Source organism: Malaclemys terrapin, chromosome 2 (assembly GCF_027887155.1).
Source record: "Malaclemys terrapin pileata isolate rMalTer1 chromosome 2, rMalTer1.hap1, whole genome shotgun sequence".
In the NCBI taxonomy this organism is placed as follows: Eukaryota; Metazoa; Chordata; order Testudines; family Emydidae; genus Malaclemys; species Malaclemys terrapin.
In genome coordinates, this window is record NC_071506.1 from 142,957,567 (window position 1) to 143,072,520 (window position 114,954).

Sequence of the window (114,954 nt, forward strand, 5' to 3'; positions counted from 1 at the left end):
AGAGCCCCCACCCCCAGCTCATGGCCCATCTGCAGAGCTGTTCCCAGCCCCCCAGGACTAGGCCCCTGGACCCAGGCCCCTGTGAAAGCTCTGGTCTCAGGCCCTTTCCTCAGGGAGGCCTCACTGCCGGACGGTGAATCCCCCCCTCGCCATGGAGGGGTCCGGGGCAGGGCTGACGCCTTATCCCTGCTCTCTCATTCTCATCATCACTTGCACAAGGCATCCCCAGGGGGTGCTGTTCTCTCAGGGGACCTGCAGGGAGGGCACTTCTCCCCCACTGCTGGGACATGACAGGGCTGCTCCACCCCACCCTAGCCCTAGCCAGAGGGGAACCAGGCTGGCGGGGAACATGCAACTCATGGAATCCCTCTGCTCTAACCACTAGCCTCCACCCCCAGAGCCAGGGTAGAGAACCCAGGAGTCCTGGCTCCCAGCCCCCACTTTGCCCCCCTTTCTTGATAACACATGGCACTTTCATGGGCATCAGTGGGAAGGGGGTTAGGCCCTTAGGCCTGGGATTAAAATGCTCCTTCTCTGGCTTTGTGCCCCCCTCTGCCCCAGCGAAGCACCCCCAGCTTCTCTTGTCAAACTCATTATGTTTGTGTTTGAAATGTCTCAGGAGCAAATGGGAGGGGGGAGGGGTTGGAGGGCTGCTATCACAAGCATGAAACATAGGGCATGTGGGGAGCCCAGGGCTGGGACAGCAGGGGCTGCAGGCCAGGAGTGAGGGGCACAGGCAGAGCTGTGGGGGAGGAGCCCAGGGTTGGGCTAGCAGGGGCTGCGGGTCGGGAGTGAGGGGCACAGGCAGAGCTGGGGGTGGGGAGCCCAGGGCTGGGCTAGCAGGGGGCTGTGGGTCGGGACTGAGGGGCACTGGCAGAGCTGGGAGTGGGGAGGAGCCAGGGCTGGGCTAGCAGGGGCTGCAGGCCAGGAGTGAGGGGCACAGGCAGAGCTGTGGCAGCCCAGGAAGTTGCTCAGCATTTCCCTGCACTGCCCTGGCTGGCTGCCTGGGCGCTGGACCAGCCTGTTCCCGTCACAGTGAATGGTCTGAAGGCGTTGGAAAGCATCGAGGAGCCCGATCCTGCCCACTGCCTCGTGGGCTCATTGGCACTCTGTGGGGAGGGGGGAGAGCTGCCAGAAAGGGCCCCTCAGTACCACTGATATTAATGGGAGTTGGGTCCTGGATCCTTTGGGGGCTTGGAAAACCACAGTGGTGAGGTGCAAGGGATGGGAGAATCGGGCCCCCAGGGCTGGGCGAGGAGAGGATCAGGGCCTAGCTGTTGCTGTGGGGGCCATGGGTGAATTCCAGCCCTGGGCCGTCTCTCCTGTTCTCTGGGCTGGCTGTATGGCTCTGGTGCTAACAGGTATCTGGTCCATTGGTGCAGGGAGGAAACGGGGGGCGTGTGCTGGGTGTTCGTATAACGTGCAGCTCGGCCAGGTTCACACGCCCAAGGACGGTGCTGGGAGCCGGCCCCATTGAGCAGGGCCGGCTCTAGGTTTTTTGCCGCCCCAAGCAAAAAAAATTTTGGCTGCCCCCCACCCCAGCCCTGGGCTCCTCCCCCCCGCCCCACTCCTTGCTGCCCCAACCCTGGGCTCTCCCCCCAACCTGCATCCTCCTGCTGTCCCAGCCCTGGGTCACTGGTAACTCGCTCCCAGGGCGGGTCATTCAGCAGGAATTTTGGATGTGCACAGTACACAGACAGGATTGGTTCCCATATGGTTACAGAACTGCAGTAAAGTGGAACAATTTTCAGCTTGTGTGATTGGAGGATATCTGGATGCATATTATAAGACTGTCCTACATAAATGAGGAAAAGTTGAGGTGCCTTTATTATTCTTTTGTTCCACTCTTTGTTTCTATGGGGAATTTGCCAATGCAATATCACTGTCTTCCTTTTAAACAAATAAAACTATTTAAAAAAAAAGGCAATGGCTATTGAAAATAGCAATTCCAGTCCTAAAAATCACTGGGAAACATTTCTTGTTCAATTTTATCCTACTTTTTCTACAGCAAGTTACAGAGGATCAGTATATTTGATTTGGGAGAAATGAAGTAACAGCTGCCCAAATTGAGCTTGAGCACTCCTGAATTTTGAGGGTGTTCAAATCTGGAAGGCAGGTGCTAGATTCCCTTTCTGAATATTAGCTATATCTGGAAAGGAAAAGTCAATTTCTGCTTCCATGGCTCAGAAGTGGAAATCCTCCTAAGTGCCTGGTACTGTATCTAAAGCTGCCCAGGTCCAGTAGAGCCTCCCCTCCCTTACTTTTCATTTTCAATTCTAGTGGGATCCACGTACTTCCCTTGCTAGGCTTCAGATAGAGAGGTGCACTGTCCCTTTAGTCCTCCCAATTCCTTCTTTGGGGGCTGCAAGGTGAGGTCACACCAGTATCCCTAATCCAGTCTGGGGAAGTCTTCTGAAGGGGATATCTGGGGCAAAGCCTTCTACTCCTTGGGCTAGGCACACTTGTCCCCCACTCACAGTGCCACCCCGTTCTAGCAGCCAGCACTCCATTCACAGCAAGCTGCAGCATGGCTTAGCTACCTCACTCCCTCCCCCTCCCTTTCCTGTTGATAGCTGCCAAGGGATTGCTGGGAAATGTAGTTCTTTCCCTGCTCCAGGGCTGGCTCTATAGGCAGGGAGCTAGGCAAGGAACTACAGCTCCCAGGGTCCCATGGGTTCTCCGCTTCTGCAGCGTTGCGAGAGGGGAGGAAGTGAGTTTAAAAAAAAAAAAAAAAAAAGGATGGCCAGAATGCCGCCCCCTGCAAATGTGCTGCCCCAAGCACTTGCTTGTTTTGCTGGTGCCTAGAGCCGGCCCTGCCATTGAGCTGAGCCGGGGCGGGACAGTCACCAATCTGGGAGTTCTCTGTGGAGGCTGCTGGACACAGACGGACCCTGGGGTGCACTCGGGCGCTCCTGCTCCCGGCCTGCACTGCCCAGTGTCACCACCTGCGCACTCCCTACAACCCAGCCTGGCCCCCCGGGAGAGGCCGTGTCAAAGGCTGGGCCCTACACATGGGGGCCATCGCTGCTCCCACATGGCATAAGGGGGCGTTGTGCTGAGGGTGGCCATAGCTAGAGACGCTTGTTCCTAGCCTCTAGCCACAGCACGAGGCTGGCACCTGGGCTGGGACAGATACAGGAGGGTACAGCTGGGCTCGGGGGTTCGGTTACAGCCAGGCACAAGGGGATACAGCCAGGCATGGGGGGAGTACAGCCGGGAATGGGGGTGGGTACAGCTGGGCGGGGCGGGGAGTACAGTCAGGCATGCAGGGGAGGGGAGGTACAGCAGGGTGCGGGGGTGGCAAAGGTTTCGGCAGCTGGTTTAGCCAAGCCAGGAGCAGGCCAGGGAGGAGACTGGCTGGCTGCTCAGCTGGGATGCCATCTGGAGCCTGTTGCTGCTGATTCCCCTGCAACAGCTCAGGCTGGTGGTGACTGATTTCCATCAAGCCCTGGTGTGAAATGAACAACAGGGTGGGTCACTATCGGGTACATTATGGTAGTAGCTGGAGGACCCTGCTGAGATCAGAGCTGCCCAAAGTGCTTCCATCGAACTGGGCACAGTGTGGGAGGGGAAACGGAGTCATGGGGCAGTGAGGGGGCTTGCCCAGAGCACCCGCGGCGCAGCCCCAGCCATAGACCCATCTTTTGACTCCCAGCCCAGGGCTCAGTGGTCCCTATGCCTCTGACTCCGGGCTGCAGCGAGGGGCAGGATGGGGTGGGGGCATCTCGAGTGGCTACAGGCAGCTCTCCCAGCCCCAGAGGAGATAGGGCAAGACCCTAACCTCTAGGCTAAGAGCACCGTACCCCTCCCCCCCATTTGCATAATGACTGTGGGGCTAAGGTGCTGGAAATGAGATCACCAGGTACTGAGGCCGGTGGGGCTGATGCTGGGCTGCCCGGCAGTGCCGTATGCCAACCAGTCCCAGTGACAGAGTGCGGTATCCGTCTCGTCCCCTCTCTGCCTTGACAGTGTGTGTGTGTGTGGGGGGGTGAGCATTGCCTGGCATGGGAGCCGTGGGCATCCGGCCACTCACCTCCTCAGCACTAGCCCTCGCAGCCCCTGCTGCACAGCTAGGGAAACTGAGGCGGGGGGTGATCTGGGGGAGACAGCCCCAGAGCCCAGCCCTGTGCTCTGTCCACTAGGCCCCCTGCAGCCTCCCAGCCAGCCTGGCCAAAGCCCTCAGTGATTGCCCTGGTCCTACGCGCAGCAGCTGTGATTCCTGGGGTTCCAAACGATGGGCAAGTGAATCTAACCCATCCCAGCCCAAGTGCCAGCCTCATGCTGGGGCTAGGAATGAGCGTCTCTAGCTATGGCCATCCACAGCACAACGCCCCCTCGTGCCATGTGGGAGCAGCGATGGCCCCTGTGTGTAGGGCCCAGCCTCTGACACGGCCTCTCCCGGGGGGCCAGGCTGGGCTGTAGGGAGCCTGCAGGTGGTGACACTGGGCAGTGCAGGCCGGGAGCAGGAGCGCCCAAGTGCAGTCCAGGGTCCGTCTGTGTCCAGTAGCCTCTGCAGAGACACCCAGTCACCTCTGCTCGGCCAGCCTGGGTGTCAGGCTGGGAAACAGCCCCACTGGCCCAATCTGGACTCCTACGAGCCACTGCAGGCATGTGGCCCACATGGTGGGACGGCAGCCTGAGAGCCACTCCCAGCTGGCCTAGGGCATGAGCAGGGACCCACAGCTGGAGTGTGGCAAAAGGGAGAACACCTTGGCCCACCTGTGTCACCCCCGCTGCCAGCCCAGCCGTGCCTCACCCCATGGGAGCACCCTCCAGTGCCACCATCAGCAAGGGGGACCCTCCGGGGCGGAGCTATGGGCCCCAATGAGGCTTGTGCTCTGGGAGGTGCAGGGAGGGATCCTGTACCAGCAGGGGCCCAGGCTCAGGGTCATTAATGAGGCTCCAGGAGCAGCTTGGAAGAGCCAGCCGAGAACTGGAATGGAAGTAAAGGCTGGGCTAATGTTGAGGTGGTGTTCGCTGGGTCGGGGGGGACACTCCGGGGCCAGGGGGAACAGAGATCGCTCCCACATACACACCTGCCCCAGGGCTACTCTCCTTGGAGCTTGTTAATAACAAATCCTCACCATTAAATAGCTCTCTCCATCCACAGATCTCGGAGTGGGTGCATTACACCAGGGGAAACTGAGGTATAGGGAAGGGAAGTCAAAAATCACAGTGCAAGCCAGAGCTGGAGATAGAACCCAGGTGTCTTGACTCCCAGCCCATCCTATTCTAACAAGGAGACCCCATGACCTTTTTTAAAACATGACAAGTTCAAACCCGCTAAAAAGAAGCATTTTCCCACACAAGGTGTGATCAGACATTGGAACTCCCTGCCACAGGAAACCCTCCAGGCCAAGAAATTAGCAAGACTCAGAGTGGGATTGGCCGAATCTCCAGCGTTAATTCAGAAAGGGCGATTAAACCTCCAGCTTCAGGATTTAAGCCAGAGAACAGGGCGGGACCTTCCCAGGGACAGGGTACCCCACAGCAGCCACTGCCAGGTTCTGCCACCTCCCTCTGCCAGGGTCCCAGACAGGAGCCTGGGCTAGATGGGCCATGATCCCCTCTGGCCATCTCCATGTTCCCGCTCAGAGGCTGAGAGAACCCAGGAGTCCTGATTCCTCTCCAGCTCTAACCACTACGGCACACTCCCTAGGCCAGGCATAGAACCCAGGCCTCCTGACTCCTGCTACGCATGCCAGCTCCCCCTCCCCAGTCGGTCTCCCCCAGCTCCTCTCTCCTCTTCAGCTCCCCCACTCCAGCTCGGCAACACTCGCCCGGGTTTGCAGCGGGGGGCTGAGCCAGTCCAAAGCCAAGTCCAGTTCCACCATGCTCAGAACATCTGCTGGCACTGCAGTGTAGACAGCCCCACGGCCTCCTCTGTGACACCCCTCTCATCTCCCCCATCCCCATGCTCACTCCCATCTCCCCCACCCACCATTCCCACCTCCTCCTTTCTCCCCCACCCCATGCTCACCCCTTCCATCTCCCCCACCCAACATTCCCACCCCTCCCTTCTCCCCCACCCCCATGCCCACCCCTCCCTTCTTCCCCACTCCCATGCTCACCCCATCTGCCCCCACCCACCATTCCCTCCCCCTCCCATCTCCTCCACCCCATGCCCACCTGCTCCCATCTCCGCCACCCACCATTCCCATCCCCTCCCTTCTCCCCCACTCCCATGCTCACCCCCTCCCATCTCCCCCACCCACCATTCCCATTCCCTCCCTTCTCCCCCACCCCCATGCTCACCCCATCTGCCCCCACCCCCATGCCCACCCCTTCCCATCTCCCCCACCCACCATTCCCACCCCCTCCCATCCCCCCACTCCCCATGCCCACCCCTCATCCCCCCCCCCATGCGCCGTGTTCTTGCCCGTCTCACTCCCTTGCTCTCCCACGTATGATTTATTACTTGCCCTGATGCTTCTGACAAACTATTTGTGGGGAATGAGCCTGTGCCGGGCCTGGATGGCTCCTTTGGGAGGGGAAAGGGGGCAGGGGGGAGGTTCCTCTCTGCCAAGATTCCGCCCCCCCCAGCCGCTCCCCGCGCTCAACCAGGCCTTTAAGATAAACGAGCAAAATTAAGAGACTCCCGGGTGGGGGGAGGATTTAATAGCAGCGAATGTCCCCCCCAAGTACGGGATGTGTGTGGCGGGGGGGCGCTCTCCAGGCTCCATGGCAGGGGGCTGCCTTGCTATTGGGGATGTGGGGGCGGAGCTTGGAATCAGGGTCCCTGTCAGGGTTCCTCCGGATCACACAGGGTGTCAAGGGGATAGAGTCTGTATGGGGTGGAGATGCTCAGGTACGGGGAGGAGGGCAGTGAGAGCAGGCCGGGGGTGGGAGCAGGGGGGTAAGGAGCCTATGTGGTGGGGGGCAGGGGACCCCCCCCCTCCGGTCCAGGGCTCTCCCACAGCCCAGCAGAACCACTCCTGCTTTGCACCCAGAGCAGCCGGGCTCGGGGGTGACAGGATGCTCCCGGGACATGAGGGCACGAGCTGTCTGCGCCTGCCATAAGATGACATGAATTTCCAGCCGCTGGGGAGCTGGCCCATGCGTCTTGCACTCACTGGGTGTAACCCCCCCCTCCGGCAGAATGCATGTGTCACACCATCCTCTGGGGGCGGGTCCATGCACTGGATAACAGCCTACTACTGCTTCTAGCTACTGGAGTTATCCCTTCAGATCCAGGGGATGAGGCCTATGGTTTGGGGGTAGAGGGCCTGTGTGACCCATATGCAGGGCTTAGGTGGGGGTGGTTATGAACTGGGATTTGAACACCTGAGGGGCTCAGACACTTGGGAGAAGCACCCCATTGTGTGTGTGTGTGGGGGGGGGGGCTGTAACACGCTTGTAAGGTGTGTGTCTGGGCCACCTCAAGAGAACAACCTACTACTCATAGAATCATAGACTATCAGGGTTGGAAGGGACCTCAGGAGGTATCTAGTCCAACCCGCTGCTCAAAGCAAGACCAACCCCAACTAAATCATCCCAGCCAGGGCTTTGTGAAGCCCGGCCTTAAAAACCTCTAAGGAAGGAGATTCCACCTCCTCCCTAGGTAACCCATTCCAGTGCTTCACCACTCTCCTAGTGAAATAGTGTTTCCTGATATCCAACCTAAACCTCCCCCACTGCAACTTGAGACCATTATTCCTTGTTCTGTCATCTGCCACCACTGAGAACAGTCTAGATCCATCCTCTTTGGAACCCCCTTTCAGGTAGTTGAAAGCAGCTATCAAATCCCCCCTCATTCTTCTCTTCTGCAGACTAAATAATCCCAGTTCCCTCAGCCTCTCCTCGTAAGTCATGTGCTCCAGCCCCCTAATCATTTTTGTTGCCCTCCGCTGGACTCTTTCCAATTTTTCCACATCCTACTTGTAGTGTGGGGCCCAAAACTGGACACAGTACTCCAGATGAGGCCTCACCAATGCCGAATAGAGGGGGATGATCACATCCCTCGATCTGCTGGCAACGCTCTGCTAGCTCCAGCAGCGCTGGGGGGCCTGAGAGCCACCTCCACTGAGGCATCTGCAGCGGTGTGAACAACACTCCACAGTGCCCCACAGCCCACAAACTTCAATATCACCCCCAATGCCCACCCCCCTCTTATCTCTCCCCACCCCAATGACCTCCGCTCCCCACAGAACCATACCCTCTGCTCCCCGTAGCATGTCCCCTCCACAGAGCTTGGCCATGAGCTCTTCCTGGCAAGGCTCTGGGCCTGAGCTCCCTCACCCGCTCTGTGTGTGTGTGTGTGTGTGGGGCAGATGGCACCCCAGGGTGGGGCTGGGAGGTAGCCCCGGTGGAGGGTGGCTTGAGTGCCACTGTGCCCACTGCAGCCAGGGCTGAGTTGATTGGGGTGCCCGGACTCCTGAGTTCGTTCACACTCTTCTCCCTTCCGCCCTGCTCCTTCTGCCAGGGTTTCGGTAACAGATACTGAGGAGAACCTTCTGGAAACCACCTCCTGGGGTGGGGAATCCTGCAAGGGATAAAGGATCCCCCCTTACAGGTGCTTGCTATCTCTAGGGGAGCAGCTGTTGATCTAGGTATTGTTTTCGAGGAGGAGCTATCTACCAGGGAATCTAGGTAGATAATTGATTGTGGATCTCTATAAGCTCTCTCTATAGATGAATCCCTCTACAGAGGATCCCTCTGTGAGTCTCCCTTTAGGGGATCCTCTATCTATAAGAGTCTCTCTGTAGGGGACCTCTCCTGGTGCCATTTCCATGCCCAGCCTCCTCGTGCCGCGCAGGGCCCAGCTCTGTGCCAGGGAATGCCCCAACCTGCCTGGGACTCGCTAGCCCCAGGAGGGATGGGAGCAGCCCCCTCCCCTCTTCGCCACGGCAACGCTGGCTGCCAGACAGCAGCGCAGCGGTGCCATGGCTGAAGCGCTGGCCATTGTTGGCCGCACAAAGGCTCCAGGCGGCTTTGTGAGCGCCCCGCAGCCCAGCCATTAACCAGCCCCCGGGCCTTTGAGGGACATCCTGGGGGTGGGGAAAGGTCGCAGGGGGCAGCTGGGCAGAGGAAGTGGGAGGGGACGGGAAAACAAAGGGGAGGCTGGACCCCCCCCAGCTCAGCTCCCTCCCCAAAGAGCAAGGGGCACACACGCTGGCAGCCCAGCAGAGAGGGGCTGGGCAGAGCCTGGGGATTCCCAGCATGCAGGACAGCTAGCCCCAGCCAGGGCGGAGCAAAGTGGCCTGCCTGGAAAGGAAGGCAGCATGGCTGACTGAGGAGCCAGGACGCCTGGGTTCTCTCCTCAGCTCTGGGAGAGGAATGGGGCCTAGTGGGTTAGAGCAGGGGGGCTGGGAGCCCAGGCTCCTGGATTCTAGTCCAGTTTCAAGAGAGGCTTATGTGCCATTTTATAGTGGTGTCCCCAGATCCCCAAGTGTTTTACTAACATCACCCCTTCGTCCCAGCCTCACAGCCCCATCCTCCCAACTTCATAGATTGGGAAAAGGGAGGCACAGAGCCGTGATGGCAGGCACAGAACCCAGCCCCCTGCTCTAACCACTACAGAGCTGAAGAGAGAACCCAGGAGTCCTGGCTCCTAGCTCCTTCCTTCCACAAGTCTGGTTGGGCCATGTTTTCAAAGCCAAACCCTGGCTGACCCAACCCACAGCCCCCTACTGTCCCAGCCCCAGGCTCCCCCCCCCCACTTCTGCCAGTGCGCCTCACTCCCAACCCACAGCCCTGGGCTCCCCACACTTTCATGGGCAGAAGAATCAATGCTCTCGGAACAAGGCAAGTGTTGAATCCTTGGGAGGGGACAAGCCCTGCTCTGGAGCCACAGCCCAGATGTCAGGCCCCCCAGCTGAGATGCCCCAGGCCAGGGAGCAAGCAGTCCCCACTAAGGCCAAGGTGCTGCAGACACATGGACAGAGACAGTCCCTGCTCCCCACCCCCAAAGCTCACCCTCTACAAAGCCAAGACAGACACAGAGCAGGAGGGGAAACTGAGGCACACAGCAGGAGGGATTTGCATATGGTCACCCAGGAATAAAATCCTGGTTCTCCTGAGTCCCAGACTGGTGCTCTGCCCACCAGCCCAGACTGCCCCTCCCCCAGGAATCCAGACCGACTCCTTATCTGAGAGCCCCCCCAGTGCATCAAGAAGTCATCCCCCCCCACACCCTTTCTCCAATGCATCCATAGACTCATCAAACCCCACCCTGCTCAGCGGGTGCAAGCCAACCCCGCCCCAGCACAGGCTCTGCCAGGCTAACCGGGTACCTGGGGCTCTGCCGGAAGGGAGAAGTTGCCGGCAGCTTCACAACAGATTAAAATCCCCAACAAACCCCCACCCCCAAATAAAATAGCAAATGGGGAAAAAAAAATTAAGCTGCACTTTGCATTCTCATTAGCAGGGCCCTGTGAGATGAAGCACGTTATGTTATTAGCCGCATTCTCTCGACTCAGTAAACACAAGCCGAATAAATTTATAAACATCAGCATTAAGTGAGATTTAACAGGGGGCTGTTTATCTTCCGCCTGTCAGGCGCTGACAGGAGGCGCTGGCTGCCATGTATCACTCAGCAGCCGTGCAATGCAGCCGGGCCCGGTGCTCGCCAGGAGCCGGAGCTGCCAGATCGCCCACCCGCCGCGGCGGGGGAGTACGCCGAGCGTTCCAGGCCGGACAGGCCCGTTGTGATCCAGCCCGCGTAGTACCAGACCTGGGAGATCTCCACCCACGTCCTGGGGAAGCCGATGCGGCAGTTGAGCCGCCTCCCAATTCCGGCCGCTGGTTCTTGTTTCGCTGAACGGGGCCCTTTCCTGGGATTATTTCTGCTCGAGGAGGACCTAAGAGACTGGACTCTGGTGTGCCAGGCGCTGCCCCAAGGAGCTCACTGGCTGAATAGACAAAGGGTGGGAGGGGAAACTGAGGCACTGAGCGGGGCCAGGACTGCCCCACGGTCAGCAGCAGGGCCGGGCATAGCACCCAGGTCTGGCGTGCCCCACCAGGCTATGCTGCCTCTGAGGGCAGGAGAGGAGGCTGGCTGATGGGGTGTGGGAGAGACAAAGGCTTTCACGGTGCCCTGCACGACTTAGCTGGTGCCGCCATGGCCAGGGGGTGCTGCTCCCCCGTCATTCCAGGCTGCTATGTCCCATCTCAGTCCTCGGCTGGGCCCCCCTGGAGCTGCCGTTCCCCCCGCTTTGGGGGCAAGCACTGGAGGGAGAATTTCCTTCCTCCCTGCCCCGCTTGCTTCCAGTTTTACCCAGGATGCCTTGCAGGATGGAGGCAGAGCCACATCTCGTTCAGCTCATGGGGCAGTTCTGTCCTTCTCAGAGGGCATCTGGCCACCCACATGCCTTCCCCCACCCTGCCCTGGCCTCAGGCCACAGGGCTCGGCTGTCTCCAGCTCCCTGGCCACAGCCTGGCTTCTGGTCCATTGAAAGCATGATGGCGACCATCTTTAGTAGGGGCAGCCTCACTTTCATGCGCCCAGAATGTAGGGAAGTGGTGGCGGCCATCTTGATTGAGGGTCATTTGACTTCAGCCCCATGGACGAAAAGGGGAGCTGGTGTCCATTTTAAATGGGGGGGAAATTCGTGAGTTTGAGGTCGAGAACCAAGAGCTCGTGGGGAAGGCAGAACCCCCCTGTCGCGAGAGTCGGCTGCTGATTTTCCTTCCCTTGCCCACCTGCCTCCCTTCACCTGAGCACCCAGCCAGACCTGGCGGGAGGGCCGGCTGGGCCCAGACAGGCTGCCACATACCCCAGGGCTGTCCCTTTCGCACTGTGTGCCCCCTGCTGGCCTCCCCGCACATCGGCCCGCCCTGGCACAGACGTCACCCCCCCGCTGCTCACACACTGACATGCACACCTGAGCACTCGTTTCCACACATAAACACCCACTCCTGCAGGCTCATGCACACAGTAGACACACAAACATACCCAGAGTACACACCCAACAAACACACACACACACACAGAGTAGACACCCAGCACACACATGCAGTACTGAAGGCTCATGCACACAGTATGCACACACACAGCACACAGACACACACAGAGTACACAAACACAGAATACACCCAGAGTACACACACAGCACACACACACACAGAGCACTGCAGGCTCATGCACACACACTCCCTCTCCCCTGCAGCCACAGACACATACACGAGGGGACCGTGTCTCTCTGCCCTTCACCCCACCTTGCCCCTATTTCCCCTTCTTTCGGAGGGACTCTTGTCATCCCAAGGGCATTCGCTGCCCTGTGCCCTATGCCCTGATCCTGACTCTGGAGACGCTGTGGAGTTGAGCGTGCCAGAGGGCCATTGGGCTGGGCAGCGCTGGGCCATCCAACCTGGGGCTTCCACACACCTGCGGCTTTGGCCGGCTCCCCCTGAGCGGCGGGCATCGCTTCCAGCAGGCAGTGTTGCTAACTGGATCTGACTCGAGGCCCAGTCAGTCCAGTGGCCCATGGACCCTGCCCCCTTACATGAGGTCTTCCCCTGAGCCCTAACAGGGCTTGTGCGCTGAAGCAGGATGTCATCATTCATACCGATCACTCCAGAGAGTCAAGCTGTCCAGTTCCTGCTCAGCTCTTGTGAAGCTCCTGGCCTCTGTGGCTCCCTGTGGCAGAGAGTTCCACAGGCCAAGCCCCCAGTGTGTTTCCTCGCATTGGCTGTGAATTTCCCACCATTCAGTCTCATTGCGCTGGTGTCAGGAGGCCGGGAGAACAGAAGGTCCCAATCTCCCCTTTCTACCCCCCTGGCCTGCTCCCCTATTCCCTGTCTCTGGGGACCAGTACTCAGATCTTCTCTGCGTGTGGGTACGTGAAAAGCAAAACCAGGCACCCTGCCCCGCTTCCACCCTCCATCTCGGACCAGTACCCCTCGCTCCCTAAGAGCTGCTCCCAGCTGCTGCCCCATTGCCCCGGCTCACTCGGTCTCAGCTACCAAAGCCCCTGCAGGGTAGGACGTGGGCAGGGGAAATGCCCCATGCAGCGGGAAATGACAGCAGTTCAGTGCGGCGGGCCCAGGCGAGTGAGACTCACGGGGTCTCTGCCCACATGGAATGCGGACAGGCGGCATTTCACGCCCACGCGGCCTGGCCTAGGATAGAGAGCAGCTCAAGTCTCTGTGTGGGGGCTGCTGCTGACAGCCATGGAGCACCCCAGAACTGACCAGCAGCATTGTAACGTGGCTGCTAACAGGAGAGCAGGGGCCAGGGTGTCAGGACTCCTGGGTTTTAGTCCCACCTCTGTGAGGAGAGTGTGACCTAGAGGTAAAAGCAGAGGGGATGGGAGAAGTGGGGTCTACTGGCCTGGTTCTATTCCTGGCTCTGGGAGGGTGGCAGGATCTACTGATTAGAGAAGGACTCCTGCGTTCTGCTCCCGCCTCTGCTTACTAGTGATCTGGGACAAGTCACTTTACCTTCCTGCCTCACTCCTCTCAACCCCAGGTGCTGAGAATTTGCACCCATCACATCTGTGAAATACTCAGAGTCCTTCAATAAGGAAAGGCAAAGAATTATTATTAGTTGTGCCTTAGTGTCCATTGGATCAATTCCAACCCAGCATCTCATCGGCTTACAAGAAGGGGCCACATGATGACATGACTGGCAGGTGCATTGCCAGGGAATAGCAGGGGACCAACTTGTGGAACTCACTGCTGCAGCAGACCATGTCCAATAATAGCACTGGTAGTTGCTCAGCCTGAGGAGGATAATCAGATCTCATGCTCCAGGGCATCAGCTCATCACCGCTGAGTGGGGTCAGGCAGGAACGTCACCAACCATTGCTCGAGTGGGGAACTTCCCACTTTCTTCTGAAGCATAAACTATTGGCGGGAGACTGGACTGGATGGACCAATGAACTGCAAGGCTGCTATGCTCCCTTAACGCCCTTGAAATGACTAGAACACGAATATTCCAGTGAAGAGATTTAACCCTGGTCGGCATCAACTCCCCCGGGTGCAAACCCGCAGCCTCTGATACAGATGCATTGCAGCAGGATTTGGCCTTGCGAGATCTTTCTTTTTTCTGTCACCTCCCCCCACCCCCCGACCTTCTCCTGTGCCGATACAGCTCCAGCACATTAATGACCTACCTGCCTTCTGCTGGGAATTTCTCAGCGCTTCCTTAAACTCAGCAGCCTCTGACTCACCTACACTGACTCCCCCTCGCCCTCTCCCCCCCCCGCCATAATGAGTTGTGTACAGGACAAGCCAGCCCTGAATAAGTCAGCTATTGTCCCCGCTGGGGGTTTGGGCCTCTCTGTCCTGTCCTCTGATTATTCCTGCCGTGCCAGCGGCTCTGTGGCCAAACAGCCTTTTCTGAGCCAATCTCCTTCCGAGAATGTCAGTGCAGGGCAAAGGAGCTGCTAAAATATAACCAGAGAGAGACGTCCAGTACCCACAATGCACCAGGTGTGGCCGCGTGGGCCACGAGGCCAGCGCTGCGGGCCCAGGTCCCTGTTTCATGAGAGTCATTATATTCCTGCCACCACGGTAGAGCCTCAAGAGCACCTGCTGGGCAGGGGGTGGGTGTGTGCATGTCCCTGCCCCAGGTCCCCATCCTGGGCGGCAGCAAGGGGGTCTCATTGAGCCACCGGTGATGGCTGCTGTTACAGATTCGTCCCCCAGAGGGTGCCAGTGAGAGGTCAGCGCTTCAAACAGAAGTGCAGATGGGGAAAGGGCACCTCTTCTCCCCCCTGCTGGCTAGTATCTCTGAGAGATTCCCTGGTCTCTATGTAGCGCTCTGGCCTGGGGCACCAAGAACCTGAGTTCTAGTCCCAGCTCTACCACTTGCCTTCTCTCCCCCCACCCCTTGTTTATTCACACTGTGAGCCCTTAGGGACAAGGAGCTAGTGATTGATAATGTGTCAGGACTCCTGGGTTCAGGAGGGGGGTCTTGTGAGGGAAGATAGGAATCAGGACTCCTGGCTTCTGCCTGGAGCTTGGGAGGGAAATGTGCTTTGCTGGTTAGGACAGGACTCCTGGGTTCTATTCCTGGCTCTGTCACTGACTTGTCTGTACAGCAGCCAGCCCAATGAAGCAAAGCGAGAGCTGTGGGCTGCAGAGTTAAGGACAGGAATAAGGATTTCTTAAAAGTATATTACTAGATAGCAATGGTAGAGCTATCAATAATAATGCAGAAAAAGCAGAAGAGTTCAATAAATATTTCTGTTCTGTATTTGGGGAAAAATGTGATGTAGTCACATCCTATGAGAACACTCTTTCCATTGCACTAGTATTTCATGAGGATGTTAACAGCAGTTACTAAAGTTGCACCTTTTAAAATGAATAGCTCCAGAGAACTTGCATCCAAGAGTTTTAAAAGAGCTGACTGAGGAGCAAGTGGAAATGCTAATATTGATTTTCGTTAAGTCTTGGAGCCCTGGGGAAGTTCCAGAAGACTGGAAGAAAGCTGATGTCATGCCAATACTATGAAAGGGTAAACGGGATGACCCAAGCGACTATAGGCCTGTGATTCTGACATCGATCCTGGCAAGATAATGGAGCAGCTGATATGGGACTTGATTGGAATTAAAGGAAGGCCATGTAATTAATGCCAATCAGCAGGGGTTTATGGACAATAGATCCCATCAAACAAACTCGATATCTTTTCTTTTGAGGAGATTACAAGTTTGATTGATAAAGGTAATATGGTGATATAATATACTTAGACTTGTGCAAGGCATGTCACTTGGTACCGCATGACATTTTGATTAAAAAACTAGACAGATATAAAATGAACACGGCGCACATTCAATGGCTTAAAAACTGGCTAACTGAAAAGTCTCAAAAGTAATTGTAAATGGGGAATCATCTTAGAGTGGGCATGTTTCCAGCATGGGGATCTGTTCTTGGCCTCCCGCTATTGAACATTTTGATAATAATGACCTAGAAAAAAACGTAAAATCCTCCCTGATAAAGTTTGCAGATGACACAAGAACGGGGGGGAGTGGGAAATAACAAAGAGGACCGGTCACGGATATAGAACGAGCTGCATCACTTGGTAAGCTGGGCACAAGCAAACAGTATGCACTTTAATATGACTAAATGTAAATATGCACCTCTGGGAACAAAACATGCAGGCAGTACTGACAGGCTGGGGGACTGGACCCTGGAAACCGATTTGGGGGGTGTGGTGGAGAATCAGCAGAACACGAGCTCCCATTGCAGTGCTTTGGCCAAATGGGCTAATGAGAGCCTGGGACGCACAAGCAGAGGAATCTCGAGTAGCAGAGAGGTGATTTTCCCTCTCTCTTTGCCACTGGTGCAAGTGCTGCTGGGATCCTGTGTCCAGTTCTGGTGCCCACAATTCAAGGAGGATGTTGATAAATTGGAGAGGGGGCAGGGAAGAGCCACGAGAATGATTAAAGGATTGGAAAACATGACTCGGGGAGCTCAGTCTATTTAGCTTACAAAGAGAAGGTCAAGTGACTTGAGCCCAGCCTAGCCGTACCTACAGGGGAACAAAGATTTCATACTGGGCTCTTCAGCCTCGCAGAAGAAGGTCTCACACGATCCACTGGCTGGAAGTTGAAGCTCGACACATTCAGACTGGAAATACGGTGTAAATTTTTACCAGTGTCAGTAATTAGCCACAGGAACAATTTACCCAGAGTCGTTGTGGAATCTCCATCACTGACAATTTTTAAATCATGGTGGGGCGTTTTTCTAACAGCTCAGCGCTAGGAATGACTGGGGCAGGTCTCTGGCTGGTGCTATACAGGGGGTCAGACGAGATAATCCCCATGATCCCGTCTGGCTTTGGAATCTCTGAGAGCACTACTCTAGGTGCTCGGTGATCAGAGGAAGCGCTGCCCTGCCCTCCCCACCCCCTCCTGTTTCCTAGATGATCCCCTCCCATCTCCATTGCGGGTGGCTAGACGCCCAGAGACCACCTCCTTGACAGTTATCCCCGTCGTGGGCTTGACAAGGAGCTCTGGAAAGGGGAGTTAGTGTCTCTACACAGAACGCTTCGCTAACCTACTGCAGCTTGTAATTATACAGCACCAAGGAAATGAGCCCCATGCAAATGAGGGTCATTAATTAATTATAATTAAAAAAGGCACCTGGAAGCCAGCCCCGGTGGTGAGGAATCCGCACAATGCACCGGCAGTCGGGGACGGTGGCGAAGGAATCACTTGTGCCAGGGACTGATGGGGGATGCTCTGGAGTGGGCACACATCTGGGCACTGCTGAAAGTGGCCGGCAAACAGGCTCAAGAAGGACAGTGCCCTATCGGCGGGCTAGTCCAAGGGACATTTCTTGCACCTACCTCTGAAGCAGCCCCGTAGTGGCACGCTGGTGCCAAGGTCCCGAGGGGCAGGATCATTAGGACAAAAAGGGGGTGGGGGGATGAAGGACCCACTCTCATGGGTCAGCCAAAGAAAGGGCTGGCAGGAGATCTGGGCCAGGAGGTGCAAAGGCACCTGAAGAGGTGCCTAGTGAGGTTGTAGAAGTGCCTAAACCCCTGAGTTCTACCCACAACCCTCCTAGGCCCTGGTGGGGGCCTTTGCCTAGAGTGAATTGCTCGCCACTTAACTGCAGGGAGTGAGCACCTGTGCACCAGCAGGTGCGGACTCGCCCCTCCTGCTTGTCCCGGGCTCCAACCCTTTGTGATTAAAATTCGGCGAGTCCTGATAGGGGCCCACACAGCAGTCTTTGAAAGGGGTTCGCTGAGCTGGAGTAAATCGGCCGTTGAGTCACATAGCCCCCTAGTGACTCTGCGTGTGAAGCTGCTGGGCAGGATCTGCTGCCGCTCCATGCCTCAGTTTCCCCATCTGTGAAATGGGGGCGATGACCCTGAGTGTGGATCCCGAGATGGGAATGTTACTATAGTTGCCTGGGCAGACCCCAGCCTAGATACAAACTGGGGACGGGGAAGAGCCGGTGTTTGGGTGTTGCCAGCTCTGCTGTGGAGACCAAACATCAGCAAGCATCTCACCGGGGAGAGGAGGAGCTGGATCAGGAGTTAGGAGAGCTGGATTCTAGTCCTGGCCCCGCTACTGGCCCAGACAAATCACTCCCCTGTTGGTGCCTCCATTCAGAGCTGCCCGGGGGCGGGGGGGGGCAAGTGGGGCAATTTGCCCCAGGCCCCGCAGGGGCCCCCACGAGAGTTTTTCGGGGCCCCTGGAGCGGGGTCCTTAACTTGCTCCAGGGGCCCCGGAAAACTCTCACGGGGCCTGGGCCCCCGGGCTTCTTTCTCTCCAGGTCTTTGGCAGCAATTCGGCGGCGGAGGGTCCTTCCGCTCCGGGACCCGCGGCCGAAGTATCCCAAAGATCCACGGCGGGGGGGCCTTCTGCCCTGGGACCCGCTGCCGAAGTGCCGGGTCTTCAGCGGCAATTCAGCAGTGGGGGCCCCCTGCTGCCGGAGACCCCAGGCCCCCTGAATCCTCTGGGCGGCCCTGCCTCCGTTTCTCCTGTGTCTGTTCAGACTGTGAGCCCTGACCTCAGCTGCCGCAATAATAGGGGATTCCTGTATAAAATGAACATGGCCCACGTGAAATGGATTAAAACCGACCAACTGAGAGGTCTCAAAATGCAGCTGTGAATGGGGCATGGTCATCAAGCAGGCGTGTTTCCAGTGGGTCCTGCGAGGATCAGTTCTTGACCCTGGGCTAGTTAACATCTTTATTAATCACCTGGCAGAGGAAATAAAATCATCACTAATGAACTGATGAAACTGATGAAGCTTGCGGGTGATCCAAAGTCTGGGGGAGTGGGAGATAACGAAGAGGACAGGTAATGTGCACAGCTGGGAACAAAGCACGCAGGCCGTACTGACAGGATGATTGGACCCTGGGAAGCAGAGACTATGAAACAGATTTGGGGGGCATGGTGGAGAATCAGCTGAACACGAGCTCCCTGTGTGATGCTGGGGCCAAAAGGGGTAAAGAGACCCTGGGGTGCCTGAACAGGGGTATCTCAGGTAGGAGCAGAGAGGTTATTTTACCCCTGTGTTTGGCCCTGGTGCGAGCGCTGCTGGGATCTGGCGCTCAGTTCTGGTGCCCACAATTCAAGAAGGATGTTGATAAATTGGAGCGGGGGCAGAGAAGAGCCACGCAAATGATTAAAGGATTAGAAACCTGCCTTATGGTTAGAAACTCAAGGAGCTCCATCTATTTAGCTTAACAAGGAGAAGGTGAAGAGGTGACTTGATCCCAGTCTGTCAATACCTACATGGGAAACGAATATTTAATAGAATCATAGAACATCAGGGTTGGAAGGGACCTTAGGAGGTATCTAGTCCAACCCCCTGCTCAAAGCAGGACCAATCCCAACTAAATCATCCCAGCCAGGGCTTTGTCAAGCCCGACCTTAAAAACCTCTAAGGAAGGAGATTCCACCACCTCCCTAGGGAACCCATTTCAGTGCTTCACCACCCTCCTAGTGAAATAGTGTTTCCTCATATCCAACCTAAACCTAGGTCTTCGATCTAGCAGAGGAAGGTCTAACATGATCCAAGGGCTGGAAGTTGAAGCTAGACAAATCCTGACTGGAAACGAGGCAGACATTTGTACCAGTGACAGTAATTACCCATGGGAACAATTTGCCCAGGGCCGTGGTGGATTCTCCATCACTGGCCATTCTTAGATCAAGACTGGCTCTTTTTTGAACAGATCAGCGCTAGGGATTGTTTTAGGGCAGGTCTCTGGCCGGTGCTATGCAGAGGATCAGACAAGATAATCACATTGGTCTCTTCTGGCTTTGGAATCAACGAATCTAAGACATCCAACTTTGTTAGGTCTTAGCTCAGCTGCAAGCAGCCGCTTGAGCTAAAGTAGCAACTCCTTGAGTTGCTGGCAAGAGTAGGTTGTTATCCTATGCGTGGTTCAGCTAGCAGAGGGGGCTGTGACACACCCACTTAGCATGTTACCCTTGCCCTGCTGCTGCCCATGACCCATGGATGGAGGCCAGTGGTCTCTAGGGCTGTCAGCTCTGTTTTGCTCTCCTGGGACGAGCCCCTCGGAGACGTGGCTGGAGGGAAACCTTTGTACCTCCAGTGGGAGCGCGTCACCTTTGCCCTGTTTCAGCCCCAGTGCACAGCTAGGCTGGCAATGGGTAACGAGGGCCTGCTGTGCTGACTCAGCAAGTTGGGAGAATGGCTCAGCCTGGTTTCCCTGCTCTCCCCTTCCTGCCACATGGGCGCTGGGCGGCAGCTGTGCTTCCAGAGCCCATAGCCACAAAGCAAGGGCTACTCCAGCACAGGAGTTAATGACACATGGGATGCTTCCCCTCTCTATGCCTCAGTTTCCCCCAGGCTAACATGCCCCCTGCATTGTGACTGCTAGGTGAAGAGCACTGCTGGAGAGACAAGGACCTGTGGGCTCATAGCTCTGATGGAGACGATGCCCAGGTAGCCACATGACGGCCCTTTGGCTTTCTCAGCCGTGGTCTTGGTGCCATTGTGACCTGGGGACCCGGCACGTGGGCTGAGGCTGGATTCTGCCTTGAAGAGAGGGCGGATGGGAGCATGATCCTTTGGCAGCTCAGACGCTTCCCTTGCCCCTGCTCTGGGCTCTGCCCCTGCCCGAGAGGCATCACAGCAGAGCAGCAGGAAGTTTCATTACAAGGAACATGTGCTGCAAACACAAACCCCTCTCATTGGTCCGCCTGCTCCAAGCCCGCCCATACACTGGCGAGAGGTGCTTTGGCCAGTGGAGTCTTTTTAGCAAACTGATCCCACTGGCTAGTTGCCTTCCATGGTTCATGATGCATGGCCAGCCATTGAAGTCATGTGGAGGCATGTCAGCTCCCTGATTGGATGGCGGGGAGAACATTTAAAGCGCACTTTGCAGTGTGAGTTTTTGGACTCGTGCGAATGTTGGTGAAACACGGGTCAGTGAGCGTGGACATGAATCCCCAGCAGCCATGCAAATCCATGTGCACAACAAAGATCACGATTGCCTGGAGCACGAGGGAATGAGCATGTCCCTTTGGTTGGCAGAGTCACTGCTGGGTCGTCAGAGCAGCTCTGCTTTGGACCCTCGCTGGCAGATCATCGCTGTAGGTATTTCCAGGCAACCTGCCCCGGCCCTGAGCCAAACCCGCCCATAGCTGATGGGAAAGTGGACTTCAGAGACAAGGCCAGCATCAGAGAGACTGGAGCTTCCCAATCCCTCACTGGCTGGGGGCCCATGGGACACCAGAGATCAGGGTCCCAACTGGCTGAGAGAGGTGGAATCCTCGGGGAACCAACTCCTCCAGCCTGCTGGGAAATACATGGCAAGATGTGCAGACTGGATTTCAGAGTGTGAAGGAGACAGCAGGCACCGTTACTATTGCTCCAGCCATTCCCAGACACTCCTTCTATCCATCCATCCATCCCCAGACACTCCTTCTCCCATCCATCCATCCATCCATCCATCCATCCATCCATCCATCCCCAGACACTCCTTCTCCTATCCATCCATCCATCCATCCATCCATCCATCCATCCCCAGACACTCCATCCATCCATCCATCCATCCATCCATCCATCCCCAGACACTCCTTCTCCCATCCATCCATCCATCCATCCATCCATCCATCCATCCATCCATCCCCAGACACTCCTTCCATCCATCCATCCATCCATCCATCCATCCATCCATCCATCCATCCATCCAGACACAACCTCCCTCCCTCCCTCCCCAGATACTCTGTGATGCTCTGTACCTCAGGGGAACACCCAGCACCGCCATGTTCATCCTTGTAAAATGATTGTGTGGTATCAGTGCAAAGTTTGTCATGTTGGGTGTCTTCGGAAGGCTCATGATGCATTGAGCATTGTTGCTATGGTAATGTTATAGGTTATAATTTCATGTATATAGTTATGAGGCTGAAAATGTATCCTCATCATTTAAAATAAGCCCAGACAAAAACTCTCCAAGAGCAGAGGGGCAGTTCACAACTCGTCAGGGCAGGTATGAGACAAACTCAGCCCAGCCACACAGGAACAAAAGATGCTGGCCTAGGCAGCAACAAAGGGATCTGTTCAAGTCACCCACCCCCCTTCCTTTGGTCAGTTTGGGACTGCGATGAGGTAAGGCTCACCTGACTCTGGGGGGAGGGGGCAAAGCCAAGAGGGAAGAAAGAACATGATAAAAGGGAGAGATGCTTGCCATGCTCTTCCTCTCTCGTCCATATACATCTACAGACACCACCACCAAGCGACTGAAGCGCTGATCAAAGGGGAGATCCTGGCTGAAGGACAGCCAGCCAGCCTGTGGTGAGAAGCACTTAAGTTTGTAAGGGTACTGGAAGTGTTAAGATCAGCTTAGAATGTGTTTTGCTTTTATTTCATTTGACCAAATCTGACTTGTTATGCTCTGACTTGTAATCACTTAAAATCTATCTCTGTAGTTAATAAATTTGTTTGTTTGTTCTACCGGAAGCAGTGCGTTTGGTTTGAAGTGTGTCAGAGACTCCCCTTGGGATAACAAGCCTGGGACAGATCAATTTCTTTGTTAAATTGACGAACTCATATAAGCTTGCAGCGTCCATGGGGCATAACTGGGCACTGCAAGACGGAGGTTCCTAGGGTTGTGTCTGGGACTGGAGATATTGGCTAGTGTCATTCGGTTGCAAGTAGCTGGGAGCAGCTTACATGCCAGAGGCTGTGTGTGAACAGCCCAGGAGTGGGGGTCTCACAGCAGAGCAGGGTAAGACTGGCTCCCAGAGTCGAGGATTGGGGTGACCTAGCAGATCACCGGTCCAGACAACACCCGGGGAACGTTGCAGTGGTGCAGCGAGCAGGGGGTATGCGCGGCTTGTTACTCCAAGTGAAGTTCACACTTTAAGCACTGATATTTGTGATTTTAAGTGAGTCTTAAGTGCAGTGGCTAAGAACAGTCAGGAGGAGGTCATAGGTTTGTTATTTTCTGTTTGTTTATTTCGAGTGAGGGAAATAAGCACAAGAAAGCAGGAAAATGACTAGCAGTGACGCAGCTACAAAACTAGAGCTGGCCAGACTGGAAGCGGCAGAGAAGGCAAAGGACCATGAGTTTCAGATGTGGGAGGCAGAAATGAGGCTCAAAGAAGCAGCTGCAGCCAGGGAAACTATGGAGGCAGAGGCAGCCAGGGAGGAGGCTGCACACAGAAGGGCCATGGAAGAAAAAGAGAGAGAGAGAGAGAGAGAGAGAGCGAGAGAGAGAGCGCAAACACCAACTGGACCTCCTAGAGAAGCAGAACCAGAACCAGAACCAGAACCCCCCGACCCCAACGACTCCCATCACTCCAAAAATCCACAAGTGGGAACACTTATGTCCTGCATACAGTGAGGACGATGATATTGTTGAATATCTGACTACCTTTGAAAGGCTGTGTTTAATACATGAAATCCCTGATGATAAGAGAGTTTCTATCCTGATTGTGAAATTAACTGGCAAAGCTCGAAATGTAGTCAGTGGAATGCCTATTGAAGATGCTTTAGTCTATTGTAAATTTAAAAATACTGTTTTGCGAAGTTTTCCCTGAAACATATCGAGTTACATTTAGGAATCTGAAGAGGGCTATTGGGATGAGTAATGGGGAATATGTAACCAAATGATCGATTTGTTGGGGAAATGGGTGCGGGGTCAGGAGGCGGCAAGTTTTGAGAGAATGTTGCATCTTGTTGCTCAAGAGCATTTCCTAGGCATGTGTAAGGCGGATGTAAAGCAGTGTCTATGGGACAAAGATGTAAAGTCTGTGGAGGAGATGGATTTTTTAGCTGATGCCTTCAAACAGAATCAGGCTTCTATTGAGGGCAGGCCACAGAAAGAGAAGTTTAAAACTGGTGGGAAGGGAGGATCCCATTTTGGCCCTGGGAAGAGAGAAGGGGCTTGGGAACCAAAACACTCTCTTACCCCAAAAACATTCCTCTACTGGTAACTCTCATCCCAAATCTCCTGTAAAAACAGAAGAGCCCAGGTGTTATCAATGTAATTCCACTAATCACCTGAGGAATAGATGCCCTGTGCTAGGAGGAAGCAGGCAACCAATAGCTCATGTTAGTTGTGCCATCCTCAACACAGAAACCCCCCAGGCAATTGAAACCTATCGTATTGGTTCTGTGACGTAGCCTCTGCAGAACCAGATGTGGAGTATGTTTCGGCTGTCCAAATTAATGGCAGGGAATGCTTGGGGCAGAGGGATACAGGGGCCCAGATCTCTCTGGTTAAGCAGAGTGTGGTTCCAAAGGCCAGTATGTTACCTGGCCAAATGGCAGAGATTGTGGAGGTGGGCAAAGCAGATTCCTTGTACCACTAGCTGAAATCCACGTGGCGTGGGAAGGTTTGGAAAGTGTTTTGACTGTGGGGGTGATGGAACACCTCCTAGTCGACCTGCTCCTGGGTAATGATTTTTTCCATGTAGCTCAGGTTAAAGTATCTGCCTGCAGCAGGAGGGAGTGTTATGCTGGGACCCCCGAGGGAAAGGGTACGGTCTCAGGAACTGCTGAGAGAATGGGAGAGAGTCTTCTTGATTCTTCTGCAGCTGGGGGAAGCCACATGCTTCCAGGTGGGAGGGTGTTTGAGACCAACTCCTGCACTGCAGCGGGAAGCAACACCACATTGGGAAGGGATGGGGGTGTGATGCTGGCCAGGGAGAGAACTGTCCAGGTTGTTAGCTGCCGGCAGGTCACAGCTGAACCAGAGGCAAACCCGGCTCTAGAGAGCAGAGAGAAATGTGTCCCAGAGGAGAGCCCAGAGAAGGGACAGGGAATCTCGGAAACCACTGAGGTGGATGAGGATTCCTGTGACTCTGTAACACGGAAGCAGGGTGCTTCCAAGTAGGGGAGGGGCTAAGACTAGCTCCTTTCCAGCAGAAGGCAACATGCCCTCAGGCACAGGGGCAGGAGAGGGGTTCTCAGTGATTAAGGAAACTGCCCCAGTTGTTAGCTGGCAGAGTTCTGCAGATGAACAAGAGACAGACCCCCTCCTAGGGAGCACAGAGGAATGTGTCTTAGAGGGGGGCCCAGAGGAGGAAACTGGGGAAGGAATAGTGGGGGTACAGGAATGTGTCCTCACTAGTCACTTGGGGCAGGATGCCCAGGACACTCAGCCTGTGACCCAGGTTTTGAGAAGGAACTGTGTAACTGACCTCCTGGAGGGGAGCAGTCACACAGCTGACTTCTCGGGGACAGACAAAGGGGTGGCGGAGGTACCCCAATCCAGGTCCCAATTTTTCAGGATGCTATTTCTGATAGGTTTTTGGAAAGTAACTGTGTCTCTTTACATCAAGATGCAGCTCCAATGCCTGTGATAATCAGAGGAGTTGGGACCAGGAAATTGCCAGGTGGTAGTCTGCCAGAATACAAATGACCCAACTGATGGGGGGGAGGGCGTGTTTTCCCCCAGGCTGGTGAGACACAGGGAGCAGTTATGGGAAAGCTGCTGGGAAAAGGTGAATCTGATCAAAGGGTAAACACACCTTGCCCACAGAGCACAGATCACAGCCCTTTAGGGGGCAGGGAAGGACTCAGTGCTGGGAGGGGGAAACACCGGGTAACCCCAAAGGGGAGGTGGATTTTCTGCACATGTACAGTCTTGGGGTTGGGAGACCGCTCCCCAAGGGGCCAGCCAATGTGCAGGATCCCCCTGAACACCCATCTTGCCAGACCCTGAGGCACCAAAATTCCAGAAACATTATTAAATTAAGAGCCCAGGCAGAGGGGAACCCTGGAGGGAAGGAAAAGCCAGTCACTGATTACATGGGAGAGAGTCAAAGGACACCCTGGGTAATGAACAAACTAACCTCGAACCAGATTATCTGAACAGAGCGCGTGGTATCATAAAGATACTTGTAAACACCCATCTGTGATAACAATTTTGGTATTAATGTTAAATTTTGGGGATAAGAATTTTGACACGGATGTTAAACCTTATGATAATGCTACTTTTCAATTAATACCTGGTTAACACAGCAGAGAAACCATAAAAAACCTGGTTTGCTGTGTGTGAATGGGGAAACTGAGGCATGCTGCCTCATGGCCTTGATGGCTGGGTACCAAGAGAACTATAACACAAACTGTCTTCGAGCTAGTCAGTGACTAACCCTCTTGCAGTAAACTAACGGGGGAAATGTAATGCTCTGTACCTTGGGGGAGCGTATTGTAACCCCCATATTCCTCATTTTCATATAATCGTGATCTTACATATAAAGCATGCCTTGTAAGGTATCAGGGGAGGGAGGTTGTGTCTGGGGATGGATGGGTGGATGGATGGAAGGAGTGTCTGGGGATGGATGGATGGATGGATGGATGGATGGATGGATGGATGGACGGAAGGAGTGTCTGGGGATGGATGGATGGATGGAAGGATGGAAGGAGTGTCTGGGGATGGATAGAAGGAATGTGTGACATTCCGCTCTGATGTTATCCACTCCTGGGCTGTTCACACACAGCCTCTGGCATGTAAGCCACTCCGAGCTACTTGCAACCGCATGACACTAGCCACTATGACTGACCGAATGTGCAACCAAATGATACAAGCTTATATAAGTTCGTCAATTTAACAAAGAAATTGATCTGTACCAGGCTTGTTATCCCAAGGGGAGTCTCTGAGATTCTTCAAACCAAACGCACTGCTTCCGGTAGAATAAACAAACACATGTATTAGCTATAAAGATAGATTTTAAGTGATTATTAGTCAGAGCATAACAAGTCAGATTTGATCAAATGAAATGAAAACAAAACACATTCTAAGCTGATCTGAACACTTTCAATGCCCTTACAAATGTAAGTATCAGAGGAGTAGTTGTGTTAGTCTTTATCCACAAGAACAATGAGGAGTCTGGTGGCACCTTAAAGACTAACAGATTTGGGCATAAGCTTTCCTGTGTAAAAAACTCAGAGACAAACACCTACAAGATCTTTATCAAGCATTCTTAAAACTACAATACCATCCGGGGAAGTGAGGAAACAGATTGACAGAGTGAGATGGGTACTCAGGCGTCACCTACTACAGGACAGGCCCAACAAAGGAAAAAACAGAACACCCCTGGCTATTACATGCAACCCTCAGCTAAAACCTCTCCAGCACATCATCAATGATCTACAACCTATCCTGGAAAACAATCCCTCATTCTTACGGACCTTGGGAGGCAGGCCAGTCCTCACTTACAGACAGTCCCCCAACCTGAAGCAAATACTCATCAGCAACTACACACCACACCACAGAAACACTAACCCAGGAACCAATCCATGTAACAAACTCCGTTGCTTACTTTGTTCCCATATCTACTCTAGCGACACCATCATAGAACCCAACCACATCAGCCACACCATCCAGGGCTCATTCACCTGCACATCTACTAATGTGATATATGCCATCAGTGTCAGCCCCTCTGCCATGTACATTGGCCAAACCGGACAGTCTCTACGTAAAAGAATAAATGGACACAAATCGGACATCAGGAATGGTAACATACAAAAGCCAATCGGAGAACACTTCAATCTCCCTGGACATTCTATAACAGATTTAAAAGTAGCCATCCTTCAACAACAAAAACTTCAAAAACAGACTTCAAAGAGAAACTGCAGAGCTACAATTCATTTGCAAACTTAACACCATTAATTTGGATTTGAATAGGGACTGGGAGTGGCTGGCTCACTACAAAAGCAATTTTCCCTCTCTTGTTATTGACATGTCCTCATCAATTATTGGGAGTGGACCACATCCACCCTGGCTGCACTGGCCTTGTTATCACTGGTTCTCCACTTGTGAGGTAACTCCCTCCTCTTCATGTGCCAGTATGTCTATGCCTGTATCTGTAATTTTCACTCCATGCATCTGAAGAAATGGTTTTTTTACCCATGAAAGCTTATGCTCAAATAAATCGGTTAGTCTTTAAAGTGCAACCGGACTCCTCATTGCTCTTACAAACTTAGATGCTTCTCACCACAGGCTGGCTAGTTGCTCTTCAGCTAGGCTCTCCCTTTTGATTAGCGCTTCAGTCATTTGGGGGTGGTGTCTGTAGATGTAGGTGGAAGAGAGAAAGAGAGCATGGCAAATGTCTCTCCCTTTTATCATGTCCTTTCTCTCCTCCCTCCAGCCATCCCCAGACACAACCTACCTACCTACCTACCTACCTCCATCCCCAGACACTCCTTCTATCCATCCCCAGACACTCCTTCCATCCATCCATCCATCCCCAGACACAACCTCCCTCCCTCCCTCCCTCCCTCCATCCCCAGACACAACCTCCCTCCCTCCATCCCCAGACACTCCTTCTATCCATCCATCCATCCATCCATCCATCCATCCATCCATCCATCCATCCATCCCCAGACACAACCTCCCTCCCTCCATCCATCCGTCCCCAGACACTCCTTCCATCCATCCATCCATCCATCCATCCATCCCCAGACACAACCTCCCTCCCTTCATCCATCCATCCCCAGACACTCCTTCCATCCATCCATCCATCCATCCATCCATCCATCCATCCATCCGCAGACACTCCTTGTATCCATCCATCCATCTCCAGACACAACCTCTCTCCCTCCCTCCATCCCCAGATACTCCTTCTATCTATCCATCCATCCCCAGACACTCCATCCATCTATCCAGCCCCAAACACCCCCTTTATCTCTCTATCCATCCCCATAACCTCCTTCTGTCTATCCAACCCCATACACACCTCTCTATCTATCCTTCCCTCCCCATACACACACCTCTATCCATCCAGGCCAATACAGCCCATCTATCTATCTATCTATCTATCTATCTATCTATCTATCTATCTATCTATCTATCTATCTATCTATCTATCTATCTATCTATCCATCCCCATACTCCCAGTCTGTCTATCTAACCCTGTATACAGTCCCTCTATCTACCTTTCCATCCCCACCCACCCGCCTATATCTATCCATCTAATTATCCAGCCCCCATCACCGTGATGTCTGGGCACCTCACAGTTATTAGTGGCATTAGTCTCACGCACCCTGTGTGGCAGTGCAGCGCTAGTTTCCCCATTGTACAGGTGGTAATGCAGCCCAAGGTAGATTAAGTGACTTGTCCAGAGTCCCGCAGGGAGCTGGGGGCAGAGCCAGAACTGAGCCAGTACCCTCTTTGTGATGTCGGGATATCCTGGTGGGCCCCCGAGTACGTGGCCTGGCATGATGTGCCATGGGACGCAGCACAACACTTACCTGGGTTCCCAGCACCACCCACAGCTCAGACACCCAACCCCAGCTGTGACGGGCCATGGGCCCAGCACACTCGCAGTGTGTGGATGGTCATGCAGCACAGGGTATGTGCTCTGCAGTGCCCCACGGTATGCCCTGCATGTGACCCTGCCTCATGCAAGTACTGGACTCCAGCTGGCCCTCTGGCATCCAGCATGGCAGGCAGCCACCTGTGCGCCAGGACATGTCCTGGGATGGTGCTATCAAAGCCCCCCAGAATGCAGCAATCCCTCCTCCTGCACCGGGGGCTGTGGCACATGCTGCTCTCTCTCCCCACCCCACTTAGTTTGGAAGGGACAGTAACACCAGTGCCCTGCAATGACACCAAAGGGCAGGTGTGATGCCTGCAAGACCCTATGAGCCCTTGGCCTGGTCCTACCCCATTCACTACCCAGTCTCTACCTCTCTCCTCCAAGACCAAGGACTCTACCACACTTCTCCCTATGCTGAGTGCCCTGTCCATCCTGCCCCCCATTCCCAGAGTGCCAGGCTTTGCTGCCAGGGCCTTGATTCCCCCCATCTCTCACCAGTTTCCAGGACAGAGTGAAAGGCACTTGGGGCAGGGACTTTGGCTTGTCTGTGGCTCTGATCCTGGGCCTGAGTGGGCAGCCTATTATAGTCAATGCAGGGCCATGCTCCACAGAACAATAAATGAGGGCTTTGTCATTATCCCCATTCTACAGATGGGGAAACTGAGGCAGAGGGCACTGACTTGCCCCAGGTCACCCAGCAGGCCAGTGGCAGAGCTGGGCCTAGCATCTGTGCTGCTCTCCAAGGGTGAGGGGCAGCACAAGGCAGGAACCCCTCTCTCTGTGTTGTGTTCGTACAGCACCTAGCACCACGGAGTCTTCAGCGGGGAGTCCCACAGCTACCCACATTGCTATGATGTATACTGACGGGCCTGGCCCTGCTGAGCCCTGGGGAATGTTATGGCAGGCGTCAAGGGGAGCAGAACTGGCCCACACAAGCTGCAGTGGAGAATCCCACCCAGAATGGCTAATGTTGTATAAACACCAAGACAAAAGCCAGGAGGGAAACTGAACCATATCTCTGACAGGAGACAGTGTGTCCTGGTGGGCAGAGTGCCAGGCTGGGAATTGGAACTGTTCTGTGCCCGGCTGTGGCCCTGGCTGAGTGGGTGACTTTGGGCAAGTCCCTTCCCTGCTCTGTGAGCGTCGACTTCCCAGCAACTATAGTTGTATTGAAAACAGTATTAATGTTGTGATGTCTCACTTTAAATTCTCAGGTGTTTTCCTGGTCCTTCTTGCAGGCAAGGGGCTCTGCAGGGCAAGGTGAGATCAGAGTCAATCTGCAGAGAGCCAGCTTGCTAGATCAAAGTGGGGTGTGTTGCGTCTTGCTGCCTTCGGGAGCAGCCTGTTTTGTCTCTCTCTGTTTTATGGTTCTTGTGTGTGCTTGATTGTAAGCGACAAAGTTATGTGGCATTGAGAGGATTTCTATTTTATAAAGCTGCTCTCTGGGGTGTGTGCCAGGAACATAACACAGAGGGGACACAGGCAGGGCAAGGAGCATGTGGAAAGAATGGTGAAATGTTATCAATAACGACACTGTGCCCTTTTCTAGATCATCACCTCCACGCATCCTACCCTCACCATACACGTGTGCGTGCTCTCACACTCATCCATACATGTGCATTTCCACACATTCATCATACATGTGCACGCCCACACACTCATCATGCATGTGTGCGCACACACACACATACACACACTCACAGATGTCTCAGGGCAAGTGATGCAAGGTAGAGCGGTTTGATCCTGATTCCTCACCCCTTGGTCAGGCATAGCTGGCAGTTTGGAAAGCAGCCTGCGTTGCCCGGAGGCTGTCGCTTTCCCACCACCGCTGCGTGGCACCTGAACACTGCTGGCGTGACAGGAGGGCCCAATCCCGCACACACCTGCTCACCCAGGGCTGGTCTTGGCCTTTGCTCGCTGGGGCCAGGCCTGCCAGCCGCTTGCACCCTCCTGTGGGCTCTACTCGGGCCCCACCTGCAGGGACTGGCACCTGGCGCTGCGTGGACGTGATTCTGGGCTCGGAACCTTTGCCGGGTCAGGAGCCTGCAAGGGGAACAGGTCCGTGGGCTTGAGGGAAGGATGTGCTGGCTCCAGATCTGCCCAGACCCGTGGCCCTAAGCCCTGGCCCAGGCGAGGGGGGGACAGTGTGAGGGGCTCCCCCCGGTCCTCCCTAGTCTACAAACCCCGGCTCCTGTGTCTTTCTTTTTAACTCTTCAAGCCACTCAGCCATGACCCCCCTCCCCCTCCAAAACCCCAGCCAGCCAATCCCGCGCCTCTCCGCTCTGCCGGGCCGCTCTCGGGGGGACCCCGTGGGATAAAACCGGCTGGAAATGACTCTGATTGGAAAAAACTTCCCAAGCAATCAAAAGTCAAACGGAGATTTCTGGTGGTGCTGCCCCCGCCCCTCCCCCCGCCGAGCGGGTACTCGGAGACAGGCAGCTGGAGGCGGGTGCTGCAGCCGAACAGGTAACAGCAATACCCCCCCCCCCCCATGAGTGCTCAGATCTCTGCTCCCCAGGGGCGGGGGGAGACCAGATTTCGGGGGGGGGGGTTGTAAAATCGCTCTTCCACGTGAAGGGGGCGACCCTTAGCGGAGGGGGCTTGGGCTGTGACCCCCCATCTCCCAGAACTGATTGGATTTTCACCCCTAAGCATCCCACAGCTGAGGTTGCCTCGGACTCCTGGGTCCCTCCTGGCTGCAGAAGGGGGCTGCCTGGGTTTCCTGGCCATTTCCAGCATCTCATTTTCCCCTTCTCCCCTTTCCAGGCCTGCAAGACATTTGTGTGGGGGGCTTGAGATCCAAAGGTGACCCCCCCCTCCCCTGCAGCGCCCAGCGCCTGCTTGGGAAGAAGAGATCTGCCGCCAGGAGCAGCTGCCCGCCTTCCTTCTGAGGGGCGATCTCCCCCGCCCCCTAACCAGCCATGCCCCATAACACCATCCGATCAGGTAAGATCTGCCCAGCCTGGGCCTCCTCCGTCCTCCATCCGATCCCCGCGCTGGGCTGGATCGGAGCCTGCGCTGCGAACCCACTTGGCGATGGAAGACTTGGGGCTCGGGGTGTGTGAGAAATGCTGGCTCCAGGGAGGGGGGAGGGATTCCGCCCGAGATGAGCCCCTCCAGCAGTTCACCTCCGGTCTGCTGTGGATGGGCCATTTCTTCCCCTGCCCGAGAGCCGGGCCAGCCCGATACTGGGTGTGTCTGTGGGTCTCTCCCCACGGGCACGTTTGCTTTGCGGTGACGCTCCCTGGTACCTTCTATGGCTGATTGATCGCGGGCCCCTCGCTTTGGGAAATCTCCCAAAAGGGAGCGAGACCCCGGAACAGAAGGAAATCTCCCCTTCGGGCGGCCAGGCAGGAACGGGCATTTTCAGTTTCAAGTCAAATTGGAATAAAGTTTAAAGTCAAATTTGCCCCGTTCTGAGTGCTGAGTTTCCAGTCACTTCACCAAGGGTCCGGATTGAACCCAGCCTCCATCCCGAGCGACCCCCGTTAGCAGGACGGAGGCTGCTTTTGCGGGGCCTAGTACAGTTTATTTTAACGGGAGAGAATTGTGGGATTTTTTTCCCCAAAGAAGGAGAAAAAACTCTCCCAGATTTAAATACCCCGCAGTTAATCCAGGGGTAATTATGTAATTAAAACCTCCTCATTAAAATATAGAAATGATCCCAGCCGGGCGCCCCGAAAGCAGGGAAAACACGGGCGTAGATCCTGCGATGTGTGAGTTTCACTTGAGCACTTGAGCTGCAGGAGACGGCCCGGGTTGAATATTGACCGGGCAGTTGGCGGGGCGAATACATGGGGGGTTGGGGCAGCGGGGATCCGAGTGTACCGGGAAATCACCGCTCCCTCGCCCGGTGTGGGAATAAACACGAGCCGCCCGCGGGAAGCAGGGGGCTCTGGGCAGGGGCGGGCACGGATGGAGAAAAGCCCTTGACAAACAAAACCAAACCCCGCGCGGGCTGCTAAAAGCCACGCCGGGCTCTGGTGACCGGGCCGGGGACAAGGCAGGTGGGCGGACAGGGGGACCTGAGTTGGGGAAGCGGGGAGTTTGCAGAACTTTTCCTTCGCTTCGGCTGGCTCCGCTTCGGGTCCTGCTGGCCCACGGAGGTGACTGTGGGAACGGGATGGAAGTCGGCTGCACATTATTATTGCTGGTGGGACGTGGCTGCTTTGGGGACACGCGGCGGGGCCAGGGGGGTTCGGCTTGACACCTTTTCCGGGGCGGGGGAGGGGATCCAAGTGGCTATTTGCCCCACAAGCTTGTGTGTCTGTCCGAAGCTACTAACCCGGGGTGTGTGCGGGGCAGGCAGGGAGACAAACGGGGATTTACAGAGAGCGCTTCGCGTCTATTGATCCCGGAGACACAATCGATAGTTCACATTAATTCCGGGCGAAGATAAAGTCCAGCCCCGTAAAGGACGCGTGAGATGTAATAACGCGGGGTCGGAGCAGGGCACTGAGGTATCGATGTATCTCTTTATTCAGGTTGTTGTGTAACACACCCCAGTGTCCCTCCGGTTCTTGTGTAAACCCAGCGGGTCCAGGTAACTGGTGAGAATGTCAGTGGCTGAGCTGCCGGCCCCGAGCAGTGTGTTTCCATGGAGCGGGGCCTCGTTGATCCGGATCGGGGCATGTTTTAGTTGTGTGGTTTCAGTAGCGAAGGGACTCGGATCTGCGCTGCCCCTTGGCACATCAGACCTGAGCCCGGCTTTGTGCTGATCGCGGGTCGGGTCCCGCTTTTTCTGCCAGCAGCCCCTGGCGGGGGTGGGGGGGGGGTGTCCAGGTTATTTTCTTTGCGTTAAAAATAAATGTACCGAACGTGTTTCTTCCCCCTCCACATCAAATCCCACATTTCTCTTCGCTATCTCGCGTCCCTTTTCCTTCGCCTGCCCTCCCTCCGGCCCTGTGTAAACCGGTACATACTGGGGGCTGCAGTGTGGAGCCTGAATTCGGACTCACCGGGCCGAATTGAGTTTAAACAAATCAGACTGATCCAGGGACTTTACCATGTAACAAAGAAAATCGGAGAGGAAATAAATCTATTTCTCCCACGCGAAATCGGTCGGTAAACTCCAATCAGTTGATTGGGGAAGGGATAGCCCGGTGGTTTGAGCATTGGTCTGCTAAACCGAGAGTTGTGAGTTCAATCTTTGCAGGGGCCATTTAGGGATCTGGGGCAAAAATCTGTCTGGGGATCAGTCCTGCTTTGAGCAGGGGGTTGGACTAGATACCTCCTGAGGTCCCTTCCAACCCTGATATTCTAGGATTCGTTTCTACTTCTGCAGTTTCCTTGTTTAAGGAGAAACGAATCTCTCCGCAGGTCACTGCAATGCAATGTCCGCTGGCCTGGCTTGCGCCGGGGAGAAAAGCCAGACACGTTTTTAAAACAACGAAGCCCCTTAACGACCCAGCTGCGCTGTCCTCTGCCACCTCCAGGTCTGTTTCCATCCCCAGCATTATTCCAACCCAAGCGACAGCAAACACCGGGACCCTACAAAGCGCGGCCGGATTGTAGGAAGTGTCATTTTTTTTAAAAAGAAAAATTGATTCCAGGCGATTCTGCTCCCAGCGTCTCCGGCACAAACACACAAGTCAAGTTGTCTGTGGTTCCGGGGTTTTGGTCAGTGTATTTTCTCTCTCGCCAGCTCGTTCACTCCCCGGCTAGTGGATTTGGGGGGTAGTTTGATCGCCCCCGGCCCGGCTTCAGACGTCGGACTATGCTCGGACCTGGAATTCCCCGAGCGGCTGGTCCTTCTTTTTCGGCTGACTCTGCTGGGACAGGGAAAAATGAAAATCCCAACTAAACAATGAACATTGTCACCAAAAGCCATTTTCAAAGGCACGAAGGGCCATTTTCCAGGCAGGTTCGTGTTTCATGCAGGGCCAAAAATAGGGCGCAAGAATATTAAAAAGGAAAGGACAAGAAATCTAAACTACAATACACGGGGCTCCCCCAGACCCAGGGTTAGTTCAGTGGGGAGACACGGAGAATTTTGGGGTTGGTGTTAGACTGAAAAGACACCAGTGTAATCCGAGGCCCCCAGAGGCCCAATCCCCGGCTACCCAGAGACCTGTGTGTGTGTGTGGGGGGGGGGGAGGGGAGGTTTTAAGACCCAGCCTTATATTTTTATTTTTATTTATTTTTAGACGGTTCTCGTCCGCTTCCGCCCCCACTCCCAGCCCCGCAAGAAAAAGTCCTCAATGAAAGTTAATTAGGAGATAATTTAGCTACCTCCTGAATTAGTTTCAAGATAAGTATCTTTTCAGGCTTTGTCACTTTAATTGTCCCAGTGATGGATGGAGAGTAATTGTTTTTGACTGACACTTTTTTTGAAGTCACATTCAGGAATTTATTCTGTTTTCTTAGTTTACCCAGGGTTTTTCATTATCTTGTCATAAATCTACGGTTACATTCCGGGGGGAAAGGAGGGGGAAGGTTAATTAATTTTAAAGGGTCATCTTGCCACTCGTCCTTCTGATTTTATTTTTTTTTAAATATGGCCTGGGACAATGGGGCAAAGAGGCTGCAAATGTATCCAAAGGAATGTGTGTGATTGCTGAGGGAAGGGGTTAAATATAAAAAGACATTCTGTGATCACAGGACGGAGCGCGGTGGATCCTTCATGTCTGGGCCCAGGGACAGCGACATCAGACAAACAAGTAAATACATAAAAGAAATGACCTGGGTGCTGCATAGCTGTGATTTCTTATCACTGGGTATTTCTCTATCTATCTAAATACAAACATATGCACACCTGCCTAGATAGCAAGGTAGATGTGTATTAGTGTGTCTACATTAGAGCTCTGCTGTGTACGTTTTATGTCTAGAGGCCTACCAGTGTCTATGCTATATAGACAGGTGAAAGTGTGCTGGGATTCCCCTGTGTATCTGTGGGGTGTGTGTCTGTGTATTGCAAGCTGCATTGTGTTCTCCTGTGTTTGTAACTGTGTACATTTTATATGGAGCTGTGTAGCAAGCTGCAGTCTAGCAGTGGGTGTGTACCGCACACAAGGGCCTACAAGGGCCTACATCTGAGCAAGAATAAGGAAGGTCACCCAGATAGATCATGTAGCCACAAACCATAGATTGCAGAACGCTCACCCAGCTCTGTGACATGGGCATAGCCAGGAGGTAGCTGCTCATTCTTGTATCTCCATCCCGGGTCTCAATCGCACACATGTGAACCACGCCGCACGACTCACATGTGAATCCCGTCCCAAGCAACTCCAGGCCTTGTCTGCAGGAGGAGTGTAGCCAGCAGAGCTGTACCGACCTGGCTATGGCAGCCAATCCTGTCCTGGGGCTGGGACAGATCCTCAAGGCAAACAAGCGCGACCAGTATCACCAGCTGAGGCTGTTGCCGGTACAGCTCTGAGGCAGGGGTGCTGGAACTCGGGGTGCAGGGTTTAGTTTGATTCAGTGGCTCTCAGCCCCCACACTGTACAAATTGTTCCAATGCCCCTGTGGGCACCCCTCCCCCCATCCCCAGAGCCAGGCTGGCAAAACTTGGAACCTGTAGATGCCATTTGTAAAGTGGCTCGGGCGCCGGGAGCCCGGATCCGTGAGGCAGGGGCGTCTGGCGAGTGATCTCAGGGCTGGAGTCCAAGTGGGTTTCATGTCCCAAGTCGCTTTGAGGCTCTTTGGAACGTTTTGCTCTGTCCGGAAGCAGGAGCAGTTCAGCACAGGAGCTGAGAAGGCTGATGGGCTGGGGGGGGGCGGGGGGGGGTAATTATAGCACTCGACGAGAGTAGTCCCAGTAACCCGGCCCTGCTCAGCTCCAGGAGGGGGCAGGCTAGCAGATGTCCCAATATTAGAGGCTTTGTCTTCTATATGCAACTATAACACCCCCCCCCTCGCAAAAAAAAAAGTGTCCTGATTTTTCACACTTGCTCTCTGGTCACCCTAGTGCATGCCCCAGGGACTGATCCTTCTCTCCCTTGTAATTTACATCAACCCAAGGAGCCCCCCTGCCTTTGAAGGAACTGGGGAGCAGGGACAAGAACCAGGCCCCTTATCCATGGGCCCGATCCAGTGGTGGCTGCGGTGAGCACAGGTTTGGTTCTGGTGCCATGGGAGCAGGACTCAGCAGCCCGCCCCCGCCTTGCTGTAATTATTAATGGGTGCTGGTATGCAGGTGCAGGGGGAGCATAAGCCCAGGCCCAGGGTTTAATCATTCACGGCCCAGAGCTGGGGGTCAGGTGTGGAGAAATGAGAGAGTTGTTTTTTAAACAGCATAAAAAGCTTTAAAAACCCAGTCTGAGCCTAGGGGAGTGGGGATCCATGGGGCCCAACCGGGGAAGGTAAGAGCACCCCCACTGTGTTCCCCCAACCCATGTGTCACACATGAAACACTGCACCCCCCCAGCCACTCCCATGTACCACTGTGATCTCCACCCCCACTGCACTCCCCATTGCACCCCCACCCTCACCAGTGCACCCCCACCCAGCCAACCCCATGTACCATTGCACTCCCCCACCCCCAGCCACCCCCATGCATCCCTGTGCCCCCCACACCCTCACCACTGCATCCCCACCCAGCCACCCCATGCACCACTGTGACCCCCACCCCACCACTGCGCCCCGCCAACCAGCCACCCCATGCACCACTGTGACCCCCACCACTGTGCCCCCCCCCCAGCCACCCCCATTGCACCCACCACCCAGCCACCTCCATGCACCACTCCCCCCCGGCACCCCGCCACTTCCCCACTGCACGCCCCCAGCTGCCCACCCCACGCACCATGCATGCACCACTGTGTCAACAGGCCAACACATCCACACACACACACACTCACTCCAGGATACTGACATGCATCATCACACCAGTGTACAGGATACACTTGTCAACACACCAACAGTCACGGATCCCCACACCAAAGAATGCAATCGTACAGACACATACATAGACTGGAACAGACAGACACACAACCATAGACACACACCGCCAACCTACACCCACCATCCATCCAGACAGACATGTACAAACCGACACAGCATCCACAACCCACTAGGTGCACAGCCAACATACAGACAGCTGCAGCATCCACAGACCCCCATAATTCTGTATGAACACCTTCCCACCCCCTGTGTGTCTATACAAACACACAGAGTCAAATATACAGGTATGCACCAGCTCACAACATACTCACAGTCTAACATACATAAACACAGCCAACATACATGAACACACCCATATGTATAGATGTCCCTATACTCCCCACCCCTCTGGGGAGAGAGAATGGACACACAGCATGGTAATAAATAGGTTTCAGAGCCGAAAATATATTTGAAAAATGCTGCACGTATTTTTGCCAGCTGGAACAATGTGAGGGGGCGAGACGCCCAGCTGGTGCAAACTTGCGCACCGCTGGCTCCAGCAGATGCCCAGTGACTGACACCAGCTGAGGATCCGGCCCTGGTCTCTGGAACGTCGCTGTAGCATGTTTTCTCTGAGACAAGGCAGGAATCGGAACGAATCAAGGGAGAAATACATCTGCGTAAATCACCTTGTGGTGCAGCCGGTATCGTACAAAACAGACAGACAGGGCTTTTCGTTACTGGTGCATCACCTCACCAGGCAGTGATGGAGCAATTGGGTGGCTGTAATGTATTGTCACTTATTATCTGGCTGTAATAATAGCGCTGAATATGGGGCAGATTTTCAGAGAGGAGCACAGGCCTGGGGGAAACCAAAGGGCTCTGTGCATCTCACCCCACCCTTGTGCTTTTTGAAAATCACCCCCCTATTTCATTGAAATCCCGGGTGCAGTCAGGGAGAGTTGCTGATTTACACCAAGTAAAGATCTGGCCCTCTAATCACAACGCCACACAAATCCCCCCCTCCTCCTCCCCGCCACGTTCAAAGGGAAGAGGGGAATGGAGATACCTGGGCCACTCCTGAAACACCCACCCCTGGGTGATCTGCAGCCTCTGGAGCCAGCGCCCTGTAGGGAGCAGCTGGGCTAGGCTGGGGCAGCCTTCTGCCAGAAGGGGGTGCCCCTGGGATGCTGTGAGGTGATCTCCATCCGAAAGCAGAGTAGAGGAGTGAACCCTGCAGCCCTTACTCCCCCGAGTAAGGATCGGGCAAGGAGCTGAGGAGTTGGTGTGATTCAGCAAGACTCCGCTCATTGCAGCAAGGGCCCAATCCTGCCCAGGGTGATCCTACTGGCATCAGGGGATGGAGCAGAGTCCCTCCCATGCACAAGTGTCAGAAGGCTCGGCCCTGGGGCTGGGGCTTCCCTGTGGTGGGGACCACGTGTACGCAGGCTCTGGCACAGACCCGCAACATCATTAGGCCTCAAACTAGGACGTGGCCCAAGGTGACGCTGAGATGACACGTGGCCCATGCAGCGACACGCTGCCACGTGCTGTCCCGGGACGGGATCACGCTGCACCATGGGGCCATAATTATGTGGCATGGAAACCCCCGGGACCAAGAGCAACTGACCAAGGAACCACCTCACATAGGTGCTTGGCGAGGCTAGGGGCAGATCTGGATCCACGCAGTGAAATGGAGCCAAGCGGGATCGTGCGCCGGGGCGATGTCTAGGGCTGGGGTTCTCAGTCTGGGCTCTGCGGACCCCTGAGGGCTTAGGCTGAAAACTCACTGAACAGACTCTAACGACAGCTGCAGACCAGAGATTTCCAAAGGGGTCTGCGCCTCCATTCAGAATTTGTTAGGGGTCCGCAAATGAAAAAAGGTCGTGAACCACTGCTCTGGGGCGGCCTAGGGAGCCCATGGCCAGGGGGCATTGGGCGATGTACCACAGGGCTCTCGGGGGTTGTTCCTGGGTCCCTTTGGCTGGTGTTAAATGTTCTCTGGGAAGGGAAAAGCCAGGCTCCTTCACGGCTGCTGGGCCCGAGAGCTGAGCTCATCAGCGTTAATGGTCCCCGGAGACCCGCTGGGGCCGATGCGCGCCGGCCGAGCGTCGAACGGGGCTGTGCAGCGCAACGCTCATCGCTCCAGGCTGTGGAGTCGCAGGCCAGATTCTGCCTCTAGGGACAGCACTGATTTCTATGGGCCTTCGCCTGATTTGCACCAGGGCATTGCCAGGGCTTTGCCTGGGGTCGCGGGGCAGCTGCCGTCTCGGGTAGGGGCGACAGGGTTTGTTCAAAACAGCCCAGAGCTCTGCTGGGACCCAATGGAAACTCCCCCCACCCTGCCCATGCCCCATTGTACAGGTGGGGGAAACTGAGACACAGGGTGGGGCCTGACCCAGCTGGTCTGTGACAGAGCTGGGAGTGGGATACAAATTTTGGCCTTGCTCCTGCTCCCCTTATTCAGCCAAGTCCAACTGGAGTTTCCAGATCGGATTCTTAGGGGCAAAGCTCCCTGCTCCCCCAGCTGGAGCTGTGCCCCCCAGGCCTCTGCTCCCTGCCCAGGGGAGCCCCACTCTGAGGGCCAGGTGTACGGCTGGGGGAAGGTGAAGGAGCTCCCTGTCAGGCACTGGAGCTGGGTCTGGGGCGAGTGGGGCAGCTTGGCTGGTGCTGGAGGTTGTCGCTGGGAATGGTGGGGGCTGGTGGATGCCGGGGCTAGGGTCAGTATTTGGGGTGGTGGGGCTGAGCGTGAGGTTGGGGTGGCCACTGGCTACAGACGGGGGGAGCCAGGCATCGCAGCGGGGTCTGGGAAGTTCAGCTATGGGGCTGGAGGAAAGGTTCAGCTTTTCATGTTAAAGGCATTTGAATCGCGCATGACGTCTTGCCTTCCCACTGGGAAGGGGGCCACATGCCTCTCTCCATCCGCCCCAGAGTGGACCCCCCAGCTGCTTCCTGTAGTATGGAGGCCTCTCTAGCAGGGATAGGCCCTGCCGGGTGACCTTGGGCAAGCCCCAGTCCCTCTCCCATGCCTCGGTTTCCCCTCCCAGCCCTCGTCAGTTCAGACTGCGAGCTCTTTGAAGCAGCCTCTCACTGTGTGTCTGGGCGGCACCTGGCCCAGTGGGAACCTCAGTGGAGGTCCATGCCCCCTGCTAAGGCCACGTCCCCCTGGCCACGCCAGCCTGCTGTGGCCTGCCCCCAACGCCGCCACGCAGAGGTTCTGTGCCACTCTTGTCACAGCTGGCTCCTGGCTAGCAGCACATCCTTACCTCTGGCAGCTGCTGGCTCTGACCCAGCTCCGCTCCGGGCCCGGATGGCTTGGCCGCCCTGACGTTTGGACAGCACTAGACCTTACCAGCGGCTGCACCAGCCATGCTATTACGTCAGCCAGAACAGCATTCTCTGAGGCAACAGTGGAAGCAGGGCTGGAGGTCCATGTATCACCTCCGCAGTGCCTGATCCACAGCCCACTGAGCTGTGGATGGACTTGCAGTCCATGGGCTTGGATCAGGTCCTGCAGGGCAGAAAGCAAGAGCCCTGAATTGTCCCCTGTAGCTTGACCTCTGCCCCTCCTTCCCCCCAGGGCTATCCCTGACCCCGACTGGCCCCCAACATAGACTGCGAATGAACCCACCCGCCAGCAACCTCCACTCCCCGTTTGAATGGGGTCACTTAGTGTCGTGGAAGCAAAGTGCCGTGGAGGGTTTGGTTGGAGCAAAGCTGGGACAGAGCTCTTGGCGTCTCAGAGGCTGATGTGACGAGATAGCTGGACCCGTCCGACAGACTGCACTCTACAGCCAAGATGGCTGACGGCCTGGAAGGATGTCCGGGAATCCCTGAGCCCTGTCCTCTGAAAATCAGCCTTTTGCAGTGTCTGTTGTCTGAGCTGGAGGGCTCAGGGGGAGGGGTGTTCTCTTTCTGTGTGTCCCTGCAGCAGACTTTTCAATAAATATTTCTGTTGTGTATTTGGAAAAGAGCCGGATGAAGTATTCATATCATAAGATGATGAAATACTCTCCTCTCCAACACTGGCTCAGGAGGATGTCAAACAGCAACTACTAAAGTCAAACCTCTTTAAATCAGCAGGAGCAGAGGACTTGCACCCAAGAGTTTCAAAAGAGCTGGCCAAGGCACCTCCTGGCCAATTGGTGCTGATTTTTGTTGCTAAGTCATGGAGCACTGGGGAAGTTCCCCAGAAGGCTGGAAGAAAGCTAATGTCGTGCCAATATTTAAAAAGGGGACAACCTAGGGAGTTACAGGCCTGTCAGCCAGACATCAGCAAAATAGTGTTGTGGCCAATCTGGTACTCCTTTAATAAAGATTAAAGGAAGGTAATGTAATTAATGCCAATCAATGTGGGTTTATGGAAAACAGATCCTGTCAAATTCACTTTGTATATTTTAAAAATGAAAATACAAGGTCGAATGGTAAAGTGAATAGTGGTGTTGTAATATACTTATACTCCTCTAAGACATGTGACCTTGTGCTGACATTTTGATCAAGAATCTAGAACAATATAAAATCAAGGGGGCTCAGATTAAACAGCTTGATAAGTGGCTGACTGATACATGTTCAGACCAAACTGTAAAAGGGAAGAAGGAGGATCCGGGGAACTACAGACCGCTCAGCCTCACCTCAGTCCCTGGAAAAATCATGGAACAGGTCCTCAAGGAATCAATTATGAAGCACTTAGAGGAGAGGAAAGTGATCAGGAACAGTCAGTATGGATTCACCAAGGGCAAATCATGCCTGACCAACCTGATTGCCTTCTATGATGAGACAACTGGGTCTGTGGATGAGGGGAAAGCAGTGGACGTTATATATCTTGACTTTAGCAAAGCTTTTGATACGGTCTCCCACAGTATTCTTGCCAGCAAGATAAAGAAGTATGGGCTGGATGGATGGACTATAAGGTGGATAGAAAGCTGGCTAGATTGTCAGGCTCAATGGGTAGTGATCAATGGCTCCATGTCTAGTTGGCAGCCGGTAGCAAGCGGAGTGCCCCAAGGGTTGGTCCTGGGGCCGGTTTTGTTAAACATCTTCATTAATGATCTGGATGATGGGATGGATTGCACCCTCAGCAAGTACGCAGATGACACTAAGCTGAGGGGGAGATAGAAACATTGGAGGGTAGGGATAGGGTCCAGAGTGACCTAGACAAATTGTAGGATTGGGCTAAAAGAAATCTGATGAGGTTCAACAAGGACAAGTGCAGAGTTCTGCACTTAGCATGGAAGAATCCCTTGCACCACTACTGGTTGGGGACCGACTGGCTAAGCAGTAGTTCTGCAGAAAAGAACCTGGGGATTACAGTGGATGAGAAGCTGGATATGAGTCAGCAGTGTGCCCTTGTTGCCAAGAAGGCTAGTGGCACATTGGGGTGCATTAGTAGGAGCATTGCCAGCAGATCGAGGATGTGGACAAATTGGAGAGAGTCCAGCAGAGGGCAACGGAAATGATTAGGGGGCTGGGGCACATGACTTATGAGGAGAGGCTGAGGGAACTGGGTTTATTTAGTCTGCAGAAGAGAAGAGTGAGGGGGAATTTGATAGCAGCCTTCAACTACTTGAAGGGGGGTTCCAAAGAGGATGGAGCTCAACTGTTCTCAGTGGTGGCAGATGACAGAACAAGGAGCAATGGTCTCAAGTTGCAGTGGGGGAGGTCTTGGTTGGATATTAGGAAAAGTTATTTCACTAGGAGGGTGGTGAAGCACTGGAATGGGTTACCTAGGGAGATGGTGGGATCTCCATACTTAGAGGTTTTTAAGGCCCAGTTTGGCAAAGCCCTGGCTGGGATGATTTAGTTGGGGTGAGTCCAGTTTTGAGCAGGCGATTGGACTAGATGACCTTCTGAGGTCTCTTCCAACCCTAATCTTCTATGATTCTATTATGATGATGGCTGGACAGATGGGCAGATAGCCCTGTTGGTGTGATCACCAGGGGGAGCAATGAGGGTCCCCGTTGCTGGTCCCAGCCTTGTGGGGTGCAGCACCCCCTTCCAGTGAGTGAGGGGAGCTGGCACCTCACAGGATCAGGCCCTAACAGAGCCCCGTTTGGGGACAGATTCTGAAAGGACTTTTTGCCTTATGCCCACAGTGCTGTGGAGTGCCCCCTGCTTTGGGGCCACCCCGTATGGCCTGTGGCGGGACTGGGGGGTCTCTGGGCCAGCCCAGGAGTCGGGTGGGGAACCATTGGAAGGTGTGGGCTCAGCTAAAATATAGTGCAGTGCAGTGCAGCGGCCAGCCGGGCAGTGCGCCCCAGCCCTGCGCCCCGCACAGAGCCGCCAGCCAGCCAGGCAGTGAACCCCAGCCCTGCGCCCCACACAGAGCCACCAGCTAGCCGGGCAGTGCGCCCCAGCCCTGCGCCCCGCACAGAGCCACCAGCTAGCCGGGCAGTGCACCCCAGCCCTGCGCCCTGCACAGAGCCACCAGCCAGCCGGGCAGTGCGCCCCAGCCCTACGCCATTGCGTGGTGCCCTCCTCTCCATGCACACCCACTGCCTGGCTGCCAGCTGCCCCCCTCTTTCTCTTCCCCGCCCAGCTCTGCATCTCGCCTCCCCTGCATAATCGTTCTTGCCCGCATGAGTGCTCCAGCTCCGCAGCCTGGCGCCCCTCTGAGGCATTCTCCCCTCGCCTGTTATTCTTGTATTAGCGCCGAGCCCATTACAGCTAATTTGCTCGCCCTAATCTCCATTTATTTCTCCCTCGTTGATATTAGATTTTGCTTCTCTATTGCTCCGGCCTGATTTCCTCTTTGTCTCTCTAATGCCCCCCCCCCCCAGTTTCTCTATTAATCTGGTTTCCTCTTGCCATTCGCCCACCCCCACCCCCACCCATCCCAAACTGAGTCCCCTTTAAATTAACTCCTGGCTGCCCTGGGGCTGGTGGGGTGGGAAAACAGTCTGGCTTCGCAGAGGAACAGGCCCCTGCTCAGAGCCCCCCATGTGTTGGCTCTCACGCCACACGGGACCCCCAGAAACAGGCCACATCCTCCCAGGTGCCCCCACGAGTGCTGAGATCCCAGCTCCCCCACCCACCAGGGGCCTGCCCTACAGCCTGACCCCCCCAACACCATGGGGAGCCCTCCCTGACCCAGCCAGGCTCATCCTGCACAAGCCCAGCAACCTCTGGGGGTTTGCCCCCCCTCTATTTGGGGTGTTTTGTAAAGCCCCAGCTCCTGGAGCCAGGGGAGTCTCTGCTCCAGCAGAAGGCCCCAGGCCCCCCCCAAAAAGCAAAGACAAAAGGACCCCACCTTTGGCATTGCAAAAACCCTTGTGGTTTTTCATTTTGGGGAGCCTGGTTCATGGGTTTGACCACTAGGAGCAGGCCAGATGGAAAAAACTCTGCTCTGGAGAGTTAATGGCACTTCTCTGTACCACCCCCTCCATCGCTGGTACTCCAGCTCCCATTCCCCACCCCTGTGTCCCCCATTCCCTGTATTCCACCCCCTGCTCCCCACCCCTGGACACCTTCCCAGAACCACCCAGGCTCTCCCAATTCCACTTCCTCTCCCCAACCCCCTTCCCCACCTCCCTTCCCAAGCACTGTACCCCGACCTCCCCAGCCCCTGTATGTCACCCCCTTTCACGTCCCTCACTGAACACCTCTAAGCGTTACTGGTGCCTCCAGCTCCCTACTCCCACCCAGCTGACCTTATGTTCCTGGGAGCGGGGCTGGGAGTGGTACATCGAGTCGGAGATTGTTAGGCCAGACAGAGCTATGGAACCAGCCAGTCCAACTGCCCGATCCCCGAATTGATCCCTCTTTGAACTGGCGCAGAGCTGTTAGCAAAGGGGTGTGCTGAAGAACACGCCCAGGCCCTTGGGAAGTCGTTCCAATGGTTAGTGACCCTCACTGGTCACAATTTGCACTTTATTTCTAGTCTCAGTGTGTCGAGCTTTGACCTGCAGCCAGCGGATCGTGTCAGGCCTTAGACTGAAGACCCCTCTGGTATCAATTTCTGTAGATACTGACAGATTGGGATCCAGGTCCCCCTTGACGGTCTCTTTGAGAAGCTCAATAGATGGAGCTCCTGGGGTCGATGGCGGTTGTCCAGGCTTTTAACCATTCTTCTGGCTCTGCTGAAAACTCTCCCCCATTATTAACATCCTGCTTAAATTGTGGGCACCAGAACTGGGCACCGGATCCCAGCAGCGGTCGCACCAGTGCCAAACCCAGAGGTGAAATTACCGCTCTGCTCCTACTTGAGATTCCCTTGTTTACCCATCCCAGGGTCACATCAGTCCTTTTGGCCTCAGCATCGCCCAGGGAGCTTGTGTTCAGCAGATTCTCCACCATGACACCCAGATTTGTTTCAGAGTCCCTGCTTCCAGGATAGAGCCCCCCAGCCTGTCAGTATGACCCGCAATCTTTGTTCCTGGATGTACCACCTGGCATTTAGTTGTAGTGTTTGCTTGTGTCCAGCTTACCAGCACCCCAGCTCGCTCTGTATCAGTGACCCCTCCTCGTCAGTATCTCCCACTCCCCCAAGCTTGGCGTCATCTGCAAACTTTCTGAGTGAGCGTTTTATGTTGTCTTCTACATCAACGGCAAACAAATTATGTGGAGAGCCATCAACCTATCCCTGTGGGACCCCCCTCAAAACATAACTGTTCATTGATGATTTCCCCTCCCCCCCCGGCCCCATCACACTGGGCATGGCTCTTGGGTTCCAGGGAGACTTAGATTTTCCCTGCTCAACATGGCAGCTGCTCGGGAAGTGATTCCCCCCCCCCCCCTCTGAAAAATTTCACTGAAAAACCTTTTCTTTGACTTTTCCTGTTTTTTTTGGGCAGGGTCATTTGATTTTTTTTTCAAATCCCCCGTTTGTTGTTGTTTAAACCAAACCATCTGCATTTAAACCATTTCGTTCAATCCCCAAAAACACTGGCCTTTGGTTGACTTTTGGGGTTTGCTGAATGAACAATGAATTTTTTTGCCCCAAATGGGATTATTTGGGCAGATCACCCTTTTCCCGGGTCAAAAGGCCATTTTCAGATGTGTGTGTTGTGTGTGTGGGGAATGTAGGCAGAACAGTTGTGACCAGCTCTAAAGCAGCACCCGCAGCTTTTCCAATGCTCCATGCCCAAAGTGCTGAGGTCATTGGAACAACCAGCCACTGGCTACTTGGGGCTGAGTTCTTGTGTCCCTACCACATGGATCCCCCCCCACCCCGTGTATGTATGTGTCACAGAAATCTGTCTACCAATGCTGCACCATGGCCGGGCTTCCCGCAGGAGTCTGACAAAATCCTTGCAATGATCTTCAAACCTTACGCTGGTGCTTATGCAGCGACTCAGGCCTCAGTCCGGCGATGCCTATGGGAGGAGAGGAACATAAGAATGTAAGAGCAGCCAGACCAAAGGTCCATCTAGCCCAGTGTTCTGTCTGCAAACAGTGACCAGGGCCAGGTGCCCCACAAGGAATGAACAGAACAGGGAATCATCAAATGATTACCTGTCGCCCATTCCCAGCTTCTGGTAAACCAGGACAATGGAGCGAACTTCCAGTTTTAAACCGTATAAAGGAAAAACCCAGAAATTTGGTGGAACAAGAACAGAAAATAAATAACATCTAGTGCCATCGAATGCTAGGTTAGGAAAATAAACTGTAAATTTACTCTGCGTGCCTCGAAAGCTGGACTCCCTCCCCGCCAGGAGTTGGGCCAATAAAAGATCTTTCTCCACCCACCTTGTCTCATCGCAGTACAAGACGTTTGTCAGCACCGCAACCCATTGTCCCAAGAGGGAATCCACCCTCTCCCTGGCTGCGAAGTCCGGCTTTGCCTCACCTCTCTCTGGCGTGCATCGCTCCTTTGCTTCCACACCCCTTTCCAACAGCTTCTCCTCCGGATGGCCACGCCTGGTCCCCAGTCGCCCGAACTGTACCCCTCTGTCAGGGTCCCAGTGGTTCAACCTCACCCGTCATACACTCTGTACTCCTCACCACCTGGCTCCTTGCAGGCAGCTTCCTCTCCCAGGGCCACATTCTATGCTGCCACATCACAGCTGCCCGCCCTAGCCTTACCCTCTCGGTTGAAAGTGCAACTGGTGCTGGGGCCAGGGTTACTACATTTCTCTACCTGTGCTGCACCCAATAGCTGCCCGTACATTGGCCTGTAACGACGCCAAGCCAAATATGGGCCTTCCCGTCCACTGCCTGGGCGTCAGATGATATTTACGCCCATTTGCCTTTAACGTATTAAAGTGGCCAAGGCAAGCCTGACAGTCCTGGAGAGAAGGGAGTGGGCACATGGTGGGAGCAGGCAGGGAGCACTGCTGGCAACTATTGGAATGTATAGGTGCTGTGAGGGACAATGGCTGGGGGGCCGGGTGTGTGCGTGTAGGGCTGGGTGTCTGTGTTGGGGGACGCAGAGATACGAGTGTGTTGCTCCCTGCTGTGAATGTAGGGGTGGGCACGCATGTAGATTCGGGTGCATACATGCAGGTCTGTGTGCCTGCACATAGATCTGTGTGCATGTAGATCTGTGTATGCATGCAGGCCTGCATGCATGTAGAGCTGTGTGCATGTGTGTCAGTCAGTTCATGCGTGTTGCTCTGTGTGCAGATCCGTGTGCATGTGTGTAGATCCTGGCATGTGCATGTAGGTCTGGGGGTCACTCACTCAGGGAGAATGCTGCCACATTGTACACAAACAGTCACAGCCCAGGGTCAGAGCACGGAGCTGGGAACCAGGAAGTGCTGAGCTCCTCCCAGCTCTACCCTTGATTTGCTGCATGAAGTTGCACAAGTCCCGCCCCCTCTCTGTGCCTCAGTTTCCCCAATTTGCAAAATGGCAATCGTCAGACTTATCATCCTGACTAGGTACTCACATTTTCCTCTCCAAACCAGAGCGGTATCTGGGCACCTCAAAGCTCTTAAGGAATTTACCCCACAACAACCCTGCAGGTTTCAGATGGAGAAACTGAGGTCCAGGGATAGGAAGGGACTTGCCTCAGGTTGCCCAGTGAGTCAGCGGCAGAGCTGGTATTTGTACCCAGGGATCCTGGCTGTTAGTCCCATGCATTAACCACAGCCCCACCCTTCGCCTAGTGCACGAGGACGACCCAGAGCATAAAGTTCTTTCCAAATGAATAGCCTGATTCTGATTTATCTCACGTTCCTGCGAACCCAGGGTAGCCCCGGTGACTTCACTGGTGTAAAACTGACCTAGAGGAGATCTGAGTCTGCACAGACACATGCTGCCGAAGGAGCATGGGCTGCAGAATTGTTCCACTCCGCTCCATATGGGCATGTAATGTATTTGGCATGGAAACGAGCGACTGACGCTTTCCTTGCTAGGCTCCGTGTCACTGTTAACTGCATGTGAGGTTGGCTACAGCCCAGTCTGGCCTGGGGGCAGCCTGGTCCAAGCTGTGATGGCTTCCCTATCACGCAGGGCATCACACGTGCCAGCTCCTCCACCTCCCTCCCGCTCCAAGCAGCTGGCCAATCGCTGGCACCAGATGGCAGGAACAAAGAGAGGCCCAAGCCCAAAGACCCGCAGACGTTAGGTCCTCATGACAGAGCCACCTCCTCTGGAGCTAGCCTAGCTCAGGTAACAGCAACAGAGCAGGCTGTGTGGGCAGCGGGGGATGGGAGTTAAAAGCACCACCATGCTCCAGGGACGGGGTTCTGTGTGTGGACAGGCAGGGCCAAAGCCACAGCGGCAGCTCAGTTAATGCTGCGGTGAGCCCAAGCTGCCAGGCAGCACCGAGGAGCCGGTATGTAGCTGAAGGGGCACTGCTGAGTACAAAGAACATGAGGAAAACGCAGGCAGCGAGCCTGGGCAGCCGTGTGCTTACGGACCTGCAGCACTCAGCTGGGGGGTTCAAATCAACACCTTCCAACCGGCTCCCCCTGCATGGCGCCAAGCGGGAAACTGGCTGCAGAAGGATACAGGACAGGTGGGAAGAGGCTCCCTTGGAGGTTTTAAGGGTACGTCTACATAGCAAAAACAACCCCACGGCAGCGAGTCTCCGAGCCCAGGTCAACTGATTGGGCTCATGGGGCTCTCCCAGTGCAGCTAAAAACTGCAGTGGAGACATCTGGGCTCGGGCTGGTTCCTGGCTCTGAGACCCGGTGAGGTAGAGGCCCTCGGGCTCCAGGTTCCAGCCCAAGTGGGTGCATCTACACGGCTATTTTTAGCCCCTGGCTCCATGGGGGCAGATGAAGCTTCCTCTGGGGGAGGCTAGCTCCCTGTCCCACCTCTTCCGTCCGTGGCCCCGCCCACACGCCACCCCTGCTCCACCCCAGGCCCCGCCCCCTGCCCACTCTGCCCCCCTGCTACCGCTGGCCATGTCCCTCCTCTCCTCCACCCCCACTGCAGGGGGGTCTCGCAGGGGACGGGGTGGAGGAAAGGAGGGACAGGCTCACCAAGCAGCAGTGGGGGTCTCGGGGAAGGGGCAGAGCAGGGAGGGGAAGAGGCGGAGCCACCATGGCCCAGGTGTCCGGCAGTGGGGCTTAGCCTCCCCTGGCCTCTTATACCCACGGCCCATGCCTAGCACGATCCCCGCGATCCTCAGTAAGTCGTTCAGGCCCTGGACTTGCTGCCGTGGGGGTTTTGCTGCGTCAACGAACCCTAACTCGAGTGGGAAGCCAGGTTGCCGTGTTTTCACTGCCGTGTTAACCCAGGCTAGCTGACCCACGCTCAGAATGCAGCATCGCCAGCGCCCGGGAGAGCACAAGTGTCCTCTGGCCAAGGCATGTGGAAAGAAGAGGGCAGGGGACTGGCACCACCGTGGGATTGGAAGAGCCTGGCCCGGAGTTTGTGCTGACCAGATCCCCAGCTGGTGTGCAGGGCCGCAGCTCCGCTATCTCCACTGTACTTGCTGGAGCTTTCCCCGTCTACACCAGCGGTGGAGCTGGCCCATCGCGTGGACAGGATCGAACGTTAGCGGTGCTGATTGTCCTCCCACCTCCACTTGGTCACGTGGGGTAACCCTACGGACTGCCCTGGTGTCGCCATGGGAGAGCCAGGCCCACTGTCACTCCTGGCGGGATTAGCCGGTGGAACTGACGGCTACTGGTAATTGTTGAGGCCACGGACTAAGCAAGATTCGAAGAGAGACTGGACATGTCTACCAAGCAGATACAGAATTCTATGGATAACAAATCCGCGCCGGAGTTCTGATGAAGGAAGTGCTGGAACGCAGGGCAGTGGGAAGCCAGGAGGGAGCAGAGCGGGAAAAGGGAAATTAGGGGTGTGTGTGGGGAGTGGGAGGAAATTAGGGCAGTGGGGGAGCTAGAGGAGGGGGAGCAGGGGTGATTCCACACAGAGCTCTCTGCTTCCCTTCTGCTTGTGCTCCCCATAGGGGGCTCCAATGTTGGGGTGTCCTTGCTGCTTAGCTCCTGACATCTCCCGGCTCTGGCGCCCCAGGCCAGTCCAGGCTGCAGTGATTCAAACCACTGGGCGGAGCGCGGGGATCCTGCAAACCATCGATTTTAATCTGCTTTTCTGTTTGTTCTCATTGGCACTATAACCATTAAAACACAGGCTTTACCGTCACATGGAGCCTTGACACTAGGTTTGGCACTTGGCAGGGTCCCCACTAACTACATACATTTATTTACGCAATTATATCTTGTAATATGTTCCAATTCTTATCAATTGTACATTTTTAGTCTGTTTGAAAATGGTGACTGATCTGTTGCTTATTTCCTAGATAATTAACTTTTTGTTCATGGGTTGTGTCAAGCAGCATTAGGATGGTAACTGGGAATTTAAATAAACACCCAAAACAGCATCTACAATTTATTTTTATTAAAGAAAACAACCTTAGATGTTTTGGATACATCACCTTCGCTTATCAAACCGTATTTCACAGTTCCAGCTAAATGATTTGTTAAAGGAACAGAGGGATTAACTGTAGTTAGTGAATTAATCAGATTATTTCAGGTCAGCCTGGGAAAAATTTCAAGTCTACCTAAGTGAAAGTGACTGGAGCATAAGTTCCTACTCACTTAACGTGACAAAATGGGAATTTTCGATAATATTTTTATGCAGCCTTGGTGTGCCTCAGTTTCCCTTTGCATGTTGCATTGCTACCCAGTGGATACATAAGGGTTAACACTGGAGTAGCACAGGAGCAGGGTGGGGGTTGTCACTTTGCTGTCGGGGGCAATTAAAGAGATGCCCCAAGGATAGAACAACTCCGGACGTGGAAGGGAGCTGGAGAACAAGGGGTCAGACGGCTGGAAGAAGGGGCCTTTTAGAGGGGCGCAGGAGCTTGGACTGGGGGATCCAAGAGAGGGAGCCAGAGGTGGAGTCCATCACTGCTTGGCTGGCTCATCACGGCACTAGTTGGACCGGGATGGACTATGGCGGAACCCTGCCCCTCTGTGCTGACCGAAGGATGTCCAGATTCTGTAGCCAGGTGACTAATCAATGGTGACCTTGTTTGGGAAAGGCTGCCTGTGTCGCTGTGAATATTCCCTGAGAGCATCGCGCCCTGAGGGGCTCAGTCAGCTTGGCTGGATTCACTGCAGGGGGTGTCGGAGCGGTGGAGGCCACGGGCCTGCCCTGGTGGAACTGTGCGGGTCCTTGGGGCTCAGTTCAGCGAAGGGGTCATTCCCAGAAGACTGGGGACAGGCTGGGCAGAAACTAGATGCTGGAACTCCGTGACGCTTGTCTCTTGAAATGAGACGACAGCCTCCTAAGTGACTTAGGCCGTCCTTCAAACTAGGAGATCTCATCTTTCCCTCCTCACGACACATGCTCCGGCTTTTTCAACTCCCAGTCAACTTCTCAACCATGAATGAATTGGTCCGAATGAAGAACATGAAGAAGAGGCGACTGCTGCAAAAACTGGGCTAGCACTTCACCACACTGGTTCCAGGTGCTTCACCAGTGACTTCCACCCGTTCAGTGGTGGGACTTTCCTTTAAAACACCAGCAACCAATACGTGCTGTTTGCAGGGTTCACCTCCAGCCTGGAATTTTATGACGGTTGGCATGATTGATGGGTGATTCTTAGGTGCCGTGTCAGAGCAGCATCTTCTTCTGCACTTACTCATCTCCCCAGGTGCGTTGGTTGAGAATATCGGCAAGAGCATGAATCGGAGTAAGTGCTTGATCCAACCGCTTCTTTCCTGTCTGCAATTTACCTCTGTTGGTGGCTATTTCTTTCTTCAGCGTCTCTTGAAGTTCTTTCCATATTTCCACACCAGCAGCAATACAGCAGCATCCTGCTGCAGTTTGTCGGAGGCAGGTTTCAGGATATCCAGCATCTCTTCTCCATTTCTCTTGTTGTTGGTTGGCTACTTTGGCTGGGAGAGCTCCAGCTATTGTGTCACAATTTTCCTCACAAATGGCCATCAGAACGGGCCAGTTCTTAATAAACAGCTTCAAACAGTCAGCTGCTGAAAGCCCATTGTACACCTAGGGGGAGACTTCGTTTGGATCCTCCTGCTCTCTTCAGTGACGCTGAAGCAGAGTGGTTGTTCTGGAAATATTGTGCAATTTCAACAACATTTTCCTTGATTCCTGGAATTGAACTTAAGTCTTTGGCTAAAAGATGCATCACGTGAGCCCTGCATCCACAGGTTATAAGTGTCATGTTCCCTTCATTACCTTCTTCTAGATTTCTTCTCATCTTTGCTACATTGGCAGCATTGTCTGGGACAAAGCTACACACCTGACACTTGATTTTTTGTTCATGGTTTGTTATCACTCTTCCTGCTACTTCTTTTAAGTACTTTGCTGTATGGGCATTTCCTGATGTATCAGTTGTTTCTATAAGACAGCCAACTCCATCTTCTGATGTCACACAATACCTATTATTGGATGATTGTGTACATTGCTTCACCCATCAAGACTCAGATTAACAAATTTCCCGTCAATGATTTTTGCGAACTGTTGAATTCCCTTCTCATGTGCTGTAGCCAGCAACTGTCCAGCAGTGGCTATTCTGCTGGGTGGAGTGCAGCCTGCTCAGATGATTGAACCATGTCAATCAAATGTTTGTCCTGAACAAGACAAAAGGGAGAATTTGTTGCACAAATGAACTGAGCAATCTTTGCATCTATGGAGTCTTGGTGGAATTTGCTGCTCCTGATTACAAACTCATCCATAGCTTTACTGGACAATGAAGGAAAGTTTGATTTGTTGATTTTTTTAATCCAAGTAATTTGCTGCCTGATGTACCTTTTCCTTTAGACTGCTGGTGGCATCAGCAGATAACTCTAAAGTTGTAGACATTGCAGATGATGGACGTTCATAACCATGTATGTCTATGCTGGACCCTGAAACAAAGCGATAAAAAAGTCACTCTCGATCACGGAGTATTGCACCTTGCACTTCTTTATAAAAAATGAGATTGTATGATAGATTCCTCCTACTGCAGCTGTTTGTACCACTGTTTAAATGATATTTATTCTAAATCCAGTTTTATAGGGAAAAGAATAAATCATAAGGAATATCTCAATCTATTTAAACCCTTATCTCTAGCAACACACCAAACAGCTTGGAAATTTTTTTTAACATTCCTAGATGCCAAATAAACCTTTACTTTTAAATGGGAAATTGTCACCCAGGATGTTTGATTATATTGAGGTATAAAAAAAATAAACCTCAGAAGTCCCGCAGTAATTGATAAATCCTCTCACAACAAACTAACATGCCAGTTCTATTCTGAACACCAACATTTTGAAATTCCTATGTAAGTAATGCCCTCAAAACACAGCTGTCTGACAATAATCCAAGGTGTCCCTTGCAAGCACAGTAGGGCATGGTAGCTAGTCTTTGAGAACGGTGCAAAAATAAGTTTACTAACCAATTGATCCAGGCCAGATCCAGATCAGACATGTTCACAAAGTTGTTCCCTTCTGAGGAGCATTTTTCACGGTGGTTCACTCTGCCAAGCAGGCCTTGCATCTCTTTGTGGCACTGTTCACATTTGTTGCGTGTTCCCTTTTTACAGGGTTTTCTTGAAAATATCCCCAAACAGGATCTCTTTGACAACCTGCCGCCACTGCAGGTTTTTTTCTCCAGCTCCCAGGTGTTGAAATTGACCTTCCTTGACAGCAGCCTTACCCGTCCTGCTTCTTCTCCTTTGCTATCTAACCCTCCTGCCCCCCCCCCACCTCTGCCCCCAGAAACACAAAAGAACGAACGTGACTCCAAGACTCCTGCTGGTGTGGCCCACGTGCCAGTGGCGCTGCAGTATCTGGAGTCAGAGAGGGAGGCTGGCACGGAAATGAATGGATTTTGGTGTGTTTGTATCTCTGTCCATGTACGCTCACAAGGAGACGGAGCAAGGCTATTTACGCAAAGGGCCCAGATCCACCCAGAAGCAGAGCTGGAAGTTACCGGCAGGTCCGTGTTTTTCCATGAGCTGGAGAGTGCGTTTCCATGGTTGTCATAATGTGAGAACGGAGCTAGTCCGACCAGAAGCTATAAACCAGGAGTTCGCCCAGGTAGGCTCAAAGGATGATCCCAATGACACCTGATGGTGTCTGCTGGAGTCAGAGGCCAGGTCTCAACACCTGTGATGACTTTGCCAGTCTCTTGCACCCACTCGCACAGTCCCAGGTCACCTTAATACTGCACAGGATCTAGTGTGCCTTATTTACAAAGCCTGGCCTCCAAACTTAGGTGTCTTGCCCCTGATTCTTTTTTTCTAGAGACAAGCAGCTGTTGGTGCAGAGGTTTTGCTGGAGGCGCATGGATTCAGCCAATGTATTTGTATTGAAATGTTTGAAGAGATTATAACGAGTGTTAGCCCTGAACATATTTCGTATGACATTTAGATTGCCTTTGAAACAGGTGTATTTTTAAAAAGAAAAACTTATTGTCATTTCAATAAAATCCAAAAATGTATTTAAATAAAAAAATGCGATTTCTGCCCCCCCCCCCCAATCAATTTTTCCCACTCTGCCCGGCTGCAGTGTCCCCGGCTCCGTCTGCATTGACCTACCACTGAGTGCCCTGCCTGGGCCAGGCACCGGTGCATTCTGGCTCAGAGGATGCTCTGTAGCTGGGGGTGGGGGAAAGGATCTTCCTGGCCCAGGCCCTGCAGAGGTACTGAAACGCCCCCCAGCTCCTAAAAAAGTGCCAGAACGGTGTTCTGGAGCATTCCAACGCTGTAACAAACACTGGAGGGAGATTAAACCTCCTGCGTCAGGCTTAGGACAGCCTGGCTCTCAGTCCCTCATGCTGGGGAGGTCAGGCGGGCTTCCCCATTGCTATTTTTAGCGCACTGGTCTGGGCCCTGCTGGTCTGTCTACTTGTGCTTGAGCCTTGCTCCCAGCTGCAGGGGAGACAGGCCCAGAGGGATGGTCTGTCCCAAAGCCCAGCCTCCGTGCGGGCTGAGCGAGCATGGTCGGCTGCGTCAGACACAAACTCCCGGAATACGGGGAAGGCAAACGAGGATTCGCTGGGAGAGCGGCAGCGCCAGGCACTTCAGAGAAAGGTCGAAATCCCCGGCAGTAGCAGCTGGGGGTAGCTGCCCCCAGGCAGGTCTCTTCCTGGCCTCTATGGGGACGTCTACACTGCAAAAATACACCGGTGGCAGCGAGTCTCAGACTCAGGCTCACGAGGCTTGTGCTACGGCGTTAAAAATCCCCTGAGATTAGTCCCCAAAGGGTTATTTATATCCCGCTTTATGCACTCTGGCTGAGCTGTCGTTCCTGTTAGCACCAGCGTTGTTTCTTTCTTACAGCATTCAACATTGTTGCAACTCTCCCTTGCACCTGCCTGGATAATGAATTAGTGAGGCCAGTGGGCTGCTACAGCTGAGTGCGGACTCTCATTCTGGTTGTGCGCGCGGCTCATGCTGAGCTCGCCTGCATGTTTAACACACTGTAGTGCGCAGTGATGTAGCTGTGTCGGTCCCAGGATATTAGAGAGAAGGTGGGTGAGGTCAGAGCTTTTAACGCCGTTACCTCCCCCATTTGTCTCCCTAATACCTCGTCCGCATTGTGTTATGGAAACCCAAGCAGGCGCACAGGTTATCGGGCAGCTTGATGACTCCAGGTGTAGGAACCCTGGCTTAGAGAGCTGCAGATGAAGGATGCTAGATCCATAGAAAGAACTGTAATATAGTCCATGAAATCACCTGGCTTCCTGGAGTCCTGGTCCACCTATTCATCACTGGCTGTGGACTAAGGCACCCAAGTGAAGCAGGTTTTTCAAAGACTGGCTCATAAGTCAGGAGTGCTGAATGCAGGTTGCATGGGCAGCCTTCAAGCTGGCATCTCCTAACCCTTGAGTGTTTTGACTTTGCAGCCTGAACATTCTGTTAATGTTAGATGTCGACAGGGTCATTTCTGATGGTTTTTAAAACTGTAGCAAAACCCAGCAGTTCATCCTGTGGAACTATATTGTCTCCCTACATGGGCCACCAGCGGGTCTGTGGTCATTATGTCTACAGACTTCTGCCACCTGAGCTAACTGAGTAACTGGCAGGAGTAGTAGGCTGTTATCTTCTATGCGGGCCTGCCACTAGAGAGGGATAAGACACACACACTTTGATGGGGGGCTTCATGGCTATTTCCTAGACAGCAGAGGAATGGGGAGACTCAGGACTCCTGGATTCCATTCCAGGCTCTGCTGGAGAGTGTCTCTAGTGGGGACAGACTCTTCTGCTCCCATCCAGCTCTAACCTCTCCCTGTCCTCTTCCGCTGCTGTCCTGCCCCATCCTACATCTCCTGTTCACCCTCCCCCATTCCTCCCCTTCGGCATTGTGGCCTGCAGCGGGAATTGCTGAATGCATGGGACAGACAGTCTCCCTGATCCCAGCACCACAGCAGCCCCAGCCTCTAGGAGTCCTGCTCAGCCCCTGCAGCCCTGGGATGGAGCATGCTCATTCGCACTGTGGGGATGGAGCAAGCAACATCTGGTCACATGTGAGGGGATGGAGCACGCTCAGTGCAGATGGAATCTTTGGAGAATTTAGCTGCCAAACTCTAACAAGTCTCCTTTGAGCATGTGCGAACTGAGATTTTAGGGGCTCATCAAATGGCCAACTTTAGGTGAACTTTCATGGGGATGGCAAAAGGCACCTCACTGATCCCAGAACAACCTCCCACCTGCCAAATTTCAAGTTCTTCCTCCAAAGCATGGAGGTGTTAGAGCTTCTCAACAAAAGGGCTACAAGATATTTTTAACACGTGCAAAGCCATGTATTTCCCCCCAGCCTCGGTCTTGGAAACAGAGGAACCATTTTACCTGAAACTTTCCAAATCAGTTCAGCCTGTGGCAGACCCTGGCCTGGAAAATTTCATCCCTGAAAGTTTAAGTTTGCAAAGTTATACATAACTGAAAACAGGGGTTCATAATGGGAAGTATCAGACCACCTTAATAATAGGTGTCGCTGCTTGTTCCACCTAAAAAAGCTCCAGTGGGAATTCCTACACATCACCCATTTTACACAAACCCTTATCCCTTACATCTGCTCTGTCCAACAATCTCAGATATAATCTATGTTTGTTTTATTTGCCTGTGCAGCACCTAATCTCGGACCAGGGCTCCTAGGTGCTACCAGAATATATCTTTGGGTGAGGCTGGTGCGGGGAAATCCAGTGCCTGTGCCATCTCTGGGGACAGAGGCTGTTAGCAGTGCCGCCAATTCCAAGGGAGCACAAATCCCGAGCCAGGCTAAACAAATCATGAGAGTTTTTTTATTTGCTTTCTGGGGTTTGAGCCATTGGGGTCATGTTGGGGGTCACATTATCTCCCCAACCACGAGAGACAGAAACTTACTTACTTTTTAATAAAATGCCAGCAGAGATCCTCTTGTCATCCCGCAACTCTGGGAGCTGGGGCTTGTAGGAAAACAGCCAATATCGTGAGCCCCGTGATGGAATCACAGGCGTCGGTGACCCTAGTTTGGGCTCCAGGAATCTCACTTGTTAGCAGCCCAAAGTTTGTTAAAATCTCATTGATCCCTGGAGTCTAAGGCCAGGAGATGGTGCGATGTGTCTGGTGCCTGCAGGACCCCGGCCAGAGAACATCCCCCGGGGGTCCTGCACACAGCCCGATCTCTCAGGGCTGAGCCAGTGCGTGTAACCAGCTGTGGTACATGGCCCCTAAGTAATACCAGGCCTCCCCTGGCCTGCCCGGGGCTGGCTTTGTCTCTCGGCAGGGCACGGCGGGTTGAACCAGCTAGGCGGGGCCTTCGTGAACGGCCGCCCGCTGCCGGAAGTGGTCAGGCAGCGCATTGTGGACCTGGCCCACCAGGGCGTGCGGCCCTGCGACATCTCCCGCCAGCTGCGAGTCAGCCACGGCTGCGTCAGCAAAATCCTGGGCAGGTAAGCGCAGAAGCGGGAGCCCTTTGCTGGCTGGCGGTGGAGCCGGGACGGGGCCGCACAGTCTCCCGGCCAGCCACACCTGCCTTCCCAGCAGACCCCAGCAGAGTTCCCCCAGCTTGCCCTCCATGGGAGGAGCCAGGCCAGGAGCTGTTACAGGCTGGCACAGCTTGCCGTCCAGTCTGAGAACGGTCCCGCTGCAGAGACCCCGGCCAGGGTAATTAGGGCCTATCTGGGCAGAGCTAAGGGGACGCAAAGGCTGGTCTAGTGGCTAGGGCACTGTCTGGCACTCAAGAGCCCGGGGTTCAATTCCTGATTCTGCCCCGGATCCTCTGTGACCTTGGGCCTCTCCCTGTATTTCTGCATGCCTCAGTTTACCATCTGTTAATGAAGACAATGATCTCGGGGCCTGCGCTTGGCTGGGATCCTCTCGGGCAGCTCTCGGCATGGCGGGACAGGACTCTCTGCTCAAATAGCTGCAGAAACTACAGTCCCTGGTGGCTTGGTGCCATCCCCGCGCCTGGCTCCCAGCAAGGCTAATTGGCTGGTGCAGAGTGGCTGGGAAACGCTCACCCCACACGGGAGCTAGTGGTTCCTGCTGCCAGTGGTGGGCTCTGGGTGGATGGTGTCAGGAGTTTGGTAGTATGGGTTCTTCACTCCAATATTCAGTGCATCCCCTGCCACTGGTTAGTCTCTGAAGTGCACGTGAGTTACTGTGCAGCATGCCCTAGGCTGGGCACAGTCCTGCAGGGCTGGGGAGGGGCTGTATGGGGAGGGTCATTTATCTGCAATAAGTAATTTGACCAGCCCAGGGTCCCAGAGTAGCACCAGACACCACTGTGATGGGCACAGTAGGAACGGATGGCTGGAGGAAGCGGGACATGCCTGACCAGGTAACAGCTTGATATAGTTCCCCCTGACTATTTACAAAGACTCCATCTGAGAGTGGGGTGATGCCCTGTTCCCTCTCTGTGCCTCGGTTTCCCCATCTGGGGCTAAAGTACTTTGCGATGCCCCACAGGCAACTCAGTGACCTGGGAGGAACCAGCTGTTTATTTCACTCCGAGCGATCGCGGTGCTGTGCTGAAAGATGAGCCCCTGGCTCACGCCATAGGGAGGGTATCACATCATAGCCCCCCAAGCACTCATACCCCAGCTGTACCCGCCATCCCCTTCCCTCGGTTTACCCGGTAACCCTCTTGCTTTCTCTATTGGAGTAGGTACTACGAGACCGGCAGCATCCGGCCCGGCGTGATTGGAGGCTCCAAGCCCAAGGTGGCCACCCCCAAGGTGGTGGAGAAGATTGGGGACTACAAGCGGCAGAACCCCACCATGTTCGCATGGGAGATCCGTGACCGCCTGCTGGCTGAGGGCGTCTGCGACAACGACACCGTGCCCAGCGTCAGCTCCATTAACAGGTCAGAGCTGGGGGACCCCATCTCCCCTAGATGTAGCCAGTCCTGTCCCCTCCCATCTCCCAGGAACCCCTCCTATCCATCGGGGCTCCCCCACTCTCATTTAGCTGGGACACCCATCCTTTGGGAAGGGCAGGGAGGTGCCCGAAATGGGGCTGGTGGGGTTATTAGGCCTTGGTACCACTTAAATCCCACAAGGCCTGGACACCATTTCAGTCCTGCTTCCTGTGAGATTTGGGGAACTCCCTTTCCCCACTCTGTGCCTCAGTTTCCCCATCCGGAACATGGGGCTAAAGTACGTTGTGATGCCCCTCAGGCAAAGTGGGTCTGAAGTAGTACCTAGGACTTTGCCCAGAGATGAATCTCCCCTCAATCTGTGCTAGAAACCACTCACTGAAGTCCAGGGGACCTGCCTCCGGCTTCCTCCCGGACAGGTGTCGGTCCAGCCAGTCTGTGCCGGAGCAGCCCCGATTCTCACACTGGACACACCCATGCCCAGGGCCTGCCATTTAATTTCTCTGATGCCCTTTTTCCCCGTCAGAATCATCCGGACCAAAGTCCAGCAGCCATTCAACCTCCCGATGGACAACTGCGTGGCCTCCAAAGCTCTGAGCCCTGGGCACAGCCTGAGTGAGTTCTGGGGCAGGGTCTCGTACGGGGGCTGGGTGTTATAGTGGCTGATTCCCAGGTCTGTCTCTAGAGCATTGTCCCTCACTCCAGCGGGGCGGGGACGGAGCCCACAAATCTCAAAAGCACCCGCCGCTCAGTCGGCCCCTCTGTTGGCTTCCAGGCAGTAGCAGAGCTGGGCAAAGAGTGGAGTTTGTCAAAAATCTCTGGCCAGTTGGAAAAGTTCAAAGAACCCGTCTGGGGTTAAACGGAACATTTTGGTTTTGAGCCATTTTGAAGCAAAATGTCAGTTCAACCCCCGCCTCCCCCCAAAACGGCTTCCCCCTCCCCCCCGAATCTTGTTATTGCCCCCCTCCAACAACCATTTCAATGGCGAAATGTTTCGGTGGCCCGGAATCCACATTTGTTCCCTCCCCTCCCCCCCCAAAAAAGTGTTGTCCAAAATATTTCTCCCAGCTCTAATCATGTGCTCTGTGTGGCCCAGTCCCTAGATCGGCACAGTCGGCCGTGCTGGGTGGGCTACAGAAATATGGAACTAGCTCTCGTGCCCAGGCCTGGTGGGAAATTTTCCACCTAAACAATGGAAACTTGAGTTTTTCAACAAAACGGAATTTTTCATGAAAATTGTCAGTTTCCTGCAGAAAAACCTTGATTTTTTTTCCATAAAAAACCCCAAATGCTCCCAAACTGAAATGTTTCAATTCAGAAATGTCGCCACTGTGCCTCATGGGAATTGTAGTTCGTTGCCCCATATCACTGTTCTCCTCTATGGACTGGGCTCCCTGGCTGGGGACATCTTCCATTATGCACCATAGCCAGGGACTCCCAACTGCCACGCTTCCGTGGTGCATCATGGGAGATGTAGTCTCACTAGGGATCCTGGCCTATGTGTGGTGTGACGCAAGGCATCCAAACTACAACTCCCAGAAGGCACTGCAGCGACATTGCCAAATAAATTTTTTTCTGTTTTTTCCTGAAATTTTTCAGTATTTAAATTTCCACCCAAAAAATTGAAAATTTCTGTGGAAAACGCCCTCCATTTCTGACCACCCTATGCCATTGCCCCCAGGCAGGGAAACGCCTAGGCACAGAGAAGGGATGGGTCACACAGCCAGCTGGCATCAGGCTTGGAGCTCCCATAGTCCCCGGTGCGCCAGCAACATCCGCAAGGGTTGATTCCTCTGGGTCGCCTGGGACACCCAGCCTTGCCCCGTCCTCGGGGCAGGTTGCACGACCCAGCACCATGGGGTGAGGTGCCCCGGCGTCGTGCCAGCCCTATCTCGTATCTCCTGGCACTCGCGCCAAGGCTTATTGACCCGGGGGGGCGTCTTTTCAGTCCCCAGCTCAGCCGTGACCCCCCCGGAGTCACCCCAGTCGGACTCGCTGGGCTCCACCTACTCCATCAGCGGACTCCTGGGCATCGCCCAGGCCAGCAGCGACAACAAGAGGAAGATGGACGACAGTGAGTGGGGGTGGGACAGTGCCAGGGGAAAGGGTTCTCTGGGGCCGGGCTGGCAGCAGATGGGGACAGAGGGGTCCAGCCTCTGATGCCAGGGGGGGTGGGTGCGAATGCCCCATGATGGCGACAGAGACCTAGCCAGAGCTGCTCCTACCAGCCCCCCCAAGGAGAGGCGACGCTGAGACTGGCTGGGCCCAGGGCGGCTCCCATGTGGCTCCAGAGTGGCTGCCTCAGTCCCATGGAGGCTGGTGTCAGTGTCCTGTGCCCGGTCCAGGGGCCCAGCAGGCAGCAATGCCCTCTGCGGTGCCATCATGCTGCCGTGTGGTGCCCGGGCATACCTGGGGCAGCTGGGCCAGGCCTGGAGGATCTATGGGCTGGCAGTGAAGGGCCGGTCGGGGATTGGGCCATGCCAGTGGCCAGGAGGCTGGTCGGGGATCGGGCCGTTCCCGTGGCTGGTTGTGTAGGGGCCAGTCGAGGATCAGGCCATGCCCATGGCTGGGGGGTTTGTCAGGGATCGGGCCGTGCCCGTGGCTGGTTGTGGGATCGGGCCATGCCCGTGGCTGGGGGGTCGGTCGGGGATCGGGCCATGCTCGTGGCTGGTTTTGGGGGGACCGGTCGGAGATCAGGCCATGCCCGTGGCTGGGGGGTCGGTCGGGGATCGGGCCGCGCCAGTGGCTAGGAGGCCAGTCCGGGATTGGGCCGTGCCCGTGGCTGGTTGTGGGGGGACCTGTTGGGGATCGGGCCGTGCCCGTGGCTGGTTGTGGGATCGGGCCATGCCCGTGGCTGGTTTTGGGGGGACCGGTCAGAGATCAGGCCATGCCCGTGGCTGGGGGGTCGGTCGGGGATCGGGCCGCGCCAGTGGCTAGGAGGCCAGTCCGGGATCGGGCCATTCCCGTGGCTGGTTGTGGGGGGACCGGTTGGGGATTGGGCCATGCCCATGCCTTGGATGGGGGTCTCATGGCTGCTCTGCCCAGCAGGCGACCCAGAGAGCTGCCGGCTCAGGATGGACACCCAGAGCAGCGCCAGCGCCGCCCGCAAGCACCTGCGCTCCGAAGCCTTCGGCCAGCCCCCCCTGGAGCCACTGGAGTGCCCCTTCGAGCGGCAGCACTACCCCGAGGCCTACGCCTCCCCCAGCCATGCCAAGGGCGAGCAGGTCTGGGCTGTGCCCACCGCTCTGGGGGATGAGCAGTATTGGGAGGTCCCAGCGGGGTGGTGAGCAATATTGGGGGGGGTCCCTAGGGAGCAGTACTGTGGGTTTCCCAGTGGGGGGGAAGCAGTATTGGGGGTCCTAGTGGGGGAATGAGCAGTATTGGGGATCCCAGTGGGAGGTGAGCAGTATTGGGGGTGGGGGCTTTCCCATTGGGGGTGAGCATATTGGGGGTATCCCAGTGGGGGGAGACCATATTGGGGATCCCAGTCGGGGGGAAGTGAGAAGTTTTGGGGTTTTCCCAGTGGGGGGGAGCAGTACAGGGGGTTTCAGCAGGGGGGTGATCAGTATGGGGGGGCCCCCTGGGGTCAGCAGTACTGGGGATCCCAGCAGGGGTGAGCAGTACTGGGGGGTCCCCTCTGGGGGTGAGTAGAACTGGGGGTCCCAGTGGTGGGTGAGCAGTATTGGAGGGGTTTCCCAGCAGGGGGCTGAACAGTACTGGGGGTCCCAGTGGGGCGGTGAGAAATATTGGGGGTTCTCAGAGGGGCTGAGCAGTACTGGGGGTCCCAGCAGGGGGGATGACCAGTATTGGGGAGTCCCCTGGGGGGTGAGCAGTATGAGGTCTTAGGAGAACTCGGGGGGCTGAGCCTTACCAGGGGTCACTGACCTTTCTGTTGCCCCCTCGCTCAGGGTCTCTACCCGCTGCCCCTGCTGAGCAGTGCACTGGACGACGGCAAAGCTGCGCTGACCGCCTCCAACACGTCACTTGGCCGCGGCCTGGCCACCCCCCAGCCATACGCGGCCGTGACGGGTAAGGGCTGACACTCAAGGCTTGCTCCCCACAGCCGGGGGAGTCTAGGGCAGGCTGGGGCTGGCGTGGGGAGATGCCAGAGGGTCAGGGCCAGGGGCCACAAGGCCAGCACCCGCCGGGACCCTGCTGTCTGGGGGAGCCTGCAGGAGATTCTCCTAACTCAGCCCCTCCCTACAGGCCCAGCCCCCAGCCCAGGACCCGCCAGGGAAATGAACCTCTGGGGAAGACAAATAGGGAGATGGAATTTCTGTTGGGACCCTACTCCTGCTCCCGACAGCACAGCCCTGCTCCCACTGCACAGCCTGTCCCCACACTGCACAGCCCTGCCCCTACTACACACACAATGACCCCCACTGCACAGCCTGTCCCCACACTGCACAGCCCTGCCCCTACTACACACACAATGACCCCCACTGCACAGCCCTGCCCCACACTGCACAGCCCTGCCCCACTGCACATGCACAGTGACCCCCACTGCACACACACAGTGACCCCCACTGCACAGCCTGTCCCCACACTGCACAGTCCTGCCCCCACTGCACACAAATACATTGACCCCCACTGCACAGCCCTCCCCCCACTGCACGGCCCTGTGCACCCACCCGCCACTACATAGCACTGACACCTCCTCCTGCCCCACCCCTGGTACAGCTGCCCCAGCACCAGTACATGGCCCTGGCCCTCCCATTGTGCAGCACTGCCAGCCCCACTTCCCTTTCACCTCCACTCCCTTTAGCCAGCCCTCTGCTGCCCAACCCCTCTTGCCCTGCCCCCGTGCTGCCAGCTGCCCCTGCCCCACCAGTGGGCCAGGGTTGGGTGGGGAGTGTGGGGAAGGGCATGGGATCCAGTGCCCCCTTTGTGATCCCACCCCCTGGCTCCAGATCCCCCGACTGGGCGTCAGCACCGACGCTGTGATCATTTCAGCCCATTTTCATTTCATCTCCTGTCTCTTTTTTTTTCCACCATCCCCCCCCAGACCCGCATTCCCCCTTCCTTGTAAAGCAGGAGACCCCCGAGGCCTCCAGCCCGAGCGCCACCCCTTCCTCTTTATCTAGCGCCGCCTTTTCGGACCTGCAGCCTGGGCCGCCTTTCAGAGCCTTCCCCCACTGCTCCGTCATCTACGGCCAGTTCCCCGGCCAGGGCCTCGTCCCAGGTACGGCTCCAGTGCAGCGGGGGCTGTTGGCAGTGGCTGGCTTCTTGCAATGCAGGGGCAATCCCTGGGGTTCTAGACTGACAGCCCTCCCTCTGACCTGAGCTGCAAGACCATGTTCAAGACTCACTCTAGAGCCCAGCTGGCAAATCAGATTCTGGAACCCCCCTCCAGACCCCAGTTTATAGGAGGACATTTCCTTCCAGCTGCTGGTTGGAGATTTGGGTTCCAGGCTCCTCCTTGCAGCTGTCTGTGGGCACAGGTTCTAGACTCACTTGGGGGTCAAGTGGGAGTTTGGGTCTGTGGGCTCCCCTTGGAGAAGGCAGCTCAATTGTGGGTTCTGGAGTGTTGTAGACCTGGGCAGAATTTATGCGATGCCGGGTTCTAGCCTCCCTCCAGAACCCAGCAGGCCAGTGTGTTCTGGGTTCCCTTGAGAGCCCAGGCAGGGGCAGGTTCTGGAGTCTGGTTCGCGCTGGGGTCTGGACGCAGGGATGACCAGGTTCTGGACTCCCTGCAGGAGCTGGGCAGCAGTTCTGGACCGGTGTCCCCCACAGAACCATTGAGGTTCTGCCTTAGCCCAGCCCACGGGCGTTCTGTTCACAGCCCAGGAACCCCTTAGCTGGGCTAAGGCAGATCTGGGTTAGCCCCCCTTAGCTGGGCTAACCCAGATCTGAACATGAGCGGACCCTTCCCCTGTCCACCTTGGTTTGAGATCAAAGGCGCATTTCCCCTCCCTGCCCTCCTCAATTGTCCTTTTGTTGGGCTGCAGGCTCTGGATGGGGGCCAGCTGGGCTGGAGTTCAAACACTGCAGCCATGCCCTCCCCAGCCAGACCCTGGGGAAACCCTGCCCGGGCTCTCAGACATCCCCCCAAATCTGTACTCCCACAGCTAGCCTTCTGAGCCCCCGGCTGGCTAACAGGGCTCGCCGCTCAGCTGTGTGTCCCCGGCCCCGCACTGCTCCTGAAGAATGGGGATTCTCCAGCGACAGGAATTTGAATGGCCCAGCAGAGGGGCAGCCGCCTGGCTCCAGGGTTAGAACACCAGGCTCTGAGGCCTCCCAAGATTTGGGGCAGCTTGGGCCATTAGCTGGGAGCAGGGTCTGTGGCACCAGAGCAGAACCGGACCCACCCTCCTGTGGCTTTGTCTCGCATGAGGACAGTCCCAGCTGCTCCAGAGGAAGGTGCCAGAGCGCCCCCCCAAAGTGGGCTGTTCAGGAATCACCTGACGGTGATGTTTCTCCTTGACACTGCCCTGGGGTAGGAGGGGTTATAGCCCAGCTAATGAAGGTGGGCCTGTGCCCATTTATCCATCAGTGTCTCCTCTGCTTTGGAACCCTCCTGGCCCCAGTGCTCCCCAGTGGCAAGGAGTTCCACAGGCTAATTGCATTTGCCACATGCAGCTTTCAGGCTATGGACGGGATTGTGATACCCCGCTTCTCCCCCTCCCCACCGTGGGGGCTTGGTTCTGGGGTTCTGATCCAGTCCTCGGGGCACAGGGGAGGGTCGGCGCAGGCCTCTGGAGAGCAGGGGGAGCTGCAGAGCCGGCTCCAGCCCAGGAGGCCTCCCCCTTGGCCATGGGAGAGGAAATTGCTGGGTCTCGGCTCGCTGGAGGGTGACGAAAGGAGGCCACCTGCCAGCTGTGCTGATACCAGGGGAGGGGCATTACAGGCAGGGGGGCACCCCAGGGATCCAGGAATTGGGGTGGAGGGAGGGTTATGGGCCTTGGCTAGCGACAGAGCTACACACTGAGGACTGGATCCCCTGGCCTTCCCATGGCAGCTATGTTGCCATCTCAGAGCCGGCGTCCTCCTGCCCTGACCGCCCCGCCTCCTCGGCAGCCTGGTCCCAGAGGGCAGCAACACTATTGCCAGTGGGGCCACGGGCTGGTGGAGGCTGGAGCAGGTTGGGCATCCAAACCCTTAGGCCCTCTGCACTGGTAGGACAGGCAGCTCGTGAGGTGGGCATGAACACAGAGAGCGCCTGACCAACACAGCTGGGCAGCGCTGCCCAGAGCCCTACAGGCACTCACCTCAGCCTGGTGCTTAGGGCACTGAGCTTGGCCACAGGATATCTGGGGTCAAGGCCCAGCTCTGCCACTGACTCCCTGGGGGACCTTGGCTAAATCCCTGCCACGCTCTGTGCCTCAGTTTCCCCAGCTGTAGAAGGAGGATAATCATCCTCTGTAAGTTTGGTTAAACTGTTGGCTCTAGCACCAGGTTAGAGTGGGGCCTGGTGCAACGGGCCCTGATGTCGGTCAGGGTCTGGGCAGCGCCTGGCACGACAAGGTCTGATCTCGGTTGAGGCTTCCAGGTGCTACCATAATACAAATCATGGCATAAAACCTTGTCCCTTAAGCTCTGGGCCCGGAGCATTTTGGCCGTGCTCATTAAACCCTTGTGTCTGCGCCTATCCCAGCCACGTTCTGCTGCTGCAGGTCACCGTGCACTCCATGTTTCCCATGCATTCTTCACCGACGCTCAGGCTGGTGGGTTCATCCCCAGAGCGCAGGGCTGGGGGGACAGGGGGCTCAGACAGGGATTTAGGCCCCTGCCAGCGCCAGAGTAGAAGAGGGTTAGAAAGACAAGGGAGGGTCACCTGGGATGAGGGAGTTAGCGCTGTCCAGTTAAACCCTTAGCTTCTGTCTGTCCTGGGGAATGTTCTGGGATTCACCAGGGCTGACACCTGCTCGATGAGCTCCAGTGAAGCCCTCCCGTCTCTCTAGGGCAGACAAAGCTGCCTGGATCCGTAAGGGAGGGGCAAGAGGCGTGGGGAGCCGGGCCAGGGTGTCTGGCCAGAGATCAGACCAGCAGCTCCTGGGGCTGGAGAACAGCATCAGCACCCTGGACCCTAGAGACCCCCCAGGGAGGGGAGCGGGATGGCCCACGGTTACCACGGGATCCAGGGCTGCAGGAAATTGAGAGGAGACAGAGAGGGGGTGATTCCCAGGTCAGTAAGGTCCTAGATCCCCCAGGGAGATTCCCCCCAGGTCAGTAAGGTCCTAGATCGGCCTGGGGAGATCACCAGGTCACTACAGTACTAGATCCCTCAGGGAGATCCCTCAGGCCAGTAAGGTGCTAGATCCCCCAGGGACATTCCCCCAGGTTAGTAAGGTATTAGATCCCTCAGGGAGATCCCTAGGTCAGTAAGATGCTAGATCCCCAGGCAGATCCTTCAGGGAGATCCTGCAGTTGGTAGAGCCCCAGATATAGCAGTCCCCCAGTTAGGTAGGGAGATCCCATTGGGAGAGCCCTCCTGTAGGTAGAAGGATCACACCTGCAGATCCCTAGGCAGATCCCCAGCAAGGTAGCTGCATTCTGCCTGGCTCCCTGGCAGGCTGACCCCAGGCTCAGTCCCCCGGGCTGGGGTCCAGCTGGGCTGGGGGCTCATTTTGGGGCTGCCTCTTGCCCCCCTCGCGTGTCCAGCCTTTCACCTACTATCCCTTCTCCCTTACAGGGCGCGAGATGGTCGGCTCCACCCTGCCCGGCTACCCCCCGCACATCCCCACCGGCGGGCAGGGCAGCTACGCCTCCTCCGCCATCGCTGGCATGGTGGCAGGTAGGGCCGCGGTGGGCTAGCGGGTCCTGCAGGACCGGGGCAGCAGGGGGAGGGTGCAGTGGGCACTGTGCCGCAGGGCAGCTGCGCTAGGGGAAGCCCTGGGGTAGTTAGCAGGGGGCCCCTCATGTGCCATTTAGCTCCCAGGGGGAGGGCAGGCCTGCGGGTCGGGATTGAGGAGCAGAGCTGGGGGTGGGAGAGCCTGGTCTCAGGGATACAGTGTATGGGGTGATTAGAACAGGTGGGGTGATTAGAAGGCAGAAGTCCTGGGTTTTGTCCCCAGCTCTTGGAGGGGAGGGGAGGGGATTGGGGTCTAGTGGTTAGAGCAGGGGGCTGGGATCCTGGACGCCTGGGTTCTTTCTCCAGGTCAGTTTTGCAGCTGACCGTGTCTGTAATGGGCTGAACCAAAACTCAGGATCCCCCTGCCCCCCATCAGATCTAGCTGTGAGTTTTGGCTCCAGGGACCCGGGAGGAGTTGTGGCGGGGGGCGGTGGTGAGGGCTGTCTGTGTGTGCAGAGCTGGTGGAGGGCACCTGATGCTAAGAAATGGGGTGAGGGGGACAGGTGCTGGGAACCAACCGCACCCTAATCCCCCTGCCCCTCCCGGTGCTGCAGCTGGCTGTTCCCTGCGAAGGGTTAATCTCTGTGGGCCGTGGGCCGTGCCCCAGGTAGCTGCACGGCTCCCCTGGGCCGGGAACATGCTGAACTGGCTTGTTGCCGCGTTACCCTGGAGATGTGCTTAATGCAGCGTTGAGAATCCAGCGCTGCACCCGGGCCGCCCCAGCCCCTCTCCTCGAGCGTGAAATGAGATTGGAGAGCGCAGGGCGGGGGGACTCGGGACTGGGTTAGACAGTGTGTGCTGGGGACTCCGCCAACCGCCCACAGCCCTCCCGGCCCCCGGCCTGCTGAGCAAGGCAAGAAACCCAACCGCCTTGCTCGCTGCTACCTCCATCCCCAGCCGGTGCCAGCTGGGCCTGCATGCCAGGGAAACGCTGGGCATGGATCGACTGGTCACAGCGATTGGCAGGACCGATCTTTATGTCCATCCACATCTATCAATCTATCCCCATCTACCACCCCCCATCTAGCTGTCCTCATACACCCCCCGCCATCCTCATACACCACATCTATCTACATCCACCTCCGTATCTATCTATCTATCTATCTATCTATCTTAGAATCATAGACTATCAGGGTTGGAAGGGACCTCAGGAGGTCATCTAGTCCAATCCCCTGCTCAAAGCAGGACCATCACCAACTAAATCATACCAGCCAAGGCTTTGTCAAGCCCGGCCTTAAAAACCTCTAAGGATGGAGATTCCACCTCCTCCCTAGGGAACCCATTCCAGTGCTTCACCACCCTCCTAGTGAAAAAGTGTTTCCTAATATCCAACCTAAACCTCCCCCACTGCAACTTGAGACCATTGCTCCTTGTTCTGTCATCTGCCACCACTGAGAACAGCCGAGCTCCATCCTCTTTGGAACCCCCCTTCAGGTAGTTGAAGGCTGCTATCAAATCCCCCCTCATTCTTCTCTTCTGCAGACTAAACAAGCCCAGTTCCCTCAGCCTCTCCTCATAAGTCATGTACTTCAGCCCCCTACTCATTTTTGTTGCCCTCCGCTGGATTCTCTTCAATTTTTCCACATCCCTTCTGTAGTGGGGGGACCAAAACTGGACACAGTACTCCAGGTGTGGCCTCACCAGTGCCGAATAGAGGGGAATAATCTATCTATCCCCATACTCCTCTATCTATCTATCTATCTATCTATCTATCTATCTATCTATCTATCTATCTATCTGTCATTGGCCCCTCACCATGGTAGCTGCACTATCTGCAGCACTCATGGCTTAGCTGCATCCTCCCCAGGTGCCCCCCAGACTTTGTGCCCTGTGCACTGGTGCTCACTCCCACCCTCTGTCTGTCCTGGAATGGCCCGTGAAGGGGCTCCCTTGTCCTTGTGGGCTGCCCAACACCAGAAGCGGCTGCCCAGGGGTGATGGTACCCGCCCTGGGTATGCCATGCCCTCGCCCGCTCTCTGGGCACTAACTCCTCTTTCTGTCCCCAGCAGGCAGTGACTACTCTGCGAACGCCTACAGCCATTCCCCCTACTCCACCTACGGTGAGGCCTGGCGCTTCCCCAACTCCAGCCTGCTGAGTGAGTGCCTGGCATGGGATAGGGATGAGGTGACTCCACTGCATGGGGGTGGTGGTGGAGGGAAGGGGCCTGCCCAGACCCCAGGCGAGATCAGGACCTCATCGTGCTGGTGCCACACACACACACACAACACCACAAGGGACGGTTCCTGCTCAGAGCTCCTAAGGTCCCCCAGTGGTAGAGGCAGGACTAGAATCCAGGTCCCCAGCATCCTCTCCCAGTGCCCTTCCCATTGGGCCCCACGGCTTTGCTGTGGGGGCACCGGCTATTGGCTGCTTCCTGCTCTTCGTAGCCACAAGGCCTGGGAGCTGGGAGGGGGTGGGAACTGAGCGGGGCGTGGGGGCGGAGCTCCTGGTGTGGGTTAACCTGTGATGCTCAGTGTGAATGGTTAATTCTGGCTGGGGGCTAGGGGGGAACAGGCTGGCGCTCCCCTCTAACAGGCACTGTTGGTCTTGCCCAGGTTCCCCATATTATTACAGCTCTGCCTCGAGGGCCCCCGCGCCCCCCGCCGCTGCCTACGACCACCTGTAGCTGCCATGGGAGCCGCAGCACAGGACCCCCGGACGGGCCCGGCGCAGCCAGCCAAAGGCATTGTTATTTATTACCCGGCGAGAGAGCGCAGCCAGCCCCGATGCCTGCAGGGACGGGGTGACACGGCCACCCTCGGCACCGGCACAACTGCTTTGTGGGGACATGGGGCAGAGGCATCTGGGCGACGCAGCTCCACTGGGGGCAGAACAATGCGGGGGCCCAGGATACCCAACAATGGATAGCACCTCTGTGCCCATCCTGCCCCTTGGCTAGAGACCCCCCAGACAAAAGGGGCTGGACAGGGACTTTTGATCATCACATGGCTTCTAGAGACCCAGATCAGATCGATCTATCTGTCCCCACACCTCTCAGCCGTCTGTCCCCATATACCCCTCTATGGATCTATCTGTCCCCGAACGCCCCGTCTGTCTGTCCCCATACACTCCTCGTCTGCCTGTCTATCTATCTATCTATCTCCATCCACCCCCTCTATCTATCTGGCGATCACTCTCCCCAACAGCCCCATGACCTGAGGACTGGCTCTGGGACCCTGCTGAGCTGCTCTCCTGTGTTTCTCACCAGCCCCGTCCCCACCACGGGCTTTCTTCTCTCCTCCCCTCTCGCTGGCCGTCCAGCCACGCTGGGCTGGGCGCAGGACTTCGACACCCGTCTGGGCCCCATTGGGATGGAGGCCCTGGAAAGCTCTGTTTGCTGAGGCTCACCCTACTGGGCCGGTGTTTGCCAGCGGCTGGGGAGGGGCAGTGCACCCAGGGGCAGCCCAGCTCCCTCCTGCCAGCCTTGCCCCTCCTCCATGGGCAGTGCCAGCTGCCCCCATGGCGCTGCATGACAGGCATTCCAGCCCCCCTTGGGACCACGCCCATTGCTAGGTCTCCATCCCAGTCTCACCTTGCTTGTGTATAGACTGTACATCACCCCCTCCCCTGGCGGGGCATGGGGCAGCCCCCTCAGTTCTCCTCTTTCGCTCTCTCCCCTTTGGATGCTCCTGCTTTTTATTAAAGGTTCAATAAACCCATTGTCCTGGCGTGCCAGGCATGCCAGCGTGAGCCGGCAGCGGTGTGTGTGGGTGTCCTCCCTGTCCAGCCCTTGCAGGGGGCTGTGTGGGGCGGTGCCTGGGGAGGGCGCTTGGTATGGTACCCCAGGAGGAAGGGCAGGTGCAGGGACAGGATGGGATCCGCACGCTGCCTGGCTGAACTCCAGCAGAGGAACTCTCTGCTCAAGCTGGATTCGCACTGTGGGCTCCAGCACCTGCATTACACCAGTGGGAGTGACCCTCCCCCATCTGCGCCCGCCCCGACTCAGTGCGGCTGCAGCGAGAGCTCCGCCGGTAGCACCGGAAAGCAAAGAACCTAGAGGAGAAAAGAGTTGCCTAAAGCAGGGTGACGGGTTACGTACAGAGTGTGACCATGCCTAGCGGCCAAACCGCGTTGGGCCCCATTGTGCCAGGCATGTACGAACCCCACACTGTAAAGCCCTAGCCAGTCCTGCCCTGCCTCCCCCGCTTTGCCCCTCCTGCCCCGCTCCCCGCAGCACCCCCTGCTGGGAGATGCTGGGACTGGAGTAGCTGGGAGCCTCACCCCCAGCCAGTGATCATAAACCAGGGCTTTCGATTGAGCTATGGTTGTGCGTACTCTGCATAGGAGAAGGATCCGCAGTCACCCCCGGCTGTCCCAGGGTCACTACGCTGTGCCCTGAGACCTCTCAGAGCCACACGGCAGCAGGAAAGAGCCCAGATCTGCCTCCTGCTTCAGAAACCCAGGGATTGAGGCCCTGAGGTAACAGAGAATCCCCCTCCACCATCAGCAGGACAGGGCCAGTGACACACAGGTGTGCAGTTCTTGGCCCATCCTGCAGAGGGCAGTGGTGCTCACACACACGCAGTGCAGGACAATATTAACTATTTAGTGCCTGAAGCCAGCGCTGCCAGGGGCCAGGAAGTCTGCCATGGCCAGCTGCAGAGACGCCCACGGTCCAGGCCAGAGAGAGCCCCCGAGGGCTGGGACCTGGGGAGCCCAAAGGAACTCCAGGGTCTGAGCCCAGCAGCCTTGACAGAGAACGCCTCCCGCCCTTTGCTTCACTAGGGTCCAGCACTGAAACCGCCACCCCTGCTGAGCTAGGGCTGGGCTCCCAGGTCCCCCATCCAGCCCCTGACCCCACGCAGGCAGCGAGAGACACGTGGTGGCCATGGTCAGCAGCTCCAGCAGCGGGCGAGGCAGCCCCATTGTGCAGAGGTGGGGCAGGGATTCCGGGCCCTGGTCTGCGGAGACGCCAGGGCAGCTTTTTCCTAAGCGCTCGACTCCAATTTAACATTTTGTTAGTGGTTTGATTCTGGCCTTCGTCCAAACCCAGGGTTTAATGGACCCCTCCCCCGCAGACTCCAGCCCGCAGGCTTGCCCTGCTGCTGGGCTCCAGTCCGCCGGGTTCGGGCCAGCCCAGGGCAGTACCGAGCAGATGCTGGTCCTGCCCACAGGTCGCAGCCTGTGGCCACAAGGCAAAGCCATGGGCCCAGGTGGAGCCCTCTGCGATGGACGCAGCTCCCCAGTTAGGGGGGAATCCCAAGAGTGCACGGCTGGGGCACAGGGAGTGACGGTTGGGGGCAGTGCAGGGGACTCACCCCACACCTATTCTGTGGAGAGAGGCTTCGGTGTCCAGGGACCAAACAATGCTGCACCTTCGGCCAGCCCCAGATTTATGCAACAATGGAAGGCGAGGAGCAGCCGCCTGGTCTGAGCAGCGGGGAACCCATCCGGGCAGCGCAGGCGCCAGGCCCTGCTGATGCTGGCAATGCGCCCAGGGATGGCACACAGCGCACTGGCTCTGCCCTCAGTCTGGGCTGAGAATTTCAAGGCTGTCTGATGTAGATGTTCATATTAACAAGAAGAGGCCAAAAATACGCCACCAGGAGAGTGATTCTTTGTTGTTGACACTGTCCCTTTAAAAGTCCATGTATTGCTACAGCTGCCCTGGGCGCGCCCTGGCTGAGATCAGGGTGCTGGGGTGTCAGGTGCTGTATAAACATACACCAGCGTTCAAAAATCATGTCAGGTGCTCAAAAAAAAACAAACAAAAAAAAAATCAGGAGATTGGCTTAAAAATTACAGGATTTAAAAACAATAATAAATGTGGGGCTGGAGCCTGGGGTATGTGTGTATGTCACATTTTCAAGCTTTTTTGGGGTGACCACCAGGGCGAGAAACTTACATACCGCCGTGATTTGAAATCACCTGTGAGGCAAACCCCAAGCGGCGTGAGACAGGAGATAAAATTGCCAGAGTTGAGGAAACTCCACGGGGCAAGAGACAGTCCCTTCCCCTAAGTGCAAACGACTGAAATAGGCAAGGCAAAGGCAAGAATACTATCCCCATTGTACAGATGGGAAACTGAGGCCTAGACAGACCAAGGTCCAGAGCCTCCCAGGAATTTAGCCACCAAACAGCCAGTGAACTCAGTGGAAGTTTGGCTAGGCCAGGATCACATGGGGTGTCAATGGCAGAGCCGGGAACCGAACAAAGAGACAGTTAAGGGGAAAGTTGATCAGACTGTCACCTACACGGGGATTTCATAAGGGGCCCTTCAGTCATGTCCCACAAGCCAACGGCTGGGAGTTGAAATGAGACAAAGTCAGACGGGAACTAAGATGTAAATGTTTACCAGGGAGGGGAATTAACCATGGGGGCAACTTACCCAGGGCCATGGTGGCATCTCCATCAAGTAGGGCTGTTCTGTGCCAAGGAATGATTGTGGGGCAGGTCTCTGGCCTGTGCTATGCAGATGATCACAATGGGCCCGTCTGGCCTGGAATCGCTAACCATGAGCCTGTCCTTCCTCTGCAGAAGGCCCATTATCGGCTGCAGCCCAAGGAAGCAGTTTGCTGTGACTCTCTCTGGGTTTGGAGCACGCCCAGGCGCCTTTCCTTGGAACGCGCCCTGGATGGGAGCGAAGCCGCCGAACAGCTGGGCAGGGTGAATGCCTCCTGGCTGTTATTGGTTTATGCTCATCAGCTATAAACTATTACAGTTCTCTCTCCTAGCCCGTTACCTTCAGCGCAGATTTAGCCGTTGCGCTGTGAAAACTGACGGCGCCCCACTAGCAGGGAAGGAAAGAGATTTATCCTGCTGCTGAGAGTGATGGAAAAGGTTGGGGAGGGGCGGGGTGTTGTAGTGAGTGAGGAGAATGACCCATTGGTGAAATAGGCTTTTCCAGAGAATGGGAAAAGGCTAAGCCGGGCCTCAGGAGACCTGGGTTCTAGTCCCGTTGGCCTGTTGGGTGACCTTGGGCAAGTCACATCCCCTTCCTGTGCCTCAGTTTCCCCATCAGTCAAATGGGACTCATGACACTGCCCTCCCTGGTGAAGAGCTTTGAGAGCAATGGATGGAAAGGGCGTGATGTGTGTGCAAGAAGGAAAGTTATTGTCACCTGTATTTATAGTAGGACCTACAGGCCCCAACTGAGCGTGTGTTGGGAGCACAGGTTAACCAGACAGGAGAAGAAAGGAAAGGTTATTAGCCCCATTTTACATCTTGGTAAACTGAGGCCCGGGACAGGTCAGTGACTGGCCCAGAGTCAAAGAGTTAGAGATTCTAAGGTTAGAGGGGACCACTGCGATCATCTAGTCTGACCTGTTTAACCCAGGCCTGGGCCTTCCTTGAGTTAAAGCACTCATACAGGGAGTCAGTGGTAGAGCTAGGAATTAAACCCAGATCTTCAGCGGCCTTAACCACAAGAAACATAAACAGCTGCCACACTCCTCCCCAGAGGCAGCTGCATCTCAGCACCAGGCGAGGGATCCCTGTGTCTCACCCCAGAGGCAGCTGCATGGTCACTCCCTTTGCAGCCTTGAAAGAGCTTTTGTTTTTATTCATTCTAAATACCCCTCCGCCCCCTGTGAATCCGCGCTCTTTTCCCCCGTCCCATAACCGCCATGAGAAATGTGGCTAAGTAAGCAATGACTTTGCTGTGCTGCACTAGCGATAAAATGCTTGAAAAACTTTTGGCAAATTCCAAGTCCTAAGGAAAATAACTTGATTCAAAATGTATTTACTGAATTAAAAACAAAATTCCAGCCCAGAACTAGCCGCACTTCAGGCACTTGCTGTGGGCGGCTAAGGGTTTTGGCGAAACACTCACAGAACGGCTTTGGCATGTCAGCTGCAGCGTACAACAGGAGTGAGGTTTAGAAACACACTTTGCACCAATCCAGCCCCAATCCTGCAACTGGATTTGAACCAGGCTGTGGAAGTGAAAGGCTTCAGTGCCCAGGGGAAGAGAGGGATTGTGTCTGTGGCATCTGGTGTCACCTCATCAGTCAACCTGCGCACCAGCCCCCTGCCTGGGGGCCTCTAGGCATCACTCCCCGCTCGCAGCTGGCCCAGGCCAGAGTTCCTGTGCTAGGGGCGGGCAGCGTTGGTCAGCTCGTGTCCCCCCCCAAGGGGGCTCCGTGGGCAGAACAGCAGGGGTGGGGGAGCCCTGTCCTAGTGCTGTCCACGCTGCGAAGAGGGGTGTTGTTCTCTGCCAGTGTGGGGGCCTCAACCAGGCGGGGCTTGTGAGCTCTGAGGGCCTTAACCCCTTTGCTCTGTCCCACCCCAGTTAGCCCCCCCCAGGGGCAGGTTCCCAGATGGCTCCCACCCGTGCTCAGCCTCATGGGCTCAGTGTTGCAGCCCAGATGCCACATGCTGGAGGGTTAGGGGTGGGGATCAGGTCCCCCCTCAACTCCTTTCCCATCGCTCTTGGGGTGGGGGGAGCCTTGTCCTTGTGTCTGCCACCTGGTGGCCCCACTTGAGCAATCGCTGGAGACAGAGTTGGGGGAAGCTAGAACGGAGAACAGGAGGGCAGCTGAGGGGTACAAGGGGCTGGAGAGCAGGAGGGGGTATGGGGGCAGGCTGGGGAGGATGGGGGACATGGGGGGGCACAGGCCCCTTGGGGCAAGAGCTGGTCCTATTTTATCTGGGGTCCCAGAGTTTGGGGTCCTGGAAGGGCAGAGAGATCAGCCGTACCATGGGTCCAGCCCCCTGCACCTGCCCAGTCCCAGGGCTCATCCCCTCCTGCAGGGAGCGGCAGGGACACACACACACACACACACACACAGCCTCCCCATCACTCTCACACTCCATGCAATGGGGAGTTGTGGGGGGGGGACGGACCAGCCAGCTGCCTCTCTGGGGTCTCCAGGGCTGGAGGTGGGGGGAACCTCACAGACTCTCCACAATTGGGTCTGTCTGCATATATTTCCCTCTGGAGTGGGCATCCTCTTCAACTCTCCTGCCCCCCAGCCCTCTGTACCCCCAAACCCTCCATCCCCCAAACACCTGTACCCCCAAACCCTCCAGCCCCCAACTCCCCCAAACCCTCCAGCCCTGCAAACACCTGTACCCCAAACCCTCCAGCCCCCAACTCCCCCAAACCCTCCAGTCCCCCAAACACCTGTACCCCCAAACTCTCCATCCCCCAACTCCCCAGCCCTGCAAACACCTGTACCCCCAAACCCTCCTTCCCCCAACTCCCCCAAACCCTCCAGCCCTCCAAACACCTGTACCCCCAAACCCTCCATCCCCAAACTCCCCCAAACCCTCCAGCCCTCCAAACACCTGTACCCCCAAACCCTCCATCCCTGCGAACTCCCCCTCCCTGGCCCAGCGCCTCCCTCCTTGTGTGGTTTGTTTTCACGCTCTGTTTTCCCCTCTCCCCGCGGGGGGCTGTTTATCACGGGGGCCCTGAGCCGTCGGCGGCTGCAGGTGCGGGGGGCTGCGGAGCGGAGCGCAACGCGGTGAATCCTAACGAGAAGTTGGGGGGGGGCGGGGAGGTGAATAAATAATAGGAAATAAAAGTTCATGAAGCAGAAAATAAAAGGCAGATTATACAGATGTGGCAATTTGCAGGATCATTGCGCCTGTCCTCCTTTTAACTGCTGCATCTGGCTTTTCCACGGCCTGCACCCCCGCCCCGCTCCAGGGCACCAGCCAGGTGCTACCAGGCTGGGCTGGGCCCTGGCTGTGGTGCAGCCAGGGCAGGATAGAGGGACCCTCTGTGATGACACCGGGGACAAGGGGCCCCAGGGTCTGTGGGAGTCCAGCAGCCGCGCTAGAGACCACCCGTTAGACAGTGCCAGCCCAGCCTCAGCCGCATGGAGCATTGCAGCCCCTGCACATCACGCCCCCCCATTTCAGCTCAGCTGAGGGGGGCAGGGTGCCCATGTGCCCTGAGGTGCCATGGCGATGGCGGACAGACAACGGTGGTGCTAGAGGAGCAGGAGGCGCCCGCCAGCCATAGCGGGGTGGATGTGGCTTGGCTGGGCCAGGCAGGGCTCTCTCGGAGCAGGCTGGCCGCCGGGCTGGGAAGATGGGGCTGGAACCTGCGGCCTCCCGCACTGGGAATACAGCCCCCTGCCCACGCATGAAGAGCTCTGCATAGATGGGCTCCGTCTCCCCAAGACCTGGAGGACCCGGAGGGTGAGGGGGCTGCTCTTTGGAGTTCACTCGAAGCCCCCACTCCACCCACATTTGGGAATGGCATGTCCAGGTATTGAGGCACAGAGCTCTCTGGTGTCTGGGACATTTATAGCTGTGTACGGCCCGGTGCCGCGTGATATTGGACGGTAACGCCCCGTGTGGGGGTGGAGCCCTGCTGCTTTAAAACCAGGGCAGGACTGGCCTCCTCCTTCTAACCACCTGGGCGTGGCCCAGCCCCCAGCACCGTGCCAGCAGCCGCAGACAGAAGGGGGCTTTGTTGGGAGGTGGGGAAGCCCAGCGGATGGAGCACAGGGCTGGGCCTCAAGACCCCTGGTTCTAGTCCCGGCTCAGCCGCTGACCTGCTGGGAGACCACAGGCCAGTCGCTTCCCTCCCCGGCCTCAGTTTGCCCCCAGCTCTTGTCAAGTCTTTGGGGCAGGAACTACTTTGTGTGTGAGCACACGGGGCCCTGAGCTCAGTTCAGACCACTAAGGATCCTGACCTCGCCTGCTTGCCAGCCCTGGTGCTGCTGCGCTCTAGCAGCAGAATGAGCCGCTTCTGCAGGAGGCTGGAACTGCCCCCCCCCCCCCCTGGGCATGGCCTGCGCTGGGCTGGGGGGCGCCTGCCCCTGCAGCTCTCGGGGCCGGGGGGGTTGGGTGGCTGTGTTAAGAGGCCCTTGCTGAGGCCAGTGGGCAGTGAGTCAGTTTGTGGCTGGAGTCTGCCACAGTCCGAGTCTGGGTCTCACCTTGCAATGGGGTGGGGAATCCAACCCCTGACCTACCGTTACAAATGAGCTGTAAAGATCTCATGATTTGGGGACGTCTGAGTCATGGGTTCTGGGCTGGGGAGGGGGATGATGCTGCAACTGGCGGGTCGGGGGGGGGGCAGGGCAACCTGGGTCTGCAGGGTTCGGGGGGGAGGGGAGTGAGGGGGCCGACGGGGGAGCGGGGGGATGAATGGCTCTTTCGGAAACTTCAAGGGCTAGTTTGCAGACTGGGCAGGTCGCAGAACCTGCCACCAGGAGGGTTTTACCCCAGCTCACCCCTTCCAGGAGGAGGAGGGAGGCAGCCCAGCCAGGAGGCTGCAGGTCGGGAGTGAGGGGCACTGGCAGAGCTGTAAGGGGGGCGGGGAGCTCAGATCTGCCATAGTCGGGGGCTACAGATCAAATCCCATGAATATCGGCTGGGCGGCTCTGTCTGCTGGGGCCCACGCTTGGGGCCTGTCCCCACGGGGCACTGGGCACAAGGGGTGCGGCCCAGAGCAGGCCCGTAGAGCTGTTCTGATTTATTCAGTTCTGCCGGGCCTGGCGTAGGGGGTTGGTGGAAGCAGGTGTGACTGTGACATAATAGGGACCCACTGGTTTCCCCCCAAGCCCTCCCACCCCCGGCATTCCCGGCTCCGTCCCCATGCACCAAGACGAGGTGCCGCAGCCCCAATCCCAGCCCCCCCCGCCCCCCAGTCCTGATTTCTCTGCTCCTTGTAACAATCCCGTCAGCAGTGGCTCCCTGCAGGGCAGGCGTGGAATGGATCGGCCGTGGTGCTTTGCTCCGGCTGGGGGCATGGCTCTGTCATTCTGCCAGTGGCGCTGAGCATGATGCTTCCTGAATGCCCTCCCGCCCCACTCAGGGTGTGTCTCACCCCCCACCATGGTCCCTCTGCAACGGCTTCCCCATGCACATGGGCCGTGCTCTGGGCTGGGGCCACCTGACACACCTGGGTCAAGTTTGCAGTGGAGCCTAGTTCCTATTTTGGTGCCTAAATCTAGGAGCCGGAGCAAAGACTCCGGCCCCAGTGCAGCCCCCAGCACGGCGGGACTGGGCACGCTAGGCAGGCCACGGCCCGGGAAATCTGCCACTGCCCTGGCCCCAAGGGAGCGTAAGGCAAGGGGCAGCTAGTGCTAAGGGACTGTGAGACCAGAGCTGCTCACTACTGCCCCCTGCTGGCCAGCCTTTGTCACTGCTCCCTCTGCATGCCGCTCGCCTGTGCCCCCAGGGGCACGTGCTGCTCAGCAGGAGACTGGGCAGTGAGTTTGAGCCCACAGGGTTTTCGGGGCGGGGAATCCAGGGATCCCCCAAAATCACACACCAGGCTGCCACGTAACCCCCTGGCGCTGCCCAATGGGCTGATCCTCACAGTTCCCATTGCACAGGGCGCCGGCTGGCTGGGCACTCGCTGCACGGCACCGGCCGCTGCTCTGCTGAGATCCCGCTCAGGGTTTAGCTTCCCGGGGCCATTTCACCCTGAAGGAGCAGAAACTCTCCTGGCCGGGACCCTGAGTCCCAGGTTCGCACCCAGCCCCATAGCAGGGCATCTCCCATAGCATTTCAACCCATTCCACCCCCTGGCTCGTCCCAATTTGCCTGACTCCCCCTGAGCGACCTGCACTGGGTTCCAGGCTCCAAACTCGCCTGGGACACCCGAGAGAACCAGAACCAGCCTGGGAGGCTGCATGGACTCCTGCCATCCTGTCCCAGGCCCTCCTGGGTTCACAGCCCCACGCTCTGCACTGCACTCTGCCCCTGGCCTGCTCCCCCTCCACCCATGTGCACGGCAGCTGTGGCCGGGGCAGACTTGCCTGGACCGCCAGGGCTAGGCCACTCTTGCACCCGCCAGTCCTGATCTACCCTGGCCCAGCAAGAGGAGGATGGTGCCCGCGGAGCCACTGCCCGCCCCACGGTCCCAGGTCAGAACCGAACCACGGATCTGCTGCAGTCAGTGCTCTTGAGTAGTCACCTGAGCTGGCTTTAAACCTGTCTTCTCCAGCCCCGCAGCCTCAGCCTCTTCTCTGGGCCGGGAGCAGGCGTGTTAAACGCCGGCAGCTCCATCTCCCGGGACCCCGGCACCATGGGCTCGTTAGCGGGGGAGGGCTCTTCCTCACCAAACCGTGTATCCCTGGCCTCTTGCAGAGACTCCGCCTACTGCCAGGTGCGGAATGAGTGACAGTGCACCCAGCCAATGGAACGCCATCACAGCAGACTCCCATTGGGTGACCCATTAGTCCTGGGCAGAGCCAGCGGTGGGCCAGGTGGGTAGTGTTCGATGGGGCAGGGTGTGAGGGGAGGAGCGATGGGGCCATAGTGCCCAGGGACAGGCTGGGAGTCCCAGCAGCCCCCACCTTTCTGCTAAGACAGATTGGCTGCAGGATGTCAGAGCCAGGGAGAGAACCCAGGAGTCCTGGCCCCACACCTCTGAATGCCTGGGGAACCAGAGAGCACCTCACTCGGGGCAGGGCAGCTGGTGCCTATCTGTGGGCGAGGGAGTTCCTAGACATGGGCAACGCGCCCCGGCCCCCATGGAGCAACCAGAGACCCCCAGCCAGGCACTGCCAGAGCCCAGGGGACAGTCAGGGCTGGGGGAGGGGCCACAGAACCAGCGGAGCAGCTAGCTGGATAGGAAACCAGCACCATCTGCCCAGGATGGGGGGGCCAGGGCTGGGCTAGCAGGGGCTGCAGGTCGGGCGTGAGGGGCACCAGCAGAACTAGGAGGAGCCCAGGGCTGGGCTAGCAGGGGGCTGCAGGTCGGGCATGAGGGGCACTGGCAGAGCTGGGGGGCAGCTCATGGTGGAGTAGCCGGGGCCTTCACTCCCTGGCTCCCAGCCCCTCCTGGCTGCAGCCTCCAGCTGGGCTGGGCCAGGCGGCTCCCTGTGGGGCTGGTTCAGCCCAGGTGCCCAGGCACCTCCGAATTCCAGCGGTGCTCTTCATTCCGCCCTCCCCCCCGTCATGCTGCCCCTGCCCCCGCAGCTCAGCTACGCTCTGGTGAGCACTCGAGGGCTCTCCAACAGGTCCAGTGGGGGCAGAGGCGAGCGAGGGGGATTCCATATCCATCCGGCACCCATCACCAGGGCATTGCAGCAGTGGTAGGGCCCATCACCCATCAGTGCGACGTCCTGCCCAGCCCCAGCTGCAGGATTGGGCTCGGGGTGATGGGGTAGCGCAGGGCTTTGCCAAGGCAGGCCCCTGGGTTTGGCTGTCCCCGCTCTCCTCCTCCGCCCCACTGCCCCCCATGATGTGGGGCACACTGCCCAGGCGGGGAACAGCCCCATCCCCATGCAGCCTGGGCACGGTTCCATGGCTCGCTCTGGTTTATTGCTCTGGCGGCTTCCAGTCTCTGAGAACAGGAATCAGGAGCCGGTGTGGGGGGTGCGGCCCCCCGGAGGGGCCCAGAGCCCAGCTCAGCTGGCAGGATGTACCGTCCTGCATCAGGTGTCCCCCAGCCCAGCCCAGGTCCATCAAGGCAGCGCTGCCTCCTGGGGGGGGACACATGGGCAGGGCCCGGTGCCCCTCCCATTCCAAGGGCAGGGAGGGCTCAGAGTCCTGGGCTGGGACCCCCCGGGAGGGGCACCCACTCCTGGTGCCTCCATCGACCCCCCATTGCTGAGACGCTGGCGCCACCTGGGGGCTCCGTGCTGTCGGTGCCGTCGTGCATGAGCCTCAGGTTCCAGTCTGGGCGATGGCTCGTACCTTGTGCTGGGGCGAGTGCCCGGGGGGCATCCCTGGGCGCCCCGCGGGGAGTGGGGGTCACAGCAGCTGCTTGTTGCGCTTGGGGATGATCTTGCGGACCGTCCTGCGCTCGGAGATGTTGCGTTTGACCTTCACGCCGGTGGGCGGCAAGTCCAGGTTGAGCGAGGGGCTGGAGTGCGACTTGGTGAGGCCAAGCCCCTCATCGGCTGAGTCGGTACCCCCGAGCCGTGCCTCCCACTGCTCCAGCGCCTCGGAGCCCCCGCACAGCCGCGCCTCTAGCAGCTTCACGTAGGTCTCGTAGCGGCGCTTCTGCAAGGTGAGTGCAGCATGAGCCCCGGCTGCGGCCAGCTCTGGGGGGCAACGCACCAGGAGGGGGAACGGCCGCACCTGGGATGCCCTGTGATCTTCCCTTTAGTGTTAGGTCCCCTCCCTTCTCCCTGCAGCCCAGCGTCCCCTGCTGAGCCCCTGCCCCTGGCAGCATGGCACCCCCTGCTGAACCCCCTCCCCCGGCAGCACAGCGCCCCCTGCTGAGCCCCCTCCCCCCTACAGCCCAGCGCCCCCTGCTGAGCTCCCGCCCCTCTCCCGGCAGCACAGCACCCCCTGCTGAGCCCCCTCCCCCTTACAGCACAGCGCCCCCTGCTGAGCCCGCATCCCTCACCCTGCAGCGTGGCACCTCCTGCTGATCCCCCACCCTGCCCCCTACTGCCTGGCGCCCCCTGCTGAGCCCCTGCCCCTGGCAGCACGGCACCCCCTGCTGAGCCCCCTGGCTCTGAGCCGTCCCTACTGAGGACACAGCGACCTCCCGGCCCGCCCCAGCCCATGCCCGCCCCCAGGGCAGTACCCACCTCATAGAGCAGATACTCCTTCTTGAGCCGATACTCCTCCAGGTCGCGACCCCGGCCCCGCTTGTCTGGCAGGTTCCGCTGGTGCTCGCCCAGCTCATCCGAGAACTTGTCCATGCATGCCTCGTGGGCCTGGTGCTGCTCCTCCTGCCGGGACATGAGCTCAGTTCAGGAGTCCCCACACATCCCCAGGAGCCCCCCATGGGAACCACAGCCACTGGGGCCGGAGGGATGGCCACGACAAGTAGCCAATCCATGGGGCACGGGGCCGCCATAGGTTGAGCCGGGAAGCTGATCCAGTCACCACCTATGGTGCTGACGGGCCCACAAATCCATGATGGGGCAGAGCCCATGGGGGGGTACTCAGGCGTGGCACCAGGGGGCAAAACTGAGCCAAGGAAGATGCCCCTGTCAGTGAGCCCCTCAGGCTGTGGAGAAAACCCCCAGGGGGCCTGGGGGTCCCTTTGCTGAGGAATCGCTGAGGGACCCTGGGGGTCCTGTGGCTGGGAGTCACTGAGGGGCCTGAGGGTCCCATTGCTGGGAGTCACTGAGGGCCCTGGGGGTCCCATCACTGAGAGGTGCCGTGGCTGGCAGTTGCTGGGGGCAGCCCTGCCCCATGCCCGAGGGTGGCAGCGCTGGGGAGCTCACCAGGGAGCTGCGGCACTGTGCCGTGGGCAGGATGGGCCGGATGAACTTGCGCTGGGAGCCCACGGCCGCTGGGAAGGGCGGGGATGAGAACATGGCGGCCACCAGGTTGATGCGGGAGATCCAGGAGCTCATCTCCTCGGCGCTTCTGGGGAGGAGAGAGGGAGAGACTGGGGGGTGGATTCTGGGAGGAGGCAGCACCCCTGGGGCCTGCGCAGGTGAAGGCTCTGGCCGGCTGCCCCTGGCTGGGTCCCAGTCTGTGTTCAGCTCCCAGGGTGGGTGTAGTGGGGGCTGCGGGTCAGGAGTGAGGGGCACGGGCAAAGCTCCAGCTAGAAAGGCAGAGCCATGTAACATGCAGTGCCTCCGGGGTGGGATGGGCAGCAGGCCCCAGGACAGGGGGGATTGAGGTAAAGGAGCAGGGAGCGTGTGCCTCGGCGTGTGGGGGCTGGGGCAGAGTGCCCAGGCAGGGCAGGGGAGGAGCATGCCCAGGGTGGGGGCAGCGTGTCCAGGATGGGGTGGGAGGCAATGTGCCCTGGCCAGGGGAGAAGGGCAGGGCGGGGGGCTTCGTGCCCGGGGTGGGGGGATGGGGCATCATGCCCAGGATGGGGCAGTACCATGCCTGGGGGGGCACTCACAGCGCCTGGAAGAGGAAGACACGCCAGTCGGCCGTCTGGAGGCGGAAGACGTGCGGGCGCTTGTTGTACTTGCAGGCTCTCTCGGCCAGCGCATGGTGAACCCCGATCGGCTCCTCCATGCCTGGCACCTCCGCCCGGGTCTCATCCTGCGGGGGAGGGGCACATGGAGCATGAGCCAAGAGGCGGGAGCAGGCAGCCCTGTCTGGAGCCCTAGCCCCCACCGGCACAGCCTGTCTGCCCCCACTGCCTGCCCCTTGTGCCCCTACGCCAGGGACCCACTCCCAGGGCGGCTCCTGCTCCATGGGCTGGGCCAGGGGTGCTGGGCCTGGCTGGTGTCTGCCGGGGGCTTCGGCTGGCCATCAGGGAGACATGGATCTGAGCCACAAACAGCCCCCAAAGCCACTTTAGATATGGTGCCCCCCAGCCACGGCACTGCCCACCCCTCCCCGCGCCCCCAGCCCCACGGCGCTGCCCACCCCTCCCTGCACCCCCAGCTCCACAGCAGGACCCCAGCATTACCTTGAGGAAGTAGAGCACCATCCCCTTGAGCACTGTGTAGAAGGTTTTCCAGCCTCGCTTCCCCCAGGGTGCTGAAAGGGCAAAGGTCATACAGGGTGACATCCCAGCCCCAAGGAGGGTGAGAGCTCCACCCGCCCCAGCCTGTGATGGGTGTCACCCCACAATGCTGGTTTCCCGGGGTGACACATCTCTCTCTCTCTCTCTCTCTCTCTCTCTCTCACTCACACACACACACACACACACACACACAGGCTGGTTGCTGGGGCAACAGGCATCACACACCCTGCGCTGGTTGCCGGTGTCACTCCCGCCCCCATACTGGTTGCCAAGTATCACTCCCCCCATGCTGACTGCCAGGCAACGGATGTCACTGCCCCCCATGCTGGTTGCCAGGGAGACGGACGACACTCACTCTTCTTGCCATCGGCTTCGGCGTGCACCTTGCGGGCGAGCTGCCCCTCCTTGTATGTGGTGGCCTTGGCATCCTGGGTCAGCGTCAGGAAGGGGTTACTTTTCTTCCGGCTGGACGGGGTGCTGGGTGGCCGGGGCGTCAGGGTGCTGACCAGCTCCTCCTCGTCCCTGCAGGGGGAGCCACGGAGCCCGGCATCACAGGCTGGGCTGGCACGGTGCCCTCCCCTGGGTCAGAATGGAACAGGCCAGGGTTCCCCCCCCCCCATTCGCCTCCCCATGGTCAGAAAGGAATGTACCATGGCTCCTGCAACCCCGCGTGGTTAGAATGGAACAGACGTGGCTCTCCCTTACTCCGCATCGTAATGGAACCAGCCATGGCTCTCCCTTACTCCCCGTCATCAGAATGGAACAGGCTGTAGTTCCTGCCCATCCTCCCTATGGTCAGAATGAAACAGACCAGGGCTCCCCCTTATCCCCCTGTCATAATGGCGTGACTCCTAACCTTCCCTGCTCATGGTCGGAATGGAACAGGCCGTGGCTCCTACTTGTTCCCCCCATGGTCAGAATGGATCAGGCCGTGGCTCCTACTCGTTCCCCCCATGGTCAGAATAGAACAGGCTGTGGCTCCTACTCATCCCCCCATGGTCAGAAAGGAACAGGTTGTGCCCCCCCCATCAGAATGGAACATGCGCTTAATCCATGGGGTGGAATGGGGGTTGGACCAGACTGTGTGGCTCCCGGGAGGGACCATTGCAGGCAGCGGGGGCAGTGGGAGGCTGGCGTGGCCCCGGGTACTCACATGGCCCACTCCAGCTTCTCGTTGCGGATGGAGTAGTACAGGGCCTGCCAGGAGAGTAACAGGGTGTCAAAGGGGCCCCGTCCCCTGTGAGAGCCCCGCCCCCTGCCTGGGGCAGGCCCCACGCTGCCCCCTAGCAGCAAGAGAGCCGGGGGTCCCTGCCTCCCCCTGGCACTACCCTGGGCAGAGCTGTTCCTTCCGCTGCCAGACTGGCTGCTGCTGCAAATGCCATCCTCTGCAGAGACAGCCCTAGCTGGGACGGCTGGGTACCCCCATCTGGGGGGGGCATCACCCTCGCTGCAATCACTGCGACCCCACAGCCATTCCCTGGGCTGTCTCCCCAACGGCACGGGAATGGGGAATGGGGCTGGGCTCCGGGATTAGCCACGTTCCTCCCACACACACAGGGTCACGCGGAGCCCTGTTACCCTCCCCACCCCATGCAGCACTGAGACACTGGGGGCAGGGTGCCAGGGATAGGTAGAGATAGCTAGAGGGGGTGGATGGGGATAGATAGATAGATAGATAGATAGATAGATAGATAGATAGATAGATATGGGGGTGTATGGGGATAGATAGATAGATAGATAGATAGATAGATAGATAGATAGATAGATAGATAGATAGATACAGGGGTGGATGGGGATAGACAGAGTGTGCTTGTGGGGGGTAGATAGATGGATACGGGGGTGGATGGATAGATCTGTACAGGATGGACAGATAGACAGGTGACTGGATGGACGGTGCAATGGCTGGACACACAGCTGGGTAGGTATCGGGGTGTGCCAGGCCCTCAGCTGGCATGCAGGCCGGAAGCTCTCGACGCCAGTGGCGTCAGCTTGCCCGGCCGAGGGGCTCAGTACCTTGAGCTGATCTTTGGGGAAGTTCTGCCCATCCCTCATGCCGTCCAGGTTGGTTACAAACTCGTGGCAGGTCATGCTGCGGCCGATGTTCTGCAGCCACAAGGGGGCGATGGTGCCACACACACACCAGGGTGGGAGAAACATGGATCACAGTGAGAACAGGGCTGGGTTTGTGCCCGCGGGGCACTCAATGCTGCCCAGCGCACATGGCCCCGCACATGGCCCCACCCTAGGCCAGGGCTGGCCCCAGGGCCAGGGGCACTGACCTCCCACAGCCTGGATAATGGAGCCAAATAATCTTTCTAGCACTCAGGGCCTGCTGCTCCCAGAGCCCTGGAGAGGAGCTGCGCCGGGGCTATGACACACTGTTACACGACGCTACATCCAGCCAGCAGAGGGCAGCAGTGCCATGTCTGGCCCCCTCTAGTGCTGGCCAGGACCACAGACACAGGCTAACGGAGGAGGGGCCACGGTTCCATCCCAAGGGCTGACAACTCAGCTGGGGGGTGGGCCCTGAGCCCCTCGCTCCGCTAGCCTGCCCGTGACAACGTGGTTATCCCAGTGACAGGCAGAGTCGCTCCTTGCCCCTAAGAGCACAAAGCGAGAGGGGGGTGGCAGGCAGGAGCAGAACCCAGGAGTCCGGGGGCCGGGTCTGTGCTGGAGCCTGTTTGGGCACACCCCTCCACGCCCGTGTTTCTGCACACAGGCACTCCCCTGTTCACACACATGCCTGCTCTTGGGCAAACAGCCCGTGTGGCGTGCACACCCAGGGCCTTGTGCCCACACTCACACAGCATTTCACCCTGGAGCTGCAGCATGGAGCATGACGCATCTGGGCAGGGGGCACTGTTCTCAGGGGTGACCTTCCCCCTGACCCAGGGTGTGAATCACGGGCACAGCTCCTCCCGGGTACGAGGCCTGGGGTCCCACACAGAACAGCTGCCAGGGGCCCATCTGGGTGCCGCCAGGCACCAGGGCTGGCTCCCAGAGCAGCAGGAGAAGGGGAGTTTGCAGGGCCAGTCGCTGCACTGCCCAACTCCCCAGATCAGCCGAAGACTAATGGGCCCCTTGAGCGGTGCTGGAATTGTGTGTGACCAGGGACAGCTGCGTGAGGGCCAAGGAGAGACACCCAGCAAAGCGAAATGCCAGCCAAAACCAGCGGGCAGCCCCAGCTCCACGGATCTCCCTCCCCTCTGACACGGGCATACGCTAGCACAAACCCATGAGCACACGCCTGGGCAAGCACCCAGATGGCCATGCACACACAAGTATGTGCAAGATCACGGAGCCTGTGTCCACGCACGTGTGCGCTAACTGGAGGCCTGTCCCGCCCCCCCCCCCCACTGAGCTTGCCGATTTACTAACGAGCTTTTTAGCCTTGCTTTTTCGTCCGATCGGTTCCCTTAGTGACTGTGGTGCTGACGAAAAGGGCCAGACGGACGGACCATCCCTCCCCGCTGCTGCAACCCAGAACATGCACAGCCACCTGCCCCCAGTCCTCACCCTGCCCCTCGTGAGCCCTCCCTGCTGGAGATGGGCTTAGCCCCCCTAACTCATTGCACACTGGCACCAAAGCACCATCCGATGGGAACCACGTCCCAGTACCAACCCCGTTTCCCCTCTGTGCCACGAAACACCCAGCTCTGGGCACCGCCCTGGCATGGGCAGTCGGACCACACTCTGGGCTTGGTTGGTGAGATCCCCATTGAACCCGCCCTCCCTGCTGAGAGGGGCTCCCAGATCGCCACAGGCCAGATGCTGCCCCCTGGAACCCCCCCCATGCCCGTGGGCTCACCTGCCCGTGCAGGTCCGTGTTGAGCAGCATGAGGGCGCAGGTCAGGGTGTGCACAGCATCTGGGGAGCAGAGAGGGAGCGTGTGTTTGGCACAGAGCCGGCCTGGGGTCAGTGGCAGGAGAGATCTGCAGAGCCCTCTGCGTGTGGATAGCGGGGGGCCCACGGCCCTCCAGGGCACAGATCGCCCCGCCTGGCACCTCTCCCATGCAGGCACCGTGGCAGCCTCCTGGCAAATGATCCCAGATCTCCGTGGCACGGCTCCTCCCCCGGCATCTACTGAGTACTGGGGTGGGGGCAGGGGCAATCGTGGGCATTCACAGGGGGGCACTGGGGATCCCGAAACGCCTCCATCCCGGGGCTCCGAAGTAAAACGTGGGCATCCCAGCCAAACTCCAGCTCCATTCATCGCCTCTGCCCCTAACCCTCACCCCACCCTCGCAGCTTCCTGTGGCACGGCACTCTTCACTTCCTGTCTTAAACTGGCCTGCAGCCTTGTGGTGCCATTAAACAGCTGCCTGGTTCCAGCCCAGAGGTGGCTACCTTTCGGTGGCAGGTGCCATGAGCACTCTGAATGGCCCGAGGGCTGGGAGGGGTGCATCGCCACTCTTTAGAAGCGTGATGGTCCTGCCTTTGCTAGTGTGGGTAGGGAAACTGAGGCACAGAGCAGCACCAGTCCGGTGGGGAGTGAGTGGCAGCATCAGGCCCAGGGTGCGTCAGAGGTGTCTGTAAGCCGGGGCGGGGAGGTGGGGGTCCCAGAGAGCTCACCTGCCGAGGGGAAGGCGTCAGGGTTGCTGAGATGGTAGCGCTTAGAGAAGTGTCCGAGGATCCGCTCCCGCTCCTGCGTCTCTCCAGTCAGCACGAAGGCCTTGAGGAAGAACCTGCCCAGAGCAGAGGAGACACCGCCCGGGAGACTTGCAGCTGCACCTGGACTAGCTGGATCCTCTCCCCTCCCCACCCTGCGCACGCCGCTTGTCTGCTGCAGCCCCAGGTGTCTTTGTACAGCCCTTGGCACCTTGCAGCTCCAGGCCCCTGCAACAGGGACTCTACCTCCTCGGACCCAGAGCTGCGTGGCCTGGGGGCTTTCTCTGCCTGGGGCTGATCAGCCGTTTGCTCCAATCCCCGTCTCCCTCCCCACGTCTGCCCTATTTAGCTTGTCATTTCTTCGGGGTGCAGACTGTCCAGTATGCTGTGTGTCCAGCGCCTGGCACCTTGCGGCCCTCTCTGGCTGGCCTTGGGTCCGGCGCAAGAGATGAGGAATTAATAGCGCTGCTCCGAGCGCTCCCTCCCTCTGCCCCCCTCCCCACAAGCTTTCGTCCTGCGCTGCTCCCCTGGGAAACGCTCTGGACGGATCTGTGGTGCCCTTACCTGAGCGCACGGTCCAGAGTCTGCCCGCTGAACTGGAAGAAGGTGAGGTACTCCTCCGCCACCTGCCGGCTGAACTCGTTGCTGGGAACCAACACATGCAGATCAGAGCAGCGCAGAGCTGAGCTCCTGGCTACTCCAGCCCCCGCCTCTCCCAGCAGGGGGCACTGGGAGAAGCGAGGTAGGGCACTGGCTATGGAGGGAGCTCCCGGTGACTCCAGCCCTCCCAGCAGGGGGCACTGTGAGGAGTGGGGCAGGGCGCTGGCTGTGGGGGGAGCTCTTGACTACTCCAGCCCTCCCAGTGGGGGGCACTGTGGGGAGTGGGGCAGGGCGCTGGCTGTGGGGGGAACTTCCGGTGACTCCAGCCCTCTCAGCGGGGGCCACTGTGGGGAGTGGGGCTGGGCGCTGGCTGTGGGGGGAGCTCCTGGCTACTCTAGCCCTCCCAGCGGGGGCACTCCAGAACACCGTCCATCTTGCCCGAAACATCACTTATATCCTACTTCTTCCTGAGGTAGGAGGCCACCTGCGACCTCTTGAAGCCGTCCAGGTGGTAGAGCCGCGCTGCCAGCCGCTGAGCAGCCCTCTGGTCCCCGGAGGCCCCGTTGGCAAGCAGGGCCCCGTCGGGCTGCGGCACTTCCAGATCTCCTGGCTTCTCCCCTGCGTCCTCCTGCCTGGGACACCTGAGGGGGCAGATGGAGGTGTCAGAAGCAGGGGGGCCCCCCTCCCATCACTCCCTTCCCCCTGGCTGAGTCCAGCCCTCTACTGCAGCAGCCTGCCGCTGGGAGGGGGGCACTGGCTCCATGTGCCAGGCTGCAAGGCCCAGCTCTGCCCAGCCCCCACCCACTGAGCCTCAGGGGTCTAGCTCAGGCAGTGTAAGTGATGCATGGGGCCTTGTGATCTGCCCCTCTGTGCGCAGCGCTCAGACACGAGTCTGTGGATAAGTAAGGATAAGAGTCCTACTACTGCTGCTGTTGCCTCTGAGTGCTCTTCGTTAGCTCACCGGGCAAAGGCTGCAGTTCGGAGAGCGAACGAAGCTGGGTTCTCATTCTGCTTCCCCATTAGGAGTGAGCAAATCCTATATCAACTCATGTGTGCATCAGAAAGGGGGGTAAGGCTGGGGAAGAGCCCATGCCTGCAGTCATAGAATCATAGAATATCAGGGTTGGAAGGGACCTCAGGAGGTATCTAGTCCAACCCCCTGCTCAAAGCAGGACCAACCCCAACTAAATCATCCCAGCCAGGGTCTGGTGAGGGACGGATCGAGCGGGGGGGTCTGGGGAGGGACGGATCGAGGGGGGTTTTTGGGGGGGATGGATTGAGGGGAGTCTGGGGAGGGATGGATCAATGGGAGGTCGGGGGGGTTGGGTGAGGGATGGATCGAGAGGGGTCTGGGGAGGGACGGATTGGGGAGGTTTGGGGAGGGATGGATCGAGGAGGGTCCGGGGGGGGACGGATCGGGGAGGTTTGGGGAGGGATGGATTGAAGGAGGTCTGAGGAGGGAGGGATCGAGGGGAGGTATGGATTGAGGGAGGTCTGAGGAGGGACGGATTGGGGAGGTTTGGGGAGGGATGGATTGAGGGGGGTCTGGGGAGGGATGGATCGAGGAGAGGTCGGGGGGGTTGGGTGAGGGATGGATCGAGGGGGGTCTGGGGAGGGACGGATCGGGGAGGTTTGGGGAGGGACGGATCGAGGAGGGTCCGGGGGGGGGGGACGGATCGGGGAGGTTTGGGGAGGGATGGATTGAAGGAGGTCTGAGGAGGGACAGATCAAGGGGGGGGGTGAGGGATGGATCGAGGGGGGTTTGGGGAGGGACGGATTGGGGAGGTTTGGGGAGGGATGGATTGAGGGGGGTCTGGGGAGGGATGGATCGAGGAGAGGTCGGGGGGGTTGGGTGAGGGATGGATCGAGGGGAGTCTGGGGAGGGACGGATCGGGGAGGTTTGGGGAGGGATGGATCGAGGGGGGTCTGGGGAGGGATGGATTGAGGCGGGTATGGGGAGGGATGGATAGACAGATGGACGGACGGACGGATAGCAGGTTCCATTAGCTCTCAGCTATCTCTACCCTCTCGGAGTGCTCACCAAATGGCTGCCAGCTCTCATCTCAGGTGCCCTCACAGTGCAAAGCTCAGCTCAGCCCCGGCGCCTAACCACAGCTGGAGGATGTCGTGGCTGCCTGAGTCCCGTGACCTCCCGCCTGGTTCCCCGTGGCCCTACTCGCAAGCTGGCTTACCCCGGGGTGGGCTCCAGCCTGCCTTCCTCCCCCAGCACAGGCTCATCTCCAGGCGTGGGGGGTAGTTCCTCCATCTCCTGCCCCTGCGCCGCGCTGCCCGGCTTCCCCTCCGCTGTGTCGAGCGACTCAGCCGGGGACTCGGCCACAGTGACTTCCCCTCGCGGGCAGGAAGTGCTCTGGGACGCCTTTGCCACCAGGCAGGGGGGCGCCAGGCTGTCAGGGTCAGGAGCTGGCAGCTCCAAATCCGCCTCCTGGTGCTGAGCTGGTTCCGCGGTGTGCTGCGGGGAGGCCTGGGGGCTCCAGCTGTCTCCGCCCGGAGAGGGACTCGGAGGCCGGAGCTCGCAGGGGCTGGGGTGGTCCCAGTCTTCGGTGTGCAGCAGGGTCGATACCATGGAGGTGCTGGAAGCTGAAAACAGCAAGCCGCCCTCCCCCTGGTCCAGAGCACCACTGAGACCTGTGGGGACAGTCCAGTTACCAATGGCCCCAGCACAGCCCCCCTCCCCCACTGCTGTGGCCCCAGCCAGCCTCCTGCCCGCGATATGGGGCCAGACCCCTGCTGGCGTGGCAGGACAGATGGGGTGGGGGCAGGACAGAGTGGGAGTAGGGGGCAGGCAGATGTGATGTCCCTTTCTTGTCCATAGAATATGACGGACGCCCCACTTTAAGCATGGCACACAGGCCTGGCCCAACTGGCTCAGACCCAGGGTTCACCCAGTGCAGTGTCGTCTGGGACAGCTGCAGCACCACCTGCTGCAGAGAGGCACAGTAACCAGCAGCAGCAGGTGGGTACGGTCTGCCCCCCCACATTTGGTCTCACAACCAGCCCCCCACCCCCTATAGGCCAGGGAGGAGCGATCGCAGAACAGCCGGCGCATCCCCGAATGGTCCCAGGACTCACCCGACTCCGCGCTGCACAGGACAACCGGGGGGTGGCAGACGGCTTCATCCGCCAGCTGGTCGGGGGGGCAGCCCAGGGCCTGGAGAAAAAGCAAAGACACATTAGAAAATCCGCAGGAGCCCAAGAACTGCCGGGAACAGAGCGGAGGCCAGGGAGTTGGCTGGTAAGGCCAGGCGGGGCTGCTCTGATCCAGCCTGGCCTCCTGCTCAACGCAGGTGGACAATCCAGCCCAGGACACCCAGATTGTAGAAAGAGATGCCCAATCTCCATTGGAAAAAGCCAAGCGAGGGAAAATCCACCCCATCCCCTGGTCGGCTTAATCCTCCTCCCTGGAAACAACATGCACTGGCCCTTCCGGCCCACACTCCTGGCCCCGACTGTGGCCAGCACCAGCGACTGTTACAGAAACAACAGAACTTCCACAATAACCGACTCTGAAATCACCGGAAGGGAAGTTTCTATCAGGCCCTGTTAATGAGTGGCTAGCACTTGCAGGAGGGTTTATAATATGACTGAAGGTAACCAAGCCTGATTTGCTGCTGAGCCTCTTTTGTTTCTGATCTCTTGTGGCAGGGAGTTCCACAGGTTAACTAGGCACTGTGTGCGCTTTTCATTCGCTGCCTTTAACACTCATCGATTGTCCCCTGGCAGGGGCATTACACAATAGGGCAGGTCCTGCTGTTCTCCCCATCTCTCTCTCACTCTATTTAACAGCTCTCTGCCATCTCCCTACTTTTTCTCCTCTCTAAACCAACGGCCCAGCCCTTGCCCATCTCTGTTTCTGCTTTGGCCTTTTTGGTGACAGGCTGACCTGACCCCAGCTGACCCACAGGGCTGGATGGGAGCTGAGCAGAAATCACAGTATCCTGGTATTTCAACATCGGTTTTGCTCCTGAATCGGGACGGAAGGCAAAAATACTGACAATTTTTTACAGAATGAAAAGGTCAGAAAAAAGTCAATTCAGAAATGCAGAAACATTTTGGGTCAGTTCAACATTCAACCACATCTGTCTATGGAGCCACCGTGCCTCATGGGAGTTATAGTTCTGGTATCTCTTATTCAATTGTGCTGGATGGGTGGAGTTCCCTGGCTGGACTACATTGCCCAGCATGCACCTGCACTCATATGATTCCCATGCTAAAGCATGTGGTTCAGAGGTGAGACCATGATGCATCATGGGAGATGTAGTTCATCCAGGGAATCTGGCACATAGGGAGAAATGGGACATACAGTGCCTGGCACAACAGAGTGCCTGGTCTGTGACTGGGGCACCTAAGCACTACCGTAATACCTCTAATAGTGATAGAAAAGTACAGCGCCTAGCACAATGGGGTCCTGGTACATGGTTGGGGTGCCTAGGTGCTATCTCAATACCTCTAATAGCAATAGACAAGTACAGTGCCTAGCACAGAGGGGTGTTAGTCTGGGAGTGGGGCCCCGAAGAGTTATGGTTACACAAACACGACCAGTCCTGGTGGGAGTGGTGAGAACCGGCTCTGAGGAACTCCTCCCCCACTAGCAATCCGGGGTCAGTAACAGCTCGGGGGATGTGTCTGGTTTCGACATCCGCGGGTTTAACCCAGCAGCATCCTGTAGACTGACAGACTCTGGGCAGCGTCATCTCAGCCTCACGCTGGGGTCTGACCTCCACAGGTGCTCAGTGCCCACTGCTCCCCTTGGCTGAGAACCAGGCCCCCGAACCAAGTGACCCCAAAAGCAGTGCTGGCCCTCGCCCGAGGGACCCTCCGTCTCCAGCCCCACCCCATCGCCCCAGCCCCAGCACCCCAACTCTGGTCGTCACCCCCCCAGTCACTGCAATAGCAGGAAAGCCAACACGGGAGCTACCCCAAAACTTCTCCTCCCACCCCCGGCAGCCCCCGAAGCCGGGTGCTGCTCCTGGGAAATATTCCAGAAATGTGCGTCACCCCCCCCCCCGCACGGACTCCCCCCTGCCCAGGCAGGATGGCTGACACCCTCCCCCCTTCCCCGCCCCCCCGTCAAAGCCTGACGCACCAGCCCAGCTGCCTCATCCCCAGCCCAACCCCACCCTGGAGACTGGCCAGGTGCCAAGCCACCGCTGCAAACAATCCACAGGAAGGCTCATGCTGAGCAGTACCCTGTTGGAGCCAGGCTCCAGCCACGCCAGGCCAGTTTTAAAAATAGAGCCCTGGCCCGAGGGCTTGGGGCGGGGCCGGGCTCCCCGGCCCCTAGAATTTCCTGCCCTGCTCCTGGCCCAACGGGCCTAGCGATCAGGGCCCTCGATGGAGCTGAGGTCAGAATTCAGCCCAGGCAAGCAGCGTCAGGGGCTGCCCCACGGTGCTGGTGCTGAGGGGTTGGCCCAAACCCCACTTCTTGGCTCGGTTTCCCCTCGCACTGGTTTGACACACTAAACAGGCCTTAGGGTAGGTGTAAATGGCCCCCTCGGGCTCCTGCCTCTGCAATGGCCTCCCCAGCTGGTGTGGTGCCCTGCCCCCAGGGCCATAGGGGGTGGATTGGGGGCATGGCTGGGGCACCCTGTGCTGTGGCTATTCCCTGCCCCCCAGGGCACATAGGGGGCAGATCGGGGGCATGGCCAGGGCACCCTGTGCTGTGGCTATTCCCTGCCCCCCAGGGCACATAGGGGGCAGATCGGGGGCATGGCCAGGGCACCCTGCGCTGTGGCTATTCCCTGCCCCCCAGGGTGATGAGGGGGTTGGGGGCATGGCCGGGGAGCCCTGCGCTGTGGTTGTTCCCTGCCGCCCAGGGCCCACAGGGAGCAGATCAGGGGCGGGGCTGGGGCACCCTGCGCTGTGTCTGTTCTCTGCCCTCTAGAGCCCATGAGGGGGGAATGTGGGCATGGCTGGGGCGTGCTGCACTGAGTCTGTTCTTTACCCCTAGGGCTCATTGGATGCTATGAAAAACAGATCATGAGTTGGAGCAGCCCAGAGGTAGCTCTAACTGACCCCAGGGGCTGGGCAGGTCCCTACATGGCCCCAGAACCTACCTGGGGATTACAGTGGACAAGAAGCTGGATATGAGTCGACAGTGTGCCCTTGTTGCCAAGAAGGCTAACGGCACATTGGGCTGTATAACTAGGGGCATTGCCAGCAGATCGAGGGAAGTGATTATTCCCCTCTATTCGGCATTGGTGAGGCCTCATCTGGAGTATTGTGTCCAGTTTTGGTCCCCCCACTACAAGAAGGATGTGGACAAATTGGAGAGAGTCCAGCGGAGGGCAACGAAAATGATCAGGGGGCTGGGGCACATGACTTATGAGGAGAGGCTGAGGGAACTGGGATTGTTTAGTCGGCAGAAGAGAAGAGTGAGGGGGGATTTGATAGCTACTTTCAACTACCTGAAGGGGGTTTCCAAAGAGGATGGATCTAGACTGTTCTCAGTGGTACCAGGTGACAGAACAAGGAGTAATGGTCTCAAGTTGCAGTGGGGGCGGTTTAGGTTGAATATTAGGAAACACTATTTCACTAGGAGGGTGGGGAAGCACTGGAATGGGTTGCCTAGGGAGGTGGTGGAGTCTCCTTCCTTGGAGGTTTTTAAGGCCCAGCTTGACAAAGCCCTGGCTGGGATGATTTAGCTGGTGTTGGTCCTGCTTTGAGCAGGGGGTTGGACTAGATGATCTCCTGGGGTCCCTTCCAACCCTGATAGTCTGTGATTCTATGAAGTTCAAAGGGGGCCAAACACCCCCTTAACCTCCCCACCCCGCTCTACAGAGTAATTGCGAATTCGGTCCCATTGACTCCCATTAGAGCTAGAGAGGAAAAATAGCTCTCAGAGCCACCCCTGTAATCCGGAGTCACTCTGCTCAACTCCCTGGCAGTGACGCTGGATTGACACTGGCCTAGCTGAGTGATCCCTGCGACTGCGTTAGCCTCACTCGCTCCTATGTTTGTATTACCCCCCACCCCCATCCTGCCTATCAGAAGGCTCTGGGTGGCCCATGCAGGGCAGAAAATGGGCACCTGGCACGGCTGCCCTCCCAGCATGTGGCCTTGCAGAGCTCAGGCCTGAGGCCACGGTGAGGAGCTGGATGGCGGCAGCACAGCAACCCATTTGATTGGTCCTGCAAAACCCAGGAGGAGGATGCCTGCTCTTGAGCACCCCCTACTGGCACCTTCTCTATTCACCATTTACCTGTATACGGCCACAGAATGCCCCTGTACTGTGGCAAAGAAAGCCACTGACAGGAGGGGAGGTAAGGGGGTGTGGGCTGAAGTGGCCTGCCCTCCACGTTACTCAAACTGAGCTCTCATCTAGCACCTCCCAGCAGTTGATCTCCAAGGAGTCAGCCACACTTCACAATTGGGGAAACTGAGGCACAGCAAGGGACCATCAAAGTTATGCAGCAGCAGAGCTGGGGCTCCCAAGTCCCAGTGTGGTGCTCTGTCTGCTAGGCCACGCTACTTTCCACCTTCTCAGTAGGGACGTTACTCCAGCCTGCTTCCCTCGCAGGCTGGTGAGCTTGTGTGCGCCCGAGGGAGTTCAGACCCACGGCATAGTTTTACACCCAGTTTATATTCCCATTCCCCAGAGCACAGGGCCCGTCCTCTCTCTTCCACCAGTGTCAATCAGGAGTCACGCCACAGAAAGCAAGGGAGTGACATCAGTGCAAGTGAGAGGGGACGCAGCCTCCGAGGAATCCACGCCCTGCAGCAGCACCACAGTGTCTGCATGGATGCTGCTGTTCACACCCCTCGTGAGCACGAGTGTGAGGGCAATGCCATGGCCTGGTCTGGGAACACAATCATGGGAGATGCACGAGCAAATCCATGTGCAAAGTGGCTGCTCTCATCCCAGGGGCCAGGCCCTGCAGCTGGTCCCAGAACATGGTTTGATTGTGCTGGTTCCTGTCCAGGGCGCCCTGGAGCACTGCATCTTGGGACATGTAGTTCCTACGGGCCACGCCTCCAAATTACTGAGGCTGTCTACACCCAAGACGTGACAGCAGCACTCTGCCTACGCCAAGGGGAGGGCTTTTCCTGCTACTGGAGGTAATTCACCTCCCACCAGACCCCTGGCAGCCTGGTTTGCTAGGCTTACGCAGAGCAGGGGAAATAATTCCCTCTGGTGCCGTTCCCCGGCCAGGGTTATGCAGCAGGTCGGATTGGATGGGCTGAGGGGGTCAATACTGCAGATCAGTACGGACCCAGGTGGGCACAGCCCCTTCATGCCCCCCCCATCTCATAGCTCCATAGTGCTGGGAGTGGATCCACAGCACATGCTGGGCAGGCTGAGGGGGGCTTTCGCTAAACGGAGATCACTCAGGTTGGCCTGAGAGGGTGGGGTGAGGGGGGAGACATGGGCCGTCCCTCCACTAAGCCCCTCCCTCCAGCCTGGCCACCAGAGGAGGTTGACAAAGGGCGAATGGGCTGCTTGCTTCTTACCTCCGGGTCCTCGGCCATCGAACAGGCCCCGTCGATGTCCCGTTCCGTGATCACCAAGGGGGCCCAGGTGCTGCAGTGCATCGTGTAGGCAGGGAAATCGCACAGCGTCTCATCCTCAGCTCCCGGTTCAGTCGCCTCAGTGAAGGGGCACGAGAGCTCTTCCTCCCGCTGGCCACCTGACACCGGCTCGCCCTGGGGAGCCCCATCGGCCTCATCGCTGGAACCAGCGCCGTCCCCCTCGGCGGCGCTCCAAAAGGCAGGGCCGTCAGAGGGGCTGGGCCCTGCGGGACCCGGGCTCTCCTGGAAGAGCGGGTTGTTGTAGAAGAGGCACTGCTCTTCCTCCTCCTCCTCCTCGGACGACCAGTTCTCCTCCTCCTGCCTCCCTGGGCTGGCCTCTTGCCCGTCATCGCTGTCGCTGGCCGCGGTGGCTCTTTCGTCCAGCGGCTCCCAGGAGATGGGCAAGCCCTGTGCAGCCGGGGCGCGGCTCAGTGCGTCCTCAGGGCCCCGGGACCAGCTGCTTAGCTCAGTGACAGGCTCTTCTTGCTTCTCCAGCTCCCCTTGCAGGTCCAGCATGCACAGCTGAGCTTGGAGGATCCCGGACCAGAACAGTGCTTGGGCAGCGTCATTCTTCCCCTCGTCCTGAGCATTCGGGTTCTCCGCTGGAGGGGGTGGAGATTCCACTGCAGGGATCTCTGAACCAAGTGCATTCCCCACGGCGCACAGCATCTCTCCACCCCCCAGGCCAGCAAATTCTTCCGGAGACGTCTCACAGTCCCCAGCAGCGACTTCCAAGGAGCAGCTGCCAATACCGTGGCCCTCTGGGCCCGAGGGGGACTGGGCATACAAGGCACTGCCTGGGTCTGTGTAATTATCGGAGAACACAATCGCATCTTGAATCCTAAAGAGGCTTTCTCCAGGCCTACATCCTGTAGCTTCTGCGGCATAAGGAGCCAGGAGGTCCATGGGCTCCGTGTGGCTGGAAGGGCCGTCTGGATCCATGTCACCATCCACCAGGAACCACGCACCGGGGTTGCCAACACACCTGACTTTGCTTTGAAAGGTCCAGTTAAGCCAAGGTGGGCTCTTCTCCCATCTTGTTTGCTAAGCAGTGAGCAGCCGGCTCTCTAGAGAGGCTCCCCATGGCACTCGGGTCTACCCTGGAGCAAAGGAGGGCAAGCAAACAAAACCACAAGTTAACGTTCAACGAAATGGGCTGGAAATGGGCATGTTAGACAACCCCAGGAAAGGACAATGCAAGCCGCTGGGGGCGAGAGACGCTGCAACCCGGCCCAGGAATTATGAGCGATACTGAAAGCAGGGAAATTCACCTGTAGGTCACAGGGTTTGTACGGTACATGGTGGTGACAATTTATTTATCACACCAGGTGCCCAGACACATGGGGGACGCAGCAAACAAACATGAGCAGAACAGAGCGGGGTTTTTTTCTGTTTGGTCAGCAGTGTCTGCCGACGTCAAGGGCTCCATGAGAAATTCATTTTTAAAGGAAGTGGTTCAATTCCTAGCTGTGCCACTGGCCTGGGTGACCTTGGATAGGTCACGGCCCCACCTCACACCTCAGTTTCCCCATCTGGACATTGATACTGAGTTCCTTTGGAAAAGAGGAAAAGAGCTAGGAATTGGCGGCACTCAGAGTGTAGGCTAGTGACTAGGGTACGCGCTTGGGAGACTTGCATTCTAATCCCAGCTCTGCAACTAACTCTCTGAGTGACTATGGCCCTGCTCCATGCCTCAGTTTCCCCATCTGTAAAATGGGGATAATGACAGTGCTCAGACGAGGAGTGTTATCTGTCGTGCTTCCGGCCCCCATAGTGTGCTCAACACTGTACCACACAGGGAGAAAGGACAGCCCCCCAGAGCGTAGAAGCTACAAAGAAATGTGCAGTACACTTGGAGGGGGAATGCCTGGCGTCTGGGCTAAGGATGGAGATCACCCTGGTGCAGGACTGCACAAAGCCTAGATGCTACTTTGCAGGACTTCAGTCCTGCCAGTCTTGGTTTAAAAATTGTCCGTGATGGAGAATCCACCGAGACCCTGGGTAAATCGTTCCCATGGTTAATTACTCTCACCATTAAAAATTTACACCTTATTTCCAGTCTGTATTTGTCTAGCTTCAACTTCCAACCCTTGCATGATGTGAGACCTTCCTCTGCTAGACTGAAGAGCCCAGTATTAAATATTTGTTCCCTGATAGACAGTGCTCAAGTCCCCTTAACTTTCTCTTTGTTAAGCTAAATAGATGGAGCTCCTTGAGTCTCTCACGCTCAGGCACGTTTTCTAATCCTTTAATCATTCTTGTGGCTCTTCTCTGACCCCTCTCCAATTTATCAACATCCTTCCTGAATTGGGGACACCAGAACTGGACCCATGATCCCAGCAACGGTCGGTCGCACCAGGGCCAAATACAGAGGGAAAATAAGCGCTCTGCTCCTACCCGAGATTCCTGTACGCACCTGGGATCACATTTGCCCTTTTGGCCCCTGCGTTGCACCTGCAGGCCTGAGTCCCTGAAGTCCGCAGAGTTCTCCCATCCCTGAAGCTGGCCCTATGCGCCAGCCCGCAGACACACAGATACCTCTGACCTAGCGTCCGTGGGCTCCATTTCTGCTCACCCCGTATCACTAAGAGCTAGCTAGAGAGCAGCCCACAGAGGGGCCCGAGCTGCAGGGCCGCACATGCGGGCCCGCACGCACACACTCAGATGCTGGGAGAGCGACCACAATTGCAGAGCCCAATCCGGAAGAATGTTACACTCAGCCACAGCATTTCCGGTGCCTGCTTGATGCATGTGACGTCCCAGCTAAGCAGAGACATATGGGACTGACACAGTCACGTAGAAAAGATCCCCATAACTGAATGCTCCAGCTTGCTAATCTATAGCATTAAAAACCACTACCCCAGAGGAATTCTGTTATTAGCACTTGTGTCCTGGTCATCTGTATTAGGGCAGCGTCCGGAGCCCCCTTGTGGAACATGGTCCCGGTGTACTGGGTGCTGTACAAACACAGAGCGCTTGGAGCCCCCAGCCAAGATTGCAGCACTGCCAATGCTTAAGCCAGGCTTGTGATTTTCAGAGTGTCTCTAACCTGCTTGGTGAGTGCCACGAGCACTGGGCTACTGGCTCTTCTGGGGTCTCGCTCACTGCTGTGACCTGACCAGAAATTCCATCCTGGGTCTGAGAAGCTGCATGGCCAAAGTTTAATCAAAACAGTTATGTTCCTGCGAAAAGGCTGGGTGCTGGCAAAGAACCTGTTCTCCCACAGGCTCGCTGCTCCGTAAAGCTCCAGCTCCTGGAGTCACGGGAGCACATCAGAATTGCAGCATTTGTGAAACTAACACGGGTTGGGCAGGCCTAGTTGTGCAGCCAATGAGACAGCTCAGCACAGGGAGAGTTGCCTCTGGATGCCGGCACTTCACTTGGGGTCGCTGCCCCCCACCCCGGCTCTGGAAGAGGAACGATACCATGGATTCAGCAAGGCTGAGAGTGTATGGGGATAGATAGATAGATAGATAGATAGATAGATAGATAGATAGATAGATAGATAGATAAAGTGGATGGGGATAGATAGATGATCAATCTCCCAGAAATGGTAAGTATGGGCTGGGGGGGCTGGATGGTTAGATAAGAGGCAGTATGGTCCAATAACTAGAGCACTGATTGGGGAGTCAGGACTCCTGGGATCCTTTCCTGGCTCTGTCACTGACTCCCTTTGTCACTTCGGTGCATTCCTTGCCCCTCTCTTTGCCTCAGTTTCCCCATCAGCACAATGAGGGCACTGAGTATGAAGGGGTGTGAGGCTGGGTGGAAAGCCAGAGTTCACGGTCACTGGAGGGAGCGAACCAACCCCCCCGAGCAGCCAGACCAAAAATGTGTCTGGCTTCCCTTCTCTGTGTCTGTCTGTCTGCTTCTGGGGGCTGTCTGTCCAGGTGCCCTCGAGCCCAATTTCCAAGGTGCTGACTCCTGCTAACGTCCATGGGAGTCATGAGTGCCCAGCCTTGCTTGTGCGTCCATGTCTGTCTGTGTGTCTGTCTGCGGAGGGGTGTGTGTGTGTGTAAGTGTCTGTGTCTCTGTTTGCATGGCTGTGTCTGTGTGTCTGCACAGGTGCTGGGAGCAGCTAGCCCGGGCAGCATGGCCATGGCGGCAGGGGCAACAGCAGGGGCTAGCCACCCGAGCCCAGACCCAGGGCAGGTGGCCTGGACCTTGAGTGGCTAACCCGAGCCGCCCCTTGCTATTGTTAGCTGGGCTAGAGTGTGGCTGGTTCCCCAGGCTGGGCAGCTCACTGCCAGCTGGACTGTGACAGCCCCGGCCAGCTGTGGGTCTGGGTATGTCTGGTCGGGGGGTGTCTGTCTGTGTGTGCGTCTGTCTGTCCCTCTCTCTGCCCCTGTGTGAGTCTTGTCCTACCCCACACCCACCAGGGCAGGACCAGCGGAGGAACAGATGCCCCATTCATAGGCAGGGACACGGCTCCACCAGCCTCCTCCCATCCTTCCTGAGTCGTGTCACAGCCATAAGCGCCGGGGAGGGGGGGCAAGCAGTGCTGGGGGGTGGAAGCCCCCTGGATCCCCTTCCCCCCCCACACACTCCCTGCTGAGGTCCCCACAACTCGCTCCAAGCTCCCCCCATGCTCCTGCCAGGACTTTCCCCTCCAAGCCAAGCGGCCCTGGCGCCTTCCCCAGCCAACTCCCACTGGCTCCCGGCCCAGCAGCCCCCGCCAGAGGCACCTACCAGGGGCTTCTCTCTGCGCTGGGGAGCGGGCCAGCCCCTGGGGCGGGGGGAGCCTGGGGAGACCTGCCCATCCTTGCTGGCTCCGGGCAGCTGGGGGAAGTGCCGGCTCTCTCCTCCCAGTCCCCCCTCCTCCCCCCCGCATTCGCTCTGCTGCTGTCACTTGCCTGCACACTTCCTGCCCACAGGGTTTAGAAACGGGGGGTGGGAGGGAGGAGAGCGCCCCCCCGCCCCCCCCTGCAGCCAGGCCCAGGCCCTCCTGGCCTTCCACTGCTGACTAAGCTAAGGGCATGCAAACAGCTGCACAGATGGGGGGGCATGACCCCGTCCCTGCCCCACCTCGCACAGCCAAGCCCACAGCCCTGGGGCAGGCCATGGGGCTGGTTGGGGGGGAGTTCTGCGTTACCTCCCCCACGCTGCTGACACACTCTTCTCGGCAGCTTCCGGCACATTGGTTGCAGCCCTGGAGCAGCGGGGCGCTGAGAGGTGCAGATGCAGGTGTGGGGGGGTGTCCCTCTCCCAGCACTGGCCCCCACCTCCCCAGGGGGGCGTCCCAAGGTGGGAGTGCGGCCTGCTGTTTGGCCAGCACTGGAAGTTCCAGCCTCATGGCTCAGACCCCACCCCACCTCCAACGATCAGAAGATTCCCACCCCCCCCTCCAAAAAATTGCAACATTAAAAAAAAATCAAGCCATGGTTTGCGGCTGGGCTAAATCCCCCCCCCCCCCCCCCCCCCGCGCCCTGGCGTCACTTCTCACAAGTACCCAGTGGGCGAGAGGATTTTGGGCAGAATGGGGCGGAGCTGGGGGACCCGTTGTGGCCAGGCGCTGTACAAACACCCAGTGAGTGCTGTCCCTGCCCAGAGAGCGCCCAGCTGAGCGCCATGCCAGGGGGTGAGTTTGGCACCTGGGCAGCTCATCTAGGGGCCATGGGGAGGGGAATCATTAACCCCTGCTAAGCCTGGCTGCATTCAGCCAGTGACCTGTGGATGAACAGCTCCAGCCCCCAGAACCGCCAATGCACCACGGCTGCTCACTGAGGCGAGGCTGGTTAAATTCCACCTGGGTGTGCCCCCAGGCAGGGTCTGCCCCCAGCTCTGGCTCCAGCACGCCCTGCAATGCCGCGCCCCACCTGGCTCTGAGAGGGACAACTCCTGGCAATCAAATAGCAACAGCCAAACTGCAGCAGGCAAGCAAACACTGAGCCGGGAGCTGAATTTCCCTCAAGCTGGTGCCGTGCAGCATAAAATCAGCCTTGCGATGGCGCTATTTTTACCGAGACCTTCCAACGGCCCGGACTTACTCTCTGTTTGAACTCGAGCAGATCTGCTAGGAAAACATCCCAGCCTGGTTTGAAATGGTCAGTGATGGAGACTCTACTCTGATCCTTGAGAAAGTGCTCCCATGGTTAATTCCCCTCCCTGTTAAACATTTACGCCTTATTCCCAGTCGGAATTTGTCTAGCTTTGACTTCCAGCCATTGGATTGTGTGAGACCTTTGCCTGCTAGACTGAACAGCCCTTTATTATCAACTTTCTGTTCTCCACACGTAGACACCGCGTCACCGTCTCTGTGCTAAGCTAAAGAGATTGAGCTCTTTGGGGCTGTCTACACAGCACCTAGACACCCATCGCTGGCCTGTGCCAGTTGACTCGGGCTATGGGGCTGGTTTCCCTTTGCTGTGCAGACACCCTCAGAGCCTAGCACCACAAGGCAGGTTTTCCAGCCTTTTAATCCTTCTCATGGCTCTTCTCTGACCCCTCCCGGGCACCAGACCAGGACGCAGGACTGCGGCCGTGCCGAAATCACCTCTCTGCTCCTACTCGAGACACCCCTTTCCCTTCCCCCACATTAGCCCTTTGGCCACAGCATCGCACTGGGATCCTGTGATACATTTGTGACTGATGCCAACCCGGGGGTCTGTCAGTGCCCATCCACAAGGGTGCTGGCCAGCCACCCGCTACCCAGGCTCAAGCCTTTCTTCCCCCAGATCCCCCCCCACTATAGTTAAAGGGAAAACCTCCCATGGAGGGGAGGGGGGCAGCATGAGCAGCCACGGCCTGCCCCCCTAGGCAGGAGAGGAACAGCGGCAGGAGAGGAACAGGAGAGAGTGCTGCTGGGCACCCAGGAGCACCTCCAGCTCTTGTGCTTCAGAGGAATGAGTGTGGGGGTGGGGTCTCCATTGTGGATATGCCAATTTCTAGGCTGAAATCTGCTGGGGGGCTGATCCTTGGCAGAGCTGACAGCTCCCGCAGGCAGAGGCCCCCCACAGGAAGGATGAGGGTATGGGGTCTCCCGGCGGAGGGACTGATGACAGTTCCCTGCTGCTGTTCCGTGCCCTGGGGATGCAGCCAGGTCTCACCACACAAGCACTCGTGCTTTGCCCCCCTCTCTCCTGCTTGGCTCCTTTGCCCCCCTCCACGTGCTGTGACGCCCCCCTCACACTCTTGCTGGGGTTCGGGCCTGCATTCATTGGGGTTCCCAGGCACTGCCCTGCCCGACACAGTCACAAGCAGCGCTCAAACTGCTCCCACTCCCAAACCTCCCCAGGGATGACGATGGAGGCGCTGCTGGGGCCCCTGAGAGAAACTCAGAGGGAAGCCAGAGGCAGCCTCAGGACCAGCCTCAGGGCAGCCTGGGCCACACTTGCCCTCAACATTTTCCCTCCAGGACCAGCTGCTCAGTTGTGTGTCCACAGCTTGGTGCTAATAACAGACAGATTGCCCTGCCCAGGGCGTCCACTCCCATCCCTGATACCGTTCAGTGATGTGGAGGGAGCGGGGTGGCTGTGATCTCCTGGCCTGTGGCCAGGACCCTGCTTGGGGTCACCAGCCTGAGGCCGAGAGGCCAGGTTCTAGGCCATAGCCCGCCTGGGCTGCTTTACAGAGCGAGCACCATTTTCAGCCCCCCTCCCTCCCCTGGCTCGCTTCCCTCCATCAGTACCAAGCGGTCACCGCCTCTCCCTGCCACGAAGCGGGCCAGGCCAGCCCACTTGCCTTTCCACGGCCAGCCAGCCTGGGCCACCAGCCCGTTGGCAGCACATGGCGTTGGGCCCCTGGAGGCTGCGTGACCAACCTCACCTGGGCCAAAAGCGGGGGGAAGAACCTGGGACCACCTGAACCAAAAGCCTGAGCTTCTCCCACTGGAGCCAAAGGACTGGCTCCACTAGCTAGTGCTTATAGTAGACCCTTATCCTTATGCCAGCCACTAGAGGGAGACAAAGAGCCCCTGCGGCATGGGGGTGGTACAAAGAGCTGCCCGGGGAGCAGACACAGAACAATGCACATGCCTTGGGGGTCAAGGGACTAGAACCCCAGCCTAGGAGTGCTACAGAGAGGGGCTCCCCTGCCTGCGGCTAGCAGCAGGCCCGGTCACGAGCAGCCACCACCCTCCTTGGCTCACACCTGCTGAGCCAGCCCCTGGCCCGCAGCCCCGTGGCTGGGGGTGGAGAGATCCCCGCAGCGGCTGGGCCGCTCGCACCAGCCCTCCCTAGCTGGCAGTGCTCAGGGCGTGCAGACGCGGCCTACCCCCTGGAAGGCCTCTGCACCAGAGCTCAGCCACGGGTCCCGTCCAGCCCCAGCCCACTGCCAGTGGCGGGCACGGGGGAGAGGAAGCGAACGTGCTGGTGGAATCCCACCCGTGCCCCCGAGAGAACAGCTTGGGAAGTGTCTCAACAACTCACCCAGTGCAGCCCTGCAGCCGCCCGGCCTTCACCTGCTTCCGGTGCCATGCGGCCAGCCAGTGGCTTCCTGTTTGCTGCACAGCATTAGCCGGCTCCTCCTGCGGTGGCAGGAAACGCTCAGGCAGGTGCAGCGGTTCCCCCGGGGGCTGCAATCTCGGGGCACACAGCAAGGCCCCAGGAAATGGCCCTGACTGCTCCCAACGCTGCTGCGCTGCCACGGCTACCACCATGCGCCAGTGGGACAGGAATCCGGCTGAGCTGCTGGGAGTGCAGCCGCAGGGCGGAGAAAAGGGGGAATTGCCTACAGGGGCAGGTCTCTGGCTTGCTGCCCCCTGCACACGCACAGACATGGACGCACACACGCTGGGCCGGGCACACACGGACACACACGCACAGATGTGGATACACACACGCTGAACCAGGCACATACGGACAGACATGGACAGATGTGGATAAGCACACGCTGGGCCGGGCATACATGTACACACATGCACTGACGTGGATACACACACGCTGGGCCGGGCACACACGGACACACACGCACAGACACGGATGCGCACACGCTGAGCCGGGCACACACGGACACACACACAGAGAAATGGATGTACACATGCTGGGCTGGGCACACATGGACACACACACACAGACACGGATGCGCACACGCTGAGCCGGGCACACATGGACACACACACACAGACATGGACACGCACACGCCAAGCCGTGCCTGTATCCCACCCACCTGCGCTATTGCCCTGCTCCGACACATCCGTGCCGTCGTCCCGACACAGACAGGAACTGCCCTGACTGCTCTTCCCCGGCCCCAGAGCAGTTCTCCTGGGTCCCCTCCAGCCGCGCGCCCACCTCGCCGCCCTGCCCCACCCTACGAGAGCCGGACAGCTGTTCCTGGACTAGGGGGTCAGCCCCTGGCTCTGCCACTGAGCTTCTGTGTAACCTTGGGTAACTCCCTTGGTTGCTACTCCATGGGGTGGGGGATGAGGGGAGAGCTGTTCTTCACGGGGGGGTGGGAGGGGCCGTGAGAACGAGTGATCCTGAAAAGGAAGAGGAAGCTCACAGCAACACTCTCCCCCAGGTGCCCCCTGGTCACAGCCACCCCAATTTTCCCTCCAGCCCCACCCTGCCCCCTAGGTCCTGCCAGCTGAAGCTACAGCAGAACCAGGCCAATCCTGCCTGCCCATTCCAGGTAGGGCAAGCACCCACCCCACCAGCCATCCAGCGCGAGCGCTAACCACTGGGCCACACAGCCTGGCTCACAAAGTGGGCCTGTGCCCAAGGGCTACTGGCCCTGCTAACACCCTCCCTCTGCACTGGTTTGCCCCCGCCCACCTGGGTTATTAACCTCTCCCCGCCCAGCATGCCTGGTTCCTCGGTGTCTTCGGCTGAGGCCCCCTGCAAATGCCACCAGGGAGCTATGGCCCCCCAGCCATGCCGAGGCTGCGTGCAGGGAGAGGTCTGGGGACCGCCCACCCGCCACGCTGCTGCCATGGAGAAAACCCCACATGCCGCATCACCGACTTCTGGAGAGCAACCGTGCCGGCTGCTCTGGCCCTGTGCTGGCACGAGGCTACTGCTGCTTCTCCCCCCCCCCCCCCCACACGCACACAAACATGCCTAGATCCTGACTGTGAGCAGGGCCAGGGGGCACCTGGCTGGCTGCAGCCAGCTGGCCTTTGCCTCCCCAGCCAGCTGCTGGGCTGGTGTGGGTGGCAGCGAGGATCCGTGCCAACACTAACACACCCAGGGACGCCGTGTGGCCAGGCTGGGCGGCCGCAGTCATTAGCAAGTCCAAGCACAAATAAAGAGACCCACAGAACCACCCTCGCCCAGCCCTCTGTGCCGCAAGCCAGCCGCCTGCCCGGCCTGCTGTGCCAGCACTGTGGGCAGGGACCAGGGCTCCAGGCCAGGTCCCCCAGCCCCTCACTCCACTGTGACCCCAACTGGCATCCGTGGGAGTTTTGCATTGATCCAGGCTCCGGCCCATGGATGGGGAACGCCCCAGCTGGGGCTGCGGCTGCCTGGGCCAGTCTAGTGCCAGGCACGGTGCCAGCGCTCAACACAGGCACTTGTCCCTAGCTCACCCCAGCCCCTCCTGAGACAGGCTCTGTGTGTCTCCAGACCAGGCTTTCACTCCCTGCTCTGAGGTGGGCAGCCCACCGTGGGCTGGATCCTGCAGCCCCAGGCCAACAGGGCACCACGCTGCAACAGGAAGAGCCCGGCCTAATAACTGGGCCCAGCTTAGTGCTTGGGACATCAGGGATCCTGGCTCCGCTACAGACCCTGTGTGAGCACAGGCTGGTCCCATCCCCCCTCTGTCTGTAACAATCCTTCATCTGTACAGACTGGGAGATCCTTGGGCAGGGGCTGTCACACAGTATGTCTGGGCAGCACCTAGCGCGACGGGGCCCTGATCTCAGGCGGATCTGGGCAGCGCCCGGCACGACATGGCCCTGATCTCAGGCGGGGTCTGGGCAGCGCCCGGCACGACGGGGCCCTGATCTCAGTCGGGTCTGGGCAGCGCCCGGCATGACGGGGCCCTGATCTCGGTTGGGGTCTGGGCAGCGCCCGGCACGACATGGCTCTGATCTCAGGCAGGGTCTGGGCAGCGCCCGGCACAACATGGCCCTGATCTCAGGCAGGATCTGGGCAGCGCCCGGCATGATGGGGCCCTGATCTCAGTTGGGGTCTGGGCAGTGCCTGGCACGACGAAGCTTGATCTTGGTCAGGGCCAGAGCTGGCTCTAGGCACCAGCAAAACAAGCTGGTGCTTGGGGCGGCACATTTTTAGGGGCGGCATGGCCGGCGCCAGAATGCTGCCCCTAAAAATGTGCCCCGGCCGCCCTAGCTCACCACCGCTGCTGCTGCCACGGCGCGCGAAACAGCTGATTCGCGCGCCACTACTCGCCCTCCCTCCCAGGCTCTCAAACCTGGGAGGGAGCAGCGGTGCGCGAATCAGTTGTTTTGCGCGCCGCGGCGGCTCGGGGTCTCCCCCTCCCTCCCAGGCTTGGGCGCCTGGGAGGGAGGGGGAGAAGCGGCGCCCGCGCCGCAGCCACTCAGAGTCTCCCCCTCCCTCCCAGGCTCTCAAACCTGGGCGGGGGGGGAGACGCCGAGTGGCCGTGGCGCGGCGCCGCTTCTCCCCCTCCCTCCCTCCCTCCTAGGCTTGAGAGCCTGGAGGGAGGAGGCAGGGCTGGGGATTTGGGGAAGGGGCGGAGTTGAGGCGGGGCCGGGGGTGGGGTAATTAAATAAGCGGGGGGGGGGGGGGGGGGCGGCCAAAACTGTTTTTGCTTTGGGCGGCAAAAATCCTAGAGCTGGCCCTGGTCAGGGCTTCCCCAAGCCTTCCACCAAGAGCAGTTTCCCTCTGGTGCCTGTGAGCATTCGGTCCCCTGTGGTCCGTGCACGGCCAAACACAAGAGGAAGTGATTCCTGGCCCTGCCAGCTCCTCATGGCTTCCTGCAGGACACTCCCCTCCAGGTATGGGCGGCGCATCTTAGCCCCGGGGCCAGTGGGCAGAGGTGTTGCCCTGTTGTTCTGATCACAAACCTAATGTGCTATTAACACTCTTGCCCCATGGATGCCAGTGGCACTGGCTGCAGTGGGAACAGGCCTGGGCCAGCCTTGCCCCATGGGCACGGGGCTGGTGTGGGCATGACAGAGCCAGGGCAGCCCCAACCACGCTCATCTAGGGACCCCGTCACACTGATCCGTGTGGGCATGACACACACACACACCCACCCAGACACATCCTGCACCCACCCACCACGCAGCACCCTGCAGGCGGAGAGAGGGCAGGGATTTCGTGCTATTTCTAGATTTAAATTCTCAGCAGTTGCCAGATATCCCGGTGATGGGCGCTGGGCGAGCCCCTCATGCCCTCTAGCCTGGCCTGGACACCAGCTGGGGGCCTCATGTGCCGTCTGGGCTCGAGAGGGAGGATGTGCCGAGCGGGTCTTTCCCAGCTCTGAGCCCCGGGGTCCCTTAGGTCTGCAGAGTGAGGGGCCAACCAGGACCTCCCTCTCCATCCCCCCAATCCCTCCCAGCACCTCCAGGACGGCTCCTCCCAGTGCACAGGGGGCCCGGCTGCATTCCCCCACCCCCATGCCAGGGCCTGGTGCTGTGGAAAACCCCCTAAACCCTCCCTCCAAGGACCTAGGTGGGGGCAGGGGGAGGTGGGGCCTAGGCTGGAGTCGGGGACCACAGTGCATGCTGGGAGGTTGTCCCACAATCCCTTTCACCCCTGCCAACCAGCCCCGTCCCCTCCGTGCCGCAGGCAGGGCAGCTCCCTCCTTACCCATTTCGTGGCGGGGCTCAGTGCAGGTGCAGAGGCTCAGGGCCACTCGGTTCTGCCTTCCCTGGCCCAGCAGGCTCATGGCTCCGTCTCCAAGGGCAGGGGGCCTCGGGGCTGCTCTCCCCCAGGCCCAGGGACGCAGGGATGGGGGGGGCACGACGGGACTCTGGAAATGTGGCTCGGCGGAGCGGAAGAGCCCGAGCCCGGCGCTGGGGCGAGGAGGAGCCGGCGTGGGGCTGCCAGACAGGTTTGACAGCAGCAAGCCCAGACGGCCACTGCCGGCACGGTGCCCACTCCGGAGCCCCGGCCAGGGAGTCCTGACTGTGTGCAGAGTCACTGACCTTTGGCCCCTGGGGCCTGCGAGCTGCACTCCAGCCTGGGGAGGAGCGGGGGCAGGAGGGGCGCTAGAGAGTGGGAGATTTGCGTCCCAGCCCTGGCCCCTGCCCCTCCCCGCACCACCGGGGAACGAGCTGCTGGGGTGGGCCCACAACTCGGCTCTCCCTGACCTCCCTGAATGGGGCTGGCGGCCCAGCTCAGCCAGCGGCTGCCAGGAGCTGAGCCTGGCTGGGGATGGGCGTGTCTGGGCCTGGGAACGCGCTGGGACCGATCCTCCTCTGCGCCGGCTTGGTGGGCCCGATCCACCTCTGCGCCGGCTCAGTGGGTCCGATCCTTCCTTGTCCCAGCACTATGGGCCCGATCCTCTCCTGTCCGGGCTCTGTGGGCATGATCCTTCCCTGCACCAGCACCACAAGCCAAATCCTCCCCTGCCCTGGTTCTGTGGGCCCGATCCTCCCCTGCACCTGCACTGTGGGCCCGATCCTCCCCTGCCATGCCACTGAGGACCCTATTCTCCCAGGTCCCAGCGCCTGGTGTTGTCGCTGACACTGCTGCCCTGCCAGGGTTACATGCCACCAGCCTAGAAGGGGCAGCGCCCTGCACCCACTTTGCCCTGGTGCAGGCACCAGCAGTGAGGTGCAGGGCGAGGGGCAGGTGGCCCGCCCCACCCTGCAGCCAATGACACTGGTGTAAATCAGGAGTGAGGCCATCGCCCTCTCATGGCTCAGCAGGGCCTGTGCCTTGTTTACACCAGTTGGGACAGGTGGAGGGCTGGGCTCCAGGCCTGACCCAGGAGAGCATACGGGGCCAGGCTGCATATGGGCGACTCCCCGGCTGGTGCTGCCTTCCCCTTTGCTCAGACAGGTCAGAGCCAGCTTGGGTCCAGAGCCTTAAAACTAGTTGGGTGCCTAACTCCCCTCAACCTCCATGTGCTCAAATACCTTTCACAAGCTGGGCTGGCATAGCTCAGCCTGGCTGGCCACTACACGTTCCCGGCACCCATGGGGCCCACAGCAGCCAGTCGTTCACTGGGCTGGTCAAGGCAGCTGGGCCAGCCCCATCTCTGCGCCTGGCAGTGCCGTCCTGCCGGGGACCCTGGCCAGGGCTCGGGGTGGGTGGGCTGCTCCAGGGGCTCCGTGGCCAGGGAGCAGCAATGACACATCCAAACCCCACGACCCCTGGGATGGGGCCAGGACCCCACACAGCCTGGTGGGCTTCTAGGATGCCTCTGCCCGCTGCCCCGCCCCTTCAACGATGGGCTCCGCGTGATCCCCGCCGCCCTGCCCCATCCCTGATGGACTCCGCGTGACCCCCCCGCTGCCCCGCCCCTTCCCCGACGGCCTCCGCGTGACCCCCACCGCCCTGCCCCATCCCTGACGGGCTCTGCGCAATCCCCGCTGCCTCACCCCATCCCTGATTGGCTCTAGCCAATCCCCTTGTTGCCTCTCTGGTCAATGAAGCTATGGTCCTGCCAGGGAGGCTGGGCTATTCTCCTGCACTGCCCCACACATTCAGCCTCTCTCCCAGCTGTGGCTCCCTACAGGGGCCCCTGCC

At 57.7% G+C, this 114,954-nt stretch overlaps 2 protein-coding genes across 22 annotated transcripts; one reads left to right on the forward strand and one right to left on the reverse strand.

Moving 5' to 3' along the window:
• The first annotated feature begins 31,504 nt into the window (after positions 1-31,504).
• Positions 31,505-76,093, forward strand: PAX8 (paired box 8). 14 transcript variants are annotated; one of them, XM_054020497.1, is made up of 12 exons: positions 31,505-31,607; positions 31,908-32,087; positions 58,994-59,201; positions 60,416-60,616; positions 61,155-61,243; positions 62,577-62,702; positions 63,674-63,852; positions 64,537-64,657; positions 65,634-65,810; positions 69,261-69,362; positions 71,426-71,515; positions 75,898-76,093. In XM_054020497.1, exons 2-12 carry the CDS (start codon positions 32,063-32,065, stop codon positions 75,939-75,941), a joined length of 1,362 nt encoding a protein of 453 aa, XP_053876472.1. In that variant the 5' UTR covers positions 31,505-31,607; positions 31,908-32,062; the 3' UTR covers positions 75,942-76,093. The 14 variants fall into 14 exon arrangements, with proteins under 14 accessions (XP_053876472.1, XP_053876465.1, XP_053876473.1 ...); XM_054020490.1 differs by lacking the exon at positions 75,898-76,093 and adding an exon at positions 71,976-73,110; XM_054020498.1 differs by lacking the exon at positions 75,898-76,093 and adding an exon at positions 71,976-73,110 and having other exon boundaries at positions 71,426-71,479.
• Positions 76,094-83,570: 7,477 nt separating this feature from the next.
• On the reverse strand, positions 83,571-113,623 carry PSD4 (pleckstrin and Sec7 domain containing 4). Of its 8 annotated transcripts, none has more exons than XM_054019830.1 (16): positions 113,406-113,623; positions 100,343-101,499; positions 94,964-95,042; positions 94,066-94,519; positions 92,335-92,514; positions 91,838-91,918; positions 91,238-91,350; positions 90,474-90,532; positions 88,679-88,768; positions 87,819-87,862; positions 87,021-87,187; positions 86,609-86,679; positions 86,090-86,235; positions 85,458-85,602; positions 84,813-84,956; positions 83,571-84,276 (listed from the first exon to the last, which is right to left on the reverse strand). In XM_054019830.1, the coding sequence occupies exons 2-16, from the start codon at positions 101,339-101,341 to the stop codon at positions 84,025-84,027; spliced, it is 3,024 nt and encodes a 1,007-aa protein (XP_053875805.1). In that variant the 5' UTR covers positions 101,342-101,499; positions 113,406-113,623; the 3' UTR covers positions 83,571-84,024. The 8 variants fall into 8 exon arrangements, with proteins under 8 accessions (XP_053875805.1, XP_053875800.1, XP_053875799.1 ...); XM_054019825.1 differs by having other exon boundaries at positions 100,343-101,494; positions 113,068-113,623; XM_054019824.1 differs by having other exon boundaries at positions 113,068-113,623.
• Positions 113,624-114,954: the final 1,331 nt, after the last annotated feature.

Coding starts and splice junctions, on each gene's coding strand:
- PAX8 (XM_054020490.1), top strand. CDS start 32,063: ATGCCCCATAACACCATCCGATCAG. Junction 60,617..61,154: donor AGCGTCAGCTCCATTAACAG/GTCAGAGCTGGG, acceptor TTTCCCCGTCAG/AATCATCCGGACCAAAGTCC. Junction 64,658..65,633: donor GCCATACGCGGCCGTGACGG/GTAAGGGCTGAC, acceptor ATCCCCCCCCAG/ACCCGCATTCCCCCTTCCTT.
- PSD4 (XM_054019830.1), bottom strand. CDS start 101,341: ATGGATCCAGACGGCCCTTCCAGCCACACGGAGCCCATGGACCTCCTG. Junction 87,188..87,818: donor GAGAAGCTGGAGTGGGCCAT/GTGAGTACCCGG, acceptor CTCCCCCTGCAG/GGACGAGGAGGAGCTGGTCA. Junction 86,680..87,020: donor CGAAGCCGATGGCAAGAAGA/GTGAGTGTCGTC, acceptor TTGCCCTTTCAG/CACCCTGGGGGAAGCGAGGC.